The sequence below is a fragment of the Cavia porcellus genome, unplaced genomic scaffold (genome assembly GCF_034190915.1).
Source record: "Cavia porcellus strain 051 isolate PalLab524CR breed Dunkin Hartley unplaced genomic scaffold, mCavPor4.1 scaffold_8, whole genome shotgun sequence".
Classification (NCBI taxonomy): Eukaryota; Metazoa; Chordata; class Mammalia; order Rodentia; family Caviidae; genus Cavia; species Cavia porcellus.
The window spans coordinates 22,319,936-22,464,114 of NW_026947491.1; the positions used below are offsets into that span (position 1 = coordinate 22,319,936).

The 144,179-nt window shown below is 38.5% G+C and overlaps 2 protein-coding genes across 7 annotated transcripts; both read right to left on the minus strand.

Moving 5' to 3' along the window:
• Positions 1 to 2,438: 2,438 nt before the first annotated feature.
• On the minus strand, positions 2,439 to 25,169 carry LOC106024999 (zinc finger protein 791-like). Of its 3 annotated transcripts, none has more exons than XM_013149373.3 (5): positions 25,005 to 25,151; positions 9,261 to 9,389; positions 7,014 to 7,140; positions 6,631 to 6,691; positions 2,439 to 5,061 (listed from the first exon to the last, which is right to left on the minus strand). In XM_013149373.3, exons 3-5 carry the CDS (start codon positions 7,126 to 7,128, stop codon positions 3,354 to 3,356), a joined length of 1,884 nt encoding a protein of 627 aa, XP_013004827.1. In that variant the 5' UTR covers positions 7,129 to 7,140; positions 9,261 to 9,389; positions 25,005 to 25,151; the 3' UTR covers positions 2,439 to 3,353. The 3 variants fall into 3 exon arrangements, with proteins under 3 accessions (XP_013004827.1, XP_063110250.1, XP_013004825.1); XM_063254180.1 differs by lacking the exon at positions 9,261 to 9,389 and adding an exon at positions 24,469 to 24,525; XM_013149371.3 differs by lacking the exon at positions 9,261 to 9,389 and having other exon boundaries at positions 25,005 to 25,169.
• A 14,106-nt stretch (positions 25,170 to 39,275) lies between these two features.
• LOC100721975 (zinc finger protein 791-like) lies at positions 39,276 to 76,339 on the minus strand. 4 transcript variants are annotated; one of them, XM_013149376.3, is made up of 5 exons: positions 76,183 to 76,339; positions 49,717 to 49,838; positions 44,834 to 44,960; positions 44,574 to 44,634; positions 39,276 to 42,507 (listed from the first exon to the last, which is right to left on the minus strand). In XM_013149376.3, the coding sequence occupies exons 2-5, from the start codon at positions 49,720 to 49,722 to the stop codon at positions 40,299 to 40,301; spliced, it is 2,403 nt and encodes an 800-aa protein (XP_013004830.2). In that variant the 5' UTR covers positions 49,723 to 49,838; positions 76,183 to 76,339; the 3' UTR covers positions 39,276 to 40,298. The 4 variants fall into 4 exon arrangements, with proteins under 4 accessions (XP_013004830.2, XP_013004828.2, XP_063110249.1 ...); XM_013149374.3 differs by lacking the exon at positions 49,717 to 49,838 and having other exon boundaries at positions 76,183 to 76,338; XM_063254179.1 differs by lacking the exon at positions 49,717 to 49,838 and having other exon boundaries at positions 76,143 to 76,329.
• Between the last annotated feature and the right edge of the window lie 67,840 nt (positions 76,340 to 144,179).

Here is a 144,179-nt window from a genome sequence, read left to right on the forward strand (position 1 = left end):
GATCAAAGCAAGCAGGAATCATTCCCCCTAAACCAATTCCCAGGTACGAGGCATTTGCAGGCCCAGAAACCCATGAATGAAGGGGTAAGCAGGTCCCCTTGAAAAAGGACCAGTGTACCACAAAAAAATTGATTTGGTCACTCTTTCTCCCATAATTCCTCAACAGAAGCTAAGTCTTTTAATAAAATACATGTAAATTGAGGACTGTGGCAGCTGGGGAACATGGATAGATACTCTTTCTGAACCACCACTGTTTCCCCAAGATTCACAATATCATTTTGTTCCTCCAGTAAAAGTAGGGGACCATGGAGTTCAGGTAGTCAATGGAATTTCAGCAAATGTCCAATTCACTGTATGTCCCATATCCCCTCAAATTCATCATGTAATTTCTCCTGTTCAGAATACACAATTGAGATAGATTCTTAGTGTTTGGTAGAACACGCATGATGGATCTTTAAACTATATTGTAGTGTGAGAAAAATGGCGATATACAATTGTATACTGATTCTTCAGGTATACCCACTGGGTAGTTGAGTATTCAGAAACATAAAGGAGCATAAGTGGAAATTTGTTGGTAAAGCTCTTGGAGGACGAAGGATGTGGATAAATCTCCCATATAATTGCTCACCAAAATGTGAGCTCAGTAGAAGAGGATTTTAACAATCAAGTGGATAAGCCAATCCATTCTGTAGACAGGAATCCACTTCTCTCTCTTCAGTCAGCCCATTAAATGTCCCATGGGCTCATGAACAGAGTGGGTGTGTCAGCAGAAAGGAGACCATGCATGCTCAGTGACACTCCCATTCAATGAGCTATTGTGGCTAGTCAGTGGTGTAGGCCCCATAAGCCAGCAGCACAACCAACACTGTTTCCCCAATATAGCATCATCCCTGGGGGTGATCAGTCCTAGTGGCCTGATGGCCATCTGATTATATTGGACTGCTTCCACATGGATGGGTTGCTTGGAGCTTACTGAAATACTTTTTATGAACATGCATTTACCTTTTTTATGTCATGTTTCTGGCAGAACTCTCATCCATGGATTCAAGTAATGCCTGCTCCACATAATAGAATTCTACACTGCACTGGCTTTGACTAAAATAAACACATTTGATGCCCACAGAAGTCTCATGCTCATGGAACTCAGGAGTCTTACCATGGTTTTCACCATCTAGAAGCAGCTGGATTGATACGAATTTGGAACAAACTTTTGGAAGTCACACTTGCTGCAATATTTAGGCAGAAATAGCTTTCAGAGTTGGGGTTCTTAAAAAATGCTGTTTGTGCTAAGTCAGCATATGTACTACACGGTACTGTGTTTCTAATAGACAGGAGCCATAGTTCCACGAATCAGGGAGTGGAAGTGTTAACCATAGTGGTCTATTGGCAAATATTTGCACTCTGTCTTCATGGCTTTATGTTCTGCTGGCTTAGAAAAAGTTTTCGTTCCAGAGTGGGTAAGGTTTGTCCACCAAGCACAGTGATAGCTCCAAACAGGAAGGGAAGATTTTCTTCCGGTCATTTTGGTCTCATGACTGTGACAAAAGAAACTAAAAAGGGAATTACAATGTTTAGAGAGCTGACTGACCCAGACTGGAAAAACTAGACTACACCACAATGGAGAAAAGAAAAAATGTACTTACAGTACAGGAGAATCTTAGGGTGTCTTCCAGTTTAAAATGAGACTTAATATTGGTTATGAAATGTTAGGAGTAAGCATCATGCAAAACCTGCTCTTCCATTCTGGCAGAGGGATACAGGTCAGTTATAACATGCCAGGTATATTTATGAACTTGTCTTTGCATCAGGAAACAATTGTTTTAAAACCTGTATGTAGTTGGGAAGTTGTCAAAGGTAGATGGTAACAGTTAACTGATTGTCAAGCTGAGTGCTACATGCCCAACTAAATTTGTCCTATAAATTATGGATGGGGAAGACCTACCCAAGAAAGGATTTTTGCCAGAATGTGATTTTAAAAAAAAAAGAGACAAAGGGCCAGGGATATAGCTGAGTGGTTCAGTGCCTACCTGGTAGGCGCAAGGTCATGAGTTCAATTCTTGATACAAAAAAAAAAAAAAAAGGAAGCCTTGCGTGTATTTCTATGGCAGAACCCCACTGTGCACTGTCACACTGGGAGGAATCTCTAGCTTCCAGCGCTGAATCTTTAGCCTCCAGCTCAGACCATTCAGTCTTCTGGCACAGACCCTTTGGTCAGCTGAAACAGACTTGCACTGGACACTACAGTGGGCTCCACAATGTAAACTGGGTATTTTTTGGATATCCAGTGCACAGAGATTTGCACCCTTCCAAATTTGTGTGTGTAGGCAGTGACTGTAAGGCAATCTTTTTTTTTTTTTTAAGGCAATCTTGTAAGTGCTTATACATTTATGTATCTCATGTTAAAATAGTTTCGCTAGTAAGCATTGACCAAAGCAGTATTACAGTTCATTATATCCTTTATTAGTCAAGGCACGGTCTATCTGATGTGTCACAAACAGAATCTCGCAGCAGGATGGTTTCTATTGTTATAAATTGTGGTAAAATTTAGCACCATATTAAGTCTTAATATAACCATGAAAAGTAAAATGTTGATGTTAAGAAAACAAAATTTTATGTAAATCATAGTACTGATTTCAACATGAAAGTAAAAACAGCAAATTTATATACTTCATATAAATATGTTTGGATATATGCATGTGTCTAGATAGGACATAAAAACCAAGATTTGCTAATCAACAAGTTAAGTGTAAACAAATGAACTTTTAAAAAATACATGTTTACATGTCTCTAAATATGCATGTTTACATACATATAACATCAAAGTCAAGGTTATTATTTGTATACAGAATAGGAGATGTATATACCAAGAAAATTTCAGAGCTAGTGGGACATCCCAGTTAAAAACTATTAATAATTAATAAAACTTATTTTTCAGCACTCTATAACTCCCCATAGTAAAAAAAATAAATAAATAAAACTACATAAATAGTAACACTACTTGTAAGTAAGAAGTACATTTAAATTCAATTTGCTATTTTAGCAGATACTATGTATTAGGTTTAAAGACAATGGCTTACAAAAATGTCAGCATTTTCTAGTAAACACTACAGATAATTCAGTTATTTATAAGTTATTTACTAAAAACCAAGGAATGCATTCTAGATCACGTCTGCACATTAATTTATGGATAACCCATGAATATTGACATCAAATTTTTCATTTACACATGTGTGTAAGTATCATTCATTGAATGATTCTTCCACATTGTTTATACACATAGGGTTCATTCCCAGTGTCAGATCTCTGTACACAAAACAAATACTTACAGGCAAATCTTTTTTCACATGGCCCACTTAACATGTTTTCTTGTTTGTGTGAGTTCTTTCATGTCTTTGATATGACTGCTGTGTAGTGAATGCCTTCCCACACTGCTGGCACACATAAGGATTATCCCCAGTGTGGCTACTTTCATGTCTTTTATAATAACTCTTTGTAGCAAATGCTTTTCCACAGTGCTTACACACATAAGGTTTCTCCCCAGTGTGTGTTCTTTCATGTCTCTTACAACTAACCTTTATACTGTATGCTTTTCCACATTGCTTGCACACATAAGGTTTTTCCCCAGTGTGTGTTCTTTCATGTCCTTGACAAGATCGGTGTGTAGTGAATGCCTTCCCACAGTGCATACACACATAAGGTTTTTCCCCAGTGTGAGTTCTTTCATGTATTTGACAAGATTGATGTTTAATGAATGCCTTCCCACAGTGTTTGCATGCATAAAGTTTCTCCCCTGTGTGAATTTTTTCATGTAGTTTATGGTAACACTTTGTAGTGAATGCCTTCCCACATCGCTGGCACACATAAGGTTTCTCCCCAGTGTGAATTCTCTCATGTATTTGACAAGTTTCATGCACTGTGAAAGCCTTTCCGCAGTGCTTGCACACATATGGCTTCTCCCCACTGTGAGATCTTTCATGTCTTTTATAATTACTCCTCATGTTGAATGCTTTTCCACATTGCTTGCACACGTAAGGTTTCTCCCCAGTGTGACTTCTTTCATGTCTCCTACAACTAATCTTTATGCTGTATGCTTTTCCACATTGCTTACATACGTAAGATTTCTCACCAGTGTGAGTTCTTTCATGCATTTGACAATATTGGTGTGTTGTGAATGCCTTCCCGCAGTGCTTGCACAAATAGGGTTTCTCCCCTGTGTGAACATTTTCATGCAGTTTATAATACTTTGTGGTAAATGCTTTACCACACTGCTTACACACATGATGCTTCCCTGCACTATGAGTTCTTTCATGTATTTGACAATAATCCTGTCCCACAAAAGCTTTCCCACATTGTTTACATACGTATGGTTTCTTCCCTTCATGAGTACTTTCATGGCTTTGACACTGACTGTATTGGCTGAATGATTTCCCACACTGCTTACATATGTAGAGTTCCATCCCAGTGTCAACATTCTCATGTCTCTGACAGCAGCTGTGTGTATATGCTTTTCCACACTGCTTACATATAGAGGGTTTCTCCTCCATGTTAATCCTTTCAGGAATTTTACTACTTTCAGTATTGAAGATTTCACCATATTGCTCGCACACATTCCCAGTGTGAATTTCTTCATGGATTTGAAAACCACTTTCAGTGCTGGAAGTTTTCACACTTTTCTGACCAACAATAATCTCTCCAGGGTGACTTCTTTCACTAAGTGCAGTGTAGAATGTCCCATATTGCTCAGATTGATAAGATTTCTCACCATTTTCTCCCCTTGTATGCTCCTGAAAGGCCTGGAAATCACTGCAGGTTTGTTCATGTTCATTATATTTACTTAGCTTGTTATCAAATCCCAAATTCTCATGTGGCTTCTCTCCAATGTGATGTAAAATTGGTACATTTAATGCTAAATGTCCAATCAGGAATTCTCCACAAATAAGACTTCCAGCTGGCTTCAAAGCGGCTTGCTGTATGTCTACATAAGCATCTGAAGTCTGAAGGAGTATGTTTTCATGATGACTGCAAGTTTCGTATTGATAGCATTTTGCTTCCTCTTCATTTCTGGAAAGACACAAAATATCAATCACAATAAAACTATCTCTGGGGCTGGGGATTTAGCTCAGCGGCATAAGCACCTACCTTGCAAGTGCATGGTCGTGAGTTCGATCCCCGGTACCGATAAATAAATAAAGAAAGAAAGAAAGAACTAAAAAAAAAAAAACCCACTATCTCCATATTAATAATGTATGAGACAAGTTCTGGCTTCCTGAGGTTTACCAAGAATAAAAAAGCTGAAAGCTCTGGAGGATGTTTCCAAAATGAAATTCCATTCTAAAATCCATTTCCCAAAGATGATATACATTTGTTAATTTTAAATTGATATGTTTACAATACAATCAATTAAATCACTGATTCATGTACATATCACCTATTGATCATTTTGACACCTTTCCCCTAACACTCTCCTTTGCTCACTTCTTAATTTCACACCATAATTTATATTTTAGTATTTCAGATAAAAGAAAAGTTAATAATTCAATATCTTTATTGGAATTACTATATGTAAACATAAGTTGGACTTGCATCTTGTTTTCCCCAGTATGTACCACATTCTTTTTGTGTAGCTGCACATGTAATGTTTTTCAGTGCTGACAATGAAACAAGGGTCTGAGCAATAAAATACATTTCTAATATTTTTATTTCTTACTTTTAGAGAGATTCTCATTGCTCATTTATTTGGTTGAGTGAACCACATGTTTTCAGCCTGCTGGCTCAGCTTAACAGAGTGCTGGGATTATTACAAGCACAACCATACTGAGCCGACCCCATATTCTCCTTTTCCATGCACTCAGTGAAAGACACCTAGGTGTTACCGGAGCTTAGGTGTTGTGCATTATTTCTAGAACTTAGCTGTTGTGAAAATCCATGGATACTCTGCTTTGGGAATTATGTACATATACATCACTAAGATACAATACTTTTAAATCTCTTAGTATATGCACATGGGATTCTGCCTAGAACAAATGCAAACTTTTATTTATTTTTACTTTTTGATACAACTGTATATTGAATATAAAAAATGGTTGCTTTATATTCCTACCAATAACATAAAGAGAATACACTCTAAGAATTTTAAAACATAAATGCACACAATTCTCTGGAGGATGTTTTCAAACATGTCTTAATATACTAGCACTCATGCAATTTGAATATTGCTTCCAGGTTAGCAACTGTTTTTTGATATTGTATATCTCATATTCACATGAATATATATATATAACCCAATAACCTAAAAATGAGTTCCTACCAAAGTTCAAGATTTATTCTTTTCATGTATGCCTATACATGAACCTAAATGCAGTTTCGTACATTTTCATGATTCTGATCATAAAGGAATTTTTTCCTCCAGTGTATGATAATGCCTCTCCTTGCATGTTATTACTTTCATGTACTAGAAATTTCTGTATTCAACTGTCAGATGACACAAAATTAATCTGCATGCATAATGAGAAAATTTTCTGTGAAATTAAATAAATCTGAACATGGTCTGATTTTGTAGTTTCCATGTAATATTTCTGCTCACACAATAACTATTGATAAGTATTGCTTTTCCTCATGCATGCAAATTACCTTAGATTTCTTGAGCAATCTTTGTATTCTTCATCCATTTGCTCATCATCCCAAGTCCTTCCTGAATTACATCCACAGAAAACAGAAAAAGTCATCATATCATTATATAAAAATTAGCAGTTAGTAGTTATATTCATGGTATAGTGCTAACAAGACAGATATTGCTCAAAATGTTTTCATATTCTATTTAATGAATCAGTACCAGCAGAAGTAAAAAAGGTCTCTAATTTTCTATATGAGAAGACAATGTTAGGGGCTGAGGATTTAGCTCCACAGCATAAGCACTTCTCTTGCAAGCATGCAGTCATGAGTTTGATCCCCAGTACCAAAAAAAAAAAAAAAAAAGAGAGAGAGAGAGAGAGAGACGATGATGTCATCCTTACCTATAGCATTTATATTCATCACTGTTTCCCACATCACATCTCTGTACAGCTTCCTTTGGGATGGATTTAGCAGAGCCCACTCCTCCTCGGTGAAGTTCACAGTTACATCCTCCATGGTCACCACCTCCTAAAGAATCACATACATATTTCCTGAAAGAAGGTTGAGACTTAGACAGTGGACATCTCTCATAAAAGCCAAATTCCGGATGATCCTTCAATTATAAACTCCATGCCTTTGTCACCAAACCCATGTGTATGTACATAGTTTCACATGCAATTCTGATGCTAGATTACTTCTCTCTGCTAGAGCAACAAAAGATTAGTAGCAGTGGTTTCCTGGTAGGTTCACAGAAATTGTATTTGCACAGTTTCTAATGCAGAACTCAAAAAGGGAGACTACAATCACCATCATCATCCCTGCCCCTGCAAAAAAACCCAATTGAATCAGAAAAATATCTAATGAATACTTTTGATGCATTATACATTATGCATCTTGAAATCTGATTAATCATAGAATTAAGTACATAGGCAACATTTACATATATGAATCTGGATTTTCAAAAAAAAACCTAATTGAAGATTAAATAAAGTATATGCATTTTGTTCCTTGTTTACTTTTTTGGTTTTTCACAACAGAGAAACCACATGATACTTACACATGTATATCCAATTCACTTCACTTCAGAGTGTGCTCTCAAGGTCCAACCATTTAGCTAGAAATGTCTCAAGTTTACCTTTTTCACTATTTTTTTTTTTACCAGGAATTAAACACATAACCCTGCTTCCAGGTAGATGCTGTGCCACAGAGCTGTAATCCTGGCCCTTTTGTCCCTCTTTCACAGAATAGTACATCATTGTACAAAACACCCTCATCTTTATCCATTCAACGGTTGATGGGCATTTGGGCAGTTTTCAAGATTTATCTATTATGGGGCTAGGGATTTAGCTCAGCAGCATAAGCATCTACCTTGCAAAACATTTATCCATTACAAACTGTGAGGGGCTGGGGGTTTAGCTCAGTGGCATAAGCACCTGCCTTGCAAGCAGGCGGTCGTGAGTTCGATCCCCAGTACCGATAAAAATGAAAAAGACAAAAAAAAAAAAAAAAAGAACTACCATTACAAACTGTGTCAGTATTAACATGGGTGTATACATATTACTCTGGTCAGAATCTTTTAATTCTTTTAGGAAGAGATCAAGAAGAGAATAGCTGGGTCAAATGGATCTTCCAACTTTTGTTTTTTTGGGGCTGGGGATTTAGCTCAGCAGCATAAGCGCCTGCCTTGCAAGCAGGCAGTCGTGAGTTCGATCTCCGGTATCGATAAAAAGGAAAAAGACAAAAACAAAACAAACAACAACTTTTGTTTTTTGAAGCATCTGAGAAACAATTGTTCAAATGTGTAGGAAAAAAATGGCAGGATGGGGGGAAGGAAAGGCACAAGAAAAGAAAAATAGAAGGAGAAAAGGGAAACTGTTTTATAAATATAAAGAGGGCAAGGTGGTCTGAACTGCAGGCAGAAGAATGGAAGAAAAAAAGACGCAAGATATACCATGTACTGGTACAAATTCCCAAGATGAATGTTACCACTATTTATATCTTAAATATACCAATAAAAAGGAAAACAAAGAATATTTATGAATAATATTAAAATGCTAACAGAAAAACAATATTCCTGAAGCAAGCCGTATTATCTTACAGCTCAGTGACACCTAATAACCACTTTACACACATACATAAGAATTCCTAGGCTAAGCTGGGCTTGGTGGCTCATGCCTATAATCCCAGCACTCGGGAGAGTGAGGCAGGAGGATCCTTGTGAGTTCGAGACCAGCCTGGGCTACAAAAAGAGCTCAAAGCCAGCCAGAACTGCATAGGGTGAGACCCTGTCTCAAAAAAAGACAAAAAAAAAAAAAAAAAAAAGAAGAATTCCTAGGCTTATCTAAGTGAAATTAATGAAGCAAAGGATATATACAAAATGTATATTAAATACATTAAAAATAAAGATATCACAAAGTCATTAGGCACTAATTACAAAATGAAGTTTGGCCAGGTGTGATGGTACCTGCTTGTAACCCCAGCATTTGGGAGACTGATGCAGGAGGATTTCCATAATCTGATGATTGCCAGACACTGCAAGTCCAGCCCCAAATATGAGGTAACTTCAAGGCCAGTTGAGATTTCAAAGTGAGACCCTGGGTCAGACTATCCCCACAAAAGGAAAACAAAAAAAACGTTGTGTGACTTACAGGTCATTCCTCTGCTCTTTACAATTGTGCAGTATAACAGAAGATTGACAACATTCAAAACCTCATGAACAACATGACAGCTTGCAAACTTTACATCAAACATGTTCATGTTACACCTTTTGTTACAATCTGCAATTAGTAGAGAGAGTGACAAATGAATCTCAGGAAAGAAAGTCAACCTTCTAAGATTCTATTTGTAGACAGAATTCATGATGCAGCTTGTGTTATTTTTAGCCTTGAGAACTTCTTGCTCTTAAGAAAAAGAGACATTAGCCAGGCGTGGTGGCTCACTCCTGTAATTCCAGCACCCCCAGCACTCAGAGGCTGAGGTGGGAGGATCCTTGCGAGTTTGAGACCAGCCTGGGCTTGAAAGTGAGCTCGACGCCAGTCTGAAATACATAGCGAGACCCTGTCTCAAAAAAGACAAAAAAGAAATTGAAAAGAATTCTCTGTGCTTCTATTGTTTGATCAAATTTGTATGCTTATGTCTTGTAATCTGAGCAATTACTCTTAAGATATCAGTACACACCCGGCCTGGAGCCCAAGGCCAAACTGAACTACATAGCGAGACCCCGTCTCAAAAAAGACAAAAAAGAAATTGAAAAGAATTCTCTGTGCTTCTATTGTTTGATCAAATTGGTATGCTTGTGTCTTGTAATCTGAGCAATTACTCTTAAGATATCAGTACACACCCAGCCTGGAGCCCAAAGCCAACCTGAACTACATAGTAAGACCCTGACTCAAAAAGACCAAAAAAAAAAAAAAAAGATATCGTGGGGGGCATGATGGTGGTACACTCTTGTAATCCTAGCACTCCAGGAGACTGAAACAGGCGGACTGTTGCCAAATTCGAGACCAGCCTGGGCTACAAAGTGAGCTCAAGACCAGCCTAAACCTCACAGTGAGACTCTTGTCTCAAAAAGACAAAAAAAAAAAAAAAAGTTGGGGGGAGGCGAGGATTTAGCTCAGCAGCATAAGTGCCTGCCTGGCAAGCACAAGGTCATGAGTTCAATCCCTGGTACAAAAAAAAAAAAAAAGACATCAATATGCAATATATATTTATTCTTTTTTTTTGGTGGTACCGAGGATCAAGCTCACGACCTCACACCTGCCAGGCAGGCCCTTATGCCACTGAGCTAAATCCCCAGCCCAATATGCAATATATTAACCATTGTTAATTTCCTAGCATCCTGTTTTGATTTTCTGTATCATTGGTTATACTGAGATTTTTCTTCTCCTTAAAATTAAATAAAGAATAGAACGTATTCCCAGTATATTTTATGTTCAGGGAGAAACATATGTATTTGGAAATCTAGATGGTATATTCTTCTATTTTATGTACATAAATAACATATTGAAAAGGGAAACAAATACTTTAGGATTTTATAGTAAAATAACTTTGAAACTAAAAAATTTCCTGTGTGTGTAATAAAAACATTTTGTTGTAAGAGCATAAAGACCAATGAGCACAAAGCTCTCAAATATATAAAACTCATCTGACTCAAGAGAAACACTGAATATAAAACAAAACCAAGACTTGGGAAAATGAAGAAAACTGAGGTGCGGAAGAATAGCTCATGCAAGGGGAGAACCAGCTGGTAACACTCCACACTCATCTCCTTTCCTGTCAAGTTTGACAAAAATCAACTTAACAGTGATTAACAGAGGACACAGTATGCTATTATTCTTGCAGATATGATTACTGTCACCTTGAAAAATATTAAAACTCATAACCAATAGAATAATAAGAACATACTTTTTCCTATGACTCAGAACTCTGCATTTGTGAATAGTGAGACACAAAAATTTCCAAATTATGTCACTGTGCAACTTCTATAATACTTACTGGAAATTACATGGAAAGGAATTAAAACAACACCATGGAACTCATGGAAAATCACACATGGTAAACTGAGGAAAAGTTGCCCAACAATGAGCCTGGTCAACATTAAGGCAAGAAAAGTTTGAGTCACGTAGGGAGTTTCTCATATGTATATTCTCATCCATCCACTGCACAATGCCCAAAGATGACGTTTTAATTCACCTAAGGATATTTATATTATCATTAAATCTCATCACAAAGTTTTGAAAATAAATTTGATATAAAATATTTAAAAAGCAAATCACCAGTAACAACGTTCATGGTCACTTATATGTTTGTTTGCCACTATACATGAACAATTGTACAGAGGCTGAATTTTTTATGATCTGCACAAGTATTTTTTTTTTTCTTTTTCCTTGTTATTGGTACTAGGGATCGAACTCACGACTGCCTGCTTGCAAGGCAGGCGCTTATGCCGCTGAGCTAAACCTCCAGCCCCGCACAAGTATTTTTTTATTCCAGTAAAATACTAGTTCATTGTCACTTCTAGAAAAATTCAATACTTGTATTTTTAAACACATGATAGATAATAAGTAACAGAAACCAATTTGAAATAACACAAGTCCAGATGAAGCAGAGTAGGGGCATGAAGTGTCTAGAATATGAACTTCCCAACAATGCTATGTCCCTGGGCCCTCCTAGACAAACTCAAGTAACTGTAATGATCATAACTGTAATGGTGTTTTAACCTCAATTAGTTCATTCCAATTCCAAATATTGAAACCATGTAAGATTTTGCTTTCTCAGATTTTTAAGGGCCAAAGTGCGTGCAAAAGTGAATGCTAAAAAAAAAAAAAAGTGAATGTTTAAGGCCAATTCATGGGTAGTTAAATGACATCAGGGAAACATAGTAGAGGTAAATCCAATGGATTTTCTCACCTCCATCATGACCCTATGGATTGTTACACTACTTACAACAAATGTAAAACGAACAATTATATCTAAATATCTCTTAGCTTCTTCACATGTAATCAATGCTATATTCACATTTAAACTAAGAAAACCACAATCTTATGATGAAATCTTGGAAGGCAATTCTTAAATCCTTGAGATAACTTATATTTTAAACAAGCAACTTGCTGCAAAGAAAAAATGGAAGAGAAGCTATTTAGGGAAGAACCCTCCTACAATGCCCTTCACAAGGGCACCCACAATCAGAAGGTTAAACATCTTTTCAAAGTCACACAAAATTCCCAGTGAGTCTGCAGTTCAGGGTAGCTCAATCAAGATGGCAACACTGGGAAACATGAAAAGTCAGGAAACTGAAGTTGGGACTTTTATCACATATACTGATCCATCTTCACAGGATGAAACTGCTCTCTTGTCCAGGGTCTCAATACTGAACAAAGTCAAGCACCCACAATCAACTGAAGCTTGATCTTTGACTTTCCCCAACTTTTCTTTTGAAATCAAGTGTGTATCATTTACTAAACATTAACTGAATCTACAAGAAAAAAATAATGTTCCCAAAATTACTGTACCATCGAAAACATTGAGAAAGTCAGAGTACAGACCTAGCGCACTGCTTCAACTGAAGACTGCTGTCTAAGGCATATGGCGTTTTTCATTATAAGTCATCGTTCTCAAGTTTTGAAAATGTCACACTGAGTCACATGATTAATAGAAATGAATATATTTCCTCAAAGTAGCTTATGGTAAAATGAGAAGGGCTTTGTAAGGTGAAGAAAATTATGGTAGTCATTGAAAAGAACAGTTTGTGCTTCTATGGTTTGATCAACTTTGCACACCAATGTGTTTAATCTGAGCAACTACTTTGAAGATAACCAGACACAGCATATAATCATTGTGAATTTATTATCTGTGGAACTTTGTATCATTGGTGGTTTGTTTTTTTTTTTTTTTTTTTTTTTTTGGTACCAGGGATTGAACTCAAGACCGTGTGCTTACAAGGCAGGCACTTTATGCCACTGAGCTAAATCCCAGTCCCTGTATCGTTGGTTTTATTGGGTTTTTTTTTCCTCTTTAAAATTAAAAAAAAAAAAAAAAGAAAGAAAGAAAGAAAGAAAGAAAATGAGCCAGAATAAGTCTTTTTCCAGAAAAAAGTTAGTAGATTTAAATGGCATAAATAAATAAATTCCATGATTTAGGGAAATACATGTTTCTGTGCTTGTGTTAACTATCAGATGTACATTAGCCTCCAAAATTACTACTTAGGTTGACACTCATGATATTATCCCAAATTCTTTTGAGTTTATATAGCTTAACAGAGGGCTAACTTAAATCAGGTGGTAAAAGTGAAGCAGGCTTTAAAGTTGCTGATATCTTTCCTTTGAAATTCTTAGCCAATCCAATGAAGTCAAAATGGATTTTATAAATACAATGTGTAGGCCAGACATGGTGGCACACACCTGTAATCAGCCCTCAGGAGGCAGAGGCAGGAGGATCACTAAGAGTTCAAGGCCAACCTAGGCTACACAATGTGTTAAAGTCACACCTGAACTATAGAGTGAGATACTGTTTCAAAAATCCAAATTAAATTAAGCCAAACCAAATCAACCAAAAAACAAAAATCGAAAACAAAGATTCTCAACTCCAAGATGTTATCAGTATCACCACGTTTACAAGAACATAAATGAAGGCCTCACTTTTTCTGCCTCTGGAGTCTATTTTGTGTCTAATAAATAATTTCATTTTTTTTGCCATCAGTGCCTTTACAGGGAAATCCTATGCCTATCTGTAACCTGTGACAGAGACAAATGCGATCCATTGTGGTGTCAAAATGACCTCATGTACGAGCCAAAATAAAAATTTAGAATTTAAATGGTGGTCAAGGAATCCTTCAACTAGCATATCAAAATGCCACTGATGATTCTCACAGTCCTAACAACACTCAACAATTTAAATATTGCTAAAATGATTAAGACTTACCAAAACGTAGGGATGGAAAAGAGCCCAAGTTCTTTCTGCAGCTAAACAGTTTCAGAAATTTTGTAATTGTGGCAAGAAGAGACATTGTGAAAAGGATTATAAAAATAATCAACAAGGTAAAAAGATTAAAGCAAAGCAAAAAATGTCCTAACTGTAAATAGTGTATCACTGGGCCAATCAGTGCCATGACAAAGTTGGTAATTTATAACTATTCGTGATAAAATATACAGGCCAATCTAACATGACACATCCAGTCAACAGGTAGAAATACTTTCTTAAAACTTATGTGTAGTTGGGGTCAAGGGTGATGTACAACTGTAATCCTAGCACTTAGAAGTCTGAGGCAAGAGGACAGCTCAAAGTTTGAAGCCAGCCTGGGCTACACAAGACTAGTCTGAACAACATGGGAGACCCTGTCTCAAAACAGCAAAACAAAAAATAAATCAATAGCACAAGATGATATCTCACAAAACTCATGCTTAAATGATTACTATGTCACATATTCATTTTATAATACATAAATATGTGTACTGAATGGTCCAATAAATGTCCCATAAAATACACCTGTAGACACATGCATTCTTCTTAGATGACACTCTATTGAAAGATGATAAATTTGGGTAACAGTTTTCGTATCATTAACTAAAAAATGTTTTCATGATCACTATAATAATGTATTACTTTGTCCTTGGTCTCACATTTTCTCTATAAAACTTTATAATTGTTATCTGTTAACCTTCCATAGAAGTTCAACTTCTAAGACAACCACAATTAATAAATAATGACAGTTGCCCAATTCAAACTCTAAATATTTTTCCTCATTTGGCCTATGTCGTGGACATTCTAAACAAGATTAAAACCATCCTTATTCATAATAAAAATGTGGAGAGGCTCTTTAATGTATTCTCCAGCCCTCAAATGGAGGGCAATGCCTACTTTCTTACAAAATTTCCTCTAAGACTATGATCCTATTTAACATTTCAGAGATATTTATAACCCCATGAGATGAGCCACTATGGAATGAGCTGGTTACACCATGTAAACCAAATTTATAAACTAAAAAGGGGAAATATAGGTCAAGATTTTAATTTCATAAATTGTCTAAATTGTGATTCAGAAGGTGTCATAGCAGTACCGAGTACAAGTCACTACTCTGCTAAAGAGAAAGAATTTTCTTTCTTCTTGAAAACCTGGTTCTTACAAAGATCACAGAAGTCACTTGCACCTCCAAAATTACAAAGGTAAAAAGGCCTCTTACCTGTGTTTCCTGACACGTACACCTTAAGGAAGGGACATGGTTTATTGGGCACATGTTCTTAATACGCTTGTCTTAAATATAATTAGATGGAAAAATAAAAAATCAACTTTTCCCTCTAATGAAATCTTATATACAGACAAAATTTACCTGACACATCCTGGTCACAGAAGGGACTGTGGGAAGGACTATAACCACTCTGGCTATTCTAGTGGTTTGCATCTGTTAACCCAAAAATGGTAATTCCATGCAAAAGAATCCCTATTATATATAGTCTCAATGTGAGATAGTAATTCCTATATTGCTTTCCAACATCAATGGTGTATAGACATAGATTCACTATCTCTCAAACATCATTCAAATTACTGTACTCAGACAAGTCAAAGCTTGAATGCCAATTAATTGCATCAGAATGGTTAAAAAAATTCAACCCTTGGGGCTGGGGATTTAGCTCAGCGGCATAAGCGCCTGCCTTGCAAGCAGGTAGTCGTGAGTTCGATCCCCGGTACCGATAAAAAGGAAAAAGACAAAAAAAAAAAAAAAATTCAACCCTTGCACAAATCACCTCAACACCTAAACTTATTCAATAAAAATGTTTTCTGGATATTCATTTATGACAGCTACAGCAAAAACTACTGTGGTCATCTTAATTACTCTGATCAAAGTGATCAAGCTATCAGTAGATATTTCGAAAACAAAACCTCTGAACTGCTATCTCAGATGAATATCAATTTAAAAAGTTACAACAACTTGATGTTTTTAAAATAACACTCATCTGGCTAAACAACATCAAAAAGTTCTTTGGACAGTCATCTTACTTGAGATGTTATTGTTCTGTGCATATCACATCTATCCCTCTGAATCATTCAGAGTCCTAAGAGGAAGCCCAGCACCTTCTTCATGGTACTTTTTATATAAATCGGAACAGACAGAGGAGTTACTAACAGCCAGGACTAGCTGTGACCCCAACTTCATAAACCACACATGAAAGCTCACTATCTATTTAAATCTCCTGAATGATATTCCTTACTGCCTAAATCCAAAAAATGGATTTTACGTCCTCAGCCTTCACATTCATATCTTTATTATGACTAAAGTTATCTCTTTGTTCTTTTTTGTTATGGGCTTTTATGCTCTTTTGTGTCATTATGTGGGACATTCCATATTGAGTCCATGACGAGCTTTGTACATCAAGCCCAATCTGCTCAATCCACCACAGCAAGGATGGAGCATAGAAAAATGGAAAGAGCCACAGGCAAAACACAATTTTCTGGGAAATTTTCATAGTGAACTTTTCTCATTCAAGCCCCACTGCTGTACAGCACACCTTGATGCTTAACAAATCAGAGGGGGAACTGAACATACAATCCAATCAAATTTTAACACAAAATGTGTGGGAGGTATTTCACACATAAGTCACAGCATGAGGTCTACTGCTCAAGTAAAAGTCAGGGGACACAAATCAGCCCAGTGCCACTCAAACACAAACATTATGCAACAGTCACTGGATCCACCAAAACTGTCCAACTGTCAGTGCCAAACATGATGGTAAGTGGGGAGCAAGCACTGAGCTGCCCATGAAAAGAGCTCTGGACGTGATTAAGTCACCTCATTTGCACAGCACAGGATGCTGAGGGCCTGGCAGTCTCACCATGAAAGCCAGAAGAGAACAAGGGCATAGCAGCAGCAGGGGACACACAAGAACAAGATCTCAGGTGATGCAGAGGTCTACGTCCTACCAAGACTGCTTCTGTCCATATGTGACTGACTCCCATCTCCACCAGAGCCTCACTCCTGTCTCGGGTCACTGGAGCCTGCAAATCACCATATTCAGGATTAGGAGTCTCTCAAGGCCCTACCCATGCCATCTGCCACCAGGAAACTTCACAGAACCAAGCACTGTGAGCCAGCTAAGGTGGATTCAGCAACACACGGGGAGCTTCAAGCTTGGGTTCCTGACAGAAGATTCCTCTCTTTGGATTGCGTGCCTGCTTGGACAGTTCACAGAGCACCCTTTCTTTGTTGGTACAGCACAGTTCCATTTCCTGCCTTCTGAGCCTAAAAAGCACAAGAGAAAATATACACTACCTCTTGAGAGGAACACAAACCCCAATATCATATAAAAAATCCCTGAGACAGGCTTCCTCCCAAGATATTGACTTCACCCAGCATGAGGGGTCACACATTCACTTCAAGTTTCCCAAGCATTGCCACTTTCATACTGTACTTAAAAAGCCCATCCTAATTGCTGTCCCTGACAATCAGCTCACAAGTTTAACCCTGCACTTCCACATTCAGTACCTCATCGACTAAACTACAAAACCAAAAGATGAGGGGATTGCAGGCTAAGGCAGGAAGGACACAGTGGAATTGAGGGAAAGCTTCAAAATTGTCAGAGAGCCGGGGATTTGGCTCAGTGGCATAAGCACCTGCCTGACAAGTGTGAGGTCATGAGTTTGATCTTTGGTACCAAAAAAAAAAGAGAAAGAAGTAAAATTGTCAGAGGACAGAAATTCAAATGAGATACTTGGCTTCAGTATGCACACTTTCCTATACTACCTTTTAATCTACTTATTTTCAGCATAGAATGAAAAACATGGTAAAAATAGAATTATCTAAAATATGAAAAACTTGGCATAATATATTAACAACTTCCTGCAAAATGTGTCAAGAGGAAAGAAAAGGGAACATTTCAACCACCTCAGACAAGCAAATTTCTTCATCCAAAATCACACGCACCACAAAAAATGAATTCTGAGTACTGACCATATTCTTCTCCAGGAGGACACTGAATCATTTCCTTATGATAGGCAGGGTCACCTAAGCATTTAACACAGTGAACTCGCTGTAATATGACTGCCTCATAGTTGGAAGGAAACTTCACTTACTAAGATTTATTTCACCAAAGGCTAGATCTGCCCTAGAGTCCTATGACGAGACATCTCAAGGACCAGCCTGATAAGTTTGAGAGATTCTAAGAATTTTAGTAAAAGTCCATACCTGAGTGGAAGCATGAAAGTCCAAACCATCTTGAGATACCCTAATCCAATCTTTCTGCATTTTGTCAGATAGCAATCCTTCTAGAGCTGCTCTATGTACAAAAATGACACAGAAAGTTAGCTCTGCATCCCAGGACCCAAAAGGAAGAGTACACTGCCATTCCACTGCTTTTCAATGTTCCCCTCCTCTTTAAGTCCCTGGCTAAAGCTCTAGCAGGCAAGCGCACGTTACACAGCTAACTCAAATCAATATTGGTAAATTTAGTGAAACAAAAATGCTCGATTCAAATCTATCACACTAAAAAATGAGAGCCCTTGCTTTCCTTCTGAATTTACAAATGAAGTAGAGGAAAATATTGTGATACTATTCATTATTCAAAAACAAACCTGTGAATTGTAACACAGTGATAAAGTGCTAGCCTAGCATGTACAGTACCCTGGATTCAGGACTCATGCTAGAACAAACAAACATGTAAGGCTGGCAGAAAACTTATATGACTAAATGTCCAGATCAACGAATTATATATAAATTATATATAAAGTGAATTTGATATGGCATCACAAACTTTCACAGCTACACTATACACAGCCTGAAGAGAAACATAACACATGAAAATAAAACAAGGAAACAGTATAAGAAAGTCAAGGAATAATATTTCCCCCCAAAATTTTTTAAATATAAGGTGATTATGAAAAATTTACAAAGTAGGTTAGAATTTCTGTAAAGCAAAGATAGTCTTGTGAAATTCATATGCAGATAGAAAATTATGAGAACTTATCTTGATTCTTTACAAATAATGAAGAAATACCTAGAGAAAAGTAAATTTTTTAAAAGAAAAGTATTCATCTGAAATATGACAATACTGCATATGCAGATAACTTACAGAAGAAATCAAAATATGTCTCACAGGCATATAACAAAAAATGAAGCAATTAAATTTCATTGAGACTGAGCCGGGCGTGGTGGCTCACGCCTGTAATCCCAGCACTCAGGAGGCTGAGGTGGGAAGATCATTGTGAGTTTGAGACCAGCCTGGGCTACAAAGTGAGCTCAAGGCCAGCCTGAACTGCATAGTGAGATCCCGTCTTAAAAAAAGACAAAAAAAAAAGTTTCACTGAGACTATGACACTCATCAAACTACAGAAAGTCGACTGTTGGTAGGATATATGCAACAGATACACTGCATACTTGTAGTGGTCATGTGCATGGTGTATATCATCATCTTACATAGATATACACTCTGTGTGCCAGCAAATGGGATTCTGAATATCTATGGTACATCTGCTTCTAGGGCAGCAGGAAAAGCAATGTTCACTGTAGTTTTAATGCCAGTGACAGAACTAGACAAGCCTGCTCTCCCCTATGTGTGGAAAGGCAAGTAAAATGTTACCGACAGAAAAACTAGAGACCTTCTGAGGAGTAAACATGTATATACAGCAATGCAAATAAGCCTGGAATATAAAACTGAGTGAATTACGTGAACTTTATTTATTTATCTATTTATTTATTTATGTGCCAGGGATTAAACTTACAACCAGCACTTAGCCAGGTAGGCGCTAATGCCATTGAGCTAAATCCTCTGCCACACTGAGTGAATTAACTAACACACAGGATAAACTCTTTTTAACAGTCCTGTTTGGTCACACTAAAATGGATATATAGATGATGCTGAGGTATAGGTCAGTGTTAGAATACAAGTAGAGTTCATATCACTTTCTGGGATTTATAGCCAGCATAAAAATGCACATAAAGCCATGGGGTGTAACCCACTAGTGATAAGCAGGGGCACAAGACTGAAAGGAATACAAAACTGCAGCAGGATAACCAAGATCACTACAGGCATTTGGGGAAGTATCTCTTTCTATGAAGGGCCACTCTGTGTGCTGTGTAATACTGATCAACATCCTGCCTCAACCCACAAGCTGCTCTAATTCTTTTTTTTTGTCTTTTTCCTTTTGATCGGTACCAGGGATCGAACTCACGACTGCCTGCTTGCAAGGCAGGCGCTTATGCCACTGAGCTAAATCCCCAGCCCCATGCTGCTCTAATTCTTGCTCACACTGTATGTTATGATTTCAACAAAAATGTTGAGACACATTCATGTTTTCTGACATGCACAGTCACCAATGCCTGAAAACCACAGACTTAGCAGGTGCGGTGGACAAAAAAGGTACTAGTTGACAAAGTATTCAGAATGGGCAAACAGGGGCTGGGGATTTAGCTCAACGGCATAAGCACCTGCCTTGCAAGCAGGCAGTTGTGAGTTTGATCCCTGGTACCGATAAAAAAAGGAAAAAGACAAAAAAAAAAAAAAAAAAAAAAAAAAGAACGGGCAAACAAAAACCATAGGAAGTGGCATATCTCTTAATGCTGCACCCCAAACCCAAGACCAGTGCCTCTCCCCAAAACACTCTCTATACTTGCATATCCTCTCCTGGCCTCACTGCCTGTACTATGTTCCAGGTATCATGAGTATAAAAAAAGAGAATGAGCTCTACAGCTTGATGCTATACAATGACATCCATAGACATGGACCTATTGAGGTCAGGATATGAGGTGCTTTGAAGTAAAGTTCTTTGCTTTATCTCAGCTGTACCCTCAAATATAGCCCGTTTCCATTAGCTCCTCTACAACAACAAGGAAGGTCTGTATTCACCGTGCAGAGAACCCAAGACACCCTTGAAGGGATTTCAGAGATTGCAGTTTCTTCTCTTTTATGAAAAACAGATTGAAGCTTCCAGGTTATCTCTTTCCCCAAAGAGATATAGACCACTGGAAAGTGGAAACAGTTCTGGAAGCGATGTACTGGACAAGCTTAGCTTTAGACCATTAAGATCATGGAAGAGGAAGTATGAAGTCAGGTCATGAGCAATCCAGTGTAGAAAAGCAGGTGATGAGTTAAGGTTAAAACAGAAGGGTTATTATAATCAGTACAAATTAAAGCAAGGAATGGAAGTGTTTTCTCTTCAAACTTGCATGTGCTTGGTGTCTTCTCTGCAAAGTACTCAACCCTGTGTCTATCCATTGAAAATTTCCATCCTATCTTCCTCATTTTGGTGATGGTATCCAAACAGTACAGCCAGAGTAGAGCACCTGTGAATAAAACTGACACATAATCCAAAAAAACCTCCAAACTCAGAAAATAATTCCAAAGTACTGATCCCCTTTTCCAACAGTATTATACTGGTCTTCTGATTTAGTTGCTCTGAAGAATCTGTTTAGTGTTGTACTCAAAACAGGAAATATGCTGGGCATGGCAACATACTCCTGTAATTCCTGCACTCAGGAAGGAGAGGCAGAAGCATCCCTTGAATTTGTGGCCAGCCTGGGATACACAGTGAATTCAAGGCTAGCCAGAACCACACAATGAGACACTCTCAAAAATAAATATAAAACTGGGCTGGGGATTTAGCTCAGCGGCATAATCGCCTGCCTGGCAAGTGCCAGGTTGTGAGTTTGATTCCCGGTACCAAAAATAAATAAATAAATAAATAAGCAAAAAATAAAACCAGGAAACAAACTGGTGAGTACCATGTTCTACAAAGGACCACATGACAAATTGAAAGAGTAAGTCTACAGATGCTACCTGAGTTCAAAAGGGAACATATTCTTATCAACCCAGAGAAAACTGAAAATAAAATTTATTGAAAATGCACAAAAGATACCTGACCAAGACATCATTGGTAAGCCTTGGATCTTTTACAACTGCTCATCACACAAATCTTGACGTGTATCGGTGGAAATATATGTAACAAAGTGGAAATATATGTAACAAAAAGCAAAATTCACAATAAAATGCTAAATATCTGGTGTACTTGATTGAATATAACAGACTTTAAAATCACAGGTTGTTCACTCGTGGTGTCCTGATTTTGGCCAAGCAGTGACTCACTATTGCTATTCACAATCTTAAGTATTGCAGGGCTGGGGATTTAGCTCGAAGCTGTAAGTGCCTGCCTGGGCAAGCGTGGGGTTTTGAGTTCAATCCCTGGTACCCAAAAAAAGTAAAAGGAAGTACTGTAGCATGTACCTCTGGTGTGAAAAATGAGTAAAATTCAAAATTAAAAGTAAGATTTGCATTAAATAATTTCTTTTTCTTTTTACTGCTAAGGTTTAACTCAAAGCCTCATGAACATTACACAAGTTAGTTAAAATTGGAGTTAAACCTAAAAATATTTATTTAATAAAATTGGGTCTTGCTCAGTTATCCAGGCTGTGCTTCGTGATGTAATACACTTGTCTCAGTCTCTCAGGTGGATAACCTTAGGTGTGCACCATGGAGGTTCAGTGATATTTGCTTTATCCTAAGCACTGAAATCTTGGTAAATCCAGGTGATTTAAAAACTCCAATGTTAGGGGCTGGGGATTTAGCTCAGCAGCATAAGTACCTGCCTTGCAAGCAGGCAGTCGTGAGTTCAATCCCGGTACTGATAAAAATGAAAAAAAGACAAAAAAAAAAAAAAAAAAAAAAAAAAAAAAAATTAGGAAAAAAAAAAAAAAAAAAACCTCCAATGTTAAACTAGCAAAGCGGCAAAGGTTCTTCACCCAACAAGCAAAGTGGTGGAAAATATAGCCTGGGAAATTTAGCAAGACCTGGTTTAGAATGAAAAGAAAAGAAGAGGGGAAGGGAGAGGAGGGGAGGGGAGGGGAGGGGAAGGGAGAGGAGGGGAGGAGAGGGGAGGGGAGGGGAAGGGAGGGGAGGGGAGGGGAGGGAGAAAGGGAGAAGGAAGAAAGAAAGAGAAGGCTACATTTTAGGGCAAGTTTCTGGAGTTCAGTTTCCATTCAATAGCAAACACAAAAAGCATCTTAGAACCTTTGTATCCATGAGAATTCCCTTCCTATTCTACTTTAAATAGGATGCCTATACTATTTTCAAACCTACAAAAAGATCAGTTTCCTAATTTTCAATTTTGCTTCAGAAATGATTACATGAGCTAGTAAATCATCACTGAAGAAATGGTCTCCATTCCTAACTAGTCCCACATTCTTTAAGCCTGACATATGACTCAGTCAAGGCCAAGACAGTAGACAATCCTTCCATTATTATCACATTATGAAAAATCTGAACTCAGATGGAGTATACTGCTATATTTGCTGACTAATGTTCCTCTCCAAAGTGGCATGCTTTCCCACTTACTTTTTACTTTCCTCTTGCCTATTCAAAAAACCTTTTTGATTTGTTCATGTGTTTGCAGACATTAACAATGGGAATTTACCCCTATTTCAAAACTTGTTTTTTGAGTGGGGGACTTAGCTCAGGGCATAAGCACCTGCTTGGCAAGCACCAGGTCCTGAGTTTGTTCTCTGGTACCACCAGGAAAAAAAAAAAATCTAAACAAATCAACTTGTTTCTTGTCTGTTTAGTTTTTTGAAACAGAATCTCACTATGTAGTTCAGGATAGGCTTGAACTATTAACACATATGCTGCTCTTAAACTGAGAAGGAGCCACCTGCCTCAGCTTCCTGAATGCAAGGATTATAGGTGCACAACAACAGAAAGGGCTCAATACTTGTTTTTGCAATGTGCATCTCAATCACTGTTTCAGTTTTTAAACAACATCTAGAAACAGTCCACAGAGTACTTCAATTATTTCAGAGATGAAATCCCTTTCCCTTTCCAATCAGACAAATATCCCAAATGCATGTCCCTGTAGATGCCAGAGTTCAATGCATTTCTCCATACGATTTTAACAGGCAGCCCTTTCAGGAAGCTGTCCTTAGCAGAAACACTTTTCTCTCATTCGATTATACATTAGCATCCCTTCCACCTTCCTCAGCATTGTAAACTCTATGGAAAGCCTCTAAAAGTAAAAAATAATTTGCTTTATTAGCATACAATTAAGACACCTAGGTGAGGAAGGGCCTGAGACAGAGTTGCCATACACATTTTTGTAACAATTAAAATGAGAACAAAATCACCTAGAATGTTGACCCAGGGGTGAACTTTCTGCCCAACAAGAAACAGCCACCTCTCTGCTACAAGGAGTTGCAACCACAGCTCCTGAGTTTACAGAAATTTAAAATAGAAAATAAACACATTTTCCAGGAAAACTTGTCCCTTTAAACCATGCACGCAGAGAAAATTGGTTAGAGATTCTGAGTTCAAAATGGTTGTTGTAAATACAAAGACGTCTTTGATAGGTAGTCACTAAGCAACTAAACCAGTATTGTGCTCTGCTTACCTATAATTAGCTCTGGATTGAGTCAGCGGCCACATGGCCACTCATTCAGGCTGCTTCCTGGAAATCAGGGAGCTCTGATTATTATTCCCCATAAAATCTCTCCTCCTAATATCCACATTTTGGTTCCAAACCTCACTTCTCAGTGTTGTGCGACCGCGAGAGCTGTTCGTGCAGTAACGCCACTATCAGAGCAGAGGTCTCACATAAACAATGTTTTTCATTGCCGAGTGTGGCATACAGGATTTCCGCAAGGCCCCGGCTCTCCTCATCCTAGTGGAGGCACAGCTGTGCCCGGGGCATCCAAGAAGGCATTCTGGGCTGGAAGCATCACAGTGGGGACAGGATGATAGGGCCCAGAACTACCCGCGCCTGAGCAAAGCGGAAAAGGGACAGATGATAATCAGAGCCAAAGAATAGGAAAGACCTCAGATTCTGGAGCGAAGCAGAGACTATTCATCGCCATAGCTCACTCTGGCCCCCTCCTTCTGGAGCTTCCCCAATTCCACCCCATTCCTATACCCATCCCACAACGTCACCATTGTGTGCGTGAGAGGCTCCCAGAATCCTTCCAATGCAGGTTGCAGCCACTAGAAGTCACAGAAAAGGGTGGTCTAGTCAGGTGGGGGCTCTCAGCAATGAAATCACTCTTCACCGTTCGGCGCCATGACACAGGAAGTGCCCGCCTCCCTCACTGCGCCTGATTGGTTGGTTCAGACAGCCCGCCTTCATCGCTGATTGGCTTCTACTCCACCATGGGCGGGTGCACTGAGTTTGACAAGAGAAGGAAAGTACTTCCAATTTGAGTGGGGCTCAAATGGATGAATTCTAACCCAGAAAACTCTGATCCAGTCTAACTCCCACTGTGACAATCTCACCTCACATGAAGAATGCTTTCGTTTGCAGGCATTAATCCAGGCTTTTTAAAGCTTCCATGGTTTTCTTAATGTACTCAGTGGGCTCTTCCTGAAAATGAGTAACAAAGGTGCTCAGAAGGTTCTAGGGGCAGTGCCCTTAGGAAGAATCAATCCCTTGAGGGCTGAAAACAACATGACGCCAGGGAACCCTAGGACAAAGTGGAAAGGAGGAAAGCCCTGCTGTTGGAATGAAGCAGTTGGTTTCATTGCCAAGATTTTCAAACTATTTCTCAATCTGTGAAAATGAATACAAGAAACTTAAGAGAATATAGTTTTGGTGTAAAGAAATTGGAGTCAAATGATGGTAATATTCTGTAAAGGAGTAAAGACACTAAACATTTCAACTCCCTCAAACTGCAGACTTTTTTCCAGAAAGTACCTGAATTTTGAAGATAAATGTATTTCCAAGCATGAAAGCTGTAACTTGGCCTGACTCCCAGCCCCAGCCTGCTGGGCAGCAGGAACACTGCTTTCTGCAGGGAACTCAGCTCAGCACTGAGCTGGCCGCTGGCAAACACTGGAAAGGAGATAACATAGGACAAGCAATTTGGCAGCTCCTGGAGACATCTGCAGACACCCAGAAATTCACAAGGAACACTGTGAAGGGTTCAGCCCAATGAAATGCAAGATTGCCAGAAAACTTTAACCACTTATGTTCATTGGAATCTTGCTGCCTGATGTCCCCTGCCTTCTCTCCATCCCTATAAAAAGGGCACACTTCTCTTTGGGGGGCAGAAGGTCTTATGGTGCTCTCTGCCTGAACCCAGTGTTGCAGGCAGCTGAGTTAGTTAGAAATATTATAGGCAGTAAGACAGGGCTAGGTCCTAAAAGGATCCATTGCAGATATCTTACAACTGTGGAGGAGACAGACACCTCCTGCTGTGGGATAGGCTTCAAGACAAAGGATCAAACAAATGCATCTACATCCTAAAGACTGATATTCTAATTAGTTCCCTACCACCATCCCCCTAGGGGAAAGGTCACAGCTCCTAAAATGCCTGCTTCCTAATGGTGACTTGCTTTCCTATTTGTCCCTAATGTAATCAATTTTACCTGAACTATTAATCTTATTGGATAACTATAGTTATGTCCCACCTTATGCCCATCTGCCTTGTGATTTCCCAGTCTTCCCCCACCTTGAACCCACCCTTCTCACCTCATGGTTTTATTTTATAAAAGTCCTTGGAAAAGACAGTCTTGAACAACCCGCTCGGGTCCCCTTCTGTCTCTCTCTCAGACAGAAGCTTTCTTTCTCTCAAATAAATATATTCTACTCTTAACCTCCGTTGTTCCAAAATTCATTCTTCGATAGAGAACACAGGCTCCCAGATATACTAGGTTGGGAGTTTCATTCCCTATATCACCAGGAGCAGTAAATTCTATGCAATGTTCCTTTTACCCGAGCCTGCTGGTCTCTCTGCTTTACATACGTTACAGTTTGGTGTCAAGATCCGGGAAGGGAAACACGCTTTTTTGGAAGGGTTTAAACTCTCCTGAACTCTCTCACAGGTAAGGCCACCTAGTAACATCCTCAGACCACGGTCCCCACAGTTCTTGAAGCTTCTGTCGCGACAGATCTCGCTGAGCATTTCCGATCAAGTCAACCCTGAATCTCTCTCTCCCTTTTTCTTTTTCTCTCTAACCCTGCCTCCAAGACATTCTGAATCCAGGGAGCACCCCAGGTCCGCCGTACTGAGCGCTTCAGGCGGGCGAGCTCCTTGTCTGGGCTCCTAACGCTCTGCGCCTTTAAGGCCCGCACCCACACCGCGGCGCCGGCAGCTGCCTCCAAGTTCCCAAAGCCGCCGCCGCTTTGGCTACGCGAGTTTCTCTCTTTGAAACTTAACTCCTCTACCCTAAACCTGCTTCCTCTCTGCAGTCCACTGCCTCTGGGTTCCTCTGCTTCATAACAAACACCAGCCCCATAACAAATAATTAAACGGAACCAGCACAATGTGTCCCTTGCCCAACCCACAGCAGGACCCCAAATGAAAACCGTGCCCCTGGCCTATCTGCCCCAGAGCGCCCCCTCCGTCACAAGGCAACGCCCAGCCAGCCTGAGCCCGCCCCCCGCAGGCCAACACTATTGTTACTTGATGCATTGAAAAGTAGATTCTGATAAAAAAAAAGAAAAATAAAGTTGATTCTGATCAGGTCACCAATGATGAAATTCAAAATGAACATAGATTGGAAGTGATGCTTTGTGTCTGGGCTCTAGAGATTAAGAACAAGGAGATCCAGTCTCACATTTGGTTATTGATGTGAAGTATCTGACATGAGGTGATGGGTCCATGAGTGTTTTCCTCTCATAAACAGAATCATGGTCCTAACATGAAAGCGAAGGACATAGACTGGTGTGAGCATCTTACTCAACCGTACTCACTTTATGGTATTTTGTCATCCAACCATGTACCATGAAGAAAAATTATTTCCCATGATTCTTGTGCCATGTTCTTAGACTATGATCAATATTGTAAAAAATATATTTCTGTTCTTCACTGATTGCCCTATGTGAAACATCTTGATACAGAAATGAATAATATATTGGAATACTCATATTCTTGATTGCAAGAATAAAGTACTTGCCTGGCAAGCACGTGGTTGTGAGTTCAATTCCCAGTACCGAAACAAAGCAGTAGTAATAATAATAATAATAATTATTATTATTATTATTATTCAAGTTAGCTGAGAAGAGTTTGGGATATAGCTCAGGCTGTGAATTTGATCCCCAGTACCAAAAAAAGTTATCTGAGAACCCAGCTGTGTTGGAAGCAGGAACATGACAGCAGGTTGAGACTTAGTGGACAGAAACTCTTTAGGACGAGATAATCTATTAAGAACTAAATCTCCCAAGTGGAGTAGACAATTCACTGAGGAAACTAAAAGCCCTGTTTGGAGACACACATGAATTTCAGGTTATTCCTAGCTCTGAGAAGTAGAGCATTATTAAATTTCTCTAGTTCCAGGTTTTCATCAGAAAAACCAGGAAAAATCAGATTTCACCTCCAAAGTTTTTCATGATGATTCAGGTATCTAATGTGCAAACAATGTGTGCATGTCAGAACCAGTTCTGAATGTATGACTACAGGGCACTGAATGCAGGCTTGGAACTTTGACAAGTGTTTTTAAAGGAATAAGTATCAGTGAACATATTTTAAACCAGGCTATCTTAGCTGTGGAAGGCTACAGAAATGATACTAGTCCCATGAATTATGATTTTGACAGAGGAGATAATGAGGACAGACCTCACTAAAAAAATAAAATGTTAGTTAAAAGAGGAAAAGATTTTTTTTTTTTTTTTTTTGCTACAGGGGATTGAATTCACGACCTCATGCTTACCAGGCAGATGCTTATGCCACTGAGCTACATCCTTGATGGAAAAGAATATGGAAAAAGTATACTATTCCAAATGGTGTGAATGTCTGAGAAGTTATGCATAAGAAGTGTGTGAGGAAACCATGTCTAACTTCGGAGAAGAATTGGTAAGTGGAAAAAAAAAGTGTGAATATATGTCTCTGGACTGACGGTGAGCCTGAAATCTATCCTCACATTGGACTGTGCAGATTCTTTTTTTTTTTTTTTCCTCTTCAAATTCCTTGAGAGGACTGTGCAGATTCTATGCATTTCCTGTGATGACTTCTTGAACTGCCTGTTAATTCTTTTTTTTTTTTTTAAACTATATGCAGTTTGTTTTTATGGCTCTGGGGCTGTACATTCTGAAGGAAAAGCAGGCAGTATAATTCTTATAGTAGAGACTTCTATCCCTACTATTGAGGTTGACCTAGGAAGTGATGGTTTCTCAGGGACGTCTTATAAATGTAAGCAGTTCTTGGTCTTTGTGTCTATCCCAAGAATCTACTTTTCCAGTGTATTATGGACAAAAAGTTGCTGCCTATATGACTTAGCACCCAGTCTTTTTTTTTTTTTTTTTTTGGTCTTTTTCATTTTTATCGGTACCAGGGATCAAACTCATGACTGCCTGCTTCCAAGGCAGGCGCTTGTGCCACTGAGCTAAATTCCCAGCCCCCCATCCAATCTTTTTGTACTGGAATATAATGACCTCATATGTCACAGTGTTGTAAAAGGGACAAAACTTGTTTATAAAAGGCATCCTGCCTAAAAAGTACAGCTAGCAATAATGAGAGTATCAAGCACACCATGGCTACACTGGGAACTATTAATCTGAGACCTTTTATCACAAGTTCAAAGTATACACTTATATAACAAAATATATCAGGAATGCACATGCAGGAATTTTCCTCTTAGTGGTATTATTTTACACTTTTGTAGGGAGGTTTAAAAGGGAATGGGGACAAGATACAGAGATAAATAACTTCAGATATAGTAGGGTAAGTCTGCAAGGAATAAAATGATCACTCAAATTTTGGAAAACTGGAGGACTCAGAGAAGCAATGGAACAGAAAGCAACAGAGAATTGATGTGAACAAGTAAAAGAATAGACAATATTAATGCACATGAAAGTACCCTAAAACCAAATGAAATTATTGAGGGAAGAGAGTAAGAAAATGAATAGAAGAAAATAAAAGGAAAAAAATTTAATTTGTAAAAGAATAAAAGGATTAAAAAAGAAAAATAAAAAAAAAAAAAAACAAAAAGACTAAACAAAACCTCAGTGGGACAGAAAAAGGTAAACAAATTAACAAAGAGAGAGAAACAAAAGTAATAAAATTTCTCTGTTATCTGCATGCCTTTGATAGGTCCAATTTGTATCCCAGAATTGTGTTGTCCATTCTAATGAAGACTGTAGTCACATTTATGATGAGTATGTGATTGGTCTTCACTGCTGGATGTGGGGCCATACATGTACATCAAGGCATATGTTAATCAAGGTTCCAGAAATTCATCACAAGAAAAGAATATTAAGAAGGCTACAGAAAAGAAGCAAATCACCTACCAAGGGAATCCCATCAGAATCAGAGACTATTCAATCCAAACCTTCAAGTCAAGGACGGTTTAGAATGAGGTATTTTAAGCCTTAAAAGAAACAATGTCCAACCCAGACTGATGAACTCCACAAAACTAACTTTTAAAATCAACGGAGAAATAAGATATTTGCATGACAAAGGAAAACTGAAGAAATTCATGACCAACAAACCAGTTCTTCAGAATGCTTTGAAAGATATATTAGAAAGACAATATAAAGAACACAAGCAAGAGAACATCAATACACTGAAGACACCAGGCAAGGAAAAGAAGTAAACAGAGAGCCCTTACAGAAGTATGCAAAATTAGTCATTGTGAATTATTGGTCTCCAACAATTCAAGACATGAAAATTAAAATAACATTTTAATTTCCATCTCACTCCAGCAAGAATAGCTATCATCAAGACATCAACCAATAACAAATGGGGGAGGTGATGTGGAGGAAAAAGGAACTCTTCCACACTGTTGGTACATGTGTAGACTGGTGCAACCACTGTGTAAATTGGTATGGGAATTCTTCTAGAAGCTAAAAGTAGAGGTTCCTTTTCATGGAGTATTACACTTCCTTGCATCTCCCTGGAAAAGGCACAAACATTATACCATATTGATACATTTGCACCTCTGTTTATCACTGCACAATTTGTAGTAGCAAAATCCTGGAAACAACCCAAGTGCCCATCAACTGAGGGATAGATAAGAAATATGTGGTTGTTACATACAGTGTATACTTCCTACTCAGCCATAAAGAAGGATAAACTTGAGACATTTACAGGTAAATGGATGCAACCTGAGACCATACACATAAGTGAAATAAATCTAACTCGTGTGTAAACATCATATTGTCTCCCTGATGCGACAAACTGGAAGAGAAAATAAGGTCTAAAATATATAATAGATATTGGTAAATGGGTATAAACTGTTCAATAGGGAAGACACTAGGGCTGGGGAAAGGGGGAAGGAAAAAAAGGAAAAGGAAAAGAAATACAAGATAGTTATACTATTTTCTCTTAGCTCATTGTAAAGAAAGGTTTGTGCTAACACCATTTGGAGAATGTTTTATGTCCATGTGTTGTACTCTGAGTAACTGCTTGGAAGAAAACAATTTGCAATATATTATTATCCTTATTATTTTTTACTAACAATTTTTCTATAAAATAACTATAAAAAAGAAACAGGCTACTGATATGATCAAAATTATTTTATGCACATGGAAAAGATTCTCTTTTTTTTTTTTTTTTTGGTACTGGGGATTGAACTCACAACCTTGCACTTGCCGGGCAGGCATTTAGTCATTGAGTTAAATTCCTGGCCCAAAAGATCCTTTATTTTGTCATTTGTCTTTGTAGAATCTCAGAATTAAAGGTGAACAACCTTATCTTTATATTTTGACTAGTTTATTATTTTTCTATTCATGATATCTACTGTTGAATTATATTTGTTTTTCTAAATCTAAATGCAGCACTTTGCTTAAGTCTGGTTTTTTAAAAATAACTTCTAAGTTTGGATTATGTATGTAATATTCAGACATTTTTGATATTTAAAAGACAGAGAATTGATATCTATTCCAAACACAGATAACTTACAAATTGAATTATTGCAACTTGAGATCATCCTAGAATTCTAAATTACAAATATTTTCTGGTCTTCCAATATAGAAAAATTAAGAATTATAAAAAATTTTAACTTTACAAACCTAGTATTTATTCTGTTTACTATGCTAGAAATGGATTCTTGGAATCCATTTACTTTAAAGCAAGCATTTACTTTACCAGTGGGATAATTTTCTACACCCCATTGTTTTTTAGTTGAAAAATATATTATTACATTAACACTGCAGGTCTCTTCATGACCCCCAGTAATTCTAGCCCTTAAGAAAGGAAGGAGAGTCAGTATAAATTCAAACTCAGCCTATGCTACAGAGTTTTCAAGGCCAGATTTTACTTTATAGCAACACCGTTTCCAAAAAAACAGGATTAGTTGTTCCAACAGCAAATCATGAAGAGATTATATGTATGTAATTAGATTGTAATTTAAGTGTTGAATATTGATTTTTTTTTATTGATGTTGAATTTCTTCTTTAAGACAGTCTTGCTACGTAATGCACGCTGACCTCAAGCATGCTTATGTATTTCAGGTTGGCCTCGAACTCATTTCTTCTCTAGTAAGTAGTGACTGATAACAGATTTTAGTACTGAGAATGACTTAGAGAAGACTTGCAAAGCTGAAATTCTATAATGGCATTAGGGATTCCTGAAGCTGGCTCTCTAATCTGATGAGTTCTAAAGATGCTATGATGTCTCTTTCTACTACTGTGGAGAATACTAATAGTCCTTACTGTGAATTGTTTAAAACAATACAGTACAAATACAAGTGACTGGCTTAATCTGCTGTTTATGAAATGGAAGTTTAACAACTCTACTTATGAAACTTTTGAATATTTTTTTTATCAGTACCAGGGACTGAACTCATGACCGCCTGCTTGCAAGGCAGGTGCTTATGCTGCTGAGCTAAACCCCCAACCCCTGAAACTTTTGAATATTTTTGACAAAATGGGAAATACAATGATTGTTGGTTGCTCATAGAATCTTTGGACAAACTAATGAAAGACATCAACTCATCAGTAATAAAACTCTTCTGTGTGGAAAATTAATAAAGGGAAACAAAGACCTTAAAGATTCAAATTCCAAGCTGTAAAAACACAAAAATTTAAAAGCATCAAAATGTGTCCTAAGGGGCTGGGGATTTAGCTCAGTGGCATAAGTGCCTGCCTTGCAAACAGGCAGTGGTGAGTTCAATCCCCAGTACCGATAAAAAAGAAAAAGACAAAAAAAAAAAAAAAAAAAAAAAAGTGTTCTATAGGTAATCACCTCTTAGTCACTTGACTAAGATTGCAAGAACCCAAACATGGGTCCTCGTAATTTGACTAGCTGAAATATAGTGTAAGTTTAATGCTCAGGTTTGAAAGGGATCTGAGCTAAAGACAGGGCTCTGATGGTAACAGAATGGGATCCCATACACTGGATGTTTAGAAGGATCCTGATTAGGCTGAGGGTGCTGAGCACCTAAGCTCTTATGAGCTTATTTTCTCAGAGGAAGGGATTTCTCTGAACTCAGTTGTGGAGGCATGAACAGCCTCACTTGGGAGCAGTCAGCCACTGCTAGTATACCTGAGGAAACTGATCCTGTGCTGACCAATCATAATAATCCTGACACTGATTGGGACCCACCCTCACCACGTGTGATTCCCTCAATGCCTACAGCGAGACTCAAATCAAAGGACACTCTTAGGGGTGAGTTACACAGTGGATATATGAGTAGGACCACTATTTGTTCAAACAACTTCTTGATTTTTCTTTTAAAATCAAAGGCTTAAAGGGCTGGGGATTTAGCTCAGCAGCATAAGTAGCTGCCTTACAAGCAGGTGGTCCTGAGTTTGATCCTTGGTACCGATTTAAAAAAAAAATCAAAGGCTTGATGAGCAATATGGAAATAAATTTTACCCATGGGATAATGGAATGAAAATAATACACTTGGATGAAGTTGAATTTGTTGATATGGGTCTATTAAACAGTGATTCTGAGCTTAATGTCATAGTTCATGTAGGAAAGGTTTAACAGAATATTTCACTGGTTGGGAGAGGCATGGATCAAAATGTGGTTCTTTGTGACTGAGTTAGAGGTGTCTTACATTTCATGGCTTATTGTTGGTGAGGGTATCCAGAGGGCTAGGGCATTGGTAATACTAAAATGGATCTGTCACATCAATGCTAATCTGTCACACTGGAATATTCCAGAAAATGCTCCCATCATTAAAACCTTGAGAATTATTATCCTTGAAGAGCCATGTCATTGCTTTTTTCTCTATGCCAGAAATTAGAGAGGGGAACAGAGATGCTCAACTGGGAACCTTAAGGACATTGGATTTGATAAAAATCCGAAGTGCCGGGAGTCAAGACACAAAACATAACTGTCAAAGCATAGTGCAGACAGTTACAAAAATGCACAGCAGAGAAAGACAGATGATCAGAATAGTCTGATACCTGTAGACCTATGGCATTTGTTGTTTATCCATGGTGTTCCTAAAAGTGAAATAAATTAAAAAGCTACAAAAATTTTACTAGATTTATAAAATTTTTAAAAAGTGCAAATGAGCAGAGATTTACTTCAGAGCACAGTAAGCGTGACTCATTGACCCTAAACTAGTTAACATTTCCCACCCCCCCACCCCCCCCCAGCGAAGCAGAGACTAGGACCTTGAGGAAGGATCCTGGTGTGCCGCGAAAAATTTATATGGTCTACCATCATTCCCCAAGAGAACGAAAGGACTGTTATCAGGATGACTGTAATTAAGAAATGTGAAATGCTGGGGAGTCGTTTACACTGATTTGGAAACAAAGCTGATTCCACCAGACACAAAATACATTGTGGCCCTCCAGTAACTGGAGGAGTCAGCGAAGTAAAGGTAATGAATGGAATTTTAGCAAGGTTCAACTCACTGTTTAGTGTCCTCAGATTCGTCCAGTGATTATTTCTCCGTTTCAGAATGCCTTGTTTGGATATGTAAACTTAGTATTTGGCAGAACTCTCTAATTAGTCCCTTCAACTGTTGTGTGAGGGCTAGCATAATCGGAAATGTCAAACAGAATCCATTAGAATTGGCTTTCCTGAGCAAAACTGGTAAATAATTCACAGTAGTGCTTCCCTGGAGAGACTGCAGAGACTAATGCCATTATCAAGGCCTTGGACAGTGCAGATGTAGTCATTCCCAATACATCTCCATTTAGTTCTTCCATTTGGCCTGTGCAGAAGATAGCGGAATCTCAGAGAATGATGATACATTACCACAAACGGAATCATGTTGTGACTCTAATTGCAGGGCCTATGCCAGATGTGGTGTCTTTGGTTGAGATTAATCCATCACCTGGCTTGGGATGCAGCTATTGATTTGGCAAATGCCTTTCTTCTCCACATATATCCATATGAGTCATCTAAAATAATTTGTTTCCGCAGGAAGACAAGCAATAAATCTCTCTCTGATCTCAGGGTTACATTAACTCTCCAGAGGTATGGCACAACTTAGTCTGCAGGGATCTTGATTGCCTTTCTCTTCCACAAGCATCTCACCATATTATGCTGACTGGACCAAGTGAGCAGGAGTTGAAAACCGCTCTGGATTAGTTAGTAAAATTTTGAGAGCCAGATGATGAGAAACAAGTCATACTAAATTCAAAGTTCTCTAACTCTGTGAAGTTTTTTTTTTTGTTTGTTTGTTTGTTTGTTTTGGCAGTGCCAGGGATTGAACGCACAACCTCGCACTTGCCAGGCAGGCACTTATGCTGCCGAGCTAAATCTCTAGCCCCTTCTATGAAGTTTCTAAGAGTTGAATCACATGGGGCATGTTCAAATATGCCTTTTAAGGGAAAAAGAAGAGTTGTTGACCTGGCTTCCCCCACAACAAAGAGGCACAAGGCTTTTTGGGCCTATTTGAACATTGGAGGCAACACCTTCCTCACTTAGTTGCTTTACTCTAGTTCATTACTGACTCAGAAAACTGTTCATTTGGAGTGGTGTCCCCAAAAAAAAGACTCTGCAACAATCTTCTCTGCCAGTGGTAATAAAATCCAATAAATCCAGTGGTTTCCTGAGTGCCAAAGTCTGATAGTAATTGTTTTTAGGCTCTGCCAGGCTCTTATGTGTCAATTGCTATGAGATCATTAGGATTTTAGAGCAAGGCTCTGCCATAATCTGAGAAAGCTACTCTTTGTAAAAGTTTTTGTCATACTAATGGGCCATAGTGGGAAGTGAAGGGTTGATCATGGGACATGAGGATACTATGTAATCTGCACTGCTTGGTATCAGGTGGGTATTGTCTGATCCACCAAGCTGTAAGTTGTATATGCACAGTGACAGTCTATTATTAAATAGAAATTGTATTTGTGATTGAGACAGAGAAGGTCCTGAGGGTACAAGTGTTACATGAAGTTCCTCAGATGCCCATGGCTCCTACACTTGCCATATCATCTTTACCATACATGCACCTATGGCCTCATGAAGTGTACCACAAATTCAGCACTTAGGGAAAAAAAATGCTAACCAGTTTACAGATGGTTCTGCACATTATGCAAGCATAATCTATAAGTGGATGGCTGCAGCCATACAACCATTTTGTAAGACACCCCATTTTGACAATGGTGAAGGTTAATATTCACAGTGGATCAATCTTTGGGCAGCATACCTGCTAGTATGTTTTGCCTGGGAGGAAAAATGGTCAGATATGCAATTGTATACTGATTTATGGGCTGAGCACAACAGTCTAGTAGGGTGTTCAGAAACATGGAGGAACTTAAGTGGAAAATTGTTGACACAGGTATTTGTGGATAAAGAATGTGGGTAGGCCTATCTATATAGTGAAGAGATGTAAAATGTTTGTATTCCATACAAAGCTTCACAAAAATGTGACCTCAGCAGAAAAGGACTTTAACAATTGAAATGGGGCCGGGGATTTAGCTCAGCACCATAAGTGCCTACTTAGTAAGCATGCAGTTGTGAGTTTGATCCCCAGTACCAAAAACAAAACAAAACAAAAAAACCAACTGAAAATGATCACCTGTTCTTTGGATTGTAGTCAACTTCTCTCTTCAGCCATCTTTTTCATTGACCAATGGGCTTATGAACAGTGTGCATGTCAGCAGGAAAGAGGGGTTATGCATGGTCAGTGACATGGACTCACACTTTCCAAGACTCTTCTGTCTAAAACCACTGCTATAGACCCAGTAGGTCAGCAGTATGGACCAAAAGATTTTCCCCAATACAGCATCATTTCCTATCTAGTGGCAGTTTGATTATATTAAATGGCTTCCATCATAGGTATGTGCTTTGTCCTTGAATACTTTTTCTGGATATGGACTTAACTTTCCTACTTATACTTCTGACCAAACTCCCAACCATGGATTCACATAATGCCTCATCGCCATTATGGAATTCTACACAGCACTGGATTTGACCACAAAGAATGCATCTGAAACCCAAAGGCGACTGTCTCATGCTTATGGAATTCAGTGGGCTTATCATGTTCCTCACCATCCACAAACAGCTGTATTGGTAGAAACTTGGAATGATTTTTTGAAGACACAGTTCCAGCACCCATTCCAGCATTACCTTATAGTGCTGGGGCAAGGCTGTTCAAAATGCTGTGTATATGCTGAGTCAGCACTCACCTACATGCTGTTTCCCATAGCCAGGACCCATGGGTCCAAGAATAAAGGTGTACCTGTCATTGATACCCAGTCATCTGTCAGCAAAAATTTAAACCTGTTTTGCTGGCTTAGTAAGAAGTTAGTTTCAGAGTAGGAAAGGTTTGTACTGGGAAGCACAGAGGCATTGATCAAGTGGTAGTGCAGAGTTTTTATTGGCCATTTTTGCCTCATAACACTGATGAAAGTGACTAAAAAGGGAGTTACAGTGTTAAGAGGTGTTTCACTCAGATCATGAAAGAAAAATTATACTGTTACCCACAATGTAGGAAAAAAATGAATATTCTTGGGAGTAAGATGCCTCAATCTGTCTCCTCATATTGCCATGCTGTTTAAAAGTCCATGGAAAATAGTAATCCAAACCAGGAAGAATGTCAAATGGCCCACAAGCTTCTGCAATGAAAGGGTCACCACCTAAGGGACAGGACCAAGACCAGCTAAGATGCTTGCTGAAAGCCAAGGAATACCTAATGGGTGACACAACTAGTTCTAAGTACAAGCCATAGCCCCATGTTCAGCTACAGAAATGAGATTTGTAATAGTGCATTCCCAATATCCTTCCATGTAATATGTTGACAGACAGTGTTAGTTACCTTACTTCACCTGCTATAGTGTTCAGGTATTAAATGTTAAGAGTAAGGCCTCAAAGAAAACTCTCCTTGCATTGTGAGCAAAGGAATTAATTCATTTCTACTTGCATGTGGGTCAGTTATAGTATATAAGGTATGTTTTTGAACTCATCTTTGTATCTGGAAACTATGGTTTTAAAAAATGTGTGCAATTGTAGAGCTGGGGATTTAGCTCAGCGACATAAACATCTGCCTTGCAAGTGTGTGGTCATGAGTTTGATCTCCGATACGAAAAAAAAAAAGTGTGCAATGGTGAAGTTGTCAGGAGTGAATAGTGACAGTTAACCCATTATATTAAACTGAGTACTGCGTGCCCAACTACGGTTGCCCAGCAAATTATGGATTTGGAATACACACCTTAGAAAGGATTACTGCCAGAGACAAAAAAGGAGGGCCTACATTGTTTCTGTGGAGAAACTTCAGTGTTTACTATCGCATTGAAGCCACCTCCTGGCTTTAGCCTTCAACCCAGACCATAGTCTTCTGGCAGACACTTTGGTCTGACAGAATTGTATGGGATACTACGATGGGCTCCAAGCCTTGAACTGGTTTTGTGTATCTAATATACAGAGAAACCTTTTGTATTCTTCCACGTGTGTGTGTATATGTGTGCACTATTTTATGCCAATCTTGTAAGCTGTTAGAATATTTGTGTATCACAAATTAAATGTTTCCCTAGTAGTCACTGATACAATTCATGACATCATTTATTACGCAAGGCATGGTCCATCTGATGTGTCATCATGAGAAACAGCAGTATGGTCTATTTTTTATTTATTTTTTTGGTATCAGGGATAGAACTCATGACCTTGCATTTGCCAGGCAGGTGCTTATAATACTGCTAAATCCATACTCAGTATGTTTATTTTTTGGTATAAATTGTGGGAAAATTACCACCAAATTAAAAATATTAACAGAATAAGCATGAAAGTATAATGGTAAGAAACCCAAATTTTTTATAAATCATACTACTGATTTCAGCATTAAATAGGTGAAACTGTGAGCTTTTATATAATTGTGTTGAAACATATGCAGGAATTTAGGACATTAAAAAATTTGCTAATCTACCAGTTGCGTGTAAACAAATGAACTTTAATGAAAATACATGTTCACATGCTGACAAATATACATCAAATTATGTTTTTGTATATAGAATATGAAATGTATACATCAAGAAACTTACGATCAATGGTATTGGGAAAGTCCATTAAAAAAACCATTAATTTCCCTGACTGATGTGTTTGAAACTTTGTTTTTCTTCTCTTGTTTTCTTTTCTCCTTGAAATAAAATGGATTACAAAAATAAAAACCTAGAGCCAGGAATTTAGCAGAGTGGCATAAGCACCTGCCTGGCAAGTGTAAGATCGTGAGCTCAATCCCCACTACTCATTAAATCCTACTAATAAAACTTTACTTTTAGCAACCTATACCTCCCCATAGTAAAAGCAAAACAAAATCAAAACTACATAAATACTAATCCTACTTGGAAGTGAGAAATACATTTCAATTCATCTTGTTTTATTAGAAGATACAATATATTAAGTTGAAAGACAATGGTTTACACAAAAATATGTCAGTATGATTTTCAGCAAAGACTACAAATACACAGCTCAGATATTTTCAAGTTATTTACTGAAAAACAAAGAAAAAAAACCTCTAGATCTCCATCTGGGAGAGTATTTTCTGGAAAACTTAAGAAATATTGACAAGAAATTTTTTACTTACATGTGTACAGGTCTCCACATGAGGAATTTTGACAAGCTTTTCAAAATAAGATTACATATATAGTGTTACTCTCTAGTGTGACTTTATGTAGGTGATAAAAATGCATTCATGAATGCTTCCCTTGCACTGTATATACACATACAGGGTTCCACACCAGAGATCCATGTATATAAAATGAGGACTTACTAGCAATTCTTTTGCCACATAGCTTATGTGCATATTTCTGCTTCTGTGTTTCTATGTACTTGTGAATACTGATGTGCAGTGAATGCCTTCCCACAGTGCCTGCACAAATAAGGTTTCTACCCTGTGTAAGTTTTTTCATGCATAAGAATTCATTATAGTAAATTCATTCCCACATTGCTTGAACTAAAGTTTCTTCCCAGTATGACTTCTTTCATGTCTTCTATAATAATACTTTGTAGCAAATGCTTTTCCACATTGCTTACACACATAAGGTTTCTCCCCACTGTGAATAATTTCATGTATTTGACAATACTGACGTGAAGTGAATGCCTTTCCACACTGCTTGCACACATACGGTTTCTCCCCAGTGTGACTTCTTTCATGCCTTTTACAGTAAATCTTTGTAGAGAATGCTTTTCCACATTGCTTACATATATAAGGTTGCTCTCCAGTGTGGGTTGTTTCATGTATTTTACAATAGTGGCGTGTAGTGAAAGCCTTTCCACATTGCTTGCACACATATGGTTTCTCCCCAGTGTGAGTCCTTTCATGTCTTTTACAGTAATTTTTTGTAGGGAATGTTTTTCCACAGTGCTTGCACACAAAAGGTTTTTCCCCTGTGTGAGTACTTTCATGGTTGTTACAAGAATACTTCGTAGTGAATGTCTTTCCACACTGCTTGCACACATATGGTTTCTCTCCTGTGTGACTTTGTTTATGTTTTTTATAATTACTCCTTGCTGTGAATGCTTTTCCACATTGCTCGCACACATAAGGTTTCTCCCCTGTGTGAGTTCTTTCATGTCTTTTACAGTATTTTCTTGTATGGAATGTTTTTCCACACTGCTTGCACATATAAGGTTTCTCCCCAGTGTGAATTCTTTCATGTATTTGACAATCTTTTTTTGTAGTGAATGCCTTTCCACAATGCTTACACATATAAGGTTTCTCCCCAGTATGGGTTCTTTCATGTAGGTTACAATAAATTTTTGTATTGAATGCTTTCCCACATTGCTTACACACATAAGGTTTCACCCCAGTGTGAGCTCTTTCATGTATCCGACAATTCTTGTATGTAGTAAATGCCTTTCCACACTGTTTGCACACATAAGGTTTCTCCCCAGTATGAGCTCTTTCATGTATGTTACAATAAATCTTTGTACTGAATGCTTTCCCACATTGCTTGCACACATAAGGTTTCACCCCAGTGTGAGTTCGTTCATGTATCCGACAATTACTGTGTATAGCAAATGCCTTCCCACATTGCTTGCACACATAAGGTTTCTCCCCAGTATGAGTTCTTTCATGTCTTAGATAAGATTGGAGTACAGCAAATGCCTTTCCACAGAGCTTACACACATAAGGTTTCTCCCCACTGTGAGTTCTTTCATGTATTTGACAATTTCTATTTGTAGTGAATGCCTTCCCACATTGCTTGCACACAAAAGGTTTCACCCCAGTGTGAGTTCTTTCATGTATCCGACAATTACTGGGTACAGTGAATGCCTTCCCACATTGCCTGCACACATAAGGTTTTTCCCCAGTATGACTTCTTTCATGTCTTAGACAAGATTGGAGTACAGCAAATGCCTTTCCACAGAGCTTACATACATAAGGTTTTTCCCCACTGTGAATTTTTTCATGTATTTGACAACTTCTATTTGTAGTGAATGCCTTCCCACATTGCTTGCACACATAAGGTTTCTCCCCCAAGTGAGTTCTTTCATGTCTTTGACAATATCGGCGTGTAGAGAATGCCTTCCCACAGAGGTGGCACACATAAGGTTTTACCACTGTGTGAGTATTTTCATGTATATTAAGATAAGTCTTTGTAGTGAATGCATTTCCACATTGTATGTATATATAGGGTTTCTGCTCCATGTGAATCCTTTCAGGAATTGTACAACTTTGAGTACTGAAAGTTTTTTCATTTTGTATGTATACATATGGTATCTTTTCAGTGTGAATCCTTTCATGGAATGCAATACCATTGAAGGCATTGGAGGCTTTCAGACTTTTCTGATCAAAAGTAATCTCTGCAAGGTGAGTTCTTTCACTAAGTTCAGAGTAGGATTTCTCATACTGCTCATGTTGATAGGGTTTCTCTCCATTCTTTGTCCTGGCATGCTTCTGGAAATCACTGTAGGTTTGTCCATATTCATTACTCAGTTTGTTTTCAAATTCCAAATTCTCATGTGGCTTCTCTTCAGGATGAGGTAAGATGGGCACATTTAATGATAAAATCACAAACAGGGGCTCTCCATATATAAGACTTTTGGCTGGCTTTAACATAGCTTGTTGCATGTCCATATTAGCATCTGAAGTCCAAAGGAGTATGTTTTCTTGTTGATTACAAGTTTTATATTGATAGCATTGTGGTACCTCTTCATTTCTGTAAAGAAATAACATGTCAATCACAATAAAATGTCTCCATATCAATAATTTACTGGCACAAGTTCTGGCTTAATTCCTGCTAAGAAACTTTCAGAATAAATTGTCTGAAAGCCCTGAATTATGTCTCCAAAATGACAATTTCCCAAGTAGATTGGTATATGTTTTCAACACACAAGGTCAAGTTCAAGGCATTGATACACGTATGTATAACACATTGATCATTTTTGACACTTGTACCCCAACACTCCCACCTTCTGTCACTTAATTTTATTTGCTAATTTATACTTTCATATTTCATATAAAACACTTGATAATACACATTCTGTCTGTGAAGTGACCCTGAGCAGGATTTCAATTTTACTAATTGGCTTTCTATGTTTATCTGTGAGTCTGTCCTAGGTCTAAGGCCCCTTTCCTGATGATGGGAATTGACTCATAGTAAGTGAACTCTATGAATCATTAGTCCTGGCTGAGGCCTGTAGTGACCTGTGAGGTCAGAGATACCTCAAAGGGCAAGATAAGGCCACAGCTGTGGACACTCTGGCTCCAAATCCAATTAACAAGGTAGAGACTGCAGCTGCAAAAATTACTCCTACAGTTTCATTTCTATCATGTCTTCATAAGACAGTGCTACTAAATTGACTTGATTCATAACTTGGAGACATCCTTGAAGTGACTCCTAAGGTCCTGCTCATTGCCTGCGCTTTCCTCAGTCTCTCCACCCTTTGTCTTTAGTCCTAATACAAGTGGACTGATCCAGAGAATCCTTTGTCTTAACCCTCGAAGTCTCGAGCTTAATTAAAGGATTTTGACCCTCCTGGAGCCCCTAAAAATCATATGTCTCTTTTTATTTAACCTCTGCCATACACTCATTTGGGAAATCAAGGATCTAGGTCAGAACCCGATACTCTTTTTTTTTTTTTTTTGATATAAAGAATTGAACTCATGACCTTGCACTTGCCGGGCAGGCACTTAGGCCTCTGGCCACACACATTCTGTGTCTAACTTACTACATGTAACATTATGAGCTGGAGTCTCATTTTTTTTTTTCTGTCAGATGATATGACATACTACTTCTTGTCTGGTGAATATATAATAGCACGTCTATTTCAGTGCTGAGGATTAAACAAGTCTCCGGAATGAAACATACTTCCAGCCTTTTTATTTCTTATTTAGAGAGAGCCTGTCATAGATCATTTATTTGATCAGGGTGAACTTCATGTTGGCATAACATCCAGAGCGCTGGGATTGTAAGAAGGCTTCACCATGCTGAGCCTATAACACATTTCCCTTTCCATGCATACAATGATGTGCATCTAGTTGGTTACCAGACCTTAGGTGTTGCAAATAATTTCAAGAACAGAATGTCTATGCATTCCCTGCTTTGAGCATAAGTACATATGCATTACTAAGATGACATTTTAAAATCCTTTTGGAATATACTTAGGCAGTTTAGCATGGATCAAATGCAAAAATTTTTATTTTTTGAGATATCTGTATATTGAATTTAAAAAACCAATTGTTTTATAGTAATACCAATAACGTATGAGGCTGCACTGTAGTAATTTTAAAACATGAATGCACACAATGTCTGGAGGATGTTTTCAGTCACTGGTTTACATTAGCGTTGATGTGCATTTTGAATGCTGCTTCTAGATTGGCAGTTTTTTTGATAATGTACACCTTGTATTCATACATATTCAAAAGCAGATAACTTGAAGATGAGTTCCTGCCAATGTTCAAGATTTACTTTTTTATATATAAGTATATATAATGCCTAAGTGCAACTTCATACATTTTTATGATATTGATCGTGAATGAAATTTTTTATACCAAAATATGTATGAGATAGTGTTACTTGTTACATAGTATGACTAATAAATTTCCTGTATTGTCGTACTTCTGTATTCAACTGTCAGATTACACAAAAGCAACCTATATGCATACTGGAAGAATTTTTATGTGATTAAATTTGAACATGGCCTGATTTGTAGTTGCTTTGTAATATTTCTGCTCACACACCAATATTTGAGAAGTACTGCTTTTCCTTATGAAGGCAATTACCTTAGACTTTTTGAGCAAGTTTCATATTCTTCTTCAATTTGCTGGTCATCCCAAGTCCTTCCTGAATTTTAGCCATAGAAATAGAAAAAGTCACCATATCATTATACAAAATTAGCAGTTAACAGAGAGATTGATGGTATAATGTTAACAGAACTGAGATACTATTCAAAATGTTTTCACATTCTATTTAATGAACCTGTACCCATCAGCAAAAACTAAAGCTCTCTCATTGTATGTATGAGAATATATGTCACTCTTACCTATAGCATTTATATTCATAAATGTTTCCCACATCACATCTCTGTAGAGCTTCCTTTGGGATGGATTCAGCAGAGCCCACTCCTCTATGGTGAAGTTCACGGTTACATCCTCCACAGTCACTGCCTCCTAAATAATCACATACATATTTCCTAAAAGAAGGTTGACACTCACATAATCCTGAGAACTTAAACTCTTCTTGTGAAAACTGAGTTCAAGTTGTTATTTCAAAGATAAATTCTTGTCACATAAATCCATGTTTATGAACATAGTTTCACACACAATTTTGATGCTAGATTGCTTCTTTCTGCTACTGCAACAGAACCACAGCACTGTTTGCATAATAAGGTCACAGAAATTCTATCTGTGCAGTTTCTAAAGCAGAGCTCAGAGGCAACCTACAAATCACCATTCCCAAGGCCAGAAGAAATATCTACTGAAGGTCTGTTGTGACAGACCAAAGAATATACCTCTTTTCAAATCTGAGTATTCACAGAATTAAGTTTTTCTTTCTTATATTGTAGATAGGCAGCATTTTGAAATGTGAATCTGATTTTTTAGGGATAAAAATCTTAAATGAACATTAAATAAAGGATATACATATTGTTCCTTATTTACACTTTAGTTTCTGACAACAGAAAAATCATGTGATATTTTCACCTGTGAGTCAATTTATTTCTTTTTAGAATATGATGTCAAGGTCCATCCACTTAGCTACTAATATCCAAAGATTATAATTCTTTATGACAGAGAAGTACCCTATTGTATAAAAAACTCATATCATCTTTATTCATTCATCAGGTGATGGAAATGTGGGCTGTTTTTCAAGATATATCCATTATAAACTGTCCCACATAAAATGGGTGTGTATGTATCACTGTGGAATGACGCTTATAAATACTTTTGGAGAAAGACCAATAAAGGATATAGCTGGGTCAAATGGGTCCTCTAGGTATTGTTTTTTGAGGAATCTGAGAAGAAAATGTTTAAATGAGTCGGGGAAAAATGGAGGGGTTGTGGAAGGAAAGGAGGGACAAGAAAAAAGAATAGGGCGCTGGGGGTTTAGCTCAGAGACTCAAGCACCTGCCTGGCAAGCACGAGGTCCTGAGTTTGATCCTCAGTACCAATTAAAAAAAAATAGAAGGATAAAGACAAAACAAAACCAGTTTTATAAATAAAGAGGCAAATAGTGTCTTGTAGGGAGGTGGGGGAAGTGGAAGAAAATAAAGCATCAAGATATACCATGTAGAGGTACAAAGTCCAAAATGAATGTTATCACTGTGTATATCTAAAATGTACCAATAAAAAAGAAAACAAAGAAGGTTTATGAATAATATTAAAATACTAATGGAAAAGCAGTATTCTTGGAATAAGTCTATGGACAATGAAAACAGAAGTGATGTGGCATATTATCTTACAAGCTTAATGAAACAAATTGATCACCTTGCACTCCAATACATGAATCCCTGCGACTGTCCAAGTGGCATTAATGGGAAGAACATGTATAAAATATATTAGGCACATAACAGGAAAGATATTACAAATCATTAGGCAGTATTTACAGAAGTAAAGCATCAGCTAGGTGTGATGGTACATGCCTGTAACCACAGCACTTGGCAGGCTGATGTATGTGGATTTCCATGAGTCTGATGACTGCCAGGAGTTTAAAGTCCAGGCCCAGATAAGATATGAGGCAACTTCAAAGTCAGCCAAAATTTCAAAGTGTGATCCTGTGTAACACTACTGCCACAAAAGGAAAACTTAAAATATCATGTCATTTTCAAGTCACTCCTTTGATCTGTTCAAAAAATTACAACCGTGCACTGTAACAGAAAACACAAAACTCAACAACTCCTGAACAAGGTGGCAGAGCTTGCACACTTTATATCAAACACATTCATATCACATCTTTTGATACAATCTGCAATAGGGAGAAAGACAAATGAGAGGGAGAAAGACAAATGAATATCTGAAAAGAAAGGTAGCTTTCTACAATTCCACATGTAAATAGAGATTCATGGGGCTGGGGATTTAGCTCAGCGGCATAAGCGCCTGCCTTCCAAGTAGGCAGTTGTGAGTTCGATCCCCGGTACCGATAAAAAGGAAAAAGACAAAAAAAAAAAAAAGATGTGGTAAATAGAGATTCATGATACAGCCTGTTGTAGCCAGCAGTTGTAAGGAGAAGGATTACATACAGGACACAGAATTTATAATACTATTTTATGATGGTCACCCAGAGTTAAATACAATAAAGCACAGGAAATCTGTCCACAACACTAAAGACCCAAAATATTCAGCCAAGGGCCTGAATCCCACAGCAATATTCTGCATGAGTCAGGCTGAAGACCCAGAGCCCATGACAATGCCTCCCATGAGTTCAACTGGAGGCCTAGAGCCCACGAGAAGGACTCAAGCCAGTCTGTTTTATGGATCTGTGCTGGGAAGGCCCAAAGGTCAGTGGTGAAAGCTAAAGTCTACACCAGTGGGGTCAATGAGCTATGCTGGTTGAGGGTCCTATACTGGAGCCAAGAAGTCACACTCAAAATAAGGACCAGGGCTGCCTTGAAAAGTACCACAGCAGGCTGGGGATTTAGCTCAGAGGCCTAAGTGCCTGCCTTGCGAGAGCATAGTTGAGAGTTCAATCCCCGGTACCAAAAAAGAAAAAAAAAAGTACCACCGCAATACTCAACGACAAGGAGGTCCTGAGCGCCTCCAAACGAGAACAGTCACATACATGCCAGAAAGTCAGTGTGACAAGCTTCTCCTGGAGATTAAACAGTACACATCTTCCCCTCTGGAGCCACCAAGTGATATTCAATGTAAGGACCAGAGCTTCCCCCAAAGTGAACTACAGCCATCCTCACCAACAAGATCCTGAGATCCTCTGATAATAATGGCCGAATTCATATTGGAGAAGCTAGTCATGTTGAGCTCCTCCAGGAGAACCAATGGCTCAAAACAGCAACATTTAGGAGAACCCACAACACCTTGCTCTCCTTCGCCACATCTCTATTTATGCTGCCAACCTTCCTCAGGTGAATCATCTACATTCAGCACCTTGCTGATTTAATCCAGCTGGTGTTAAGTTGATCACTAATTTTAAATTCAACACAGCCTGTGGTGACACATAGCTGAAAGTAATCACAATATAGTTTATTAATGTTCAGAGAGAAACAGGTATGAATTTGGAACTCTAGATAGCTACTCTTCTGTTATGTATATAAATTACATAATAAAAAATGAATGAAAAACGTGTGCTTTTTTCTTGTAGGGAATCAAACTCATGACCTCACACTTGCCAGGTAGGCACTGGGACACTGAGTTATATCCCTGGCCCTGAATTTCTTTTATATACTGAAATATACTGATTATATACTGAAATAACTCAGATACAAAAAAAGTTGCCTCAGAGGAAACAAGTAGTCATCAGAATTTTGAAGAGAAACTTAAGTTTATGAAAATCATGGTAGGAGGCTGGGGATTTAGCTCAGCGGCATAAGCACCTGCCTTGCAAGCAAACAGTTGTGAGTTCGGTCCCTGGTACCGATAAAAAGGAAAAAGACACACACACACACACACACAAAAAAAAAAAAGAAAGAAAACAAAACCATGGTAAATAAATAAACCAAAACTAAAATATTTACTGTGTATACAATACAAAGATTTTTTATAGAGATTAAAGACCAATGAATACAAATTTCTACAATATATAAAACATATCTGATACAAAACACTGAATATAAAATGAGCAAAACATGGGAAAAAAAATCAAAGGAAGTTGAGGTGTGTTAAACATAGTAAAACTCATGCAAGGAGAGAGAACTAATTAGTACACTCATCTCTTTTCCTTTTAAGTTTGACAAAATCAACACAACAGTGAAATCTTTCCAATGTCCAGAGAATACATTGTACTATTTTTCTTGTACATAGATGTGACTATTATTATGTAAAGTTGAAAAATCTTGAACCTTCATACCAACAAAATTGATGAGAAAGTAGTTTTTCCATGATTCAGATATCATTTGTGAAGAGTGAGACAAAATTTCAGGATACATCCCTGTGCAACTTCTAGAATACTTATTAAAAAGTATGTGCAATGAAACTAACACAACACTTCCTAGAAAATCACACAAGATGAACTAGGGGAAGGCTGCCAAGGAATGAGAGTAGTCAACAACAAGGCAACAAAACTAAGTCCAGTAGGGAGTTTATCACATGGATACTTTCATCCACTGTCCAGAGGTCAGGGATAAAGTATTCTGGGTAAACCAAGGGTACTTATATTGTTATTATCATTAAATCTCACCTACATTTTTTTGAGAATTTGATAAAAAATTTATGTTGTGCTCACTTTGGCAACACATATGCTAAAATATGTATGTAACAAATGACCAATAAAGTGTTCATATTCATTTATATATATTTGTTTGCCTTCATATATGAATATTTGTACAAATGTTAAATTTTCTATCATTGGCTTATCAAAATTTTTTATTATTCTAGCAATAGTTTGTGATCCCTTGCATAAAGAGTAGTAATATTTTAAAATGTGTAATACATAATAAATAACAGAATCCAATTTCAAATAACACAAGCCCAGAGGCAGTGGAGTAGGGGAGTGAAGTGTCTCAAAGGTGAATTTCCCTACAATGTTATAAGGCTATTAGGCTGTCCAACACAAAACTTAAATAATCTTTCCATGATAATAATAATGATATATTAATTTCAATTAATGCATTACAATTCCAAATATTGAAATCAAGTACAATTTTGGTTGCTGGATTTTCAAATGGCCATAGAGCTCGCAAAACTCCATCCTAAGGCCTCTTTGTGGATAGTTACATGAAATCAGGGAAATACTGGAGGTAAACTAATGTTTCCTTACCTCCATCAATGGTTCTATGGATCTTTCTCTATATATATTAATGATAAATGAAAAACAAAGTGAAATCTTGAAAAGCAATTCTTAAATCCTTGAGGTAACTTGTATTTTAAACAGGCAACTTGCTGCAAAGAAAAAGAAAAAGGAAAGGTTTTTAGGAAGAATCCTCCTTCACTGCCATTCACAAGCAAACCCATGCTCTGAAAGTTAAACACATTCCCAAGGTCACACAAAATTCCCAGTGCCTTTGCAGTCCAGGGAAGCTCAATCAAGATGGTGACAGTGGGAAACATGGGAAGTCAGGAAATTTAAATCTGGGCTTTTTCACATCACAGTGACTCATCTTCACAGGATGAAACTGTTCTTGTCCAAGGTCTCAGTACTAAAAAGGGACAAGCTATTGAAGTTTGAGCTTTGATTTTTTCCCATTTTTTTCTTTGAACTCAACTGTGTATTAATGCTGAGCATTAATCAATTCTAGAAGAAAAAAATGGTGTGCTCAAATTCAATTCATCACCCAAAATGAACAAAATGTTGACAAATTTAGAGCACAGTCCTAGTACACTGCTTACAAGACTGCTCTTTAATGTATGTGACATCCTGAAGTTTTGAAATTGTGGGACCCATTAATAGAAATGAATACATTGCCTCAAAGTGGCTTATGATAAAAAGAGAAAGACATTCCTATTGTGAACAAAATTATGGTAGTCATTTCCTCCAGGATCCAGGGAAAATTTGAATTACAAAATTGTATGACACACGGAAACAATCTCAAATTCATAGATACTTGTCTAGGGCATCAACTTTCCAAGGAAGTCTTTCATAATGACCCCAAAACATTGTCAATGATAAACATTTCCAACACTCTTGACATTCAAAGGAATAACTGGTGATGTTTAATTTGACCAAAAAGTGTGATCTGGATATACACTTCTCCCTGGTGATCCAAACCTGTGATCTGGGAGGAGGACAGTATATGAAAAGGGTCAAGTCAAGCCTTAGCTCCATAACAAGACCAACTGTCAAAATTCAGAATAAGAGAGCGTCTCCCGAGATCCATGCCATGTTGGAACTTAGGGCACTGAGCAACAAAGGAACCCGCTCACCTCCCTGGTAAGCAGCCATAAGCCTACTGGTGCACAGGCTGAAAATCAAACACCCCATCCCCTCTCCACCCCCATTAGCCAATGGGAGCCAGAGGTCTGAGTATCTCTTGGGAGGATGACTATAGGCAATATAGCAAATATGGGGGATTTCCTTCTATCATCTCTTTGAAGGCAAATATTGCTATTACTGTTTTGCTTTGTTCTGATTAACTGTTTTGCTCTATATTCAATACAGTTTTTTTCTGTACTGGGGATTAGACTCACGACCACGTGCTTGCCAGGCAGGTGCTTATGCCGCTAAGCTAAATCCCTGGCTTAATACTGTTTTGATAGGTTTTATGATGTTCTGTATTAGGTTTGATTTTGTTATACCTGATTGATAGGACAACTATTGTGAAGATAACAAGATATACTATAGTACCTATTACTGTTATCTCGGTATCCTGCTGTAAAGCTCAGTACCAATTTCACTGCATTGTCTCGATTGGCTTTGTTCTGCTGTATTCTACTACCTTCAAAATAGTAACAATAATGAATTCAGAATAAGAAAAGCAACACATAAAAGGCTTTATGGCTTTCATAGTGAATATTCTGGATTTGTCTCCAGTACTACATTCTCAAGGAAAACTCCTGGTTCAGGACTGATTTTTCTATCTTCCTTCATCTTCTCCTTTAAACATGTTTGTGTCTTACACCAATGTGCATACACACCTGCACTTGGTACCTTGCCCGATACAATGGCGTTTGTCATTGAACTCCCTACTTCATTCAGAATGTCCTGCTTTGAACACTGTCTACAAACTATCAATGAGCCATAGCAATTATATGAGAAAGTGTACTTTTCTGTCTGCACTAAAACATGAATTATATATACATATGAGTACTGTAAGTGGTTTGAAATGTGGGCTTAAAAGGCAATCTTACAAGCAAATTGTCCTGCATCTTTCCTTTTTAAAATTGGAAACATCATCTAATTTTTGGCATTATAAACAATAAGAGCTTGTTAACTGGTTAGTTTATTCATTTATTGACCTGCTCTGGATGTAAGAAAGAAGTTTTAGTATGTTTGGCAAGGACCTCGATAATGATTTTCATCACAGGCCATGCTAAACAGTATCTCCATTATACATGATTTGTAAACTTCCTTTAATGACTTTAAGATTGTGTGGAAGTAGCTGGTAATTTTGGAATTTAGTATCATGACAATAAAGCCTAGAGTGGAAAATACAATTACATTTGAGATCTCATATTCTAACAGATTTAGTATAATCAGATATCTTAGCCACTTTCCTGGAACTGGAACAAAATATCCAACAATCTTGACTTAGAGGAGTAGTGTTTATATGGGCTCATTTTTTCAGTTCATGTTTTCCTTGCTCTAAGTTTGGATGGCATGGCATAAAGGAATAGGTACTCAGACCTTGGCAGTCATTAAGAAGGAAAAGGAAACAAAAGATTTCTTTGTCAGAAACAAAGATTTCTCAACTGATGCTCTGAGGCTCAACTCCTGCCAAAGCTGGTTCTATTCATTTACAATAAGAACCCACACCTCTAACAAAAACCTCACGCTTTTCTCTTTGCTTATCTGGTCCTGCACAATCACCTTCTTGCTGACTGAGGTCTAGAAGCCACAGAACAAGTCAGGCTGAGTCAGCATGGGAGTCTCAGCAACACTTTGTGAGCTTCTGACTTAACTTCCTGGAAAGGAGGATTCTATTCTCTGGCCTGCATATCTGATTTGACTTTTCATACACCCTAACTCTTCCTCACAGATGCAAAGCTGCTCGGTGTGCTATTAACTTAGCCAGAAGGAAACTAATGCGATATACTTATCTGCTTGATAGAAGTACAAATGGCAGACTGTAGTCCCTCACCTGCCCAGGCTTCCTCCCAGGTATACTGACTTGAGTCACACATTTGGATGGTTGATTTCAAGCAGGATTTGCTCCAAGCTTTGCAGAGCTGCTTACTGTGTTCTGTGGGCTTGTACTTGTTGTTGCTGTGGATGGGATCACAGCTTCAATTCTGTTCTTGCAGTGTCAAAGACACATAGATTAAACCTATAAATCCAGTGTACGATCTGGGTACAGGCAATGACAGAATACTGTGACTAGAAGGAAAGCACTAATGCAGTCAGAATGCAGAAAAGTGAATGAGACACTTAGCATTATGTTACAGATTTTCTCACCACCATTTCTCAGTCTAATTTTTTATAAAGAAAATAAAAGCATACCAATAGGGTATATAATGATTTAATAAACAATAGCTTAAATTTGTTAGCAGTATTAAAGTAATCAAGATAACATTAACATTTTCAAGCAACTAGGGCAGAAAACTTTCTTTATCGAATGTCAGAAAGAAATTCAACTTTCTAACTAATCACATGTGGAAGATCAGAGTGACAGCTGCAATGTAGCCCCAGTCTCAGTCACTGCCCTGTGATGAGGCGGGAACAGCTAAGAACTCAACACAGGAATTTTACCATAATATCCACTTTTCTCCTCATAGTTTCTCTCCTTAGGTATATTATTTTCTCCAATTAAATCATTTCATTTTCTTTATACTAATTAGCCTGAAAAATGATGGTGAGAAAATCTGTAACATAAAGCTGAGTGTCTTGTCTTGTTTTCTCATTCTGACTTTCCTTCTAGTCTCACTTTGATGACTGGACTTGTACGGTCACATTTGTTGGTTTGAGAGATACCTAGGATATCAGTAAACACATGTGAGTGTGTGTGTCAGCAGGAGGTTAAAAAGCATGATCTATGAGATCACATTTGGTGCATGGCTCCTGCCCTTCAAATTCCTTCCCTGCTGATGAATCACCAATGGAAGGGTGAATAAACAATGTGGAAGCCTGGAGTAACCTGAGATCAACATCCAAATGTACTGGCAAATCCAGAGATCATGCACAGAAAAATGGGGAGACTTCATTTTCTTTTTTATTCTACTACATTATCTCATTGATAGTACAAATGTATTAGTTATTTTGAATGGCATACAGGTGGGCTGTCCCTCTGTGTTTGTGTCCTACAAGCCAAGAATCCTCGAAACACTAAGCTTACAAATGAGCTAAGTGGTTCTTACTCATCTTAGTGATACAGCACAAATCACAATCACAAAAATTAAGTCTTTCTTTTGTTAAACTTGTCCTTCACAGGTATTATTTATACATAGTATATATTATCTGATGGCATCAATTCATATAGGTGGAAAAGCATACATTTTTCCATTAAGAATCTTATAGTAGTAAAAAAAAAAAAAAGAATCTTATAGTAGTCAGAATCACATTCTAGGAAATAAAACACAGTATGTGACACACCAGCTTGCCAATGCTATGCAACTTGTCATACTTGAGAGTACTTCATGCTGCACATGGATGTAAAGTGCTAAGAGTTTTTGTTATGGTACAACAAAGGCATCAAAAACTCATCTTTAAATAAGAAAATTTAGAGAAAAAAAATCAAACATGAATTGTCCATTTTTTCCTGTGCTTGGTTCTCCCGGTATTCCAATTTAGTATAGAACCCAGATACTCTATTTTAGTGATTGATGTTTTCTTTTAACCTTTTCAAATTATTTCAGCACACTCACAACTCAACTAATACATGTAGTCAGTCCCATAATAAGTCCTAAGCATTCTAGAAGATTTTATCTCCTTCAGAGAGTGCAACTGCCCAATTAAATCCTCTGAGGCTGGATCAAACCATTCAATTGAAATTATAGATCTGAAGCTGTGTTATAAGACCTCTGAAGACACTACAGAAGTGTACAGCAGACAAACTTGGTGTTTTTTCCACATTATCTTTATTCTACAGCTTCAAGTCCAAGCCTCTGATGCACAGTGCCTTGCCCTTTTTTCCTGGATTTCCAGCTTTTCCCATAATTGCTTTCGCTATTCTAGGTCTCTTCTATTTTCATATTAGTTTCACATTTTGTTTTCTCTAGTTATTGAAGTCTGCTACTGGTATTCTAATTGGAATTACACTAAGTCTGAATCATGATTTTGGAAAAAGGACCATTTTCACTATACTGGCTCTCTCTATCCAGCAACAGGGGACATTTTTTAGTTTCTCATGTCCTGTTCAATCTCCTTTCTCAGGATGTTATAGTTTTATTTATTCAGATCTTTTACTTTCTTGGTTACAGTAATTTCTAAATAATTCAAAAAAATATTTTTGGGTCTTTTTAAGACAGGGTATCACTGTGCAATTCAGGCTGGCCTTGAACTCACTTCATAGTCCAGGCTGGTCTCAAACTTGCAAAGGTCTTTCTGCCTCAGCCTCCCAAGTGCTGGGATTACAGGTGTGCACAATCATGCCCAGCTTAATTCAACTTATTGATGCTATTGTGAAAGTTACAGTTTCCCTAATTTCTCTGGTGAATTTTCTATTGTTACATGGGAAGACTTCATTTTTGTGTTGACTTTGTTTTCTGCTGTTACTGAATTTGGTTATTAATATTTGGAATCTTTTGATAGGGTTTTGAATGCACCTCTAAAGCAGACCATGACAATTACAAATAATTTAACTTCTATCCTTCCTATGTCCCTTTTATTTCTTTTTCTTATTTAATTCCTGTATATAGTGTTTTGAGAACTCTAGTACCCATGAGGTGACAGCAGATATCCTTGTCTGGTTCCTGATTTTAGAGTTAAAGGTTTCAGCTTCTGTCCATTTAGTGTCATATAGACCACTGGTATATTACTGAAAGGCTTTCTCAGATTGAAAGAAAAACCTTTTCCTATTTTCTTCAGATTTTATTGTAAGTGGATTTTGAATCTGTCAAATGCTTTAGCTGCATCAATTGTGTGGATTGTGTGATTGTTGACTTTCCTTTTTATATGCTAAATTACATTTATAAATTTGAGTATGTAACATCCCTAAATCTCTGGAATGAGACCTAGTTGGTCATAGTTTATGATTATTTTGATGATTTCTGCTGAGTGTTAGTTGTTATTGAAGATTTTTACATCTATGTTCATTAAAGCAATTGATCTATATTTCATTTTTTAGATTGGGTCTATTTATTTATTTAAATTTTTGGTACTGGGGATCAAACTCATGACTTTGTGCTTGCCAGGTAAGCACTTATACTGCTGAGCTAAATCCCCAGCTCAAGGTTGGGTCTATTTTTGATATTGAATTATGGGTGATATTTCTTTTAGGATTGATTTTGGAAATGTGTCTCCTTTCAATATCATTAAAGCATCTGGAAAGTATTGCTGTTAAAATTTTTTCAAAATTTCTTATAGAATTTGGTTGTTAATCCAATGGGATATGAAATTTTTTTTTTTTTTTAAATTTTATTTAAGGAGAAAAGAAAAAAAAAGCAGGGAAAGGGTAGAAGTTATACAGATTTACAGAAAAAAATGAACAGTAGGAAATCACTAGTTAATGGATTACATATTGTCATCTTAGAAATAATTGTTCAAGTCACAAAATTAAAGCTTGTAAAGTGGACATTCCATCAATGATACTGCAAACAGTTCTGTTCATTGATCCAATAAAACTCTGTGATATCATTTTCTATCTTATACACTTAAATATACCTGCAGTTATATAGTTTGGAGCACTTTCTTTTCCTCTCTTTTGTACCATGACTATTACACATTTTGGGTTTCATTGCTCCCACGATTCTTATTACTTTTTTGGAAGAGAGTAAAACCAAATGTGACATAACAGAACAGAATCGGTCAAGTCAAAAGGGTGGACATAATAGATAATGTAAAAACATAATACAAGGTGATCAACAATGGTTACCATAATGCCTCCCGCTATCTCTAATAGAATTGCCTGTATCATTAGTTAAAATACAATTGAACAAAACAGTAAAGAATAAAACCGACAAAACCAAAACATTGGAGACATTGTAGGTCTTCAAAAGTAGATAAAAGTCAACAAGAATGGGCGTCATAATGAATCTCATTATCTTCACAGCTGATGCCTAAACTTTCGAACCTGATACTATCCAGCAAAACAGAATAGGGGAACATCAGTTAAAAACCAGATGGTGAGAGAAATACAGGGCTTTAAATCAAGGTAATGAAAAGTCAAAGTGGGTTACTATAATATATCCTGCTATTTTTTTTCCTTTAATTAAAAGGATAAAGATAAAAAAGTAAATAATGGAGTGGAGATTGAGATAAAAGAGGGCATAACAACGAAACAGCGCAGATCAAAACATAACCATTTAAGCAGAATAGTGTTTCACCACCAGATAATCCTAACCTAAAAGTAGTTACCATATTGTTTCTTTCTTTGAAATCCTTGAGTACAACTTCGTATACTGTAGCATTAAGTATATCAAAACAATGTAAAACCATTCGAGAGAATGACAGCATTACAGAGTATTTAGAATCGACTAACAAAATGAACAATGGTTTCTGTATAATCTCCTTGTCTTTAACAGGTTTTTGCTTATACTATCGTACATAATAAAATCCAATAAGATACAGCCTATTTAGACCATTGGAGACAGAAGGACAAAAGCTAGATGAGACTTCAAAACAAGATGATACTAAATCTGTATTACCTATTAAGATGTCATTTTCTCCAAAATAGCTGTTCCTATCATCCAATCTTCTCTGCCTCATTTCTGTTAAGCTCTTTTTCTGTCCGTAGCTGTCAGTTTGTCTTCTTCATTTTGTTCTCTGCTCCATTCGCTGTGGCCTCTCTGCCATTATTTCTGGATTCTTTGTATTTTTCTTTTTTTAGAATATCCTGCAATACTCTCTGTAGAGTTGAATTGGTGGTTGCAAATTCCCCCAGTTCCTCTTTATCCTGGAAGCACCTTGTTTTTCCATCAATTTCCAGGGACAGTTGTGCAGGATATCTCAATCTTGGCTGGAGATTATTATCTTTCAATGCTTGAATTATTTCCCCCCACGCTCTTCGTGATTTGATGGTTTGTGCAGAGAAATCTGCTGTAATTCTGATGGGTGTTCCCTTGTAAGTGGTCTGTTTCTTGTCTCTTACAGCTTTTAATATTCTGTTCTTGTATTGAATTTCTGGAATTTTTATTATTATATGCCTGGGTGTTGCTCTGTTTGGGTTGTAAGTAGCTGGGGTCCTGTATGCCTCATACATCTGAGTATCTTTACCTTTTGCTAAATTAGGAAAATTCTCCTGGATTATTTCTGTGAGTAGCTTTTGTAGTTCACTTGTTTGTGTCCCTACTTCTTCTTTTATGTTCTTAATCCTTAAGTTATGGCTCCTCTTATCATCTTCTTGTCTTTGTATTATTGCTGTTTGTTTCTTTGTTATTTTTAAGAAGTTTTTCATTTCATTCTCCCATATTACAAGTCTGCCCTCCAGTTCAGATAGTCTGTCCTTAGTTTCTTTCAAGCTGTTATGCCAGTCTTCTATAGACTTCTTAGTATCTTGGTAGTCCCTTTGAACCTGCTTCACGTATTCTATGCTTTCTCTGTTTTCTCCATCAAACAATTCTCCCCTTTTTTTCTGTTCTTCCATTCCACCACCTGTTTTTTCTTGGGTGGTACTTAGCATTTCTCTAACTATTCTGCATACTTCTAGCTTCAGGTCATTGATAACTTCATTCCTGAATTGGTCTATGAGGCTCTCTATATGGTGCCTTATGTGTATTGGTGTGGTGTCTGCTATTGCCTGTTTCTCAGAATTGGGGGCCGAGGAGCCTTTCTTGTTGCTGCCTCTTCCCATGCTGCCTCTTCTTCTCTGTTCCTTATATATGCAAGCTTATATAAGAGGCCCAGCTTCTCTCCCAGTCAGTCACAGCCTGATCGAATTGCGCCAGTTAGTTGTTCCCGCTCACCGCTGTGCACCAGGGAGTTACGGACCAGGCAGCCTACGCGTTTCCCCTCCCGGCCACCGTCAGGCTCTGGGATCTGGGTTGGGACAGTCTACCAGGTCCGCCGGCAGCATCACGCAGGCCAGGCACTTTTCACCAATCCCGCCCGAGAGGGGGATGTGTGGCTGGAGTCGCCACCGCGCCCTGCTCCCGCAGGACTGCTCGGGCCCAGAAAGTCCTCCACTGGAGTCAAACTGTGGTAGAGTGTCAGCTTCTCTCACTCACCTCACCACAAGTCAGTGCACGCCTCCCTGCTGTTTGCAGATTGCCGTTCTCAGAGCTTCCACGCGTCTCTCCCTGCCGAGCCACTGTAGAGGCAGCCAGCCGCCGTGCGGCGGGAAACCCAAATCGCGGCTTACAATGGCGCGGTTCCAGCCTCCACACCAAGTCTTTTCTGTTCCTGTTTTAGCACCAGGACTGCATTCCAAGTTGGCTTCTCTCAGCCCAGTTCGTTCCTGAGTCAGCAGAGCATATCTCCACCGACTTATGTCTCCTTAGTCCGCACCATTCCTGGCTTCTGAGCCGAGTCTTTCAGAGAGCCTCCGGTAGTTGCTGTTATCTGTCCGCCATGTTCTCCCGGAAGTCCGGGATATGAAATTTTTAATGGCAGTTTTTAATTGATTCTTCCATTTTATTGAATGATAAAGAATTATTCAGAATATATAAATTTTCTTGGTTCAGATTTAGTAGTTCATATGTATCTAGAAATCCATTCTTTTGTTCTATGTTACCCATTTAAGTAGAGCAGAGGTTCTCAAAGCAGTTGCCAGTGTTTTCTGTAATTCAGCAGACTCCTTTTCATTTCAACTGCACTGATTTGGACCTTTTCTTGTATTGATAAGGATGGTTATGAATTTATCTATTTTGTTTAATCTTTCAAAGAAAAACCCATTCACTAGATCTTTATATTTGTTAATACCAATTTCATGAATTTCTGCAGATCTTTGTAATATCCATTTTAACTGTCTGAAGGAAAGAAGGCATGAAAAAAATTAAAAAGGAAGAAACAAAAATAAAAAACAGACCACAGTGAGAGATTATGAAAATGAGTGAACACAGAGATACAAAGGAAGGGAAAATATGGAGCCCAAATGGTCCCTACTGCCTACACCTCGGCACAAGTGTGGAGGATGAGGTCTGATGCATACTGTTCCTTTCATCCTTGTCTGATGCTAAATATTATGACACTGTGATCTGAATATGCATAACTCTTCACAGTGTCTTTATTTCCAAAACTAAAATAGAATTAAGTGACAGTTGAGAATCCAATGTGCCTCACAACTACAGTCACATTAGTTACATACAATTAAGAGGACATCTGGTGTCCTCAGCAAAGCGGGTCTTTAAGATGGTGAACAAAATAAAAACACAGAACACAATGGGAAATAACAGTCCATGAGATCTGACACACGGTGTGTAAAATTTCTTCTCCCTACCATTCAAGTTCATTTGGAAAAATATAGCAGAGAAAATCTTAGGTTACATTAGGCTACAGAAAAGAAATGAAAACTGTCTTCAAATTGCAATAACGCACATATTCCAGGATAAAGCCCCAAGATAGGCACAGAGAAATGTGTATGGCCCTATTCCATAACTATAAAGACAGGTTAGTGTAGCAAAGGCTAAAGATGAGGTTATTAACTTATGCCACCCACATGACACAACTCCACAGCTACAGAATGTTACCAGTGTCATTACCACATTGTACATAATTTTACAGATGGAGAAATCAGACTACAAGTAGTACATGCATGTGAGAATACTGTATTCATTGCAAAACACACACTGAGAAGTAGATTCTCTACCAATATGAACAGGTACATCAGCAGGCAAAGACAGGAATTTTGCCTGGAATTGCCATGGGAAAGCCAAGAAATTCAAGAGGATAAACAGAGTAGGTACTGTAATTCTAAACAAGCTAAGTTCTGATAGCTACTGAAATCCAAATCACAATGAAGATACGATGAAAATTTTTGCTGTGACACAGCTTAAATTACAACTTAATAATAACATCATATTGAACAACTTTCTAGGTCTTCCATGACATTTTTACCATCTATTAAAAAGTAAGTTATTCACTACTGCAATACAGTCAAACAAGACCTAGATACAAAAGCCTAAGGCCAGTGTTTAGCAACAAATTTCAAGTATTTTTCATTTTATAAAAATATAGGTATTATATTGGCCACATATATAAATCTTATGAGATGATACTTTTTTTTTTTAATCGGTATCGGGGATCGAACTCACGACTATGCGCTTGCAAAGCAGGCGCTTATGCCGCTGAGCTAAATCCCCAGCCCCACATATATAAATCTTGATAAAGAGAAAAATAAAAATTATAAAGGAAATGTAATCTACAATAGTCTACAGGAGTTTTCCCCATGAAACTGCCTAAATCTGTGACACCACACAGGCTGTGGGGGCAGTAAATCTTAAACTGTGCTGTAAAGCACATAGGCTCTGTGAGAAGTGAGTGCCTGGCAAGTGTGAGGTTGTGAGTTCCATCCCTGGTACCAAAAAACAAACAAAACAAAACAAAAAACATGGCCGGAACAAGAAGTTTAAATTAATAAGGCTTGCTGCCTATGGGCATTGTTCTTCCCCTTTCTCCAGGAAAAATAAGCACCCATCAGACACCTTTTTGCACAAATTGTTTTTCATCTGCTTGTTTCACCTACACTGATATTCCAAATAAAAGCTAGGCAGGTCTCAGCTGCAGGGATTCTCCTGGAGTCCTCCGAATGCCTGGTGCTCTTGGTTGATATAGCCCCTTTGGATCTCATCTCTAAGTAGCCATCATGCTGTATGTTGCCATGTGTGTTGATGGCCCAAGTGCTTCCTGAGTGAGGAAAAAGCTGCTGCTGTAGGTCAACACAGAGCACTACCCTCCCAAAGCCTTGAAAAGGAACAAGGATGTGTCTGACTCCTCATTTCAATAGGGGAACAAAAACAGCCATGGGATGGCCTGGCATGGTTACTCCAAGGCTGAATGTCAGATTCGTAAACCCAAAGTTCTTTTAATTGTCCAACTGCTAAGTAAGCAGGGGCAGTACACTTGATTTTCTTTTTGCTCTTTCACTTTGGTTTCTCCTCCTTTGCCTATATAATGCGTCAAACGAAGAGGAAGAGGAAGAGGAGGAGGAGAAGGAGAAGAAGAAGAAACAATGCTTAGAATGTCTCTTAAAAACATGAACAAAAAATAGAATAAAATATAAAAAGAGAAGATAGGGAAGGAAAAAGCAAGGGCTCAATGCAACAAAAATCAAGCCAAGAAAGTATGCTAAACTGGGACAAATCTATCAGGAAAATAGAAACTGATCAGTAATGTTACAAAGGCCAAAAGCCTTGGCAAAAACATCTGAGAGTGCACACTGATTAAATATAACTTTCATGTGTGATTTGTCTTTCTTCTGGTTAATGTTTCAATAACTGATTCAATAACCTGCATCATCTTTATTAAAATTATTTTGAGCTCATACCAATTTTATTTTTCCTTTTATTTCTGAAACTGAAATCTTGCCTTTAAGAAAATGAGGCAGAGTAAGGATCATACAGGAAAAAATAGACTTAAAGGGCACCTACAAACAAATGCCTTAAAGTATGATAATATAAACTTTCTATATGATTTAGGCTAATACATATTTCTGTGCATGTAATAACTATCAATGTACATCACCCTCCAAACAGCCTACTTAAGTTGATTTAAAGATAAACACACACTCATGATATTATCCCATATTCTTTCTGGTTTATATGGCTTCACAGTGGGCTAATTTAAATCAGGAGGTAAAGGTAAAGAAGCTTTTAAATTTGGTGATATGGTTCCTTGCATGTTATGAAAAACGATATCAAAATGCATTTTATGAAATATAAAACCTAGGTTGGAAATGATAGTACATCTCTGAAATGCTAGTACCCCACAGGCAGAGGCAGGAGAGTGTAAGGCCAGCCTAGGATACAGACTGATTATCCACTGAATGCTACTGTCTATTGTCAAAATCCCCCTAAATTGATTTTGTAACCACAACCTTCACATTTACATTTTTATTACCACTAAAATATCTTTTTGTTATTTTTTGTTACAGTCCTCCATAACCTTCTTCGTTGTTCTGGTGGACACTCCATATCAAGCCCATGATGACCTTTGTACATCAAGCTTAGTCCGCTCAACTCACCACAGCAAGGATGGATCACAGAAAATGAGAGGAACCACAGACAAATACAATTTCCTAGGAAATTTCCCTAGTGAATTTCTTCCCAGCCTCACCCCATGCAGCACACCCTACAGTTGAACATACCAATGGGGGAATCACCCCAAAACAATAAATCCATACAATCTAATCCAGTTTAATACAAAAGATATTTGGGAGATATTTTACACCTAAGCCACAAAACCATGCCTGCTGTTGAAATAAAAGTGAGAGGATACAAGCCAGCCCAGGGTCATTCAAACACAAATATCATACAAGAATCAGAAGATCCACCAAAAGTGTCCAGTTGACAGTGCCTAACATGATGGTAAGTGAGAAGCAGGCCCTGAGCTGCCCATGACAGAGCTGTAGACATGCCTAAATCACCCCATTTGCACAGCACAAATGCTAAGGGCCTGGCAGTTTCCAAACTTCATCCTGAAAGCCTGAAAAGAACAAGGGCATAAAAGCAGCAGCGGACACACAGGAACAAGATCTCTCAGGCGATACAGAGGTCCAGGTTGTACCAAGGATCCTTCTGTCCATATAAGCCCATGCCTGTGCCAAAGCCTCATTTTAGTCTTGAGTCCTAAAGCCTGCACACCACCTGTCATGGTTTATGTCTGTGTCCCCCAGGCCTCATGAGTTTGCACTGTGCATTTGTGATTGGATCATTGTCTAATGCTTGGATTGAGGATGTCAGTGTTACACCCACATAGGGGTGGAGCCAGGATGTGATGCAATAGCAGGAAGAAGGTGTGTCTTGCTCTTTGCCAGCTCCTGCTTGCTGTTTGCAGCCGACATGAACTGTGGCCCAGCCATGCCCAACTGCCTGGGAGCCAACTGAGTGTGGACTGAAACCTCCAAAAACTGTAAGAAATAAACCTTTCCTTTCCCAACTTGGGCTTCAGGTATTTTGTCTCAGCAATGAGTAAAAAGTAACTAAGACACCACCATATTTAGGATTAGGAATCTTTCAATGCCCTGCCCATATACCCTGCCACCTGGAAATTTCACAGTGACTGTCCAGGTAGGGCGGCTTTTGGGTTGGGCTCCTGATAGAGGACGATTCTTCTCTCTGGACAGTGTGCCTGCTTGGACAGTGCACAGGGCACCAACCTTTCTTGATGCACTACTCCTCCATTTCCTGTCCTCCAAGCCAAAAGGACAAGAGAAAATATATGTCACCTCTTTGAGAGAAACACTAAGTATTACCTAACAAAATCCCTTTCTAAATACAAATGGCAAATAAATACATGAAAAAATGTTCATCATCATTATTCATTAGAGAAATGCAAATTAAAAACACATTGAAATTCCATCTCACTCCTGAAAGAATGGCCAGGATCAAGAAAACTACCAACAAATGCTGGAGAGGCTGTGTGGAAAAAGGAACTCTCCTGTACTGTTGGTGGGAGTGTAGACTGGTGCAAACATCGTGGAGGTCAGTCTGGAGATTTATCAAAAAGCTGGGATTGGAAGTCCCATTTGTTTCAGCTATTCCATTTGTAGGCATATTCCCAGAAGAACTGAAAACATTAGACCACAGTGATCTATGTGCACCCATGTTTATAGCAGCACAATTTGTAGTAGCCAGATCCTGGAAACAACCTAAGTGTCTATCAACTGAGGAATGGTATTTTTATACAATGGAGTACTACTCAGCTATAAAGAAGGATCACATTGAGATATTTATAAATAAATGGGCACAGCTTGAGACCATACTCATAAGCGAAATAAATCAAATTCACATGTATAAATACTGAATAGTTTCCCTAATGTAAGAAATGGTAAGACTACATAAAAGTATGTGATAAACATGATTTACCATTATATGGCTTTGAAGCCTTATAATGTTTTCATTAACTGGAATGGTTCTATTCTGGGTTGTTTGATTTTATTGTCTGTGATTGTATGAATAGTTATTTTGAAGAAAACAAGACAATATAATAGCTAGTGCTGATATAATATCTTATTTTGAAGTCCCATGAAGCTTTTGTTCTTCTCTCTCCATCGGTTTATCATGTTGTACCTTATTGGATTTTATATGTGACAGTATAAACAAAAATTTTTATAGACAAGGAGATAATATAGAAACCATTGTTCGTTTTCTGTTAGTTGGTTCTAAATACGCTGTAATACTTTCATTCTCTTGAATGGTTTTACACTGTCATGTTGTGTTGGGAGCCGTGGCCGACACCGGTCGCCTTACTTGGCGGACGTAGGGCCTGTGGGTGGGAGCGGAGCCTGAGCTAGATTGCCCCTCCCATCGAGTGAGTCTAGGTGTGGCGGGTCTTCCGCATTCCTTCCCTATTGACACCACACAGCTGGGTAGGTGAGTCAATGACGGGTAAGAGCGTGCCTCCCCAGCACGACTCGACCTAAGCCAGGCCCTACCCCATACTGCACGAAAGCCGCTGGATTACTAGAATCTGCCCAGATCTAGATGCCTCTCCGAGGGGATCACACGGAGGGGCATGAGTGCATGCCTATGTGCATCCAGGTTCCGTCCAGTTCACTCCTGGCCCTGGAAAAAGGACGAGGGTCTCAAGGCCTTGGCGGACCCGGGGGCGGCCGACCAGGGTCCAAGCCAAGGGCTTACGGTGGGCCTCAACACAGGGCATAAGCCTCTGCACTCGATCCAGGGCGGGCTGCGATGCATACATTCATTCAAAGTAAATAAAATAGGGGGAGATGTTGGGAGCCGCGGCCGACACCGGTCGCCTTACTTGGTGGACGTAGGGCCTGTGGGTGGGAGCGGAGCCTGAGCTAGATTGCCCCTCCCATCGAGTGAGTCAAGTTGGCGCCTGCTTCCTGCCCCCTGATTGCGCTGGTGACTTAAACAACCCGCTCTGTAAGATAGTCTGCCTAGCAACAGCTGATGTTAGCCAGTCAGCCCGCATCGCGCGCTTTGAACTGATTGGCTACTGTTGCCCTATAAAAGTGAATGCCTCTCCCGCCACGAGAGGAAGCACAGAGAGAGATAGAGAAAGTCCACTGGCGAGAAAGGGCTGGTGGCAGAGAGGAGGCCTCGCGGGGCCCACGCGGAGACAAATAAAGGCAAGTTTGCACACCGCCAGACTTTGTCGTGTGTCTTTCCTGCCGGCCGGGAGCGACCCCGACATTGTTGTGTTTGATGCCATAGTATATGAAGTTATACTCAAATATTTCAAAGAAAGAGACACTATGGTAGCTACTATTATATCGGGTTATCTTGTGGTGAAATACTATGTTGCTTAAATTGTTCTGTTCTGACCTGTGCTATTATGTTATTATGTCCTCTTTTATTTTAATCTTTTTTCTTTTAATTTTGTTAATTAAAAAAAACCAAAAAGGGGGCTGGGGATTTAGCTCAGCAGCATAAGCGTCTGCCTGGCAAGCAGGCAGTCGTGAGTTTGATCCCTGTAGGCATATTCCGATAAAAACGAAAAAGACAAAAAACAAAAAAAAAACCCTTTCTAACACAGGGCTTTCTCCTGGATACGGACTTCTCCAAGCATGAGAGATCACAGCATTTGCTTCTACATTTGCAAGAGCTGCTACTGGCTTGTCTTACAATACTCAAAGGGCTCTTTGCACTCACTGTCCCTGACAATCAGGTCACAGTCTAACCCTGCACCCTACTGAATATCTCATAGAGTAAAATACATACAAAACCAGACGAGGTAGTGGGTCACAGGCCAGGGCAGGACAACATTGTATGGAAGGAAATGTTTAAAACTGTCAGAAGATAGAAACTCAAATGAGACACTCATTTTGAGCAAATACTAAAATGTGCTGAAAAAGAATAGAATTATCTAATACATGGATAAATTGGCATAATATAGTAACAGCATCCTGCAAAAATGAATCAAGATCAAAGAAAGAAAACATTTCACCTGCTTCAGACAATTCAAGATCATATACACACAGAAATTTAATTCTGAGTACTGATCAACTTCTTCAGCAGGAAGACTAGAATGACTGTTGAAAGGCAGCAGTACCCTCCTTGGTCACTTTCCAATCATGAGGTCACCTAAGAATTTAAAACAGTAAACTCTCGGGGCTGGGGATTTAGCTCAGTGGCATAAGCGCCTGCCTTGCAAGTGTGCGGTCATAAGCGCCTGCCTTGCAAGTGTGCGGTCGTGAGTTCAATCCCTGGTACCGATAAAAACGAAAAAGAAAAAGAAAAAAAAAAAAAAAAGTAAACTCTCCAGTATCTTTTCCCCGTCTTTCTGCAACATGTCATACTCAGCAGTCTTTCTAGAGCTGCACTATGCACAAAAAGGACACACAAAAAAGTTCTGCATCCCATGGACCAAGGAGGAGGAGCACATTGCCATTCCACAGTTTTTCAGGGCCTCAGTTTAAAGTCCCTGACCTTAAGGTTTAGAAGGCAAGCCCATGTTACTCACCTAATTCAAACTAATGATGCTAAGTTAAGGGAAACAAAGTTCCTCAACTGAAATCTTTCACACTAAATAAGAGCCTTTGTTTTCCTTCTGAGTTTACAACTGAAGCAGAGGGAAAACACTGAGATATTATTTCATATTATTAAACAGAACTGCAGATCACAGCGCAGTCATATAATGCTTTCCTAGCAAGCAAAATGCCCTGAATACGGTCCTCATACTGGAATAAAAAAGCAAGCAAAGATGGGAAAAACTTATTTCTGTATGATAAAATGTACAGATAATATGTGATTTATATGGTAGGTGAATTTGATGTGCCTCAAAAACTTTCAAAGGTACACTCTGGCAAACTGAAGAAATATATAACACATGGAAACAATAAAAATCTAAGAATAAGAAACTATTCAGAAATAAAAATTTAAAGAAAAAATAAAGTGACTTTGAAAAGATATAAAATTAAGTTAGAATTTCTGGAAAGCATAGAAGATTGTGGATGAAATTAAAATGCAGATAGAACACTTAGGAGAAAATAATGTTGATAATTTACAAGTAACAAATACCTAGACCAAAAAGACATTATTAAAAGAAAAATATATCAGGGCTGGGGATTTAGCTCAGAGGCATAAGTACCTGCCTTGCAAGCAGGCAGTTGTGAGTTTGATCCCTGGTACCAATAAAAAAATTTTTTTTTAATTAAAAAAAAAGAAAAGTATATCTGTTTCAGATATGACAATACCGCATATACAGATAATTTAAGGAATGGCTTACAAAAGAAATGAAAAGTCAATGAGAGTTAAAAGTCACAGAGTTAAAAAAACAAAAAATGGAAAGTTAAATTTCACTGTGAGTCTATGACACATCACACTGCAGTGTTGGTTGGATATGAGAAATATATACTATCGTGTACTTGTGGTCATGTGGATGGTGTATATCACATTTAGATGGATACACACTCTGTGCACCAGCGCATAGACTGCTGAACACCCACAACAACATTTTTTCACATCTGCCTCTAGGGCAGCAAGAAAGACAGTGTTCACTGTGGCATTAACACCAGAGACAGAAATGGACAAATCTGCTCTTCGATAACAATAGAAAGGGAAATAAAATGTGATGGACAGAAACACTGTGACACTTTGAGGCGGTAATGTATAAAGAGCAAGGCAAATAAGCCTGGAATATAAAACTGAGTGAATTAATACACAGGATAAATTCTTTAACACACTCCTATTTGGTGAAACTAATATTATATATACGATGCTGAGATATAGCCCAGTGTCAGAACACTGGTAGAGCACTTATCAATCTATGGGCTGCACACCCAGCATAAAAAGTACACAGGAAGACATGCAGTATAATAGTGACGAGCAAGGGCACAAGAACAGAAGGAATACAAACTTCAACATGACAGTCAAAGAAATCCCTAGCAATATTTGGGGAAATACTGCTTTCCAGTTAGGACCATCCTGTGTGGTATGTGATACTGGTCAACATCCCTGGCCTCAACTCATCAGCTGTTCTAATTCTTGCTCGTGCTATATGCTATGATTTCAACAAAAATGTTGACACACATATACATTTTCTGATTCACAATCACCAAAGCCTGAAAACAACAGACTTGGGTGCAGTGGACAAATAAGCTGCTAAATATAAAGGTACTCAGAATGGGCAAAAACCACAGATGTGGGAAATCTTTAGTTCTGCAACTCAAACCAAGCCCAGTGGCTCTCCTAAAGTACTTGATCTCAGTACTTGCATTCTGCCTCCCTATCCTTACTACCTGCACTATATTTCAGGTATTATGGGTGTGAAGAGAATGGGTTCCCAGCTTGATGCTGTATGATAACATTCACAGGATATATAGAGGTCAGGCTAAGAGATTCCTTGAAGTGAAGTTCTGAGCTTCATATCAACTGTGCCTGGGCAACCCACCCTTTTGTCTGTCTCAGACAGAAGCTTCCTTTCCCTCAATAAATATTTCTGCTCTTAACCTCTGTTGTTCCTAAAATTCATTCTTCCATTTTAGAAAACATGAACTTGTACCAGACATTTAGTAGGTCGATAGTTTTGTTCCTCTACATCATTTGGAGGTCTTCCACCAAGATCATTGGATGGAGGTAAGAGTTTGCCTTTTGTTTCATAGACTCTGGACTGGGTCTCATAGGTAACAAATTTCTATGCTGCTAATTATGCTTTGTCTTTGTCAGATGCTTATAATTATTTGTAATAATTGTTTGCAATTTGCCCAGTTGTAAATATCTTGTCTCTTAAAATAATGAAAATTTTTAAAAAAAGGTTATGATATTTATTTAATGGTACATTTTTATTAATTAGTTGTTAAATTTACTGGTACTCCTTGCTTGACTGCATTTAGACAACAGCGCTAGAGAGCATAATAGGATACGCCTAGCAGACTTTAATATAAACTTCTGTAAAATGGATCTTCTTAAATGAAATCTACTTCAGACTTAGAAAATATACATGCCTACAATAAAACCGGCACTCCTTCCACCATCTACGCAGTAGTAAGCTGGGGGCCAGTCTCCAGGACTTGGAGGCAAGGTTTCACTAAGACTAGCTCTGATCTCCTCTATACTCTAGAGGAAATGTCAACACTATTCTGCTTCAGTTTCCTTTCTTTGGCTTTACTGCTACTCATTTCCTCACTTTGTACTTTTCTTACAGAGGCATGTGAAGTCAGAAAGAAGTCTAGATCGTTCCAACCTCCTCCTCCTAAATTAAGCCCCTAGAAGATGAGGGAAGTCATCTTAAGATGAGGGATACATACCCCATCTCTGGGTCAGATGAGACACCAGAATTGCACCAATCCAGGAGAACATACATAAGAGCCATGTCTCTTTTAGAGATGGAAACTGAGACACTGTGAGGAAGGAGGTTCTCCTTCCACGTGACCATGAAGACCCTTTAACCGAAAAGCAGCACGCCAATGGGACCTAACCATATTTAGAATAAGTGTGCTCTCCAAATTTTCAAGTTGTGGACTTTAGAACTTTTTAAAAATTCATAGAGCACTAGGTAATGATCTTACTCAGGCCTTTAACTATACCTTACAGAACTTTGACGAACAGTGGTTACTCTGCCAGCTAATTAATCACTCCTATAGCAGCTGCCACTCTTCAAAACAGAGGACAGGTTCCCCAGCATCTGTTTGGTGAATCTCCATTGAAGCCAGTGGCCAATGGAGTCAATGGAATGTGGACCAGACAGCTGGATTCCTTTCTGGAGACTGACTCTTGGTTATCTGGTTTTTTTTTTTTTTTTTCTTTTTCCTTTTTATCGATACCGGAGATCGAACTCACGACTGCCTGCTTACAAGGTAGGCGCTTATGCCGCTGAGCTAAATCCCCAGCCCTGACTCTTGGTTATCTGGATCAATAGAAACTGAGTGCAACTGAGGCTTCTTGGCCAGAGCAATTCTCGGTAGACAACAAAAGATTCCTCACTATCCATTTGCTCTCAACCACTAAGAATCTCCATTTATCTATCATCTTTATTTCTCTGCTGGTAGACTAGGAACTCTCACTAAACCTTTCAGTGGATTTTTAGATTACTTAGATTACCCCTCCCTTCAGAGATTAAACTGAGGTAGTTTGCAATAACTGTTTACAATCCATAGCAGCTAGTAGGGGAAAGATTTACATTTGTTCATACCTTAATTAAGAGTAAACAGCCTAGGGATTTAGCTCTGTGGTTTAGTCCCTGCCTGGCAAGCATTAGGCCAATGGTACAAAAAAAAATAAATAAATAGCCTTTTCTTTCTGTGTGCCTTTACTAACATATAAACTGTGGTTGCTATATAATTTATAAGTTTAATCTGTGAGCTTCAAAGATTTGTCCCTCCACCAGAAAAGATTACCAGGTGATTAGATGGCTAAAGCAACTGTCTTGGAGGTTTCTTTGCCCCTAGGGACTAGGGACCAGAATTTCCCAAGTTTTTTGTTGCCTAATCTATCTCCAGAGGTGATGATCTTCACAGAACAGTCAGAGAAATCCTCTAATTACCACATAACTGTGCTCTCAACAATAGGCCAATCCCAAGGATGTTTCTACAATATCAATGAGGAAGGTCTGTGGTCAAAGTGCAGAGAACTCAAGACACACTTGCAGGGATTTCACAGATTACAGGTTCCTGTCTTTGAGGGAACACATAACAAAGATTCAAGGTCATCTCTTTCCCCTAAGAGATCTCAATCACTACAAAGGGGAAAGAGTTTTGAAAGTGATCTGATCGTGCCGGACATGCCTGCTTTTGATACATTAAGATCATGGAAAAGGGGGCTGGGGATTTAGCTCAGCGGCATAAGCACCTGCCTTGCAAGCAGGCGGTTGTGAGTTCGATTCCCGGTACCAATAAAAAAGAAAAAGACCAAAAAAAAAAAAAAAAGATCATGGAAAAGGAAGTGTTACAGTCATGAGCCATTCAGTGTAGAAAATTAAGAGGCTAAGTCAAGGTTAAAACAGTTACCAGGGTTCCCATATTCAATATAAATTAAAGCAAGGAATGGAAGTATTGTCTCTTCAAACTTGCACATGTGTGGTGTCTTCTTTTCAAAGTACAGAGCCCTGAGCCTGTCCATTGAAAACTTCCATGCCTCCTTCCTTATTTTGGTGATGTTGTTGCAGGGAGCTGAGTTAGTTAGAAACATTATAGGCAGTGAGACTGGGCTAGGTCCTCAGAGAAGCCAGTGCAGAAACCTTGCAACTGTGGGGAGACAGACACCATCTGCTATGGGCCAGGCCTCAAGACAAAGGATCAAACAAATCCATCTACATCCTAAAGACTGATATTCTAATTAGTTCCCTATCACCCTGGAGTCCCTATCCCATTCCCCTAGGGGAAAGGTCACAGCTCCAAAATGCCCACTTCCTACTTAACTTGCTTTCTCATTTGTCCCTAATGTAAACAATTTTACCTGAACTACTAATCTTATTTGCTAACTATAGTTATGTCCCACCTTATGCCCATCTGCTTTGTGAGTTCCCAGGCTTCCCCTACCCTGAACCTTCCCGCGCCTTGATTGTACTCAATAAAAGTCCCTAGAAAAGACAGTCTTGGGCAACGGCTCGGGTCCCTTATATCTCTCTTCAGACAGAAGCTTTCTTTCTCTCAATAAATATATTTTACCCTTAACCTCCGTAGTTCCTAAAATTCATTCTTTGATTTTAGAGAACACAAACTTGTGGACATGGTAGGTTGGGAGTTTCATTCCCCTATATCAATATTAGCCCAAGGTTATGACTAGAGAAGGAAACTTCTGCATAAAACTCATACAAACAGGGCTGAAGGTTTAGCTCAGTGGTGTGGGTGCCTGCCTGGCAAGCACGAGGTCTTGAGTTCGATCCCTGGCTAAAAAACAACAACAACAGCAAAAAAAAACCTCTCATACAAACACAAACCACAAAATATCCCAAAAGAAAGAAAGAAAAAAAAAGTCAACATAGCATTTCACTTTCCAAACAGTATTTATACTTTTGTCCTGATTTCACTGCACTGAAGAATCTGGTTACTAGTGTACTCAAAACAGGAAATACACCGAACATGGTGGCATACACCTATAATCCTTGCACTCAAGAGGCAGAGGCAGGGGCTGGGGGTTTAGCTCAGCGGCATAAGCACCTGCCTTGCAAGCAGGCGGTCGTGAGTTCGATCCCCGGTACCGATAAAATGAAAAAGACAAAAAAAAAAAAAAAAAAAAAAAAAAAAAAGAGGCAGAGGCAAGAATATTTGCTGAATGTGTGGCCAGCATGGCTACACTGTGACTTCAAAGCTAGCCAGAGCAGCATAGTGAAACCCTATCTCACAACAAATACAACAGGAATCAGTCTGGTGAGTGTCATGTTCTACAGAGGATTATATGAAGAGTTGCAAGAACAAGTCTATAAGACAGGGGCTTAGCTCAGTGGCATAACTGCCTGTCTGGCAAGTATGAGGTTGTGGGTTTGATCCCCGGTACCATAAAAAACAAACAAACAAAAAGTGTACAGATGCTATCTGAGTTTGAAAGGGAAAATATCTTTGTCAAACCAAAAAAAGTTGAAAATAAAATTTATTGAAAATGAATGAGGGCTGAGGATTTAGCTCAGTGGCAAAGTACAAGGTTGCGAGTTCAATCTCCAGTACAAAAAAAAAAAAATAAATGACATACAAGTGATCAAGTAAATATCATTGGTAAGTCTTAGATCTTTTAAACTTATTCCTCACACAAATTTTTATGTTTCGCAGAAAATTATGTAACACAAAGCAAAATTCATAATAAAATGCTAAATACATACTTTAGTGAATGTAACATACATTTAAATCACTAGTTGTCCATCTGAGGTGCCCTGACTCTGACAGAGCAGAGATTGAACACTGCTATCCCCAATCATGTATTGTAGCATGTATCCCTACAGTGAAAAGCCAGTAAAATTCAAAATTAGCATTAAGATTTGTACTGAATAACTTCTTTTTCTTTTCATTGCTCTAGACTTAATTCAGGGCCTCATAAACATTACTCCAATTAGTTAAAAATGGAGGTACACCCCAAAATATTTATTTAATATTGAGACAGGGATTTGCTCAGTCATCCAGGCTATGCTTGGTGATGTGATACTCCTGTCTCATCTCTCAGGTGGATGTTATTAAGTGTGCACCACAATAGCTCAGTGATATGTACTTTAATGAAAACACTGAAGTCTTGTTAAACCATGGTGACTTGAGAAGCCCAATCTTGAAACAAGAAAGTGGCACAGGTCTGTCATACCAACCAACAAGAAGGTGGAAAACATATCAAAACTTTTCCATGATGACAGCCACAAAGCAATACCTGGTCTCAAATATTTTAAAAAATAAAGAAACTAAAACTTTGAGTGGATGTATCTTAGACTTCCTGAATTCCGTCCTTGTACAATGACAAACATCAAAAACCTCAAAAACAAATTGGAATCTTTTGTACCTATTCTACTTCAAAAACGATGCCCACTCTTTCAAACCTGCAATAAGATGTTTCCTAATTTCCAATTTTGCTGCAAAAATGGAGATTTAGCTCAGCAACCTAAGCACCTGCCTGGCAAGTGCAAGGTCCTGAGTTAATCTCAATAAATAAATAAATAAAATCTTAAGGAGAAATTCATAGTTTTAAGTGCTGACTTATGTCTCTCTCCAAAGTCCCGGGCTGTCCCATTTCCCTTTTACTCCTCATTCCTATTCAAAAAACCCTTTTACTCAATTCCTTCATATGTCTGCATACCTTAACTAGGAGAATTTACTCCTGCTTCAAATCTTGAGTTTTTTTTTTTTTGAGACAGTCTCTCTATGTAGTTTAGGCTACATAGAGTTTAAGCTTCAACTAACCATGTAGCACAGGATGTCCTTGAACTCACAAGGATGGTCCTGCCCCAGCATCATTAGTGCAACGATTACAAGTGCATGACCACACCTGGCTCAGTACTTGTTTTTACAGTGTCCATCTCAATCATTGTTTTAGTTTTTAAAACAATGTCTAGAAACAGTTTACAGAGTACTTCCATTACTTCAGAAATGAGACCTTTTTCTCTTTCCAGTCATACCAACATCACATTAGATACCACAGTTCAACACTTTTCTCTGTCTGGGTGTAACAGGCAGCCCTTTCAGAAAGTTGGTCTTAAAAAAAAAAAAAAAAGTTGGTCTTAGCAAAAACACATTCCCCTTCTAACACATTAACATGCCCTCCACCATTCTCAGTTTCTAAACTCCATAGAAAGACTTACTCAGTTTAAAAGTAAAGAATAATTTGTTTCATTAGCATATAAATTGGGCACCTGGCTAGGGAAGGGCATGAGATAGAGGTGGGAAATTACACATTTTTAAAAGAATTGAAATGACAGGGGCCAAGGATTTAGCTCAGTGGTGTAAGCGCCTGCCTGACAAGGGCAAGATCGTGTGTTCGATCCCCCATACAAAAAAAAAAAAAAAAAAAAAGAATTGAAAAGAGAATACCAGGGGCTGGGGATTTAGCTCAGCGGCATAAGCGCCTGCCTTGCAAGCAAGCAGTCGTGAGTTCAATCCCTGGTACCAATAAAAAGGAAAAAGACCAAAAAAAAAAAAAAAAAAAAAATATATATATATATATATATATATATATATATATATATAAAAAGAAAAGAGAATACCTAGCTAGCAGGTTCTGCCAAGACTACATTTTCTGTCCATCAAGTATAATACAGCTATCTCTCTAGTAAGTTTCTTAGTTTTCAAGAATTTAAAATAAAAATAACGAATTTTTACTCCAGAAGTCCAGTCTGCTTTAAAACGTGCACGCTGAGGAAATTGGTTAGAGATCGGGAATTCAAAGTGGTTGTTTTAAATCCAGATACATCTTTGATAGGTGGACACGAGTCAGCTGAGCAGTTACTGCGCTCTGCTTCTATGTAATTTCCTCTGGGTTGACAAAGCAGCCGAAGGCAGCTCCGTCGGGATGCTTCTCGAAACGAGAGTTCCTCACTATTACTTCCAAAATCTCTCCTAATGGCCTCCTTTTAGTTCAAGCCTCATTTCTCAATATGGCGAGACCACGATAGCGTTTCAGGCAGTAACACCATTGTGAGAAAAGGCCCTTACGCAAATAATGAAAGTGATTATTGTTTTCATTGCTGAGTACGGAACCCAGGGTTTCCCCAAAGCCCCAGCTCTCCTCAGCCTGGTGAAGGCACAGCTGTGCCTGGCTGGGGTGGCACTGGAAGGAATTCTGGGCCGCAGTGCCACAGCGGTGATAGGATGCTGGGGACCCAGAACTCCCCCTGTCTGGGCAAAGCAGAAAAGGAACAGATGATGATGATGCAGAACCAAACTGGAACACCTCAGATTCTGCAGCGAAGCGGAGACTACCCATTGCCATAGCTCACTCTGGCCCGTTCCTTCCCGAACTCACCCGATTCCACCCCGTCCCTGCACCCAGCCCATAACGTCACCATTGTGCGCGTGAAAGGCTCCCAGAATCCTTGCAATGCAGGTTGCAGCCAGCAGAAGTCACAGGAAAGAGTGGTCCAGTCACGTGGGGGCTCTCAGCAATGAACTCAAAAGCTGTTCTTCAGCGCCATGACACAGGAAGTGCCCGCCTCCCTCACCGCACCTTATTGGTTGATTCAGGTAGCCCGCTTTCATCGCTGATTGGCTTCTGCTCCAGTGTGGGCGGGTGCATTGAGCCTGACAAGAGAAACCTGGGTGCAGCTCAAATAATGAATTCTAACGCAGGAATTTCTGGTCCAGTCTAATTCCTAGTGTGACAGTCTCACCTCGCATGAAGAATGCTTGCACTTAAAGGATTTAATACTTTTTTTTTTTTACAGCTTCCATGGTTTTCTTAACGTACTTAGTGGATTCTTCCTGAAAGTGGGTCACAAAGGTGCTCAGAAGGTTCCAGGGTCAGGGCCTTTAGGGAAGAGTCTATCCCTTAAGGGCAGAAAACGTCTTGAGTCTACAGAACCCTACGACAAAGTGGAATGGAGGAAAGCCCTGCTGTTGGAAATGAGGCAATAGGTTTCATTGCCAAGAGTTTCACACTGCGAAGCTCTCAATCTACTTGTTTTCATCCATGAAAATGAATATAATTCCCCTAAGAAAAATACGATTTTTGTGCAAATGAAGAAATTTTACTGGCATGACAGTAATATTCTGCAAAAGAGTAAAGAGAAAAGCAAGCATCCCAACTCCCTCAGACAAACTTCAGACTTTTTTCCAGATAATACCTGAAGTTTGAAGATAAACGTATTTCCAAGCAAGAAAGCTGTTAAATCTCCAACCTGGCCTTATTTTCCCATTCCCCAGCCTGCTGGCCCGCAGCAGCACTGTTCTCTGCAGGGAACTGAGCTCAGCACTGAGGCTGCCATTTGCAAACACAGAAAAGGAGATGATAGGACAAGTGATTTGGCAGGTCCTGGAGACATCTGCAGACACCCAGCAATTTACAAGGGACACTTAAAAGGGATCAGCCCACTGAGATGCAAGATTGCCTGAAAACTTTAACTACTTATGTATGTTGGGGTTTTCTTGCCTAATGTTCACTTTACTCCATCCCTATAAAAGGTACACGCTTCTCTTTGTTCAGAGCAAAAAGGTCTTATGATGCTCCAGCCTGAACCCATGCCATGTTGTCTTTACCCAAGCCTGGTATTCTCTGCTGTTTATTTATTTATTTATTTATTTATTTATTTATTTATTGTCTTTTTCCTTTTTATCGGTACCAGGGATTGAACTCACGACTGCCTGCTTGCAAGGCAGGCATCTATGCCGCTGAGCTAAATCCCCAGCCCCTCTGCTGTTTATTTATGCTATATTTTGGTGCCAATAACCAGAGAGGAAGACAAGCTCTGTTTGGAAAGGTTGACACTCATGAATATCAACCCCAGCAAAGGCTACCTGGCAATATCTTCAAACTTTGGTCCTTACAGCCCTTGCCGCTTTTGCCATAACAGATCTCCCTGGCCACTTCAGAGTAGGAAAGTCCTGTAATCTCTGTCCCCTCTTCCTTTTTTTCCTTAACTCTTCCTCCCAGATGATCTAAATTCTTCATGCAGCATACTCTCAGGAGTTAGTTTCTGCTCTGTACACATGAGAATACTAATCCTGTGTTGACCAAGCATGGTAATCCTGACACTATTTGGGAGTCATTCTCACCATGCACTATGGCTTCAATGCCTATACCCCAATTCAAATGGGAGATTCCTAAGAATTAAGTACACGGTGTAACTCATGAGAAGGTCTTTTCTCTCAAAGAAGTTTTGGAGTTCTCTCTGATAATCAAGGCTGGATGAGCAGTATGCAAATGGATTTTATGTGTGGGATAATGGTGTGAAAATTTTACACCTGGATCAAACTTAATTTGTTGATATAGACCTACAAAGAAGTGATTCTGAATTTAATGTTGCAGCTTATGGAGTAAAGAAAGGGCTTTATAATTTATTTCACTGTTTGGTAGAAATAAGGGTAAAAATGTGGCCCACTGTTCATGAGTTACAGGTGCCTTATATTTATTTCATGGTTTACTGTTGATGAGGGGATCCACAGTTTTAGAGAAATCATAATGCTAGAAGAGATTTGTTATATCAATTCTAACCTGCCACAGTGGAATATTCCATAGAATGTTACCTTCAGTAAAACCTTGAGAAATTGATTCATCAGTGGAGCACCACTATTCCCAAAGAGCCCCATCATTGCTTTACTCTGTATGCCAGAACTTAGAGTGGGGGCAAGAGATGCTCATTTGGGTAACTCAAGGGCTTGATTGGATTCCAAAGTGGCAGTGGTTAAGTGGCAACATATAATTGCCAAAAGCAAAATGCAGGCACTTACGAGAGTGCACAGCAGAAAAAGAACTGTGATCAAAATAATCTGACACCTGTAGACCTATTAATATTTGCTGATTATCCATGGTGTTCCCAAAACTGATATAGATGGGAAGCCTACAAAAATTATAATTTGTAGAATCAAAAAAATGTAAGGGAAAAGGAATTTCTGATCATAGTAAGTTGAATCCATGGCCCCTCAATCAATTACTGGATACAGGTCCAGCCTCTTGGCAGGCCTAGAGAACCCTTTGAATGAAGGGGACACTAGATCCCTTTAAGGACCCTGGTGAACTACCAAAAATGTATACGCTGTGTCTTTCTCCCATTATTCTCCAACAGATCCTAAAACCTTTCTCCAGCATACCTGTACACTGAGGAAGGTACATTTTGGAGATTAGTGGACATTGTTTATGAACCTCTGCTGATTCCGCATGATTTAAAATGTCATTGTAGTCCTCCAGTCAGAGCAGGGGCCTATGGAGCACAGATAATCAATGCAATTTTAGCAAATGTACAACTTGCTGTTTGTTCAGTATGTCCTCAAAATCATTGTGTAATTATTTTTCCCTTTTTTTTTTTTGGTACCAGGGATCGAACTCATGACCTCACGCTTGCCAGGCAGACACTTAGGCCAGTGAGCTAAACCCCCAGCTAATTTTCCTTTCCTGAATGCACAGTTGGGATGTACCTAGCACTAGGCAGACTCTCTTACTGGTCCTTTAAAGTGTAATAGGAGGGCTAGCATACTTGGAAATGCCAAACAGAAGCCATTAGAATTGCTGTTCTTGGGTAAAATAAATAACAGTAGAGAGTGTCATGAAGAATTCAGGTGTAGTCGTTCCCATTACATCTCCATTTAATTCAACTGGGCCTGCACAGAAGACGGATGAATCTCAGAGATCAATAATGCATTACCACAAACTAAATCAAAGTATAGCTTCACTTGCGGCTCCTGTAGCAGATGTGGTGTCTCTGGTTGAGATTAGCTTATCACCTGGTCTTTGTCAGTAGCTATTGAATTGACAAAAGCTTTATTTCTCCATATATACCCATATGGCTAATCTGAAATAATTTGTTTTCAGTGGGAAAGACAAGTAGTACACCTTCAATGTTTTATCTCAGGGGTCCACTAACTCTCCAGTCCTGTGTCCCAACTCAGTTTCTAGCAATCTTGATCACCTTTATCTTTCATGTGGCATATTATAGCCATTATATTATGTTGACTGGACCAAGTGAACAGGAGTTGGGACACTGCTCTGGATTTATCAGTAAAACTCTGAGAACCAGAGGATGGTAAATAAGTCATACTAAAATTAAGGGTTTCTAACTCAGTGAAATTTTTAGCAATTGAATCAAGTAGGACATGTACCAGTATCCCTTTTAAGGTAAAAAATGATTTGTTGATCTAGCTTCTCCTACAACCCAAGAAGAGGCACAAGGCCTAGTGGGGTTCTTTGGATATTGCAGGAAACACCTCTCTCACTTAACATGCTTTACACTGAAGCACTCACTCAAGTGACTCGGAAAGCTGCTAGGTTTGCTTGGGGCCCTTAAAAAGATAAGGATCTGCAACAGGTCTGTTCTTGCTGTGTAGGCTGGTCTGCCATTGAGGTCATATGATCCAGCAAATCCAGTGGTACTTCAAGTGTCAAGTGTAGTAGTCTCTGCTGTTTGTAGTCTCTAGCAAATCCTCATACATTAAGTGCTTCAGAGACCATTAGATTTTGGAGCAGGGCTCTGTCCTAATCTGCATACAATTACTCTCCTTTTGAAAAACTATTCTTTGCATGGTACTGGGCCATAGTAGTGACTGCTTGACCATGAAACATCAGGTAACCAAGAAACCTGAGCTGCTTAACACTGCTGTGAATTTTGTGATATACCAAGTCATTAGTTGTATTTGCACAATAGCAGTTTATCATTAAATGGAAACTTTGGGGCTGGGGATTTAGCTCAGCGGCATAAGCACCTGCCTTGCAAGCAGGCAGTCATGAGTTTGATCCCTGGTACCGATAAAAACGAAAAAGACCAAAAAAAAAAAAAAAAGGAAACTTTATACATAATCAAGATAGAGCAGGTACAGAGGGTACAAGTAAAATACATGAAGAAATTCTTCCAATGCTCATGGCTCCTACACCCCTATATCACCTTTTCTCAACATGTATAATAGGGCCTTATGGATTGTACCATAACTTCAGCTGTCGAGGGGGAAAGCTAGCCATTCCATTTATGTATGGTTTTGCATGTTACATAAACACCATGTGCAAGTGGATAGCTGTTGCTTTACAACCACATTTCAGGATATCCCGCTTGTACACTGGTGAAAATAAACCTTTGCAGAGGGCAGAACTCTGGACTGTGCATGTGGTAGTACAATTTTCCAAGAAGAAAAATGGCCAGATATGCGACTGTACACTGATTCATGGACTTTAGGCAATAGTCTAGTCGGATGTTCAAAAACATGGAGGAACATTAAGTGGAAAATTGGTGACAAAAATATTTGCAGATAAAGGATGTAGACCTCTCTATGTGGACAAGGATGTGATTGTATTTGTATTTCACATAATCGCTCACCAAAATGTGACTTCAGTAGAAGAGGACTTTAACAATCAATTGAATGGTTAAACAATTGGACTGTTAACCAAGTCTGTAGATAGTAGTCAGTTTCTCTTTTCTGCCACCTCATTCATTGCCCCATGAGCTCATGAACAGAGTAGGCATGATGGCAGGAATGGAGGTTTTGCATGCTCAGTGACATGGATTCCATGAACTTAATGAGGCTGCTCTAGTTACAGCCACTGCTGTAGGCACAATATATCAGCTGCAGAGACAATTTTTCCCCAGCATGGCACCATTGCCTGGTATGATCATCCTTTGATCTGATGACAGTTTGATTATATTTGATGTCTTCCATCATAGAAGAGCCATGCTTTCTCTTTGCTGCAAACTTTTTCTGGATATAGGTTTACTTTTGCTACATGTTGTAGAGAGCGGCACAGAAAGGCTACCGCTGTCCTGCCCCTCCCACCTGAGGGAATTTTGTGTGTCAGCCTACATTTCCCATGATCCTCCCCTTGCCTACAATGTTCATGGTGTAAGCACCTTCCCGCTTCAGCCTACATCTCCCATAATCCCCTCTTGTTAACATCACTTCCGCCTACCTATGTGCCTATGTATGACTTCCTGCTAGTCTGATAGGCCCACGGCATATGAGGAGATCCAAGCCAGCCCATCCTGTAAAGCCGCATCCCCTTTGACTCTATATAAGCCACGTACACTTCCTGAATAAATGGGACTTGATTGGAATTGGTCATCTTGTCCTCGTTTCTCTTTTCTCTTGCCCAGCCCTCCATCCCTATCCCCTCTCCAGGCGAGGCCTACTGACAGATCCGTGGGCCAGATCAACATGTCATGCTTCTTCCAAAACTCCCATCCATGGATTCATATAACATCTTATCTACAATTATGGAAATCTACATAGTATTTGCTCTGACTCCAAGGAATACATTTGATGTCTAAAGAAGTGAGGCAATGGTGTTATGCTGATGGATCTCAGTGGTTTTACCTTATTCCTCGACATCTGAAGGCAGCTGGATTGATAGAAATCTGAAATGATCTTTTTGTTTGTTTGTTTTGTTTTGTTTTTGTCTTTTTTCATTTTATCAGTACCGGGGACCAAACTCACGACTGCCTGCTTGCAAGGCAGGTGCTTATGCAGCTGAGCTAAATCTCCAGCCCCCTGAAATGATCTTTTGAAGACATAGTTACAGCACCAATTTGGTCTAAATAGCTCGTAGGGCTATGGAAAGGTTCTTCAAAAGGCTGTATATAGGCTTTGAACCCACATCCTCTTTATGATATTGTCTTCCATAGCCAGGATTTCATAGAAAATGGGTGATACCACTTACTGTTACCATAGTGATCCATTAGCAAAGATTTGCACCATGTTCTCAATACCTTATGTTCTGCTGACTCAATGAGAAATGTTAGTTCCAGAGAGGGTGAAGTTCACATAGTGATACCTATAAAATGGAAGTGAAGGGGCTGGGGATTTAGCTCAGCGGCCGGTACTGATAAAAAGGAAAAAGATAAAAAAAAAAAAAATAGAAGTGAAGACTTCCCCTTGGTCACTTCGATCTCTCCAATCTCCTTCTGATCTTGAGGAAATAAATTAAAAGGGAATTACAGTGTTTAGAATGCTGATTGATCCAGATTGTAAAAGGAAAATTATACTATTATTGTGCAGTGGAGGAAAGAAACAATACACTTGTAGTAGAGGAGATCCCTCAGGGTCTCTCCTAATATCGTTATGCCAAACTGTAACAATACAAATCAGGGTGAATGTCAAATGGTCCACACTTTCAAAAATGAAGGTAAGGCATACAGACTGGACCACACAAGTAGTTGTAAATACAAACCATTACCCTGTGATCAGCTACAGAAATGAGGATTATAATAGTCCTTTCCTAATATCATTCCAATGTAATGTTAATAGATTTAATATTGGTTAAATCTTAATAAACCAGTGATAGTGTTCCGGGTATAAAATGTTAGGAGTAAGCAAAGAAAACTTTCCTTAAGGATATTCCTTGCTCTTGGTTAGGAAGATCCAACATTGTGAAAATGGCCATACTCCCAAAACTGTTATACAGATTCAATACAATCCCAATCAAAGTAACATTAACATACCTTACAGATCTAGAGAAAACATACCTAAAATTCATTTGGAAACAGAAGAAACCTAGAATAGCAAAGCAACTCTGGGCAACAAAGGCAAGGTAGGAGGCATCTCAATTCCTGACTTGAAATTATATTAAAAAGCTAGTGATAAAGTCAGTATGGTAATGGCAAAGAAATAGACCTGAGAATCAATAGAACAGATTGAAAGATGCAAACACAACTACAAAGACACTCTGCCACCTTATATTTGACAAAGGGGCTAAACATGTTTAGTGGAAGGATAGCCTCTTTAATAATAGAGGCTGGAAAAATCTGCTTTCTGTCGGGGTCGCTCCCGGCCGGCAGGAAAGACACACGACAAAGTCTGGCGGTGTGCAACCTTGCCTTTATTTATCTCCGCGTGGGCCCCGCGAGGCCTCCACTCTGCCACCAGCCCTTTCTCGCCGGTGGACTTTCTCTATCTCTCTCGTGCTTCCTCTGTGCTTCTCTCTTGTGGCGGGAGAGGCATTTACTTTTATAGGGTAACAGTGGCCAATCAGTTCAAAGCGCGCGATGCGGGCTGATTGGCTAACATCAGTTGTTGCTAGGCAGACTATCTTACAGAGCGGGTTGTTTAAGTCGCCAGCGCAATCAGGGGGCAGGAAGCAGGCGCCAACTTGACTCACTCGATGGGAGGGGCAATCTAGCTCAGGCTCCGCTCCCACCCACAGGCCCTACGTCCGCCAAGTAAGGCGACCGGTGTTGGCGGCTCCCAACAGCTTTCCACATGCCAAAGACTGAAACTAGACCCATGACTATCATCATGCACAAAAGTCCAAATGGATCAAAGATCTAAATATTAAAACAGAAAAACTAAATCTACTGGAAGAAAAGGTAGGAAGAAATCTTGGGAGACACAGGGGTAGGCAAAGAATTCAGGAACAAAACACAAACTGCACAGGAAGTACTTCAAAGAATAAAAACTAGGATCTCATCTTATTTATTTATTTATTTATTTTTATCAGTACCAGGGATCGAACTCACAACTGCCTGCTTGCAAGGCAGGTGCTTATGCCGCCGAGCTAAATCCCCAGCCCCAGGATCTCATTTTATTAAAAAAGTTTTTGCATTTCAAAAGAAATCACCAACAAAGTGAAACCAAAAACCCACAGAATGGGAAATAATTTTACCAGCAGTCCCTCAAAGGACTTATATTCAGAACATATAAAGAATTGAAAAACATCAAGCCCCCCAATTCAAAGAGCCTCTCCACAAATGGGCAGCTGAGATGAACACACATTTCTCATTGCCATACAAATGGTAAATAAATACATAAAGAAATGTTCACCATCACTGGTCCTTTGAGAAATGCAAATTAAAACAGCATTGAGATTTCATCTCACTCAGGAAAGAATGGCTACCATCAAGAAATGAACCGATAACAAATGTTGTCAAGGCTGTGGAAAAAAAGGAACGCTTCTCAACTGTTGGTGGGAATGCAGACTGGGGCAGCCACTGTGGAAATCAGTATGGAGCTTCCTTAAAATACTAGGATTGGAAGTTCCATTCCATCTAGCTATTCCCTCTTGGATATTTTTCCAGAAAAATTGAAAAGGTCATGTCTCAGCAATAAACGTGCACCCATGTTTATAGTAGCACAATTTGAAATAGCTAAATCCTGGAAACAACCAAATGCCCACCACCACAGAATGGATGAAAAAGATGTGGTATTTTTATAGAATGGAGTATTACTCAGCTATAAAAAAGGAAAATCGTGAGGCTTTTATAGGTAAATGGAGGCAACTTGAGACTATCCTCGTAAGTGAAATAAATCAGACTCACATTTGTAAATATCATAGTCTCTCTCGTATAAAAAATAATAAACTGAAAAAGTAGTAACACCCAAAGTGTATAACAGATATTGTGATAATGCAAGGGAAAGTGCTCTAAAGGATATCACTGTATGTATGTTTAAGTGTGCAAGATATATAACCATACTACTTTTTGTTAGCTCATCAAACAGAAAGGTTTGTACTGTCATTGTTTGTCTATTTTTTATGCTTTGATTTTGTGACTTGAGTAACTACTTCTAATTTATCAACTAGTGATTTCTTACTGTTTTTTTTTTTAAGTTCTGTATTATTTCTACCTTTTTTCAGTTTTGCTTTTTTTTCTCTAAATAAAAAAATGAAAAAAGAAAACTTCTCTTCTGGGCAGGGGGTTAGTGCACTGCCATTTGTAGGCAGGCCAGTTATAACATGTTAGATATATTTTTGAACTCATCTTGGTATCTGGAAATTATAAACAAATGTGTGCATTTGTGCTGTTGTCAGGGGTGGACAATGGCAGTTAAGCTGAGTACTTTATGCCCAGCTAAATTTACTCAGCTAATTATGGATGTGGAAGACCTAACTCTAGAGAGGATTGTTGTTAGAATGTTATAAAACAAAGCAAAGCAGGAAGGATGACCGTGTTTCTGTGCAGCTCCAGTGTTCACTGTTACGTGGAAATCACCTCCTTGCTTACACCACAGACTCCTCAGCCTCCAGCTCTGAACTGTTTTTTGACACAGAGCCTCCGGTCTATAGACTCGCATGGGACACTGCAGTGTGCTCCAAGCCATGAACTGAATATTTCTGGATATTCAGTGCAGAGAGAATTCAGTGTCACACTCTTCTACATTTGAGTGTGTGGGCAATGACTAAGCCAAACTTTTAAATGCTTATATATGTGTATATCTTGCATTAAAACTGAATCTCTAGTAAGCACTGACAGATATAATATTATAGTTCATATCCCTTTATTAAAGGCACAGTCCATCTGATGTGTCATAATCAGAAACTCACAGTGATATGGTTTATTTTTTGGTATAAATTGTGGTAAAAATTACTCCTAAATTGAAAGTCATGACAATATAAGCATGAAAAGTAAAATGTAGATAAGAAAACAAACTTGTATATAAATCATAGTACTGACTTCAACATAAAGCAAAATAGGTGAAATTACGTGCTTTATATAAATATGATGGGATATATGTGTCTATCTATTGGACATGAAAAATATTTGCAAATTTGTAAGTTGTGTATAAACAAGTGAACTTTTTAAAAAATTCAAGGTCATGTTTTTAAACATGCATAATTTACACATATATGACCAAATTCAAAATTATCTTTTTGTATGCAAAATATGAAGTGTATACAATAGGAAAATTATGATCAAAGCCAGTGGGTTATCCCAATTTAAAAAACTACCAATAAAATTTATTTTTTAGCAGCCTATACTTCCCTATAGTAAAAACAAAACTAAACAAAAACTACACAAATACAAAGCCTATTTGGAAGTGAGAAATACTTTCTAATTCAACTCATTTTATTAGAAGTTACTATGGATTACGTTAAGATAAAGGCTTACATAAAAATATTGTTTCTAGTAAAGACTATGGGCACATAGTTCAGTTATTTACAAGTGGTTTACTGAAAGAATACACAGAAAGAATATATTCTAGGAGATCTACAGCTGGGAATGTATTTTCTTAAAAACCCATGAAGAAATGTTACATCAAAGTTTTCATTTATATATTTATAGGTTTGCACTATATGAGGCGTTTTCACAAGCTTTTAAAAATAGGCTTACATATATAAGGTCTCTCTCCAGTGTGATTTCTTTCATAGTTGGTAAAATTGTGTTCACTGAATGCTTCCCACACATTTTTTATATACATAAGCTTCTTCCCAATGTGATATCTATGCATATAAAATTTGAATCAACTAAAAAGTTCTTTTTCCATATGGCTCACATGCTTATGCTCTCTCCCATGTGAGTTCTTTCATGTATTTTATAAGAATTATTTGTAGTGAATGCCTTCCCACATTGCTTGTGTACATAATGTTTCTCCCCAATGTGACTTGTTTCATGTCTTTGACAAGACTGGTGTGTAGTGAATGCCTTCCCACATTGCTTGCATGCATAAAGTTTCTCCCCAGTGTGAAATTTTTCATGTATGTTCAAATAAGTCTTTGTAGTAAATGCTTTTCCACACTGGTTGCACACATAAGGTTTATATCCAGAGTGAGTTCTTTCATGTCTTTGACAAGACTGGTGTATCGTGAATGCCTTCCCACAGTGTTTGCAAACATGGGGTTTCTCCCCTGTGTGAAACTTTTCATGAAGTTTATAATAATGCTTTGTGGTGAAAGCCTTCCCACACTGCTTGCATACATAAGGTTTCTCACCAGTATGAGTTCTTTCATGTCTTTTATAATTACTCCTTATAGTGAATGCTTTTCCACATTGCTTGCACACATAAGGTTTCTCCCCAGTGTGAATTCTTTCATGTATTTGACAATATTGGAGTGTAATGAATGCCTTCCCACATTGCTTGCACACATGAGGTTTCTCTCCTTTGTGAATTTTTTCATGTATGTTCGAATAATTCTTTGTAGAGAATGCTTTTCCACATTGCTTGCACATATAAGGTTTCTCACTGGTGTGATTTCTTTCATGTGTTTGACAGTAAGTGAGTCTGGCAAAAGTTTTCCCACAATGTTTACATACAAAAGGTTTCTCTCCAGTGTGAGCAGTTTCATGACTTTGACAATGAGTGTATATGCTGAATGATTTCCCACACTGCTTATATACATATGGTTTGTGATCACTGTGGATTTGTCTATGCCTATGAGATGCAAACTTAGATGCAAATCCTTTTCCATGTTGCTTACATACATAGGGTATCTCTTCCACATGAATCCTTTTATGAGTTTTAGAGCTTTGAGTATTGAAGGTTTTTCCATTTTGCTTGCATACATATGGTTTCTTTACAGTGTGAATTCTTCCATGGAATTCAAAATCACTGGGGTTGCTGGAGGCTTTCACACTTCTCTGATCAGCATCGGCCTTCTTTCCTGGGCAAGTTCTTTCACTAAATTCAGAGTAGGATTTCATGTATTGCTCATATTGATAGGGTTTCTCTCCATTCTTTGTCCTTGCATGCTTCTGAAAGGCCTGGAAATCACTGCAAGTTTCTCCGTCTTCATTACATTTACTCAGCTTGTCATCAGATCCCAAATACTCATGTGGCTTCTCTCCAGGGAGAGGTAAGATGGGCACATTTAATGATAAATTCCCAATCAGGGATTCTCCACAAAGATTTCTGGCTAGCATTAAAGCAGTATCTTGCATGGTTGCATTAGCATGTGGAATCTGAAGGAATATATTCTCAAGTTGATTGTAAGTTTGATATTGATAGTGTATGGCTACCTCTTCATTTCTGTAAAGAAACAAAATATAAGTCACAGTAAAAATGTCTCCACAGTAACAATTTACCAGGACAAGTTCTCACTTAATGCCTGTTAAGAAATTTTCAAAATGAATACTGAATGTCCTAGAGGATGCCTCTAAAATGCAAGATTGTGAGTTTGATCCCCAGTACCAAAAGAAAAAAAAAAGATACAATACTTTAAATTCCTCTTAGAATATACATACGGAGTTTTGCCTGGATTGAATGCAAAATTTTATTTTTAGTTTTGGAGACATTTATGTTGTTTTATATTCCGACCAATAAAGCATGAGGGTACATTCTAAGATTTTTTTGATGGTACTGGGGATCAAATTCACACCCTTGCACTTACCAGGCAGATGCTTCTACCACTGAGTTAAATTCCCAGCCCCTATTCTAAGAGTTTTAAAACATGAATGCACGCAGTTCTCTGGATGATGTTTTCAAACATCTATTAATACAATAGCATTCAGGTGCATTTCAAATGTTGCTTCCAGTTTAGTGCTTTTTTTTTTTTACATAATGTGTATCTCATATTCGTATCTACTCATAAATAGATAACTTGAGGAAGAGTTCCTGCTAAAGTAAAAGATTGTTTTCATATGTGTCTATGTACAATACCTAAAAGCAATTTCATGCATTTTCATGATGTTGGTCATCATTTTTTATACAGATGTATAAGACAATGACTCTTGTGTAATGTTACTACTTAGTTTCCTATATTGGAATAGTTCTGTATTCAGCTGGTAGATTATACAAAATTAACATATATGCATATATAGGGAAATTTTTGTGAGATTAAATTAATTTGAATTTGGTCAGATTTGTAAAGATTCCTTGTAATATTTCTGCTTATACACTAACTCTTAAGAAACATTATTTTCCCTTATGAATGCAAATTACCTTACATTTCTTGGGCACTTTTTGTATTCTTCCTCCATTTGCTGGTTGTCCCAAGTCCTTCCTGAATTTTAGCCACAGAAATACAAAATGTCACCATATCAGTATAGTAGATAGCAGTTATATTCATGGTATAAAGTAAACAAGGCAAAGATTTTTTTTTTTTGTCTTTTTCCTTTTTATCAGTACCGGGGATCGAACTCATGACTGCCTGCTTGCAAGGCAGGCGCTTATGCCGCTGAGCTAAATCCCAGCCCCAAGGCAAAGATATTCTTCAAAATGTTTTCACATTCTGTTTAATGAATCTGTACCCATCAACAAGAACCAAACCCCTCCATTGAATATATGAGAAAATGTGATCCTTACCTACAGCAGTCATGTTCCTAAATGTTTCCCACATCACATCTCTGTAGAGCTTCTTCTGGGATGGATTCAGCAGAGCCCACTCCTCCTTGGTGAAGTGCACAGTTACATCCTCCAAGGTAACTGCCTGCTAAAGAACCACATACATATTTCCTGAAAGGTTGACACTCATTCTGAGAACTTGGACTCCTTCTGTAAATGCTGAATAGAGGTTGTTCCTTCTAATATAAACTCCATGCCTTGCCACCAAAAAAAAATCCATTTGTGCATACATAGTTTCACATGCAATTCTGATGCTAGATTGTCTCTCTCTTCCACAGCAACAGCAGATTAGTAGCTGTGGTTTCCTGGTAAGGTCACAGAAATTCTATTTTTGTACTGTTTCTAAAGTACAGCTCATAGAGGTAACCTGCAAATCACCATACCCCCAATTCATTAGGAAAAATGTGACAAATTCTTGGATTACAATAGATATACACATGGCAATGTGGCAAAGTACTACTGTCACTATAACTGCCATATGTAACTACATCTCAGGATACAGCCCCATGATAATCACAGTCAGCGTGGCTAATGGACTCACTGTAACACTGAGTCAAGCAAACAGGCACTGCGTAAGAACAGTTCATAACCTGCAGCAAGGGTTGTTGATTCTTCAGGGTAGTTATGTAAAATCAGAAAGATGCACTGAAAACAAACTTAGTTGATTCATTCACTTGAATCATCATTCTGTGGATGTTTATATGTATTTACATTACATGTAAACAAATGATTTACTTCTGAATTGTTCTTTGATTCCTTAGATGTGTCCATTCTCTACACAAGATGTCAAAGAAAAAAATCATAATTTTACGGTTATATCATAAAAAATTCGACTGAGTTGGTTTACAAATAATTCAAATATTTTCTGGCAAAATAAGCACAAAGAAAGTTTGGGGGAGAAGCCTGCTTTACCACAGCTAACAAGGAAACCCATACTCAAAACATTAAACACATTCTAATCTTTCACACACTCTTACTGTCCCAGTGGAGGGCAAGGTGTGTTACAGCCACACGGTAAGCACAGGAGTCATAAGCAGCCAGGAATTCAAGTCTAGGACTTCCACTCATCTTACTTAGACATAGTTGTGGATAATATTGTTTATTCTCCTTCAGTTCATTTCTCAGCTAAGGCCAACACTTGTTCACAGGGTCTTGAAGATTGAACTATACCTTTCACAAACTTCATTTCTAAACACCAATAAGATGCTCTAAACACTGAACAAATGAATAAAAAATGGTGGGCCCAAAATTTAATATTCACATGATTGAGAGTTACCACAGTCCTCAAAAAAAAAAAGATAAAAAAAGGGGCTGGGAATTTAGCTCAGCAGCATAAGCGCCTGCCTTGCAAGCAAGCAGTCGTGAGTTCGATCCCTGGTACCAATAAAAACGAAAAAGACCAAAAAAAAAAAAAAAAAAAAAAAAAAAAAAGAGTTACCACAGTCCTGAAAATGCAGAGTTAAGTACAGTTAAAATGCTTCAAGGGTATACTGCAGTCCAAAGCATGTGCTGTGTGTTGATCATGAGCCATCATCCTGACATTTCCAAGGGGTAACACACTGGGTCAACATATTAACAAAAATTAAAATATTCTGTGAACAGGCTAATGATAAAAGGATTGATGTTTTACCTTTCAAGAAATTGCATGGATCTCTGTACCAGAATCATCAAGAGGCCAACTTTTCAAAAATAAATCATACTGCATGCACAAACAATCTCAAATTCACATACAAGACTGTCTTTCAGAATTGCTCTATATTCAATAAATACAGATATAGATTTCTTGATATAAAAATAGATTAATGATTTTTAGTTTAATCAAGTACAGTGGCCTTAGTACACAGGAATGAGTATAAAAATATTCACCCCTATGGTCTCCAAAATAGATCATGTATAAGCCCCTAGAATATGTACAAGTAAATGCAAAGTAATTGTTATTCCATGATTATTACCTAACCATTGTGTAATAAAACTGGAAATTGGGGCTGGGGATTTAGCTCAGCGGCATAAGCACCTGCCTTGCAAGCAAGCAGTCATGAGTTCGATCCCCGGTACAGATTAAAAAAAAAAAAAAAAAAAACAACTGGAAATCAACAGCAGAAGAAACCACAAAATTTCCATAAATATATGGAAGTTAAATAATATCCTACTGAACAACAAATGGGTCACAGATAAAATTAAAAAATAAAATAAACAAAACCTACAACTAAAAGATAGAGCTGATATAACCTATCAGAACTTATGGGATACAATGTAAGCAGTCCTAAGAGAGAAATTTATAATGGTAAATGCCATGTTGGGAAAAGAGAATGAGCTCAAATAACCTAAGGTTAAACCTCAAACTTCTAGAAAAAGAACAAGTCAAACCCAAAGCTCACAGAAGGGAAAAAAACTATAAAGATCAGAGTGGAAATTAATGCAATTGAGACAATAAAACAAACAAAGAATGAGTAGATCATAGAGTTGGTTCTATAAAAGATTAGATAAAATTGATAAGCTATTAGCCAACCCAAGCAAAAAAAGAAAAGACTCAAATTCATGCAATTAGGAATAAAAGGGGTAACAAAACAGATCCTGCAGAAATCCTAAAGACCATACATACCTACTTTCATAACTTTTATTCTAATAAAATGGAAAACACAAATGAAAAGGGCAGATTGCTAGTTACATATGAACTCTTAAAGCTGAATTAAGATGATAGAAAAATTCTAAAAAACCCAATAGCACTCACTGAAATTAAAAAGGTAATTTAAAAAGCCCACCAACAAAGAAAGCTCAGGTCTTAAGTGATACATAGCTGAGTTCTACAACAAATTTGAAGGTCTAATGCTATTACTCTACAATATTTTCAATGAAATAGAAAGGGAAGTAAAATTTCCAAATGCATTCCTAGAGAAAAGTATTACCCAGATATCAAAACCAGAGATGAGCAAACCAAAAACACAGAACTACAGGTCAATCTCCCTAATGATCATAGATGAAAAAATCCTCAACAAGATACTAGCAAACAGAACACAGCAAATTATCAAGAATGTTACCCATATGACCTAGTAGGAGTCATTCCAGGTATGCACAGATTGTTCCTCATACACAAATCAGTAAATGTAATGCACCATATCAACTAAACAAAGGACAAAAATCACATATCATCCCAATAGATGCAGAAAAAGCTCTTGACAAAGTCCAACATCCATTCATGATAAAAACACTAAAGAAAGTTGGAATAGACTGTCTTTACCTAAATATAATAAAAACCATTTATAACAATCCAACAGCTAACATCATACTAAATGGTCAAAAACTGAAAGTTTTCACTCTAAAACCTGTAACAACACAAGGGCATCCACTATCACCACCCCTATTCAACAAATTTCTAGAAACATTAGCTACAGCAATCAGACGAGCAAAAGAGAAAAAAGGAGTACAGATAAAAAGGAAAAGTTAAATTATTATTTGCAGATGATATGATACTCTACCTAGAAGACCCCAAAAATTCCACCAAAGATTTCTAAATTAAATAGCCAAATTAAGCAATATAGCTGGATACAAAATCAATACCTTAGCACTGGGGATTTAGCTCAGTGGCACAAGTACTTGCCTGGCAAGTGTAAGGTTGTAAGTTTGATCCCTGGTACCAAAAACAAAACAAAACCCAAAATCAACACTCTAAAATTAACAACATTTCTATACACAAAAACAAATTCTGTGAGCATAAAAAAATACTTAGCAATCAATCTAATAAGAAAGTAACATATATATACATTGAAAATTAGTTGTTTGAAAAAGGTTATTAAAGAGGATATGAAAAAGTGGAAAGATAACCAACATAGTAAAAATGGCCTTACTCTAAGGGGCTGGGGGTTTAGCTCAATGGCATAAGCACGTGCCTTGAAAGCAGGCAGTCGTGAGTTCGATCCCCGGTACCGATAAAAAGGAAAAAGACAAAAAAAAAAAAAAAAAAAAAAAAAAAAAAAAAGGCCTTATTCTAAAAAAAATTTTTTTTATTTTTCATATTTTTGGGGATCTTATCTTTTTTAAAATTTTATTTAAAGAAAGACTAAACAAAATAGAAAATAGAAATAATACGTTCAGAGAAAAAAATAAACAGTAAGAAATCACTAGTAGATGTTTACATAGTGTCGTTTTACAAATAGTTGTTCAAGATACAAAAATGGAATATGTAAAGTGGGAATTCAAACAGTGAGACCTCAAACAGTTCTGTTCAACTGTCCAACAAAAACTTAGTAACATGTTGTCAATCCTATACACTTAAACCTACATGCAGTTATCCATATCTTCATTTATGTTTAGATTAAACAAACTAAAGCAGGTTAAAATCATTCTGAACAAAGAATAATAGTATTGCTGGATTTCACATCATGACACTCTGTGATCAGCACTGGGTACTGTAGTGTCTTTTTTAAAAGTTTAAAGAAAGACTAAAAAAACCCAGAAAATGGGTAGAAATAATACATAATTTCAAAGAAAAAATAAACAGTAAGAAATCACTAGTTGATGATTACAGACTGTCTTCTTACAAATAGTTATTGAAGATACTAAAGTGAAGTTTCTAAAGTAGGGAATGAAACAGTGAGATTGCAACCAGTTCTGTTCAAATATCCAACAAAAACTTAGAAATATGGTTATCAATCCTATACACTTATACATGCAGTTATCCATATCTTCAATTATATTGAGATTGAATAAACCCAAGCAGGCTAATATCACTCTGAACAAGGAATAATATTATTGCTGGGTGTCACATTATGACACTCCAGGCTCAGCACTGGGTATTTTAGTGTATCTTCTTCTTCAAAATATCTGTTCATTTCATCATGTGTCATAAGATTAGTTCTCATAAAATGTTTATATATCCTACACATGCATAAGTCTTAACATGCATTTCTATCCTTTCTATATTACAGGGAGAAACAAGGCAAAACAAAACTTATTCCTATAAACACATGAAACGAAATAAACATATAAGACCGTTGTACAAATCATTCTACCATGGTTCCTGTGTTGTCTCTTGTTATCTCCAATAGAATTGGCTATATGATCAGACATAGTATAATTGAACATACCAGTACATAACAGTATTAATACAAACACAACTTTGTATATAGTGTAGAACTTCAAAATCCAGTTATCAAATCAGAATGTGTATCGTAGAATCTTGTCATCTTCAGTGTAGTTGCCTATACTCTCAGACTTGATACTATCAATCATATCAGTTTTGAATATTCTCTGCCTCCTTTCTGTTATGCTCTTTTTTTGTCATCAGTTGTCTGCTTATCTTCTTCATTCTGTTTTCTGCTCCATTGACTGAGGCCTCTCTGCCACTGTTCCTGGAATCCTCATAGTTTTCTCTCTCTCTAGATGCTCTGCAGTAGTCTCTGTAGAATTGGATTGGTGATTGCAAATTTCCCAAGTTCCTCTTTGTCTTGGAAGCATCTTGTTTCTCCATTAATTTCTAGAGACAGTTTAGCAGGTGTACCAATCTGGGATAGAGGTTATTTTCTTTCAGGGTTTGAAATATTTTGCTCCAGGCTCTTCTTGACTTGATGGTTTGTGTCGAGAAGTCTGCCATTATTCTGATGGGCCCTTCTCTACAGCTTATCTCTTTCTTGTCTCTAACACCTTTTAATATTCTGTTCTTATATTGAATTTCTGGAATCTTGATTATTATATGCCTGGGTGTAGCTCTGTTTTGGTTTAGGTGGCTGGAGTTCTGTATGCCTCATATATCAGAATATCACTTCCTTTTCCTATGTTTGGGAAGTTTTCCTTAATTATGTCTGTGAATAACCTTTGTAGTTCCTTTGTTTGTACCCCAGCTTCTTCATTTACATTCTTTATTCTCAAGTTATACATCCTTTTGTCATCTTCTAGCCTTTGTATTGTTACTGCTTGTTTCCTTGTTATTTTTAAAAAGTTTTCCCTTTCATACTCCCACATTGCAAAATTGTCCTCCAGTTTGGATAATCTATCATTAGTTTCTTTGAGGCTGATTTGCCATCTTTCCATAGAGTTTTTAATTTCCTGGTGATCTCCTTGAATCTGCTTCATGTATTCTATATTTTTCTATATCCTCCATCAAATGGTTCTCTTCTTTGTTTGAGTTCCTCCCTTCTTCCATCGGGGTCTGCTTGAGGGATGCTTAGTATCTCTTTTATTAATCTTATATCTTGCTTTATTTGGCTAAATATTTCCCTTTTGAACTAGTCTATGAGGTCCTGAATATATTTCTTTATGTCCACTGGTGCCGTGTCTGATATTGCATGTTTGGTGTTCTCATTCTCCCTTGTATTTACCTGTCCTGGGTCAATGTTCTCAGGGTTGGGGCCTGGGGACTTTTTGTTGTTGCTTACTCTTTCTATGTTTTTTGCTTCTTCCAGGAGTCCCCAGTTTCTTTCTTTGTTGGTTACAATTTTTCTGAAGGGCACTGGTTAGATGAGCCTTCCCACTGCCATGTGCTAGTGAGTTGCTGACAGGGACAGCGTATGCTGACCCCTTCCCTCCAGATCAGTCAAGCTGCTGTGACCTGCACTATTGTATTACTTTGTACCACCTCTCCTCCAGACCAGCCAAACTTCCGAGGCCCCACTGGGCCAGTGTGGTTAGTATGTGCCACCGCTGCAGAGATTTGACCTTGGATAACCTATTGGGGCTCAGCCGTGTCACGTGACCAAGGCCTAGCTCACTCCACCAGTCCCGTTTGGGAAGGGAACAATTGACTGAAGTCACTGCTGCCTCTTGTACTTGCCAGTCGAGCTGGGTCCCAGAATGTAACCTGCCGGAGCCCCCCTATTTATGGAATGGCTCCACTCCCATCACTTACCATAGGTTCATGTAGGGACCCTGCCAACTCAGCCCTCCATTCGGCTTGCTAATCCCTGAACTCAATGTAACTGCACCTCCAGTGAGTCGAAGCAGCGGGACCTCGGCAAGTTGTCGTGGGACCTTGGCAAGTCATGGCGGGACCTCAGATGGTCGGCATGTCACCTTAACTGCATCTTGGGATGAGAGACTTCATTTCCATCTGTTTGGGGCTCCCCACTCTGTATTACGATAAATTCTGAGTTGACTATCTCAGGGAGCTTCTGTAGCCAGTTGTTATCTATTCACCATCTTTGTTCCTCCATATCTTCTCAAAATTTTTATACAAATTTAATGAAATTCTAATCAAAATATCATTTACTTACCTCACAAAACTAGAGAAAGCATTCCTAAAAATTATTTGGAACCAGAAGAGACCTAGAATAGCAAAAACATATCTGGGCAAAAAAGAAAAAATCATGGGGCACCATAATCTCTGAAAAGCTACTGTGATAAAATCAGCATGTTACTGGCAAAAAACAAAACAAAACAAACAAAAAACAGTCCTGATTATCACTGGAAGATATTAAAAGATGCAGGTACACAACTTCAAATATACTCAGCCACCTTATCTTTTTTTTTAAATTTTATTTAAAAGGAAAAAGAGAAAAACACACGACAAAACAAAGCGGTGTAAGGGCACAAGTAATACAGAACTATAAAAAAACAAAACAAAACAAAAAACAGTAAGAAATCACCAGCTAATAGATTACATATTATCATCTTAGAGATAGTTGCTCAAATCACAGTATCAAAGCATTCAAAGTGGACATTCAAACAGTGAGACTGCAAACAGTTGTGTTCAATGATCCAACCAAAAACATTAATATGGTCAGCTATTTAACACCCCTAAACACACTTGCTGTTGTATCCTTTAGAGCTCTTTTTTTTCCCCTCTCCTTTTTACAACAAAATTTACACATTTTGGGTTTTATTACTCCTTAGTTCTTATTACTTTTTTGAAGGGGAGAGAATAAAGTCAAATATGGCAAAACAAAGCTGTCAGTCAAAACCAAGGATAGACATAGCACATGATGTAAAACAGAGTACCAGGTTATCAACAATGGTTATCAACGATGTCTCTTGTTTCCTTAAAAAGAATTGTCTATCTCATTAGATATTATAAAGTTGAACAAAACAGTAGAGAACAGGACCAATAAAACTTAGGCATTGTAAACATTACAGGATTCCAAAGGAGACAATAGTCAGACCAGAATGGGCATCTTAGTGAATCTTATTGCCTTCAAAGTAGTTGCCGATAACCTCAAACTTGATACTACCATACAGAACGGAACAGAGTCTAATCAATCAAAACAAGATTGTGGGAGTATTACAGGACTTCAAAACAAGTTAATAGGAAATCAAAAAAAGTTATTATTATATATCCTAATTTTTAAAATTTTTCCCCTTAATTAAGACAAACATAAGAAATAACTAAACAATTTTTTTAAAGAATAAGGGAGAGATTGAGATAAAACAGGACATAACAATATAACAATACAGGTCAAAGCATGACTGTTTCAGCAACCTAGTGCTTTACCACCAAATAACCTGACTTAATAGTAGTTACCATAGTGTCTGTCTTTTTCTTTGAAATATTTGAATAAAACTTCATATACTAAAGCTTCAAATATTTCCATATCAAGAAGCCCAGAATAAAGCCTTTCCGATTAATAAGTGAAAACGTTATAAGGCTTCAAGGCCACATAATGGGGAATCATGAGTACCACATATTTTTATAAACTTGAATCATTACTTACATTAGGGAAACTATTTGGTATTCACACATACGAGATTGATTTATTTCACTTATGAGTATGGTCTCAAGCTGTGCCCATCTATTGATAAATATCTCAATGTGATCCTTCTTTGTAGCTGAATAATACTCCATTGTATAGAAATACCACAACTTTTTTAGCCATTCCTCAGTTGATGGACACTTGGGTTGTTTCCAAAATCTGGCGATTACAAATTGTGCTGCTATAAACATAGGTGCGCATATATCACTGTGGTATGATGCTTTCAGTTCTTCTGGGAATATGCCTAGAAGTGGAATAGCTGGATTAAATGGGACTTTCAATCCCAGGTTTTGGGAAATCTCCAGACTGACCTCCACAAAGGCTGCACCAGTCTACACTCCCACCAACAGGGTAGGAGAGTTCCTTTTTCCCCACAGCCTCTCCAGCATTGGTTGTTGTTGGTTTTCTTGATCCTGGCCATTCTTTCAGGAGTGAGATGGTATCTCAGTGTGGTTTTAATTTGCATTTCTCTAATGACCAATGATGATGAACATTTTTTCATGTATGTATTTGCCATTTGCATTGCTTCATCTGAGAAGTGTGTATTCATCTCAGATGTCCATTTTTGGATTGGATCTTTGAATTTTGGAGGTCTGAGTTTTTTTAAATTCTTTATATGCTTTAGACAAGTGTCCCTTGTCTGAGAGAGAGTTCACTATAATCTTTTCCCAGTTTGTGGGTTTTCTTTTCACTATGCTAGAGATTTCTTTTGACATGCAGAAACTTTTTAATAAGAAGTGGTCCCAGTTATTGATTCTGGGAAGTATTTCCTGTGCGGTTTGAGTCCTGTTCATGAATTCTGTACCTACTCCTATGTCTTTCTACCCAATTTGTCTTCCAATAGATTTAGTGTTTCTGTGTTAATATTCAGATCTTTGACCCATTTAGATTTTAATTTAGTACATGGTGATAGACATGGGTCTAGCTTTAGTTTTCGGGAAATGGAGAGCCAGTTTTTCCAGCACCATTTATTAAAGAGACTGTCATTCTTCCAGTGAACCTGCTTGGTTCCTTTATCAAAGATAAGGTGTTGAGTGTGTTTGTAGTTGTATCTTCTAATCTATTCCATTGATCTTCGGCTCTGTTTTGATTCCAATACCATGTTGATTTTACTACTGTTGCTTTGTAGTATCACTTCAAGTCAGGGATTGTGATGCCTCCTGCTTTGTCTTTGCTGGTTAGAATTGCCTTTGCTATTCTAGGTCTCTTCTGGTTTCAGATGAAATTTAGGAGTGATTTCTCTAGATCTATAAGGTATGTTGATGGTATTTTTATTGGGGTTGCATTGAATCTGTGTAACAGTTTTGGGAGAATAGCCATTTTCATAACGTTTGTTCTTCCTATCCATGAGCAAGGGATGTCTTTCCATTTTCTGTGATCATCTTCAATTTCTTTCTTCAGTGTATTATAATTTTCACTGTATAAGTCTTTCACTTCTTTCCTAAGAGTAATTCCTAAATATTTCATTTTTTTGCTTGCTAATGTGAAGAGTATAGTTTCTCTTATTTCCCTCTCTGTGATTTTGTTGTTCGTGTATAGGAATGCTATTGATTTCTGAGTATTGATTTTGTATCCAGCCACATTACTGAATTTATTTATTGTATCTAAGAGTCTTTCCATGGAGTTTAGGGGGTCTTCTATGTAGAGTATCATGTCATCTGCAAACAATGACAATTTAACTTCTTCTTTTCCTATCTTTATCCGTTTTATTTCTCTCTCTTGCCTAAATGCTCTGGCTAGTACTTCCAGTACTATATTAAATAGGAGTGGTGATAAAGGACATCCTTGTCTTGTGCCTGATTTTAAAGTAAAGGCTTTCAATTTTTGGCCTTTTAGTATGATGCTGGCTGTTGGTTTGTCATAAATGGCCTTTATTATATTGAGGTAAAGACCATTTATTCCAATTTTCTGTAAAGTTCTTATCATGAATAAATGTTGGACCTTATCAAAGGCTTTTTCTGCATCTATAGAAATGATCATGTGATTCTTACTTTTGATTTTATTGATATGGTGGATTACATTTATTGATTTACGTATGTTGAACCATCCTTGCATTCCTGGGATGAATCCCACTTGGTCATGGTGTATAATCTTCTTGATGATTTGCTGCATCCTATTTGCCAATATTTTATTGAGGATTTTTGCATCTGTGTTCATTAGGGAGATCAGTCTATAGTTCTCTTTTTTAGTTGGGTCTTTCTCAGGTTTTGGTACTAGAGTAATATTTGTATCCAGGAATGACTTAGGAAGGATTGCTTCCCTTTCAATTTCATTGAATAGTTTGAGGAGTGTCGGCATTAGGTCTGCTTTGTATTTCTTGTAGAATTCTGCAGTGAATCCATCTGGGCCAGGGCTCTTCTTGGTGGGTAAGGACTTAATTACATTTTCAATTTCATTAAGAGAGATTGGGTTATTCAACAGTTTTACATCCTCTTGATCTAGCTTTGGTACTTCATATGTTTCTAAGAATCTGTCTATTTCTTCTGTGTTATCAAACTTTTGAGAGTAGAGGTTTTCGAAATAGGTGTTGATGATCTTCTGTATTTCTATTGGATCTGTAGTGATTTCACCTTTTTCATTTCTTATTGCATGAATTTGAGCTTTTTCTTCCCTTTTTAAAATAAGGTTGGCTAGGGGCTTATCGATTTTATCTATTCTTTCAAAGAACCAATTGTTTGATTTGTTGATTCTTTGGATTGTTTTCTTAGTCTCTATTGCATTGATTTCTGCTCTGATTTTTATAATTTCCTCTCTTCTTTTGGCTTTGGGCTTGACTTGCTGTTCTTTTTCTAGCTGTTTTAGGTGTAGCATCAAGTTATTTATTTGTATTCGTTCTGTTTTCCTGATGTGGGAACTCAGTGCAATAAATTTTCCTCTCAGGACGTCTTTCATTGCATCCCACAAATTCCGGTTAGTTGTATCTGCATTTTCATTTTCTTTTAGGTATTGTTTAATTTCTTCTGTGACCCACTGATCATTCAAGAGTGTGTTATTCAGTGCCTGCCTTGAAAGCAGGCAGTCCTGAGTTCGATCCCTGGTACCGATAAAAAGGAAAAAGACAAAAAAAAAAATAAATAAATAAAAAATAAACTATTAAAAAAAAGTGTGTTATTCAGTTTACATGTGTTTGCGGGATTTTTGCAGTATCTTTCATCATTAATTTCTAATTTCAGAGCGCTATGATCCGATAACATGCAAGGGATGATTTCAACTCTTTTGCATTTGTTTAAATATGTTCTGTGAGCTAATATATGGTCTAATTTAGAGAATGATCCATGTACTGCTGAGAAGCATGTGTATTCTGATGTTGTTGGGTAGAACATTCTGTATATGTCTATCAAATCCATTTGTTCGCAGGTGTGATTCAGTTCTGTTATTTCTTTGCTCATTTTCTGTCTGGTTGATCTGTCCCTTGGTGTCAATGGCGTATTAAGGTCTCCTGTTACAATTGTGTTACTGATAATTTGAGTTTTCATTTCTGTTAATAGTTGTTTTATATAACTGGGTGCTCTGGAGTTTGGTGCATATATATTTAAGATAGTTATCTCTTCCTCTTGGAGTTTTCCCCTTACGAGTATGTAGTGACCTTCTTTGTCCTTTATGGTCATTGTTGGTTTCAAGTTCACGTTGTCTGCAAACAAAATGGCTACTCCTGCCTTTTTTTGGATTCCTGCTGCATGAAGTATTGCTTTCCATCCTTTGACTTTCAGTCTGTGAGTATCCTTCTGGGTTAGATGGGTTTCCTGTAAACAGCATATGGTTGGATTTTGTTTCTTGATCCATTCTGCTAGTCTGTGATCCCTCCCTGCTTGCTGAGGTATCCACAGTCCTCCAGATACACGGGGAGGCTGATGCAGGCGCCCCAGATCCGCCCAGCCCCTCCTCTGCACACCGATGGCTAGGCATGGCAGTCCCATACACGTTGGGCTCCGGGGATAGTGTGGGCCCGCCCACCCATTGGAAGCTCAGCAGTTCTCCAAGTGCACCCGGGATGCGGAGGTGGATGTAGAGGCCTCAAACCCACTTCTCCACCTTATCTTTGATAAAGAAGACAAACATGTTCACTGGAAGAAAAACAGTCTTTATCTTTCTTCCATGTGGAAGGTGAAATAGCTTTTCTACATTCCACAGACTAAAACTAGACCTATGTCTGTCACTGTGCACTAAAATAAAATGGAACAAAGATCTAAATATTAATAAAGAAACACTAAATCTATTGGAAGCGAAAGTACTTAGAAATCTTGAAGACCTAAATGTAGGACGAAAGTTGATGAACAAAACCCAGATTGCACAGGAAACTGCAAAGAATCAACAAAAAATGGGTTCTTACCTGTTGAACAGCTTCTGCACAACAAAAGAAATGACCAACAAAGTGAAGAGACAAACCACAGAGTGGGCAAAGAATTTAGCCAGTTGTCCTTCAGACAAAAGAATTATATCTAGAACATATAAAGAACTGAGAAAACTCAGGATCCTCAATTCAAAGAACCAAATCAAACATGGGCATCTGAGATAAATTATGCACATCTCAGATGAAATACAAATGACAACATATTAAAAAAAGTATCAAAAATGTTCAGCATCATTGGTCATTCAAGAGATGCAAATTGTAACACTGAGATTCCATCTCACTCCAGAAACAATGACTACTATCAAGAAATCAACCAACCCTTCTTCACTATTGGTGGGAGTGCAAACTAGTGCAACTAGTCTGGAAATCAGTATGGAGATGCCTTTAAAAATTAGGATTAGAGGTCCTGTACAACTGAGCTATTTCCCTTGTGGGTATCTTCCTGGAAAAATTCAAAACATCATAGGACATTAATACATGTGCAGCCATGTTTATTGCAGTACAATTTGTAATAGCTAAATCTTGGAAATAATCCAAATGCCCATCAACTGAGGAATAGATAAAAAAAGATGTGGTCTTCTTATATAACGAAGTATTTACTAATCAGTCATAAATGATAAATCTGAGAAATTTATAGGTAAACAGATGCAACTTGAGATCATACTTATAAGTGAAATAAAACACTTTTCTTTTTTAAACAGATGAAGACAAAACAGCACATAACAAAGCAGATCAGAACAATGTAAGTAACAGTATTTCACCAGAAGACAACCTGTAATTAACAGTGACTACTATAATGTCTCTTTCTTTGAAATAGTTGAGCATAACTTCATATATAATAGTATCAAACATAACAAAATAGTATAAAACCATTAAATAGAATGAAAGAATTACAGGGCATTCAGAACCAAATAACAGAAAATGAACAATGGCTACTATATTAATGCATTTTCCATAGAAAATTTATTTATATTATCACACATAATACAATTGAATAAGATACAACATGAGAGAACCACAGGAAACAGAAGAGCAAAAGCATGGTAGGACTTCAGAGTAAGATGATATTAAATCAGCATGGCCTATTATAATGACTTGTTTTCTCCAAAACAGCATCACAGATAATAAAATCAAACAAACCAGGAAGAACCCATTCCAACTAAATGAATATAATCATTATAAGTCTTCAAAGCAATGTAAGGGGGAATCATGATTACCATAAACTCTTATGTACTCTTACCATTTTTTACACTAGGGAGAGTAGTCGGTATTTATACATGTGGGTTGGATTTATTTTACTTATAAGTATGGTCTTAACAAAAAATGTATGGTCTCAAGTTGTGCCCATTTATTTATAAATATCTCAATGTGATCATTCTTTATAGCTGAGTAGTACTCCATTTTATAAAAATACATGTTTTATTCATACCTCAGTTGATGGGCACTTAGGTTGTTTCCAACATATATCGCTGTGGTATGATGTTTTCAGTTCTTCTGGGAACACGCCTAGAAGTGGAGTAGCTGGATCAATCCCAGCTTTTTAAGGAATCTCTAGACTGACCTCCATAGTGGTTGTACTAGTCTATACTCCCACCAACAGCGCAGAAGAGTTCCTTTTTCCCCACAGCTTCTCCAGCATTTGTAGTTGGTAGTTTTCTTGATCCTGGCCATTCTTTCTGCAGTGAGATAGAATCTCAGTGTTCTTTTAATTTGCATTTCTCTAATGAGTAATGATGATGAACCTTTCTTCATGTATTTATTTGCCATTTGCATTTTTTCATCTAAAAACTGTGTATTCATCTCAGATGCCCATTTTTAGATTGGGTCCTTGAATTTTGGGGATCTGATTTTTTCTTAATTCTTTATATGTTTTAGACAGAAGTCACTGTCTGAAGGACAGCTCACTAAGATCCCAGTTTGAGGGTTTTCTTTTCACTATGCTGGAGATTTCTTTTGATGTGCAGAAACTTTTGAATAAGATGTCATCCCAGCTCTTAGTTCTGGGAAGCAGTTCCCATGCAGTTTGATGCCTGTTTATGAATTCTCTACCTACCCCTATGTCTTCAAGATTTTTACCTACTTTGTCTGCCAAAAGATTTAGTGTTTCTGTTTTAACATTCAGATGTTTGATTCATTTAGATTTTAGTTTAGTATATGGTGATAGTCATGGGTCTAGTTTAGTTTTAGGCATATGGACAGCCAGTTTTTCCAAAATGATTTATTAAAGAGACTGTTGTTCTTCCAGTGAACATGTTTGGCCCCTTTATCAAAGATAAGGTGGTTGAGTGTGTTGGTAGTTGTGGTTGTATCCTCTAATCTATTCCATTGACTTTCAGATCTTTTTTTTATTCAAGTACCATGTTATTATAGTTGTTTTATAATATAACTTTAAGTCAGGGTTTGTGATGCCTCCTGCCTTGCCTTTGCTGCTTAGAATTATCTTTGTTATTCTAGGTCTTTTCTTGTTCCAATGAATTTTAGGAGTGACTTCTCAGATCTATGAGGTATTTTGAAGGTGTTTTTATTGGGATTGCATTGAATCTGTGTAAGTTTTGGTAGAATGGCCATTTTCTTTTTCTTTTTTCTTTTTTTTTTATTTAAGAGGAAAAAGAGAAAAACACAAAACAAACCAAAGCGGCGTAAGGGTACACGCAATACAGAACTACAAAAAAAAAAAAAAAAAACAAAAAACAAAAAACAAAATAAAATAAAACAAAACAAAACAAAAAAACATAACAGTAAGAAATCACCTGCTAGTAGATTACACACTATCTTCTTGAAAATAGTTCCTCAAATCACAGTATCAAAGAAAACAAGGTGGACATTCAAACAGGGAGACTGCAAACAGCTGTGTTCAATGTTCCAAAAACATTGATAAAGTCAGCTATTTAACACCCCCAAACACACTTGCTGTTATATCCGTTAGAGCTCTTTTTCTTTTTTTTTTTCCCTCTCTTTTTTACAACAAAATTTACACATCTTGGATTTTATTACTCCTTAGTGCTTATTACTTTCTTTGGGGGGGGAAGAATAGTCAAATATGGCAAAACAAAGCTGTCAGTCAATACCAAGGATAGACATAGCACATGGTGTAGAACAGAGTACAAGTTTATCAACAATGGTTATCAACGTTGTCCCTTGTTTCCTTAAAAAGAATTGTCTATCTCATTAGATATTATAAAGTTGAACAAAACAGTAGAGAACAAGACCAATAAAACTTAGGCATTGTAAACATTACAGGACTTCCAAAGAAGACAATAGTCAAACCAGAATGGGTATCTTAGTGAATCTTATTGTCTTCAAGGTAGTTGCCTATTTCTTCAAACTTGATACTATTATATAGAATGGAACAGAGTCTAATCAGTCAAAACAAGATCGTGGGAGTACTACAGGACTTCAAAACAAGTTAATAGGAAATCGAAAAGAGTTACTATTTATATATCCTAATTTTTTTGAATTTTTTCTTTAATTAAGACAAACATAAGAAATGACTAAATAATTTTTTTTGAAACAATAAGGGGGAGATTGAGATAAAACAGGACATAACAATATAACAATAGAGGTCACAGCATGACTGTTTCAACAACCTAGTACTTCACCACCTTATAACCTGACTTAATAGTAGTTACCGTAGTGTCTTTTTCCTTGAAATATTTGGATAAAACTTCATATACTGTAGCTTCAAATATTTTCATATCAAGAAGCCCAGAATAAAGCCTTTCTAATTAATGAGTGAAAACTTTATAAGGCTTCAAGGCCACCTAATGGGGAATCATGATTACCACATATTTTTATATATTTGAATCATTATTTACATTAGGGAAACTATTCGGTATTCACACATGCGAGATTGATTTATTTCACTAATGAGTATGGTCTCAAGCTGCGCCCATTTATTGATAAATATCTCAATGTGATCCTTCTTTATAGCTGAATAATACTCCATTGTATAGAAATACCACAACTTTTTTATCCATTCCTCAGTTGATGGGCACTTGGGTTGTTTCCAAGATCTGGCGATTACAAATTGTGCTGCTATAAACATAGGTGCACATATATCACTGTGGTATGATGCTTTCAGTTCTTCTGGGAATATGCCTAGAAGTGGAATAGCTGGAATAAATGGGATTTCCAGTCCCAACTTTTTGAGAAATAGAATGGCCATTTTCACAATATTTATTCTTCCTAGCCATGAGCAAGGGATGTTTTTCAATTTCCTGAGATCCTCTTTAATTTCCTTTTTCAGGGTATTATAATTTTCCCCGCATATGTCTTTTCTTTTGTGAGATTAATTCCTAAGTATTTCATTTTTTTTGGATGCCAGTGTGAAGGGTGTGGCTTCTCTTATTTTTCTGTCAGTGATTTTGTTGTTAGTGTATAGGAATGCTATTGATTTTTGAGTACTGATTTTGTATTCAGAGTCTTTCAATGGAGGTTTGAGGTCTTCTGTGTAGAGTATCATGTCATCAACAAATAATAATTTAACTTCCTCTTTTCCTATCTTTACCCATTTTATTTCTCTCTTTTATCTAATTGCTCTGCTTAGTATTTTCACTTCTATATTTTGAAATGGAGCAATGATAAGGGACATACTTGTCTTGTGCCTGATTTTAAGGCAAAGGCCTTCAGTTTTTGGCCATTTAATATGATACTGGCTGTTGGTTTGTCATAGATGGCCTTTATTTTATTGAGGTTAAGACCATCTATTCCAATTTTCTGTAAGGTTCTTAGCATGAATGAGTGTTGGACCTTATCAAAAGTGTTTTCTACATCTATAGAAATGATCATGTGATTCTTACTTTTGGCTTTATTGATATGGTTGATGACATTTATTGATTTATGTATGTTGAACCATCCCTGCATGCCTGGGAGGAATCCTACTTGATTGTGGTGCATAATCTTAGTGATTTGCTGCATCCTGTTTGCGAATATTTTATTGAGGATTTTTGCATCTGTGTTCATTAGGCAGATTGGCCTATATTTCTCTGTTTTAGTTGGCTTTCTCAGGTTTTGATACTAAGAAAGAATTGCTTCCCTTTTGATTTCATTGAAGAGTTTGCGGAGTGTCGGCATTAAGTTTTCTTCATATTTCTTGTAGAATTCTACAATGAATCCATCTGGGCCTGGGCTTTTCTTTGTAGGTAAGGACTTAATTACATTTTCAATTTTCTTAATAGAAATTGGGTTATTCAGCAGTTTTACATCTTCTTGACCCAGCTTTGGTACCTCATCTGTTTCTAAAATCTGTCTATTTCTTCTATGTTATCAAACCTATGAGAGTAAAGGGTTTTTTTGTTTTTTGTTTTTTAAATTTTTTTTGGTATTTTTTTTCGGTACCAGGAATCGAACTCACGACTGCCTGCTTGCAAGGCAGGCGCTTATGCCGCTGAGCTAAATCCCCAGCCCCTGAGAGTAAAGGTTTTAACATAGGTGTTGATGATCTTCTGTATTTCCACAGAGTCTGTATTGATTTCATCTTTTTCATTCCTTATTCCATGAATTTGAGCTTTTTCTCTCCTTTTTAAAATAATGGTGGCTAGGGGCTTATTAATTTTATTTATTCTTTCAAAGAACCAACTCTTTGATTCATTGATTCTTTGGATTGTTTTCTTACTCTCTATTGCATTAATTTCTGCTCTGATATTTATAATTTCCTCCCTTGTTTTGGCTTTGGGCTTGATTTGGTGTTCTTTTTCTAAATGTTTGAGGTGTAGCATCACATTGTTTATTTGCATTTGTTCTGTTTTCCTGGTGTGGGAACTCAGTGCAATAAATTTTCCTCTAAGGACTGCTTTTACTGCATCCCACAGATTCCAGTAAGTTGTATTTGAATTTTCGTTTGCTTGTAGATATTGTTTAATTTCTTCTTTAATTTCCCCTGTGACCCTATGATTGCTCAAGTGTATTATTCGATTTCCATGTGTTTTTGGGGCTTTTGCAGTTTCTTCTATCATTAATTTCTAGTTTCATGGTGCTATGATCTGGTAACATGCATGGGATTATTTCAACTCTTTTGCATTTATTTCAGTATGTTCCATTGGCCAGTATGTGGTCTATCTTAGAGAATGTCTCATGTATTGCTGAGAATGTATATTCTGATGTTGTTAGATGAAACAATGGGTATATGTCTATCAAGTCCATTTTTTCACAGGTGTGATTCAGTTCTGTTATTTCTTTGCTAATTTTCTCTCTGATTGATCTCTCCCTTTGTGTCAGTGGTGTGTTAAGGTCTCCTGTTACAATTGTGTTATTGCTAATTTGATTTTTCATTTTTATTAATACTTGCTTTGTATAACTGGGTGCTCTGGAATTTGGTGCATATATACTTAAGATTATTATCTCTTCCTCTTGAAGTTTTCTTCTAACCAGTATGTAGTGACCTTCTTTATCTCTTCAGATAAGTATTGGTTTAAAGTTCACGTTATCTGCAAACATAAAAGCTATCCCTGCTTTTTTGGGGGGCGGGGGGGGGGGAGGGTTCCTGTTGCTTGAAGTATTGTTTTCCATCCTTTGACTATCTTTTTTTTTTTAATTTTTATTTTGAAAGTATACAACAGAACAAGTCAGAATAAAGCCAACTAAGATTGTACAGTGAAATTGGTACAGAACTTCACAGCAGGTTACCGGGGTAACAGTAATAGGTATCACAGTATATTTTGTTATCTTTATAACAGTTGTTCTTTCAATCCCATATATCAAAATGAGATGAAATATAGAACACTATAGAACTTATCAAAACAGAATATTGAATAGAGCAGTACCATTAATCAGAAAAGAGCAAAACAGTAACAAAAATATTTGCCTTCAAAAAAATGGTGGAAGGAAGTCCCCCTTATTTGCTATGGTCAACCTCCCAGGAGATGCTCAGATTTCTGGTTCCCATTGCTAATGGGCGGGCGGGGGGGGGGGAGAAGGAGAATAGAGGAAGTGGGATATTTGACTCTAGGCCATGTAGCAGTAGGTTCACTATTGCTAAGCAGGGAGGCAGAATGGTCATTTGTTTTCACAGCGTCCTCAGTTCCAACATGGCGTGGATCTCAGGAGACACTGCTGGGTCTCCTCCTGGAAGGGCTGCAGTCTGCCACCCTGTCTCCGCTTACTAGGGAGGGGAGGTGCTTGCTCGGCTTCCCAGAGTCCTAAGTTCCAACATGGCGTGGATCTCAGGAGACACTGCTAGTTCTCCCCCTGGAAGGGCTGCAGTCTGCCACCCTGCCTCCGCTTACTAGGGAGGGGAGGTGCTGGCTTGGCTTCCCAGAGTCCTAAGTTCCAACATGGCATGGATCTCAGGAGACACTGCTAGTTCTCCCCCTGGAAGGGCTGTAGTGGGCCACACTACTGCTGCTTACCAGGGAGGGGAGGTGCTGGCTTGGCTTCCCAGAATCCTAAGTTCCAACATGGCGTGGATCTCAGGAGACACTGCTAGTTCTCCCCCTGGAAGGGCTGTAGTGGGTCACACTACTGCCGCTTACCTGGGAGGGGAGGTGCTGGCATGGCTTCTCAGAGTCCTAAGTTCCAACATGGCGTGGATCTCAGGAGACTCTGCTGGTTCTCCCCCTGGAAGGACTACAGTGGGCCACACTACTGCTGCTTACCAGGGAGGGGAGGTGCTGGCATGGCTTCTCAGAGTCCTAAGTTCCAACATGGCATGGATCTCAGGAGACACTGCTAGTTCTCCCCCTGGAAGGGCTGCAGTGGGCTACACTACCGCCGCTTACCAGGGAGGGGAGGTGCTGGCTTCATCCTTTGACTTTCAATCTGTGAGTTTCCTTTTGGGTTACATTGATTTCTTGTAGACAGCATATGGTTGGATGTTGTTTCTTGGTAAATTCGGCCGGTCTGTTTCTTTGATTGGTGAATTGACAACATTTACTTTAATGGTTATAACTGTTATATATTGGTTTATTGTTGACATGTTGTCTTTCTGTTGCTGCATCTTTATCATTCCATTCTGTTTAATTATCTGCCTTGCTTAGTGGTTTTTTCCTAAGTGTATCTAAACTATCTTTCAGTATTTTTTGCAGGGTTGGGTGGTGATCATGAAGTTCTTCAGCTGTTTTTTGTCATGAAGTATCTTATTTCTCCATGGATTTTGTTTTATTCTTTTTTTTTTTTTTTTTTTTTGTCTTTTTCCTTTATCGGTACCAGGGATCAAACTCATGACTGCCTGTTTACAAGGCAAGCGCTTATGCCGCTGAGCTAAATCCCCAGCCCCTCTGCATGGATTTTGAAGGACAGTTTTTCAGGGTACGTCAGTCTACGTTGTAAATCATTTTCCTTTAGGCTCCGAAATACTTTACTCTATGCTCTTCTTGACTTTATTTTTTGTGTTAAGAAGCCTGCTGTGATTCTCATAGGCTTTCCTTTATAGGTTATCTGTTTCTTCTAACAGCTTTTAATATTCTAGTTTTTTGTTGAATTTCTGGGTTGGACATTATTATATGTCTGGGGGTAGTTTTATTTTGTTTATGGTTATTTGGAGTTCTATGTGCTTCACTAATCCTAATGTTAGTTTACATTCTCATGTTTGGCAAATGTTCAGCTATTACTTCTGTAAATAGTCTCTTGATATCATTTGTGTTGTCCCCTTCTTCTTCACTTATCACTATCAATCTTATTTTGTTTTTCTTTGAATCATCTTGCAGCTGTTAAATTGTTATTTCCTGATTCCTTGTTATTTTTAAGAGATCTTCCCTTTCCTGTTCACTAGCTACAATCTTGCCTTCAAGGTCTAAAATTCTATCTTCACTTTTGTTGAGGTGGTTTTGACAACTTTCAATGGAATTTTTGCTTTCCTGTATATCTCTTTGAATCTGCCGTATGTATTGTTTGTTTCTTATATTGTTCATCCAGGGATTCTATCTTTTTGTTTTGTTCCTCTAATTTTTTAACTCTGTCTTTTTTAGATGTGTTCAGCACTTCTTTCATTTCTTTTACCATTTCTTCTTTTACCTGGGAAATTATTTCTAGTTCAATTTCTTTTAAAGTTTCCCGGAGTTGCTTCTTTATTTCAGTTGCTATTCTTTCAGGTATTTCAGACGTATGGCATATATTTTCTTCTATGTACATGGCTTCTAGACTTTCTTGTGATGGGCTGGATGTTTGAGATTGCATTTTGGTCTTTTGTTTTGTCATTTTCCTGTATTTCCATGTTTCAAGTGTTGTTCCAAAGCTTCCCCTAGGCATGTTGGAAATTATCTCCTATGTCCTAGGTTCCTGGGACTCCTCTAGCAGGGCAACTCCCCGCTCCTTGGGTAGCGAAGTTCCCCGGACTGAAAGAAGGTCACCAGTGCGGTGCAGGCAGGCCCCGTACCTCCTCCACATTGCAGCTCCCTTCTCCGGTGGCAGTGGCAGTGGCAAAGCTCCCCAGACAGAGAGGCCACCGGTGCTATGCAGGGAGGCCCCATACCTCCTCTTCTGGTGGTAGCGAAGTTCCCTGATCTGAGAGAAGGTCACTGGCACAGTGCAGGTAGACCCTGTACCTCCTCCACAGCACAGCTCCCACCTCCTCTGGCGGCGGTGAATCTTCCCAGACTGAGAGAAGGTCACTGGCACAGTGCAGGTAGTACCCCAGCCTCCTCCACAACACACTCACTTTTGTTAACATTGTACATTCTTTGTGGTGTGAGCAACTCAAAGAGTAAAGAAGGTCCAAAATGTACAAAGATATTATGAAATGGGAAGAAATTGTTCAAAAGAAAAAAGACCTAGGATGGGGTTAAAAGGAAACAAAGGAAAAGAAAAGGAAAATAACAAAATATAAGACAGTTATGCTAATTGTTCCTCAGTTTACTGAAAAGAAAGCTTTATCATTTGGAGAATTTCTTTATGTCCATACCTTGTACTCTGACTACTTTAAAGACAACCATACTCAATGTATTTTTAAAATACTCAATGTAATAACCAAAGTGATCCTCTTATTTTGTATTCAAATTGTTTCACTTTTTTTCTACTAAAAAAAAGAATCCACCGTATTTGGGCTTCATGACCTATACCTGTAATAACACCAGTCTGATGATTAGGCAAAATCACAAGACCTACCATAGACCTAGTCTAGCCAAAATAGTGAGACTCAATTCCCTAATTAAAAATGTAATCCCCACTCTAAAAATGGCTACTATACCACAGAGCAGAGCGTCTGTGTCCAATGTAGTCAGACACACACATATTCTGTACAAATTTTTCTGTGCTGGAAATGTATTCTTCCAATTATATTTTGATAATTGTTTCACACAATTTTAACCCAAAATGACATAATATTTGGGTCTCCAATTTTGTCTCAAGAATGATCAGGTACAGAGCTGGGGATTTAGCTCAGCGGCATAAGCACCTGCCTTGCAAGTGCGTGGCCATGAGTTTGATCCCTGGTATCAGTAAAAAAAAAGAATGATCAGGTACAAATGCCTGCCTAGCAAGTGTGGTCAGTTCATGAATTCAATCCCTGGAACCAAAAAAAAAAAAAAAAAAAAAAAAATCAGGTAAACATAGAGATATTATAAGATTTACTAATGTAAAATTTTTCTAAATTTCAGTCAACATTGGGCCTATATTCTCTAACATTTCTATAAGAGCCAGTGTACAATCCCTCCTTTAAAGTCTCCATACAAATACTGATATCAACAAAAAATTTTTTCTTAAAATCTAATTTTGCAATCTTGAATTATCCTCTTTCATTCTTATATCTCTTTCCTCTTCCTGACACAAAAAAACACTGTTATGCTTAAAATTCATTATGCTTGCACACTTACATTTAGAGTTTTAGTCTACTGCTGTATTGCTTTTACACATCTTCACTGGAGTTTTTAAAAAAAAAACAAGTCTACACAGTTTTCAAAAACTACAGGAACACTGTAAAAGGTGGAGGGCCAGAGATTTACCTCAGTGGCATAAGCACCTGCCTGGCAAGCACGAGGTCATCAGTTTGACCTTCGGTATCACAAAAGAAAAAAAAAAAAAAAAAGTAAAACATGGTGCCTTCCTTTCCTTCCACCGATACCCAAGTCATGAGCATGTCAGTGGTCTACTTCAAAGACACTATCATTTTCGATTCAACTTGTAGCGATTCTTAGAGGAGAAATGCTCCAACTTTCCATTCCTAATTTGATAAATTCCCTTTTACCATTTCTGGCATTTTGAACTCTATGCTGGTTGAGATATTAACTGATTGACTGCATTGCCATGAACTTAACACAGGAGTTAGAGCCTGCATGGGAAGTGCTCAACTACTTAGCCCCATCACCAGATATCTTCAGCACTCCAGTAATCCATCATCTTTATAAGCACCCTCTAATTTGGTAACATTTGGACATAATTGGAAATAGAGTAATTAATTCTTACAAAGAAGTTCAGGATTGTGGAGGCTCTGTATCCTAAACTTTTGTCCAGCTCATTATTGTCAGGTATATTAGCCACTTTCCTCTTACTGGAACAAAATACACCACACTCATGACTTAGTAGCTTATTTTAGCTCAAATATTCAGACCAACATAATACAGGATAGTACATAGCACTGCAGTGGGAAATCTGTTATGCCACACGGCAAGAAGCAGAGTTAAATGGTAAGATCATCAGATAAAAAATACACTTTTTCAGCACCTATCTCAAATTAACCCCATCCAACCAGATCCCATTGCCTTATACCACACTCAGCTACTGAAATTATCAATGAATAAATCAATGAAAAACTGTGAAGTACAGATAACCCAGTCAAGATCCAAACAAAAAAGCTACCTAGGGAATATTTTAGACATAAAGCACAACACAAGATCTTCTGTTAGAAGAGACAGGGGATGCATGACAGCACAGTGCCTCAATACAAACATCACCCATGAGTCAACAGATCCACCAACAATGTCCAGCTGTCACTGCTAACTATGATGAGAAGAGATCCAGCAGGTGCTGAGGTGCTACAACAGCATTTTAGTCACCTTTGTTACACAGCACAGTATTTAGAGGACCTGGTGGTTTGTTGGCCTCACCCTGAGAATCAAAAAAGGAGGGTCATAAAAACAGCAGCTGACATATAGGACTAAGGTTTCACAGTTGGTGCAAATAGATCAAGGTCCTGCCAAGATGGTTCTGTCCACATCCAACTGACTTTATGCCTCCACCAGAGCTCCACTTCAGTTTCAGGACCCTGATCTCTGAGCAACACCAATTCTAGGAATAGAGGTTGCTCAAGGCCCTTCCCATGTAACCTGTAATCAGCGAATATCACAGAGTAGTCAGTGTGAGCCAGCCAGACTGCCTTTCAGCAGCACACTGGGAGCTTTGACTTGGGTTCCTGACAGAGGAAGTCTTCATTCTGGAGAGCAAGCCTGACTGGACAGTTCACACAGAACCAGACTTTCTTCCCTAATGCACTGCCACTCCATTTCCTGCCCTCTCAGCTGAAAAGGACAGGAGAAAATGTACAATACCTGTTAGAGTAACACAAATGGCAGGCTATAGCCCAAACCCTTTCCAACACAGGCTTCCTGCTGAAATACAGATTATCACCCAGGATGTTGTTTAGCATCACTGAAGCAGAATTTGTTCCTAGATGTCCAGAGCTACTGCTGTTTTCTTACTGAACTCAACAGGCTCTTCCTGAGTGTCATCTCTGCAAATCTGTCCACAAATATAGCCCTATATATCCACATTGTATTCCACATGAAGAAAACTCTGTACTCAAAGAATAACTGGACTGCAGGCAAGGGTAGGACAAAACAGAAGAGAAGGAAAGGTTTAAAGTTGTCAGAGGATAGAAATATGAATGAGGCACTTGGCTTCACTGTGCAGCCTTTTTACATCTTTTTCCTTAATTTACTTATTTTCAGCAAAAATTACAAAAACATGCGAAAAAGAAATAATAGTATCTAATAAATGAAAATAGCATATTACATCACCAGTAATGTCCAAAATGAATCAAGATGAAAGAAAAGGAAACACTTTCACTCTCTCAGACAGGCAACCAACTTCATCCAATATCACAAAAACCTGAATTCTGAATAAGCCTGAATTCCAAATACTGAGCATATTCCTCACCAGGGCCACAATGATTGCTGAAAGCAGTACTACCCTCAATCACTTCCATATGATGAGACAGTATCACCTAAGTATTTAACACAGCAAACTCTCTATGCAAGAACTTCCCTACCTCACAGTCTGAAAGCCTCTTTCCTCCACCCAGTAGTTTCACAAAAGCTAAATTCTGCCATTGAGTCCCGTGACAGGTAATCCTGGTGATCAGCCTGACTGCCTTGAGAGATGACGAGGATACCAGCAAAGCAAAAACCTCTAAACCATCTGCACATGAGATTCCATCTTCCCATCACTCTGCAGTGTGTTACGCAGACAGTGGTCCTTCTACAGCTATTCTGTGCACACAGAGGCTACAACAAGGATGATCTATAGCCCAGGATGCAGTAAGTAGTACACTGGTATATCCTTGATTTTCAGTGAGGGCATCTTCTTAAAGTCACCGGCTAAGCTCATGCTAGTCACTTATTCTTAAGCTGAATGAGACAAAGATTCTGAAACCACATCTTTAAACCAAAGTGACACTGCTTTGCTTCTGAGTTCACATATGAAGAATGTATTGTTCTTCATATTGTTCCTTATTAGATAACACAACTGGGGGTGGCAGCACAGTAGGACAGTGTTTGTCGAGTGTGCATGAAGCCCTGGATTCAACACTCCCCCACACTGGAATAAAAAAAGTTCTGGCGACTTCCGGGAGAACATGGCAGACAGATAGCAGCAGCTACAGAGGCTCTCTGAGAGACCCAGCTTAAAATCCAGGAATGGTGCGGAGTGAGGAATCCTACGCAAGAGGAGATATGCCCTGCTGACCCAAGAACGAACTGGGCTGAGAGAAAACAACTGGGAATGCAATCCTGGTGCTATAACAGGAACAGATAAAGCCTCAGCGTGGAAGCTGCAGCCGGCACCATCGGAAGCTGCGATTTGGGTTTCCTGCCGCCGCTGCTGCATCTGAATCGGCTCGGCATGGAGAGAGACTCGCGAAAGCTCTGATAACGGGAATCAGTGAATGGAGTTGAGAGCAGGACGGATAGGGAGCTGTGCATTGACCTGCAGTAAGTGAGGGAAATTGGGACTCTTCCACAATCTAGGAGGCTCCAACAGAGACATTCTGGGACCGGGCAGACTTGTTAGAACAGGGTGCTGTAGTGACATCAGTCACATACCCCCTCTCAAGTGGGATTGGTGAGCAGTGCCTAGTCTACGTGATGCTGCTGGCTGAGACCCAGAAGGCTAGCACAACCCAGGTCCCAGCACCTGGAGGTGCACCCTAGCAGTGAAGCCTTCGGTAGGTTGACCTGGAGGGGCGGGCCCTGCATAGGCTGCCTGGTGCGCTGTGGTGGGCGGGAACACCTAGCCGGTGCAATTCAATCAGACTGTGGCCGACAGGGAAGGAAGCTGGGCCTCCTATATATGCTTGCATATATAAGGAACAAAGAATATGGGAAGAGGGAGCAACAAGAAAGGCTCCTCGTCCCCCAATCCTGAGAAACAGGCAATAGCAGATATGGCACCAATAGACATAAAGCGCTATCTCCAGAGCCTCATAGATGAGTTCAGGAATGAAGTTATTAATGACCTGAAGAAAGAATAAGCAGAATACTTAGAGAAATGCTAAGCACCAACCAAAAAAAAAAAAAAAAAAAGATGGTGGAATGGAAGAACAGAAAAAGAGGGGAGAATTGTTTGATGGAGTAAATAGAGAAAGCATAGAATACGTGAAGCAGGTTCAAAGAGATTACCGGGAAACTAAAAACTGTATCGAAAACTGGCATAACAGCTTGAAAGAAACTAAGGACAGATTATCTGAACTGGAGGGCAGAATTGTAATATTGGAGGATGAAATGAAAAACTTCTTAAAAATAAAGAAACAAACAGCAATAATACAAAGACTAGAAGATGATAAGAGAATCTATAACCTAAGAATTAAGAACATAAAAGAAGAAGTAGGGACACAAACAAATGAACTACAAAAGCTACTCACAGAAATAATCCAGGAGAATTTTCCTAATTTAGCAAAAGGTAAAGATACTCAGTTGTATGAAGCATACAGGACCCCAGCCACCTACAACCCAAACAGAGCAACACCCAGGAATATAATAATTAAAATTCCAGAAATCCAATATAAGAACAGAATATTACAAGCCATCAAAGACAAGAAACAGATCACTTACAAGGGAACACCCATCAGAATTACAGCAGACTTCTCTGCACAAACCATCAAATCATGAAGAGCGTGGGGGGAAATAATTCAAGCTCTGAAAGATAAGCTCCAGCCAAGATTAATATATCCTGCACAACTATCCCTGGAAATTGATGGAAAAACAAGGTGCTTCCAGGATAAAGAGGAACTAGGGGAATATGCAACCACCAATTCATCTCTACAGAAAATACTGCAGGATATTCTAAAAAAGAAAAATATGAAGAATCCAGAAATAGTGGCAGAGAGGCCACAATGAATGGAGTAGAAAACAAAATGAAGAAGACAAACTGACAACTAATGACAGAAAAAGAGCTCAAGAGAAATGAGGCAGAGAAGATTGGATGATAGGAACAGCTATTTTGGAGAAAATGACATAATAGGTAATGCTGATTTAGTATCATCTTGTTTTGAAGTCCCATCAAGCTTTTGTTCTTCTCTCTCCATAGGTCTTAACATGTTGTATCTTATTGGATTTTATTATATGTGATAGTATAAACAAAAACTTTTATTGACAAGGAGATTATACAGAAACCATTGTTCATTTTCTGTTAGTTGATTCTAAGTAACCTGTAATACTGTCATTCTCTTGAATGGTTTTACATTGTTTTGATATATTTGATGCTACAGTATATGAAGTTATACTCAAAGATTTCAAGGCAAGAGACAATACGGTAACTACTTTTATGTTGTGGTTATCCTGTGGTGAAACACTATTTTGCTTAAATGGTTATGTTTTGATCTGTGCTGTTTTGTTGTTATGCCCTTTTTTATCTCAAGCTCCATTTTATTATTTACTTTTTTATTTTTATCCTTTTAATTAAGGGAAAAATAAATTTTAAAAAGCAGGATATATTATAGTAACCCACTTTGATTTCCTATTAACTTGATTTGAAGCCCTGTACTGCTCTCACCATCTTGTTTTGACTGATGTTCCTCTATTCTGTTTTGCTTGACAGTACCAGGTTCAAAAGTTTAGGCAACAGCTGTGACAATAGTGGGATTCATTATGATGCCCATTTTGGTTGACTATTATCTACTTTTGAAGACCTGTAATGTCTCCAATGTTTTGGTTTTGTTGGTTTCATTATTTACTGTTTTGTTCAATTTTATTATAACTGATGATATAGGCAATTTTATTTGAGATAATGGGAAGCATTATGGTAACCATTGTTGATCACCTTGTATTATGTTTTTATAATATCTATTATGTCCACCCTTTTGATTTGACCGACTCTGTTCTGTTATGTCACATTTGGTTTTACTTTCTTCCAAAAAAAGTAATAAGAACTGTGGGGGCAATAAAACCCAAAATATGTAATAGTCATTGTACAAAAGAGAGGAAAAGAAAGTGCTCTAAACGATATAACTGCATGTATATTTAAGTGTATAAGATGGACAATGATATTACTGAGTTTTGTTGTATCATTGAACAGAACTGTTTGCAGTCTCACTATTTGAATGTCCACTTTATATGCTTTAATTTTGTAACTTGAACAAATATTTCCAAGATGACAATATGTAATCCATTAACTAGTGATTTCCTTCTGTTTATTTTTTTTCTGAAATTCTGTGTAACTTGTACCCTTTTTCAGCTTTTTTTTTCTTTTTCTACTTAAATAAAATTTAAAAAAAAAAGTTTTGGCAAACAAAAATGCCAGAAAACTTCTCTTCAAATGATAAAATGTACAGATGAAATAATCAAGTCTGAATTATCTACTTTTCCCTATGCATTGCTAACTCTATGCCATTCTACTTGAATGTTTTTACAAGATGCTGTGCCTAGGAATTTAAACGTTTTGTTTACCTTTTTAAAAACTGTCTTGATTCTCCCACATAGCCATGTCATTCAAAGATACTTAGCATTTTAGAATTTCCTCTTCTTTTCCAAAGTGTAACTGCCCTATTGTTAAATGCTGCTAAGCCTTAAATTTAAGTTACCCATGTGAAGCTGTTACACGGAAGACAGTGACATTTAGGTGCACAGAAATGAGCTTTTTTTTCCTTTTCTTTTTTTTTTTTTTTTTTTTTTTTGGTACTGGGAATTGAACTCAGGACTTTGTACTTGCCAGGTAGACATTAATGCCACTGAGCTATATCCTTGGCTAGAAATGAGCTTATTGTGAACTTTCTTCATGATCTGTCAAGGCACAGAAACTAGAAAATCATACATAGAATTTTAAATTATTGGGTCATAGTCTAGACACTGTGACCCAAGAACTTCTAAGATGCTTCAGATATCTCAAGTGAAAATTCTGTGGTTTGTATGGTAATAATATGCTCAGAGGCTGAGTAATACTGGTACCTTGTGGATACTATATAACTGACATGTAGAAAGACAATTAAATGTTTTAAATGTGAAATTTGAAAAGCAATTTTGTTTGTGGTTATCCAGTGGATATCCAGAGTCCTTCCACTTGATCTGTGAAAAGGGAAAAGAGAACTGACAATGAGTTAATTGAGAGAACTGGCAAAGAGCTAATTAAATTCATACAAAACAAATCCTCCTTCAAAAATTCTTAGACTGTTTTAACCAAAACTTTAGGGTTGGCTAACATTGAGATGCATGATGATTTTGAGATCTCCAGGTAGAATATTCAAGGTTTGCACTGACAATTCATTAAAATTGTTGTCCTGAGTCCTATGACTCACTCCAGGAATTAGAACACAAGAACAAAAGGGTAGGTTGTGAGAGTGTGTTTATGCCCATTGTGTAAGAGGTGGGACTGGAACACAAATTTGACTAGCCTAAGATCTAAAAAGAGTTCAAGCACACCTGCGAATTCAGTTGGTAACTTGAGATAGTGTCAGAATTCATCAGAATGGTTAGAGACATAGTTGTCTCCAACACTGGAGAGATTTTTGTAGGCATTGAAAGAATCACAATATACATGTGCTGGAAGTGTTGTGGATAAAAAAAATCACTGTTATTTATCTCTCCTTGTGTGTGATAATTTACACTGTCTGTGGTTCATCCCATGTTAGCCCCAAATCTGGCAACTCACCAGAGTTCAGGTCGTGCACCCCACCATTCCACAACTTTTGTGTGTCTCCTTAAAAACCTGTGTTCCAGGGGCTGGGGAGTTAGCTCAGTGGCATAAGCACCTGCCTTGCAAGCAGGTGGTCGTGAGTTCAATCCCTGGTACCGATAAAAAGTTAAAAAAAACAAAACAAACAAACAAACAAACAAAAAAAAAAAAAACCTGTGTTCCTCAGAATGTGTTATTTGAGCAGCTAGGACAAAGTATACAATCAGAGATTTGACCATGAAGCTATACTTAACTTCACTGCTGCAGATATGTGCTAAATTTTTTCACAGTATGTACGGAACTGATAGTGGCTTTCTTTATGATGCACCAACAACACTTGTAGGTATAGAATCAAATGAGTTCATAAATTATTACCTCCAAGATTAGCTGGACATTCAGAATACCACCATATCCAAAACCAGTAAATTACCTCTGAAAATGTTGACTCAGTGTAATATTACATGAATCGCATCTGATTACATTAAAAACATTTGGTCTTCACATTGTATTTTCTTGTCTTTAAGCTCTTGAATTTTCTCATTGTTTGTATTACATTCCAGAATTCCCTAAGCCAGCCAATGAAAACATGGCTTTTCAAACATACATCTCTTGGTGAGTGAACCATAATCCTAACTTGATGACCAACAGACGTAATGGGCACAGATTGCCAACAGGGACATATCATAAATTAAGGAACTAAAATATCCCTGTACAACACACTACACAAATCCAGTTCTCTATCTGAAACAAAAGTGTGCCTTTTGTCCCATCTTAGCTGTGTGAAGTGCAAATGTATTACATTTCTCTATCAGGTGATTCCCCAAGAACTAATTTGAATACAAGTGGAGCTCCAGAAGTCATTATATAGATAAAAGTATCCAATGCACAGTATGTACTGTACATAAGAACAGCATTCTTTCTAAGGGTAGGGTAGCAGAGTATAGCTACAGGTTTCGAACTTAAAACTGCTGTGGAAAGAATAATTCCAGTGCAGAAAGACAGATGATGATCAAGGTTAAAGCAGTTAGAAGAGCTCACACAATCAGCATTGGTGGAGTCCTGTATTCTAACTACTCAGCCCTGTATCTTTTTAATGAAAATTTCCATCCTATCCACATCTCCTGGTAATGTTACACAAAGAATGTGACCAAAGCAGGGCAGTTCTTCATGATAATTTAAAAAAGAAAAAAGAAAAAGAAAAAGAAAGCAAATAAAAGAAAAATACAGGAGGAGCTAAAGGTGATGGATCACTAAGCAACGGGATACAGAGCCTCCCTCTGAGAGACAACTCAGAAGCCAGAATAAAACATCCTGGAGAGCTCCAAACAGAGGGAGATGGATCCTCTTGACCCAGGAAGAAACTAAAGGGAAAAGAGCTGGTCAAACAAGCAGTCCTGGGGCTACCATTGGAGCAGTTAAGATTAGTGGCCATGGCACTCTCTCCGGAGCAGCCCAAACTCTCACCACCTCAACTCACTGGAGCTACCCAAACTCACACCACCGCAGTTGCAGTGAAGTTGGAGGTCAGTGAGCCCAATGGAGAATGGAGCTGGCAAGGGACCTGCATTAACCCGAGGTGAGTGCTAGGAATAAGACTCTCCCATGGGAAAGGGGTGACCAACTGGACGACATGTTGGAATTGGACAAGACGGGCTTGAACTAGTGACTTCAGGGGAACAGCAGTGACTTCAGTCGGTTACTCCCTTCCCAGAGCAGATTGGTGGGATCTGCTTGGCCTGGGTCACGCCCCTGGCCAGGACCCAATAAGTTGTCACAAACCGATTCCATATGTATAGCACACACTAACGTGGTGAAGTCCCCGCAGGTTGGCTGGCCCGGAGGGGAGGGGCCATCATATACCACCCCTGCTTGCACCTCAATGACCAACAGCAAACTGGAGAGGGCAGAAATCCCTAGCCAGTGTACTTCAGAAGAACTATAACCAACAGGGAAAGGGGCTGGGACCCCCACAATACACCTGTATGGAAAAAACCAAAAACATGACAAGAGAAAGAAATAAGAAAAAGCCTCCAGCCCCCATCCCTGAAAATATTGATCCAGGAGAGGTAAATACAAGAGATTGAGGGCAGCAAACATGCAATGTCAGACATGGCATCAGCGGACATAAAGAGATATCTTTGGGATCTTGTAGGCAAGCTCAAAACTGACATATTAATTCAAGTAAAGCAAGATATAAGTAGATAAAAAAAAATGCCAAGCACCTCTCTAGAAGACACAGACGGAAAAATGGAGGAGCATAAAAAAAGAGAAACGTTCAATGAAGCATATTAAAAAATCCTAGAATACACAAAGCAGATTCAAAGAGATTACCAGGAAATTAAAAACTCCATTGTAAACTGGCAAAACTGCTTGAAAGAAACTAAGGATACACTATCAAAACTTCAAGACAAGTTTACAATGTGTGATCATCAAAGGAAACATCTCTTAAAAATAACAAGGAAACAGGCAGTAATAATACAAAGTGTAGACGATGACAAGAGGATCTATAACTTAAGAATAAAAAATGTGAGTGAAGAAGCAGAAGTAAAAACTGAGGAAATACAAAGGCATTTCACAAAAATAATTAAGGAAAACTTCCCAAGCATAGGAAAAGGAAATGATATTCAGATGTATGAGGCATATAGAACTCCATCCACCTACAACCAAAACAGAGCTACACCCAGATATATAATAATCAAGATTCCAGTAATTCATCCCAAGAACAGAATATTAAAAGCTGGCAGAGAAAAGAAACAGCAGACTTCTCGACACAGATCATCAAATCAACAAGAGCTTGGACCAAGTATTCCAGGCCTTGAAAGAAAATAACTTCCAGCCCAGATTGATGTACCCTGAAAAACTGTCTCTAAAAATTAATGGAGAAACAAGATGCTTCCATGACAAAGAGTAACTGGGGGAATCTGAGACCACCAATCCAACCCTACAGAGAATACTGAAGGACATTCTACAGAGAGAAAAAAAAAAATACCAGGATTTCAGGAACAGTAGCAGAGAGGCCTCAATGAACAGCCAGACAGTGGAATGAAGGAGAAAAGTAGACAACCAATGGCAGAAAAATAGCATAGCAGAAATGAGGCAGAGAAGGTTGGCTATAATCTCTAACATAGATGGCCTTGATACACTAAGAAAAAGAAAGAAACACAGGCATAGTAGATCAGGAGGTACACTGAGATGCTCTGTATAGGAAATATAATTAACCTGAAAAAGGGTTTATGGACCGAAAATCAAATATGAGAAAACAACGCTCTATGTGACAGGGATCCAGAGAAATAGGGGCAACTCACCAGCATCTGCAGATAGGTTGAAAGACAGGATACTTATGTGTAATAGAAAACTACTCAGCTATAATGAAGGAAAACCTTGAGGCTTTTGTAAGTAAAGGAATACAACTTGACATCAAGTCCAGGAGTGAGAAGGTTCGGAATCACTCAGGTAAACAGCAGGTGTCCCCCGACTAATCTAAAAACTGAGAGAGCTGGTGGGACCCAAAATGTACAGCACCCTGTGGGAGTGAAAGGGGGAGAATAGTCTTAAAAAAGAAGGCAGAGGATATTGTTAATGGTGTATCAGGATTTAAAACCCACATTGCTCACACCACTCTGTTTAGATGGATTATATTCTGTTCCAGTTGGTCTACTTGTACTCGATTTGAGGGCACAGACAGCTATCCCGAAAATAGCAGGATATAGTACAGTAATCATCCTTAATTTCCTATTATCTTAATCTGAAGCCCTGTATAACTTGCATTGTTTTATCGTGACTGATCTTAGTTGAATCTGGCTTATTAGATTGCTGTTTTGTATTGACAGATTTTATTCAAATCTGTTATGATTGATAGTATCAAGTCTGAGAGTATAGGCAACTATACTGAAGGTGACAAGATTTACTAGGATACCCATTCTGGTTTGATTATTACCTGCTTTTGAAGTTTCACACTGTCTACAATGTTTTGTTTTTATTAATAGTTATGTACTTCTATATTCAATTATACTATGCCTGATGATATGGACAATTCTATTGAAGATAACAAGAGACAACACAATAACCATTGTAGATCACCTTATACTGTGGTTTTATATGACTTTTCTGTTTCATGTTTTTACAGGATTTTGTTTTGTTTTGTCTTGCTATGCTTTGTTTTTCCCTCTAATACAAAAAGGAAAAAAATACATGTATAGACTCATGCATGTGTAGAACCTGTAAATAATTTATGAGAACTGATTATATAACACATGATGAAATGAACAACTATTTTAAGAAAAAGAGACACTACAGTATCCAGTGCTGACTGTCATGATCTGAAATCCAGCAATACTATTATTCTTTGTCCAGAGTGATTAAAGCCTGTTTTGTTTAGTATAATTTCAATATATGTGAAGATACAGACAGCTATTTTGAAGAGAATGGGAGACACTATGACAGCCTGTTGACTTCCCCTATTGTCTGGTCTTGAAGACCTAAAATGCCTTCCTTATCCTGTTCAGCTCAGTTATATACTATGTTATTTTCTGTGAATTCTCTGTATGTGAAGATATAGACAACTATTCGGAAGAAAACAAGAGACAATATGATATATAATGAAGATCTCTGATTGTCTTGCTTTGAAATTTGAGTCTCTTATATTGCTTTATGTTCTGCTTTGTTGTGTTTAATTTTACCCTCTTTAAAATTAAAAATTTAAAAAAAAGAAAAATACCCAGAGTATTCCTCTCCTTTTCTAAACAATTATTATGTTGTTCCCTTAACTTAGTGGCTCAGGATAATTAATATAGAATTCAAAACAAGAAACAAGCTGATGCTATGTTCAACAGACTATAAGATGAGTTGAAGGAATGATTCTACCAATGCTGTTTCGTTCAAGGGAAAACAACTTCATCACTCCCAAAAATACCTGAGGATAAAATGTATCAGAAAGACACAGAATATAAGCAAACATCATGGCTAAGCTTTGGATTTTTAAAAACTGGTCAACCCATATGTCTTGATGCTCACTTGGGGAAAGTTAGGTAACACAAAGCCAAACTGACAATAAAACACTAACTAGCTCAAGTACATCGTAAATCACTGGTTGTTCACACATGGAGTCCTATTTCTGGGGAGCAGTGACTCATTATTGCTATGAAGAATTATTATACCATGTACCACTTGTGTGAAAAATGAGTAATATCAAAAAGTAAGATTTGCACTAAATATTTTTAAATTTCTCTTCAGTACTAGAGATTTAATTCAGGGATTTATGAACATTAGACAAGTTACTGTACAGTTGAGTTATACCCCCAAAGCATTTAATAATGAAAAAAGGGTCTTGCCCAGTTGTCCAGCCTGGTCTTGGTGATTTTATACTCTTGTCTAAGTTTCTCAAGTATCTATCTTAAAGGTACATAACACCATGCCTAGTGAGATTTATTTTACCCAAGAATTGAAATCTTGCAAAATCATGGTGATTGAAGAACCCCAGTGTTAAACTAGCAAGACGACAGATGTCTGTGTTCCTCATAGTCAAGGAGGAGAAAACTAATAAAATTTTACCAATCCTTGGCCATTTAATAAGAACTGGCCAAAAAAAAGAAGAAGAAGAAGAGAAGGAGCAGGTGGAAGAGGAGGGAGAGGAAGAAGAAGTGGGAGGAGGAAGAGGGGAAAAAGAAGAGGAAGAGAGGAGGAAGAAGAGAAGGAGGAGGAGGAAGAGAAGGAGGAGGAGGAAGAGAAGAAACAACTTGGGGGAATGCAGCTCAGGATAAAATTCCTGAGGTCACTCACAATGAAATATTTTATATCCATGAGAACACCCTTCCAATTCTATGACAGTGATGAAGTCTGCTCTATTTTTAAACGTATAACAAGACCAGGTTCCTAAACTTTTTTTTTTTTTGGGGGGTGCCAGGGTTCGAACTCACGACCTCACATTTGCCAACCAGGCACTTATGCCACTGAGCTAAACCTCCAGCCCCAAGGTTCTTAAATTCTAATTTTGCCTCAAAAATGATTAGGTGAGCTGATTGGAAGCCACAGAAGAAATGTTTACCTGTTTCTAAGTTCTCCTCCTTTCTTTAGGCCTTTGACCTATGACATGCAGCAGAGAATCCTTCATTGTTATCACACTGAGAGCAACCTGACTTCTGGAGAAATTTACTGTTGCAGCTGCTGATTTCTGCTGCCTTTCCAAATCCCCATTCTCCCAGTTTTGTTTCACACTCAGTTGTTCTTACCTGTTCAAAAAACTCATTTATTCTATTTTATTGAAAATAAAATTTTTTCATTTATTCTATTTTATTAACTATGGAATGTACCCCTAGGTAAGTATTTTTTTCCTCTGTCTTTGAGACAAGGTTTCACTATGCACTTCAGGCTGGCCTCAAACTCACTTTGTAGCTTAGGCTGGCCTTGAAGTCAGAGAGATCCTCTTGACTCAGCCTGGAACAACAGATGTAAGCCCCCACGCTTGGCCGAGTGGTCCTTTTATATAAATATCTCATTCAGTGTTTCAATTTTTAAAACAATGTCTAGTGCCTGTCCACAGAATACAAAGCAATTATGTCAGAGAAGATTCCCCTTTCTCTTTCCAATCATACCCATATCACATGTGCACACTGCTGTAGATGCCCCAGTTCAAAGCATTTTTCAGTGTGGGTTTAACAGACAGCCCTTTCAGGAAGTTCTCCTTAGCAAGAACACTTTCCCCTTCTCTTGGTAATACATTAACATACCCCCACCTTTCACAGCATTCTAAATTCTAAAGAAAGCCTCATTTAAATAGCCTAGAGAGGGGCTGGGGATTTAACTTAGTGGCATAAGTACCTGTCTGGCAAACATGAGGTCGTTGAGTTAGATCCCTGGCACGAAGGAAAAAAAAAAAAAAAAAGAATGTGTAAAAAATTAAACAGTCTAGAAGTAAGGAATCACTTGTTTTATAAGCATATAAATAAGTCACCTAGCTATGGAAAGGTCTGAGATAAGAGTTGGGAAATTAGCCATTTTAATAACAATTAAAATGAGAATAGAATTACCTAGAATGTTGGAACAAGAGTGAACTTCCTGCGCTAAAACACAGACTATCCAGTGTTTCTCTAAAATCTTATTTTTCTTTTAACAGTAAATGCTGAGAAAATGGGTTAGAGAGCCTGAGTTCAAAATGTTTATTTAAATTCACAAAGGTGGGGCTGGGGATTTAGCTTAGCGGTATAAACACCTGCACTGCAAGTGCGTGGTCGTGAGTTTGATCTCAGGTACCAAAAAAATCAATAAACAAAAAATAAATTCCCACAGACGCATCTGTGATAGGTGGCCACTAAACAGTTATTCATTGCGCTCCGCCTATTTGTAATTCCCTTCCCTTCCCTTCCCTTCTCGGTCCCCCTTTCCTTCTTTCCTTGTTTTGTACCGGGAATCGAACCCAGAGACTCGATCTTGCCAGGAAGGCGCTGTGACATCCTTCTTTTGGTTCAGGGCATCATTCTTCAGTGTGAGAGCACGAACTCTAATCACGCTGTAACACAATTGCAAGTAGAAGTTTCACTTTTTCATTGCTAAGTATAAAAGCCAGGATTTTTCATTGCTGAGTATAAAGCCACAGTCTCAGGCTCTCTGCAGACCGTGGCCTCGAGGTATAGCCGTGTCTCCGACAGACAAAGAAGGTACTCTAGTCTGGTCAGGTGCGGTGCTGCACGCCTGTAATCTCAACAGTTGGGAGGCTAAGGCCGGAGGATCGCTGCGAGTTTCGGCCAGACAAGGGTACACAGTGAGTTCAGGACTAAGGTAAACTACATAGTGAGACTCTGTTCACCTCCTCAACCCCAAGAAAGAATCGAGTGTCACAATGAGGTGCCCTGTACGCTAGGAACTCAGAAATGTCCCTGTCACAGACGACGATGCAACGGCAAAGATCTGGAAGCCCCGGAGTCCTGAGCTCAACAGGGAGGCTGTGGGTCTCCAGGGCTTCCTCTCATCACTTCCATCGGAACGCACTCCATTCCATCCCACCCCCACCTCCGTCCCATAACGTCACCATGGCGCGCTTCAGGGTCTCCCGGGATCCTACGAATGCAGCTCGCAGCCAGTAGAAATCACAGAACCAAGCGGTCTAGACAACCGCATCCCCTCACCGCGGCGCCATGACACAGGAAGTGCCCGCCCACTCGCCCCACCTGATTGAGCATTTCAGATAGCCCTCCTTCATCGCTGATTGGCTCCTGCTCTATTGCAAAGAGGAGCTGAGGGCGAGGAGGAAAACAATCTTCTAAGAGCCAGAGTGACCTCTGCAGATTGCTCATAACAAAGGAGGCGGTGGAAGAACTTCGTTAACAGTCATTCCTGTCTCTCAGCATGTGTAATACTTTCAAATCAAGCTAGCATGAACTGCCATGAATAACTTTTTGGAAATCTATGTTGGTTATCATTGTTGCTGCTGAGACAAAAAAGTTAAAGGAGGAAAAGTTTATTTAGATCACAGTTTGTAAGTTTCAATCCATGGGCAGCTGGTTCCAAAGAAGGATAGCATGGCAGAGGTGACTCGCAGAGGTGAAAAAGTTCACCGCAGGGCAGGGCCGGCAGAAAGGGGAAGTAGCAGCAGCAGCAAGTCGGCCTTTCCTTTTAGCCCATCCAGGTTACCAGACTTTTGAGTGGCGACCACCACACTCAACCTTTATCCACGCCATTAATCCAAATATCATACTCATCCACCTTTAAAACTCTCCATCCCTCAGAACATGATGTTTTGGGTGACATCGAGATAGAAGCCAGAAGAAAAGCCCTTTCCCTGAATGTGTAGAGAAGGCCCTTGGTGCAGCTCTCAGTGATCAGACCTCCCTTGCCCTGGTCAGAGCGCTGAGGGTCTGTTTGGATCCTCATTTTGAGATCATGGATGGCCCTGGCGGAAAGCTGTGGGTTTTGTGACCCAAGGAGCTCTCATCTTCACTCTGGTCCTTGTTTGTTCTCCATCCATCCATTTTCCCCATGTCACTGTTCCCTCCACTGTGTGCCTCCAGTGACTTTAGTACCAGGAAAGGAGGTGGCACCATTGATGCTGGATCTTTCTGCTCTCCATTCTCTGAAGTAATCGATTTCCCTGCAAAATAACAACTCTTGTAGTTCCAGCATAATACATCGATGATGTGTGGTTTTTATGGGTTTTGCTAGATTTTTGAGCTGGAAGTGAATTTTTAGTTTCTCATGAGCTTGAAGCAGGATGTAACTTCAGAGGTCAACTTTATCCTGTTACTAGCAAGAATCAAGGTTCTAATCCACTAAAGTGAAAAAAATACATCTCAATATTCATCCCTAAAACTGAAAAGACAGAAAAAAAAATACAAAAAATGCACATAAGAAATTTTCAGTGCTTTCAAGGATTTCCTAGGAAGCCGAAATTAAAAAGGCAACAGTGAAGAGCTAGCTCCATCTCAGGTGGCAGTGTGTTCTGGGAGGTGGGCCCACCGTGGCCGGACGGTGCAAGAGCACCCGGGACATCACACTGGGGACAGGAACTCACAAGCCCTAAACACAGAGCAGGTCGGTGATTACGCTGGTCACAGGTGAGGAGCAAAGAAGGATGAAGAGGGGCTGGGGATTTAGCTCAGCGGCATAAGCACTTGCCTTGCAAGCAGGCGGTCATGAGTTCGATCCCTGGTACCGGTTTAAAAAAAAAAAAAAAAAAAAGGAAGGATGAAGAGATGAGGATTGCTTAGCTTCACAAGATGCACTGGATGGTGAGGTCCACAGTCACTTTAGAGAGGCAGTGCTTTCAGTATGAGGACATCACCTCAGCTCTGCCTTCAGGAACCATGAATGTGGAGTCAGAAGTAGAATTTACTTCTGGTCAGTATATTCCTGATTCACAGGAAAATGTTACAAGGAGAGGGACATTATTTAGTTTGCAGCAATTTTAACATATTTTATGGAGAATCATACACAGACAAGTGACCAATAATTAGAGAAGTGATCAAACACAATAATTTGAGAGTTCTGCAAAGAATAATGAATTTTGTGAAACTATGGGTATTCAAATTTAAATCTATCTTTCTTAAATCAAATGGATATGTGTTTGGGAAACTTTATGTATGTGTGTATGTATTTGTGTGTGAGAGAGGAGGAGAGAGGGAGAGAGAAAAATTATGCATAATAGAAATAAAGCTAATTGTTAAGTTCCATGGTAGAAGTGCAGACTCTAGTCTCACTCATCTACCATAGACAGAAAGAACACACCAAGGGCTCCTGGATGCTGCCCGGAGTCCAGTCTGGCTGCCCTTCTTCCCTCTGCCCCTGAACGCAGGGCTCCTCATGGTGCTGGGGCTGAGCCTAAGGACGAGGTCTCCTGAGGTAGCAAGGAGTGGAGAGAGCTGCATGGTCACAACCACATGTGAGAGAGAGTGATGTGAAGGATTTAATTCCTTAAACTGAAACATTTACTACTTCATTAGACAATTCATCTTCATAGTGATAAAGTTAGCAAATAGATTCTAATATATTTACATTAATATTGTTATAATAAAAAATAATTACTATTATTATTCTCTGCAGCTTAACTCTGTGACAATTTCAGACCCTTTCCAGTACTACTATGTAAGAGATGAAGAGAGAGAACTTCAAACCACCCTGTGAGCCCATACTGAAACCACTCTGCAGGGTTACCCAGGACAAGCAGAGGGTGAGAGGTGATCATTAATAATAATCTACATTGTTTAGAGGCAAGGTTTCACTATCTACACCAGGATGGTCTTGAAGTCACTGTGTCTGACTGGATTTGCAGTCACAGCCATTCTCCTGCCTCTGTCTCCTGAAGGCTGGCATGACCATGGGGTACCACAACACTTAGATAAAATAATTTTTTGATGATAATGACTTGAATTTCAAAGTCACCTGACCTATTAAAGTTCAGACCCTTTCTGAGTGATACAATATATTTGGTTTTCAAAAAGATTTGAATGAGGGCTGGGGGTTTAGCTCAGCGCCATAAGTGCCTGCTTGGCAAATTCGAGGTCGTGAGTAAAATCCCCATTACAAAAAAAAAAGATTTGAATGGGAAATCATGGACAAAAATAAATGAATAAAGACACACACATATAAATTGAAATTTAACAAATAAGATACCCTTTTTTGCCTTTGGAAGTGACTCTTCCTAAATCAGCTGTAGTCCATGTGCCCCAGGGTTGCCTCAGGTCACATGATGTTCACATAGGGAGGTGCCCCAGAGCCTGATAGGGAGCCCTCTCTCCCCAGCTGCCTTCTCCCCACCTGCTTCTCGGGACCTTCCTGGAGCTCAGTGGATCCCTAGCACCAGCTGCTGGTGCTGAGCATCCCTGCAGGGAGATTTGTGAAGGCTCACTGTGTCTCTTGCATTATAATACACAGCCATGTCCTCAGTTGTCACAGAGTTAAACTATAGACAGAACTGGTGCTTGGACGTCTCTATGATGCTGATTTGCCTCTTCAGGGATGGATTTATAAGCTGTGTTTCTACCACTATCAATCCCTCCGATCCACTCCAGCCCCTTCCCTTGAGGCTGATGGATGCAGCTCCAGGAGTAACCAGTGGTGATGGAGAAGCCAGAGTCAGAGCAGGTGAGGGACAGGGACTATGAAGGCATCAGCAAGCCACTCCTGCAGCTGCACTTGGGAAAGGGCTCCTGGGAGCAGAATAGCACAGTGAGTCCTGGGTCAGCTGCAGCTTCTCCATGTCTTCCTGAGTCCCTGAAACTCTCAGCTCTGGGAACCACCGCCAGGAAGAGGAGGAACCAGGACTGCTCCATGTTCTTGCAGATTAGGTCTGCTCATTCCGGCAGCTATCTTCAAGACTGACAGAGAAGCTGACTTTAAGCAAAGGCTTGCTGTGCTTTAATCTGGTTGTCTAATTAGGTATTTGCACAAAGGATGCACACTTGTATATGAAAGGATGTGTGACAGGGGGTGGTTCCAGTGCTCCCTCAGTGGGAACTCAGCACTTTGTGGAATCCACTGCACCAGGCCCAAGGTCCTCTTATTCCAGGGCAGAATATGAGGCTAACAGTCCTTCATAGAGCTGGATATATTCACAGAAGAAGAAAAAATTTGGAGTTATAATAACCACTCCTTGGCTCCCAGGGAAAAGCAAGACAGTCTATGTTTAGTAGGGGGCATTTGTTTATACACAGATAGATGAATTTACACAACATGATAGACACTACAAGTAAACACAGATATATACATGTTCTCTCAAGTGAAGGATTCCAACTCAAATCCATTTCCATTTTACTCAGCTCATTTTTAAAAAACATGGATACTCCAAAATATTGTAGCAGCAACAAAATATTGTAATTCTATTTAGTTCAGAGTAAACTAACTCTGACACAATATTTGTCATAAGTTAAAAGGGCTTGAGTGACCCAAGTGGGACTTGGTCCCACTGTGAAGTGCATCAGCAGTATGTATTTGAAGAGTGTCTACTGGGCAGGGAGGAGGGATGTGTTTATGTTAGAAGCACACACTTTACTTTTAGCATGGTGTTGATAAATTTGTTCAGATGATATTAGTTTCTAGCATTGCTGACCTAGAACTCAGAAGCAAAACCTTGAATTTCACACAGAGATGGAAGGTTTTACACAGATATACTGGGTTATAGACTCCTACCTTGCTTGGAGAACATTGATGAGCATGAACCTCCTCAGAACTGGAAAAGGAAAATTGGTTTTAGAAAAACACTCTGTTCACTGATTCACAAGTGGTGACCAATGACTGATCTTTAAGGACTCAGTCACACATTGCTGAAATGTCTACATTTTGTTCAGTGTTGGTGGATTGCAGTTTAAGTGACATATTTTCCTCCTCTGTGGAGTAACACTCATAACTCATGGAAATCAATCTGTTCTCTCAGTGGTTTGCAGAAGGAGAAACCTCGCTGATGATGGATACATTATCCTTGTCTTAGAGAGTAAGTCCCCTTGAACATCCACCTGACAACTTCCATTGTGAGGTCTGGGCGTGAGACCACAAGGGTACGTAGTGCTGGAGATCACAGCCCAGTTTTATTCCTCTCCACTCTGAGAACCTGACAGTGTGGACCCCACAATGTATCTTCCAGTCTCACAAGAAGCAAATTAGGGAACGTAGAAGCAAGAAGAAATCATTTTTCAACCTGTATCAATTATGTCTATTAACAGAGTTAACTGTGGCATTTTATCACACACATACACTGTGCCCTGATCATGTGACTAATTAGCTCTCCATATCTTTATATCATTTTCCTGCAATTGGAGCCATCCAGCTCCTCCCTTCTAGATCTTCATAAAATATAATGGCTACTTTATGTGTGAATTGTATAGCAGAGTTGATAAGCACATGATAAGCACAATTTGCATCCTTTTTGTGCTTTTATTTTAATTGATAAAAATATATATTACATATGTATAAATAGTTGAAAACACAAGTAAATATATAGATGCACACAGATATAAAGATAGTACCTGCTTGCCTGTAGGATCCTGGAAATATAGTCACTCTTACTCAGTTCTGAGTCACATCTCTATGCACTCATGTACATTTACTTGAGAATGGAATCCAGTACTGAATTTATTTTACTGCTTCAGTTGTTTTTGGTTTGTGCTCCAGGTGTCCTTGCCTGTTGTCCCCACGTCCCTCTGATGCAACCTCAATCTGATTATCAAGCACTGTGCTGCACTCATGCGCTCACTGTGGGGCACTGTGACTCACCCACTCCCGCTGCCAAGCACTTTCTTACCCGCACTCTTTGTACTTCAAGCACTTCCTCGCTTTCTGGTACTCACCTCCAGACCTGATGCCTGCCACTAACCCACAGTGAACAGTGACAGAAAAGGTAAAAAGGTCAGCAGTCTGATGCCATGTTAAGATGATCTTTGCTCACTCAATCCACTATATTGTTAGAATATTAAACTCATTATCCTTGCCTGACCACTTCAGCTGCAACTTAGAGATAGTCCAATCTGACTCAGTCTGACTGCATCCATCTGGGCTGCATGTACTCTCTGTTGTGTAAATATATTCTATTTTCAAGGATTGTCCAACTGAAATAAACAGGTCAAGAACATGCTTAGTTTCAACCACTCCCTCAGCCTCAGCTCCCTCACTATTTTCTCCCACCTTATGATAAGCAACCCCTCCGACCTACCTGCCCAGAAAAAACTGCCTAACAACGTATGACTTAATTTCATGGAACCAACTATATGACAATCTGCTATCAGTTTTTGTACTTCTGGCACACAAAATGCATATAAGTTTCTGTTTCACTCTCAGTCAGAGCTGGTGATTTGGACTTTGTCCCAGCAGCCCACTAGTGAAATAAGTCATTACCTTCCAAACTCCTCAGTGAAAAGTGTCTTCCATTTGATTTGATGTCAGATTTCTATAACAGAACCATTTTTGTTTTACTGTGGAAATACATTGAGGTAAGTGTTGGATGTGTGCAGTAACATCTGGTGCCACCACTTCTATTCTTTGCCACTCACAGCAGTAGCCTATGAAAAGACACATTTGAATTCAACAAAAAATATATGAAACTCAGCTACAGTAACTGCAAGAATCACACAAACAAAAATAAGATTAGCTAGGGGCTGGGGATTTAGCTCAGCAGCATAAGCGCCTGCTTTGCAAGCAGGCAGTCATGTGTTCTATCCCTGGTACCGATAAAAAAACAAAAACAAAAACAAAAAACAAAAAAATAAAAATAAAAATAAGATTAGCTGTTCTATCCTAGTAAATGATTCTTTTGGTTCACTCTTTGCTGATCACATCTGAGATTTCATGATGCTATGGTAGTCTTGGCCTGAATGTGCCTCCAAAATTCAATGTGTAGACTGCCTGGTTCCCAACTGTCATGGTGCTGGGGTGGGAAAACTCTCAGAGGTGCAGTTTCATGGCTGCAAATGCATCATCTGGCTGCCACCCTTCTAGGGATGAGCGCAGTACTCACAGGGCCCCAAACAGCTCCTGTAAGAGTGACTTAGAATAACAGTGAGCCTGACTCCTAATCTCTCTTTGGCTTGTTGTGTACCTCCTTCCATGATGTAATGCTACCTGTCAGGAGGCCTCACTGTAAGTCAAAGTGGTCAAGTGCCCTGATCTTGGACTTTTGCCCTCCATAGCTATGAGATTAACTCAATGCTCTTATTCATAATGTTCTTAGACTTAGACATTTTATTAAATAACTGGAATAATAGATGAACATCTTCATGGGTCATTCATAATTACCTTTAATAAGACAATACATTGCTACAATATTAAGCACAGAAAATTATAGCTTCTTTCATCTCTTGTAATACAATAATTTCATATAGTTTTGGTGTATAATGTGATATTTCAAATGTGTATACGTGAATAGTAATGAAATAAATGATTAACAAGTCACAACCTCCATCAATACTACAGAGGTCCTCTACAATGCACACAAAATTTTGTTTTTAAAAAACTGAAAATAGGGGCTGGGGATTTAGCTCAGCGGCATAAGCACCTGCCTTGCAAGCAGGCAGTCGTGAGTTCGATCCCTGGTACCGATAAAAACAAAAAAGACAAAAAAAAATCCTGAAAATAGTGAGGATAAATTCATAATTGACATGATTTTCATTTACAAGTGATGTGATTGTTTATGTTAAAGGTGAAGCAAAATACATAGCAAAATAAAATCTCACATTGGAAATAAGCAATATCAAAGAGTGTGACTTCAAAATAGTTTTTTTTTTTTGATACTGGTGATTGAACTCATGACCTTGTGCTTGCTAGTATTTATGCCACTGAACTAAATCTCGGCTAATGTGAGGAGTTTAAACTTGGAACATCCTTACTTGATGTAAAAGGAATTTTGAACTTAGAACATAAATAATAGTTTATCCTAAGCACAAGTATCATTCAGGGAATGAATCACTTAAAACAGATTGCCTCTTTCTCTCTTGCAAATGCTTTGAGTGTCCATGTAAGAAAAGTGTAGTCTAACAACAGTCTTCTCCTGTCTCTGTATGATCTGAAGCTGCAGTGTCTTACATCTAGTAAGTCCTAGGGCAGAAGCCTGGACACACAAAAAAAATGCGGTCCTAACCAGCTAGCTCTCAGTGAAACACGGAAACCATTTAGATGGAGTCAGAAGAGAAAGCAAGAGGAAGAGGCACTCCTCTTGGAACAGAGGAACAGGACCAAGGAAGCAGGACATAGAGCCTGAGTGGATGAAGAGTCACAGTGGGAACCATGTGGGAAAAGAGGCTTGGAATAGTGATTCAGAAAGGTGGGATCATCCTTCAATCCCTTTCCAAATCCCTATGTAGAGCAAGTGAATTCTTATCACAGGCTTAAGCATCACTTGAGCTTCAGAGAATGGATACTTCACAGGACACAGAAGGACAAAACACAACCAGACCTCAATCTCCTACTACTTATAAAAAGAACTCCACATATGCATGTCATTATACAGGTTCAAATTCCTCTATTGGTCTGGGAGCTCACAGCTCTCTTTACACAAAGCTGAAGTTTCTGGAAGAGACAAGAGTGTGGTTGAGATGAGATCGCTGGGTCTTCTCCTGTGCCTGTTGTCAACTCCACAAGGTACTGCTGATGCCTGACATGGGTGCAGCTGGGAAGATAAGAATGACAGTGATGCTCCTGGTCCCCGGGTATCTCATCCCAGGTTCAGCTGAAGAGCCATAGCCTGTCACAGTGAGCCCTTGCAGATCCTGGCCCTCACCTACATAGTCTCTGGCTGCTGCCTGCACTGGATCTATCAAGCCTCAGAGAGGGGCCTAGCATGGATGGCAGTCAATGGTACTGAAGGCAATGTGATATAGCCCAGCCTTCAAGAGCTGGGTAACCATCTCCAGGGACACAGCCTAGAGAATAAAATCTAAGAAAAAATAAATTATTTAAAAACATAATTGGAAGAGTTATGAGTTTGATGTATATGATAATATATGGGAGGGAGGGTAAGATTTTAATTTTTAACATTTCATCCATCACTGAGCCTGGGCTCTCTCTGAGTTGCCTCTATTCTATTATTGTTTGAGGCAAGGTCTTTCCTTGAAGTGCAGGCTGGCCTTGAACTTGCTTATGTAGATCAGGCAGGCATTGAGCACTCTGCAATCCTCCTGCCCCTGCCTCCTAAATGCTGGGATTACAGGTGTGAGTTACCATGCCAGGCCATGTATCGGCTCTATTTTAAATATCAAAATTAGTGGTGAAAAGGAAGTATCACTGAGATTTTGTTTTCATTGGAGAAAAGTTTGATATGTTCACTGTGTGTCCTCAGGTTCCAGGTGTGGTGACCACAGAAATCACTTTTGACCTCAAAACTGACTTTGGAACATGTCTGAAGGTGAGGATATATATATTCTACTATTGAGCCAAAATTTTAATTCAGGAACATGAAAGATAAGCACAGACTCATTAACACAGAATCTGCTGGGGAATTTGTCCATGGATCGGAAGCTTTACATCCCGACCGGAAATTATACTGCTTCACCCTCTGCTCCTGTCCTGCACTGGTAACTGAATTCATTGTGTCCTGTGCACCCCCTGCTGGTCCTGAGTACCACAGCAGAAAGGTTTGTGTCTGCTCACTGATGCCTTATTGTCTCATACAGTAGTTCAGGGCTGTGTCCTCGACTTGCAGGGTGCTCATTTGCAGAAACATTGTGCTTTTGGCGTCATCTCTGGAGATGGTAAATCTGCATTTCACAAATCTAGCATACTGTGTTTTGTGATTATTACCCTTGTTTTCAGTAAGACCAGCTCAGAGCCTTTTCCACGGTGAGCTGTCTGGTTACTGAGGGGGAACATCTGGGCATCCAGAGCTGGCCTCCTCTGCAGTGTTGTAGAATGAAGGCTGAGCTGGTTTTCATCAGCTGAGGGGGTTCCTTTTGCATGGCCTCTCCTGCTATATAGAGAGCTCTGTAGACTACAAGCAGCACAATTTCAATACCCTGATTAAATGGAAGTTTGCAGTTAAAGTATGATGAAAATAATAACATTTAGATAAAATACAAATTTTATGTAAATTTTTATGCTAGTCATTAAAATCTATAATTATTTTTACAGATTCACAGAACACATAATACAAGTGGCAGTGTTGAGTTCATTGTAGAAACGTAGAATTCCCCACAGAAGCACAAATGAGAGATTCACTGCAATCAAGAGTTGACACTTGGTATGAATACGTGCAGTGGACCCAAGTCCTCCCTCACAATCTCTAGCAGAGTTGGACATGGATAGCGAGACTCACAGAGCCTCTTTCCTGTGATAAAAATATGCTCTAAAGTTTTCTTCATTCTAGTGTTACCTGTGCTTCAGGGATGCCTCAACATGTGCACATCAAGGTCACTGTGCAATGAAGGTTGTTGGTGAGGCAGTGCTGATTCAGCTCAGGTGAAGCAGGTGTACACAGATCTATCAAACACAAATTCTTCTACAATTTGTGTCCAAAGTACATAAGTCTGGTGAGAAAAATATAAGGCCTTTAAATAATATCATGTCTGCCTTTCATCCATTTATATATGGATGTATCTATTGTTTGCTTCCTACACATATATCATCTTTCTTCTAAATTACCAAATACTCTAAAACCAGAATTATTTAATTTATGAAAAGCTCTTTCAAACATATTTTTCCTTTTCCATTAGCTTCTATTTGGATCATAAAGGTGGATTTTTTTATCATATTTCATAATACAAAACAAGATCCCTAGCAAATATAGTGTCATCAAATGTTGCCTTTCATAGAAATTTCTTTACTGAATTACATATTCAAGGGTTGCGATGTAGTTGGACTTGTTCAGGTAGAACTTTGAAATAAGTTTGAGTACTAGGTACAGTTTGTCATTTAGATGGCAATTATTCCTTATTGTAAGGACTTGACCAGTAGTTCACGCATTGGTGGAAACGTTATGTCTGCAAAAAGATCATGTACTTCCTTGAGAGCCAACTTTGCAGAACATAAACATCTCAGAGTGATAGAGACAGGGCATTCCTGTAAGCTACTCAATTTTCTCTGGTTTGTTTATTGGGGAACATGACTAGTAAGCATATTTATAGGAAAGGAACTGGAAGTGGTGGATCTTGTTAGAAAAAGAAACAAAGACAATAGATCCACGACAGAATACTTCACATCTATGAAAGACAGATTCGCCGTTTCTAGAGATGGTTCCAAAGCATTGCCAAGCTGCATGCACAAAGTCTGAGAGCCCACAACGCGGCCTTCTGCCACTGTGCCAGACAGCTAGGAGACATCAGTGTGAGCCCAGACACGAACCTCCCTGCAGCAGCGCTCGCGGCCAGCAGGGGCGCGCGAGACTCACTGAGCACAGGATCAGCAGTGCAGCAGCACCAGGGGTGGGTGGGGTCCTCTAACAGCTGGTCTGTCAGGATCTGGCTCTTCCTCTCCAGCTAATATTCTCCCAGAGAGCAATTCTAAGTGTAAGGTCCTGTTCCTACCACAGATTTCTCTGAATCGATAAAGTTTGACAGGGAAAAGTTCATGGGGAAGAATGTGCAGACACACTGTCACTGTAGCAAGGCCCACGTGTCACTTATGAATAACACAAAGGAATCCACTGTAATGGGGCTCAGACTCTGAGGGAGCTCAGGGCGCCAGGTGAGGCCTTTCCACTCAGACTCTGAGCAGAGATCTCCAAGGTCCCCAGATGCCCACATCCGAGGACTCAGGTGAAATCCAGTGGGCTGACGAGGCCAGGGTGACGTCCTGCACTCTGCAATGCAGTCGTGTCAGTCCCTCCTCAGGAGAGCGCTTCACAGCAGGCTCAGCCATGGCGGGGGTGGGGGTGGCGATGGTGTCCTCTGTCCTTGCAAATCCATGCCCTCCATCCCAGGGCCACCCCACCTCTCCTGTGTATCTCCTTCCCCTTGAAGGTTCAGACTGTGTGTCCTCTGGTCAGAATCCCAGATTCTGGCCTGGTCTATGCCCTTGGCCACGGACTCGGGTGTAGCTCAGGAAATGACCCCTTGTGGGACCTGGCCAGTGCCAAAGGACCTCTCAGCATCCACTGTCCGTGTCCTGGCTCCAAGGTAGAAATGTCAGGGTGAAACAGCCTGGCGAGGAAAAGCTGCTCACCTTGTGGCAGCAGGAAGCAGACAGATGCAAAGAGTCTGTGACCAGTGCACATTTTTCCAGGTCACACCAGACCCTCAGACCAGGCCCCCACCTCCACATATAAGACTTTGGGGTCATTTTAGACCCAAACCATGATAACCATCTGCACAACACCTTCAAGTGACACCTGGACCACTGTTGAACTCAATCACAGGACAGGATGGTCCAGCCTGGGCCATGCATGACACTGACCATTGTTATGGTTACTTTTTAATTTTACTGGCCAGGCTCTTTTTGTTAGAAAATTTGCTAAAATAGTTCCTAGTTTTGCCTTCTTTATCACACTAACTCTTGGGTGGTTTTGTGATGACTTTAAAATTTCAGTGCTTTTGAAGACAAATGCAGGGCAGTACAATGGGCCTAGGAGACCACAGTGGACATGTGAGTCTGAGGTAAGGATAGGGTGGAAAGATACAAACTAGGAGAAGACAGAATTCAGGTCTGGGAATATTTAGCAGAGTTTACTTTTGAAGCTAACTGGTCTTATATTTTCATTTTGTAATTAATATCTAATTTTGTTATTAAATTTTTTTGTTGTTTTTTTGTGGTACCAGGGATCAAACTCCCGACCTCGCACTTGCCAGGCAGACGCTTATGCCACTGAGCTATAAATCCCCCCACCGTATTCATAATTGTTGCATGTAAATTTTATATTTCTTTATCATTTTATTCTTTTCAGAATGAATGTCAAGTGAATCATCCGTATCTGTCAGATTAGAAAATTTAGTTTTGCAAAATTAACATTCCATATACAAAAGTACACATTTCTAAGTATAAAATCACTATGAAATATGTATACATTACTTATATTTTACATATTTATATATTAATACATATTCAACATACATAGTCCAACCAATGTATACACACTTCAGAAAAAGAAAATAGTATGATGTTTTTTCAACAGTGTTACACTTGTATGGGGGACACCTTACATCACTGAAAACCCAATAATCTGCTGGCCCTTAGAGAATTTGGAATGCGTGTGTCACAATTCCAACAACCAAGGTTACTAATAAATGTCTGAAAGATAATGGTACCACACTTTAGCCACTGTACCTGGCAGTACATTTGCCAAGGAAAAATAGCCAGATACACAACTGTATAGTGATTCATATGCTATAGTTGATGATCAAGTTGGGTGTTCAGAAAAGTGGAGGAACTAAGTGGAAAATTATTCAGACATCTAGGGATGAAGGATGTAAATATATCTGTATGTCATATAAATGCTCACCAAAATGTAGTCTCAGCAGAAGAGGATTTTCACAATCAGTTGAACAAGGTGATCAGTTCTGTACATTATAGTCAACTTGTCTCTCCAACTTGCCCCTCTCAGTGCCCAATGGGCTCAGAGAAGAGTGGGCATGTTGACAGGAATGGAGGTTATCTGTGCTCAGTGACATGGACTCTGACTCACTAAGGCTGTTCTCATTATAGTCCCTGCTGTAGGCCCATGTGCCAGCAGCATAGATCACCTTTTTCTATGACATTATTCCCTAACGTGATCAGCATTCAACCTGTGGTGAGCAGCTTGATGATATTGAATTACTTCCGTCATGAAGGGATGTGCTTTATCTTTCCTTGAATACTTTTACAGGATATAATTTTACCTTTCTTACATGTTGTGCTTCTTGCAAAACTCCCATTCATGGATTCACATAGTGCCTTTTCCACAATTCTGGAATTCTATACAGCATTGATTTGACAGGGAATATACTTGACCCTCAAAGAAGTGAGGTGACAGACCTCATTCTCATGGAATTCAATGGTCTTATCACACTCCTCAGCATCCAGAAGCAGCAGGATTAATTGAAAGTTGGAATGGTCTTTAAAGTCACATTTGCAGCACTCATTAGGTAGCAATAGTTTCCAGGGATGGGCAACAGTCATCAAAAGCTGTGTTTAGCCTGTCAGTAGGCATCCACGATAAGGTACCGTGTCTCTCAAAGCCAGGATCTGTGGTTCAAGGAATAAAGGGGTGGAAGTAAGGATGGTACAACACAGTTACTCAGAGTGGTCTTGTTAGTAAAATTTTTCACCTTGTTCTCATGACTGTACGCTGTCATGGCTTACAACAAAGTCTTAAGTTAAATGGGGGTGGGGAGATGATTTGCAACAGGAAACAGCAATACCTGTGAATTGGAACACTTTCCCCCTGGTCATTTTGACCTGACTCTGAGGAAACAAACTAAAAAAGGAGTTAACAGTGCTTACAGAGGTGGCTGACCCAGACTCTCAAGGAAAGTTAGACTGTTACTCCAAATGTAGAAAAGAAACTACACTTGGAGAGCAGGAGATTGTAGGGTGTTCTTTGTATTGCTATGCTATTATTAAAGTTATTAAGTTTAAAATCAAATGCTGTTATTAACTACCGAATCCAGGCAGAATGTCATAAGGATAAGAAACTTAAGGAATGAAAGTAAGGCTTCCCATATCAGGGAAAGGACCAAGACCAACTGAGTTGTTTTTCAAAGACAGGGAATGCAGAACAGGTCTTACAAGCAGTTCTAAATACAAGTTATGGCACCAAGATCAGCTACAGAAATAAGGACTGTAATAGTTCTTTCCTAACATCTTCCAATGGAGTATGTGGACAATCTTAATACTGGTTATGTCTTATTAAACCAGGTATAGTGTTCAAATTATGAAATGCTAGAAGGATTATAAACAAAAAACTTCTATTCTGGGTAGAGGAGTTATACATTTCCTTTTGTAGGCAGAACAGTCATGTTAGGTATAATTATAAAATCAGCTTTGTATCTGGACTATTGTTTAAAGAAATGTGTGTAGCTGTGTTTGTTTCGGGGTGTGGATAGTGGCTGTTAAATGAGTACTAGGTGCCCAACTGAGTTTGTCCAGCAAATGATGGATGGGGAATACCTACCCTAGAAAAGAAGGTGGAAAGGATGTCATAAAAATCAATAAAGGGCTGGGGATTTAGCTCAGCGGCATAAGCATCTGCCTTGCAAATGCGTGGTTGTGAGTTCGATCCCCAGTACCG

Coding starts and splice junctions, on each gene's coding strand:
- LOC106024999 (XM_013149371.3), bottom strand. Junction 6,692..7,013: donor GATGAATATAAATGCTATAG/GTAAGGATGACA, acceptor GATGTAATTCAG/GAAGGACTTGGGATGATGAG. Junction 5,062..6,630: donor GATTGCTCAAGAAATCTAAG/GTAATTTGCATG, acceptor GTGTCTTTCCAG/AAATGAAGAGGAAGCAAAAT.
- LOC100721975 (XM_013149376.3), bottom strand. Junction 44,635..44,833: donor TATGAATATAAATGCTATAG/GTAAGAGTGACA, acceptor GCTAAAATTCAG/GAAGGACTTGGGATGACCAG. Junction 42,508..44,573: donor ACTTGCTCAAAAAGTCTAAG/GTAATTGCCTTC, acceptor ATTTCTTTACAG/AAATGAAGAGGTACCACAAT.